Source organism: Ranitomeya variabilis, chromosome 2, assembly GCF_051348905.1.
Source record: "Ranitomeya variabilis isolate aRanVar5 chromosome 2, aRanVar5.hap1, whole genome shotgun sequence".
Taxonomy (NCBI): Eukaryota; Metazoa; Chordata; class Amphibia; order Anura; family Dendrobatidae; genus Ranitomeya; species Ranitomeya variabilis.
Window position 1 is genome coordinate 481,140,087 of NC_135233.1, and position 144,179 is coordinate 481,284,265.

The following is a 144,179-nucleotide window of genomic DNA, read 5'->3' on the forward strand; positions in this document are numbered from 1 at the left end:
TGGACGAATATGTCCCTTTTCCAAGGACTCCTTTATATATTCTCGCATAGCAGCATGTTCAGGCACGGACAGATTAAATAAACGACCCTTTGGGTATTTACTACCCGGGATTAAATCTATGGCACAATCGCACTCTCGGTGCGGAGGTAATGAACCAAGCTTGGATTCTTCAAAGACGTCACGATAGTCAGACAGGAACTCAGGAATTTCAGAGGGAATAGATGATGAAATGGAAACCACAGGTACATCCCCATGAGCCCCCTTACATCCCCAGCTCAACACAGACATAGCTCTCCAGTCGAGGACTGGGTTGTGAGATTGCAGCCAAGGCAATCCTAGCACCAAATCATCATGTAGATTATACAGCACCAGAAAGCGAATAATCTCCTGGTGATCCGGATTAATACGCATAGATACTTGTGTCCAGTATTGTGGTTTATTATTAGCCAATGGGGTGGAGTCAATCCCCTTCAGAGGAATAAGAGTCTCCAAAGGCTCTAAATCATACCCACAGCGTTTGGCAAAGGACCAATCCATAAGACTCAAAGCGGCGCCAGAGTCGACATAGGCGTCCGTGGTAATAGATGACAAAGAGCAAATCAGGGTCACAGATAGAATAAACTTAGATGGTAAGGTGCAAATGGAAACAGATTTATCAAGCTTTTTATTGCGCTTAGAGCATGCTGATATAACATGAGTAGAATCACCACAATAGAAACACAACCCATTTTTCCGTCTAAAATTCTGCCGCTCGCTTCGGGACAGAATTCTATCACACTGCATACTCTCTGGCGACTTCTCAGTGGACACCGCCAGATGGTGCACTGGTTTGCGCTCCCGCAAACGCCTATCGATCTGAATAGCCATTGTCATGGACTCATTCAGACCCGCAGGCACAGGGAACCCCACCATAACATCCTTAATGGCATCAGAGAGACCCTCTCTGAAAGTCGCCGCCAGGGCGCACTCATTCCACTGAGTAAGCACAGACCATTTACGGAATCTTTGGCAGTAAATTTCCGCTTCATCTTGCCCCTGAGATAGGGACATCAAAGTTTTTTCTGCCTGAAGCTCCAAATGAGGTTCGTCATAAAGCAACCCCAAGGCCAGAAAAAACGCATCCACATTGAGCAACGCAGGATCCCCTGGTGTCAATGAAAAAGCCCAGTCTTGAGGGTCGCCCCGGAGCAAGGAAATCACAATCCTGACCTGCTGTGCAGGGTCTCCGGCAGAGCGAGATTTCAGGGACAAAAATAATTTGCAATTATTTCGAAAATTCTGAAACCCAGATCTATTCCCCGAGAAAAATTCCGGCAAAGGAATTCTCGGCTCAGATACAGGTGCATGACAAACAAAATCTTGCAAATTTTGTACCTTCGTGGCGAGATTATTCAAACCTGCAGTTACACTCTGAAGATCCATTACAAACAGGTGGACACAGAGCCATTCAAAGATTAGAAGGAGAGAAAAAAAAAAAAAAAAAAAATTTCAGCAGACTACTTATTTCTCTCCTTTCTCAGCCAAGGATTTTAACCCTTTAGTGGGCCGGTCAAACTGTCATGATCTCAATGTCAAGAGAACATAGCATAAGCATATATAGGAACTAGCTCTTGGAAGATGGGAACTGAGCTGACCATGAACTAAACCTAACACACAACTAGCAGTGGCCGGGTAGCATGCCTACGTTGATTCTAGATGCCCAGCACCAGCCGGAGGACTAAATAATGCTAGCAGAGGAAAATATCAGTCCTAGCTCACCTCTAGAGAAATACCCCGAAAGGAGACAGAGGCCCCCCACATGTATTGGCGGTGAATTAAGATGAAATAACAAACGTAGTATGAAAATAGGTTTAGCAAATTTGAGGTCCACTTACTACATAGCAGAAGACAGAAAGGACACTTTCATGGTCAGCTGAAAACCCTATAAAAACACCATCCAGAAATTACTTTAAAACTCTGGCAATAACTCATAACACCAGAGTGGCAATTCCTGTTCACAAGAGCTTTCCAGACACAGTAACGAAACTACAGCTGTGAACTGGAACAAAAATGCAAAAACAAACATGGACAAGAGTCCAACTTATCTAGTAGTTGTCTAGGAGCAGGAACAAGCACAGAGAGGCTTCTGATAACATTGTTGACCGGCAAGCAACTAACAGAGCAGCAAGGTTATATAGCGACTCCCACATCTTGATGGGAACAGGTGAACAGAGAAGATGAAAACACCAGTTCAATTCCACCAGTAGCCACAGGGGGAGCCCAGAATCCAAATTCACAACAGGCCGGGTGGCGTACCTACGTTTTATCCCTAGACACCTAGCGCCAGCCGGAGGACTAACTAACCCTAATAGAGGAAAAGACAGACCTGGCTTACCTCTAGGGAAATTCCCCCAAAAAGGAGACAGAAGCCCCCCACATATATTGACGGTGAGTTCAGAGGAAAAGACATACGCAGTATGAAGCTAGGTTCAGCAAAGCGAGGTCCGCTTACTAGATAGCAAGAAGATACAATAGGGAACTTCACGGTCAGCTGAAAACCCTATTAAAATACCATCCCGAAATTACTTTAAGACTCATGTGTCAACTCATGACACCGGAGTGGCAATTTCGGCCCACAAGAGCTTCCAGCTACAGAAAAATAACATAACTGTGAACTGGAACAAAAATGCAAAACAAACTTAGGACTAAGAGTCCAACTTAGCTGATAGTAGTCTAGAAGCAGGAACATGCAACAGAAAGGCTCTGGTTACATTGATGGCCGGCACTAGAATAACTGAGCAGCAAGGCTAAATAGGATACACCCATATCCTGATGGAAACAGGTGAACAGAGAAAGTGAAGCACACAAGTCCAGTACCACCAGTGACCACCGGGGGAGCCCAAAAACCAAACTCACAACACTGGAGTGCCTGCCTGTGTATCCATGTAACCGATTTAAAACTGCCATGCCTGCCTATTGTTTGTTATTTAAGGCCTTTGATAGCCTGTCTGCGGCCCCTACCTGCAATACTCCTCCACTGACCACAATGCTGCCTGCCTGTGTATCCATGTAACCGATTTAAAACTGCCATGCCTTCCTATTGTTTGTTATTTTAGGCCTTTGATAGCCTGTCTGCGGCCCCTACTTGCAATACTCCTCCACTGACCACAATGCTGCCTGGAGTGCCTGCCTGTGTATCCATGTAACCGATTTAAAACTGCCATGCCTGCCTATTGTTTGTTATTTTAGGCCTTTGTTAGCCTGTCTGCGGCCCCTACTTGCAATACTCCTCCACTGACCACAATGCTGCCTGCCTGTGTATCCATGTAACCGATTTAAAACTGCCATGCCTGCCTATTGTTTGTTATTTTAGGCCTTTGATAGCCTGTCTGCGGCCCCTACTTGCAATACTCCTCCACTGACCACAATGCTGCCTGCCTGTGTATCCATGTAACCGATTTAAAACTGCCATGCCTGCCTATTGTTTGTTATTTAAGGCCTTTGATAGCCTGTCTGCGGCCGCTACTTGCAATACTCCTCCACTGACCACAATGCTGCCTGGAGTGCCTGCCTGTGTATCCATGTAACCGATTTAAAACTGCCATGCCTGCCTATTGTTTGTTATTTTAGGCCTTTGTTAGCCTGTCTGCGGCCCCTACTTGCAATACTCCTCCACTGACCACACCAATGCTGCCCGTGTACCCCTGGAACCTATTCAAAAGTTCATAGAGCCTAGTTATATATTTTATTTACTATTAATAAGGCCATGATGGACTATGCTGTACCACGCTACAAGCTAACCAGTCGACACTTCTTTTGCGAGAAAAGCCATCCCAACCCTCCACCAGCATGTAAAAGACCGCATTGTCCATGCACTCTGGCAATCTGTGAGTACAAATGCACCTGACAACAGACGCATGGACCTGTAGGCATGGCCACGGAAGATTACATGTCCATTACGGTGCAATGGGTTAATGTGGTGGATGCATGGTCCACAGGGGACAGCCTACTAAGTCTGTCTGCAGTCCCTAATTCAAATTGTCCTCCACTGTCTAAATCGGAGCTTCCACCTTCTGGCTTTCGGCCTATAGTATCAGAAATTAAACTGCATTTGGCCTTCAACTTTGGTTACGGCCTACTAACGGTGTCTGCCCCTGCCTGGTGTTTGTCCTCAACTGAATAAAGCTGAGCTTCAACCTTCTGGCTCTCATTAAGTGCTGTGTTTGTAAAAATTGGTGGTTGGGGCCTACTAACGGTGTCTGCCCCTCCCTGGTGTTTGCCCTCAACTGAATAAAGCTGAGCTTCCACCTTCTGGCTTTCGGCCTATAGTATCAGATATTAAACTGCATTTGGCCTTCAACTTTGGTTATGGCCTACTAACGGTGTCTGCCCCTCCATGGTGTTTGTCCTCAACTGAATAAAGCTGAGCTTCAACCTCCTGGCTCTCATTAAGTGCTGTGTTTTTAAAAATTGGTGGTTGGGGCCTACTAACAGTGTCTGCCCCTCCCTGGTGTTTGCCCTCAACTGAATAAAGCTGAGCTTCAGTCTTAGGCTTTTGGCCTAAAGTATCAGATATTAAACTGCATTTGGCCTATTAGTGTGTTTGGGCCCTTAAAACAGTGTCTGCTGCTCCTGGGTTTGCTACTCCACTGAACAAAGCAATGCCGCCTGTTTAGTCCTGTTACCAATTTTGAACTGCATTTAGCCTACTTTATTCTTTGGCCCTATATCTGTTTCCTCCTCATCCTGCCCATTGCCCAGCCACTGCTAGATGAGTCTGCTGGTACATTGACCTAGACCACTACATTCCCCTTGCACTCTACACAGCCAGAATCTGACCCTGCTGAAAGTAAGGTTCCCCTTCCCGCATGTTATACCACCTTACACAGGGACAAAGAGGAAGGTGCAGATGAAAGTGCAGGTTCCTTCATCAGGTGGGGGGGGCATACTCGTTGGCGACGTCACTGGCACAGGGCCCCTCAGAGTACGCAAAAGTGTCGCTGCTGGTGGGAGGCGCCCCCGCCGTGCAAACACACCGCTGTACTTTGAGGGGCCCTGTGCCAGTGCCAATGCCAACGAGTGTGCCCCCCTGCTTGCTCAGGATCACAGCACTTGCAACGTTGAAATACTTACCTCTCCCTGCTCCACCGTCGTGACGTAGTCCACGATTCCTGGGCCCACTAAAACCTTGAACCAGCCCTACCCCCCACAACTTTTGCCAAATGACCCCCAAGTTCCATTGAACAACTATTATTATAAAGTTAATTAAGATTGACAAGCTTCAGAAACAAGAATGGATGTTTTTGGCATTAAATTGGGCACTGTAGGTGTTTTCCTGGTCTCCACTCACTGCCGACTATGCTTCCCCATTGACTTGCATTGGGTTTCGTGTTTCGGTCGATCCCCGACTTTTAGCGATAATCGGCCGACTGCACTCGACTCGACTCTGGACAAAGTCGGATTTCACAAAACCCGACTCGATCTTTAAAAAATGAAAGTCGCTCAACCCTAGCCACAAGGTGTTGCTTTTTCTTTTCAAATATCTTTATTGGGATTTTAACTTTTAACCGGGAAGGTAAGGTAAGGGAGAGACGGATGTTGTGGATTCTGTTTGTGGGCTCCCTCTGGTGGTTACTGCTGGTACTGGGTGACTTTGGTGGGTTGCGGCCTTTGGTTTCCACCTGTCCATCAGAGGCTGGGTGTTTCCTATTTTACCTGGCCTTTCTGTCATTTCCTTGCCGGCTATCAATGTATTCAGATGTGCTCTGTTTTGTTCCTGCCTACCTGCTCCCAGATCTTTCAGGATAAGCTAAGTGCTGATTTTCAGTTGTTTGGTTTTTTTGTCCAGCTTGCTTATTATGTCTCTATGCTAGCTGGTAGCTCTAGTGGACTGAGGTTCTCCCCATGTGCCATGAGTTGGCACATGGGTTCTTGTAATCTCAGGATGGTTTTTTGATTAGGGTTTTTTGCTGACCGCTCAGACCCCTTTTGTATCGTTCTGCTTTCTAGTTTACAGCGGGCCTCAATTTGCTAAACCTATATATATCATCTCTATGTGTGTGCCTTCCTCTCATTTCACCGTCAATACATGTGGGGGGCAACTATACCTTTTGGGGTTCGTTCCTCTGGAGGCAAGTGAGGTCTTTATTTTCTCTGCAGTACTAGTTAGCTCTTAGGCTGGTGCGTGGCGTCTAGAACCAACGTAGGCACGCTCCCTGGCTATCTCTAGTTGCGTTTGTCAGGCGTAGGGCAGCGGTCAGCCCAGGTTCCATCACCCTAGAGCTTGTCCGTTATATATTTGTACCTTGCTTGTCCTGTGCTATCCCTAGCCATTGGGATTCATGACAGTATAGCCGGCCCACAAAGTGTTAATTGTTTGGGCTGAAGCAGGAGATAAAGAAGTGTTTAAGGGAAATTTTTTTTTTTTTTCCCTTCAGAGTTTTGCTGCCTAGCCCTTAATTGCTGTCTAGCTGCTTCTTACCTCCTCTTAACCCTTGAATGGCTCTGATCTTAGCTGTTTAACATGGATGTCCAGAGTTTGGCTTCCAGCCTGAGTAATCTCGCGGCAAAAGTTCAAAACATACAGGATTTTGTTGTTCACACTCCCATGTCTGAACCTAGAATTCCTATTCCAGAGTTCTTCTCTGGAGATAGATCTACCTTCCTGAATTTCAGGAACAATTGTAAATTGTTTCTTTCTTTAAAATCTCGCTCCTCTGGAGACCCTGCTCAACAGGTCAGGATTGTAATATCTTTCCTGCGGGGCGACCCTCAGAATTGGGCATTTGCATTGGCACCAGGGGATCCTGCATTGCTCAGTGTGGATGCGTTTTTTCTGGCATTGGGATTGCTCTATGAGGAACCCAACCTGGAGATTCAGGCTGAAAAGGCTTTGTTAGCCCTCTCTCAGGGGCATGATGAAGCGGAAATATATTGTCAAAAATTTCGGAAATGGTCGGTGCTTAGTGGAATGAGTGCGCCCTGGCTGCAAACTTCAGAAATGGTCTTTCTGAGGCCATTAAGGATATTATGGTGGGGTTCCCTACGCCTACAGGTCTGAATGAGTCTATGGCTATGGCCATACAGATTGATCGGCGTTTGCGGGAGCGCAAACCCGTGCACCAGTTGGCGGTGTCTTCTGAACAGGCACCTGAGACTATGCAATGTGATAGAATTCAGTCCAGAAGTGAACGGCAAAATTATAGGCGGAAAAATGGATTGTGTTTTTATTGTGGTGATTCAGCTCATGTTATATCAGCATGCTCTAAACGCACAAAAAAGCTTGATAAATCTTTTGCCATTGGTACTCTGCAGCCTAAGTTCATTTTGTCTGTGACTCTGATTTTTTCACTGTCTTCCATTTCCGTTGATGCCTATGTGGATTCGGGCGCTGCCCTGAGTCTTATGGATTGGTCATTTGCTAAACGCTGCGGTTTTAGTCTGGAGCCTCTGGAAGTTCCTATTCCTCTGAAGGGAATTGACTCTACACCATTGGCTATGAATAAACCGCAGTATTGGACACAAGTGACCATGCGCATGACTCCCGTTCATCAGGAGGTGATTCACTTCCTTGTACTGTATAATTTACATGATGTACTAGTGCTGGGTCTGCCATGGTTACAAACTCATAATCCTGTCCTGGACTGGAAAACAATGTCTGTGTTAAGCTGGGGATGTCAGGGGGTTCATGATCATGCACCTCCGATTTCAATCGCTTCATCTACTCCTTCTGAGATCCCTGAGTTTTTGTCTGACTATAGGGATGTTTTTGAGGAGCCTAAGCTCAATTCGCTCCCTCCTCATAGAGATTGTGACTGTGCTATAGAATTGATTCCTGGCAGTAAGTTCCCTAAGGGTCGTTTATTTAATCTGTCACTGCCAGAGCATACTGCTATGCGGAATTATATTAAGGAGTCCTTGGAAAAGGGACATATTCGTCCATCTTCGTCCCCTCTGGGAGCAGGTTTTTTTTTCGTGGCAAAAAAAGATGGTTCCCTGAGGCCTTGTATAGATTATCGCCTTCTGAATAAGATTACAGTCAAATATCAGTATCCATTGCCATTATTGACTGACTTGTTTGCTCGCATTAAGGGGGCTAGGTGGTTCACTAAGATAGATCTTCGCGGTGCGTATAATCTGGTGCGGATAAAACAAGGTGATGAGTGGAAAACCGCATTTAATACGCCTGAGGGCCATTTTGAGTATTTGGTAATGCCTTTTGGACTCTCCAATGCTCCGTCAGTCTTTCAGTCCTTTATGCACAATATTTTCCGTGAATATCTGGATAAGTTTATGATTGTGTATTTGGATGATATTTTGGTGTTTTCTGATGACTGGGAGTCTCATGTTCTACAGGTCAGGAAGGTGTTTCAGGTTCTGCGGGCCAATTCTCTGTTTGTGAAGGGCTCAAAGTGTCTCTTCGGAGTCCAGAAGATTTCTTTCTTGGGGTTTGCTAATTTTTATCGTCGGTTCATTGCAAATTTTTCCAGTATTGTTAAACCTTTGACTGATTTGACTAAAAAGGGTGCTGATGTTGCTAATTGGTCTTCTGCGGCTGTGGGGGCCTTTCAGGAACTTAAGCGCCGGTTTTCTTCTGCTCCTGTGTTGTGTCAACCAGATGTTTCACTTCCTTTTCAGGTTGAGGTTGATGCTTCCGAGATTGGAGCGGGGGCGGTTTTGTCACAGAGAAGTTCTGATGGCTCGGTGATGAAGCCATGTGCATTCTTCTCTCGAAAATTCTCGCCCGCCGAGCGCAATTATGATGTGGGTAATCGGGAGCTTTTGGCCATGAAGTGGGCATTTGAGGAGTGGCGTCATTGGCTTGAGGGTGCTAAACATCGTGTGGTGGTCTTGACTGATCACAAGAATCTCATTTACCTTGAGTCTGCCAGGCGTTTGAATCCTAGACAGGCTCGTTGGTCGTTGTTTTTTTCTCGTTTCAATTTCGTGGTTTCATACCTGCCAGGTTCAAAGAATGTGAAGGCAGATGCTCTTTCCAGGAGTTTTGTGCCTGACTCTCCTGGAGATTCTGGGCCTACTGGTATCCTTAGGGATGAGGTAATATTGTCCGCCGTATCCCCAGACTTGCGACGTGCATTGCAGGAGTTTCAGGTGGATAAACCGGATCGTTGTCCACCAGAAAGACTGTTTGTTCCGGATGATTGGACCAGTAGAGTTATCTCCGAGGTCCATTCTTCTGTGTTGGCTGGTCATCCTGGAATATTTGGTACTAGAGACTTGGTGGCCAGGTCTTTTTGGTGGCCTTCCTTGTCTAGGGATGTGCGTACCTTTGTGCAGTCTTGTGAAGTGTGTGCTCGAGCTAAGCCTTGCTGTTCTCGGGCCAGTGGGTTGTTGTTATCCTTGCCCATCCCGAAGAGGCCTTGGACGCACATTTCCATGGATTTTATTTCTGATCTCCCGGTTTCACAGAAAATGTCCGTTATCTGGGTTGTGTGTGACCGCTTTTCTAAGATGGTTCATTTGGTGCCCTTGCCTAAGTTGCCTTCCTCCTCTGAGTTGGTCCCTTTATTTTTTCAGAACGTGGTTCGTTTGCATGGGATTCCGGAGAATATCATTTCTGACAGGGGATCCCAGTTTGTGTCTAGATTTTGGCGGACATTTTGTGCCAAGATGGGCATTGATTTGTCTTTCTCGTCTGCATTCCATCCTCAGACGAATGGCCAGACGGAGCGAACTAATCAGACCTTGGAAACTTATTTGAGGTGTTTTGTTTCTGCTGACCAAGATGACTGGGTTGCTTTTTTGCCACTGGCCGAATTTGCTCTTAATAATCGGGCTAGTTCTGCCACGTTGGTCTCTCCTTTTTTTTGTAATTCGGGGTTTCATCCTCGTTTTTCCTCTGGTCAGGTGGAGTCTTCGGATTGTCCTGGAGTGGACGTGGTGGTGGACAGGCTACATCAAATTTGGAATCAGGTGGTGGACAATTTGAAGTTATCTCAGGAGAAGACTCAGCAGTTTGCTAATCGCCGTCGCCGCGTGGGTCCCCGACTTCTTGTTGGGGATTTGGTGTGGTTGTCTTCTCGTTTTGTCCCTATGAAGGTCTCTTCTCCTAAGTTCAAGCCTCGGTTCATCGGTCCTTATAGGATCTCGGAGATTCTTAACCCTGTATCTTTTCGTTTGGATCTCCCAGCATCGTTTGCTATTCATAATGTGTTCCATCGGTCGTTGTTGCGGAGGTATGAGGTGCCCGTTGTTCCTTCGGTTGAGCCTCCTGCTCCGGTGCTGGTGGAGGGAGAATTGGAGTATGTTGTTGAGAAGATCTTGGATTCTCGTGTTTCCAGACGCAAACTCCAGTATTTGGTTAAGTGGAAGGGTTATGGTCAGGAGGATAATTCCTGGGTGGTCGCCTCCGATATTCATGCAACTGATTTGGTCCGCGCCTTCCATAGAGCTCACCCTGATCGCCCTGGGGGTTCTCGTGAGGGTTCGGTGACCCCTCCTCAAGGGGGGGGTACTGTTGTGGATTCTGTTTGTGGGCTCCCTCTGGTGGTTACTGCTGGTACTGGGTGACTTTGGTGGGTTGCGGCCTTTGGTTTCCACCTGTCCATCAGAGGCTGGGTGTTTCCTATTTTACCTGGCCTTTCTGTCATTTCCTTGCCGGCTATCAATGTATTCAGATGTGCTCTGTTTTGTTCCTGCCTACCTGCTCCCAGATCTTTCAGGATAAGCTAAGTGCTGATTTTCAGTTGTTTGGTTTTTTTGTCCAGCTTGCTTATTATGTCTCTATGCTAGCTGGTAGCTCTAGTGGACTGAGGTTCTCCCCATGTGCCATGAGTTGGCACATGGGTTCTTGTAATCTCAGGATGGTTTTTTGATTAGGGTTTTTTGCTGACCGCTCAGACCCCTTTTGTATCGTTCTGCTTTCTAGTTTACAGCGGGCCTCAATTTGCTAAACCTATATATATCATCTCTATGTGTGTGCCTTCCTCTCATTTCACCGTCAATACATGTGGGGGGCAACTACACCTTTTGGGGTTCGTTCCTCTGGAGGCAAGTGAGGTCTTTATTTTCTCTGCAGTACTAGTTAGCTCTTAGGCTGGTGCGTGGCGTCTAGAACCAACGTAGGCACGCTCCCTGGCTATCTCTAGTTGCGTTTGTCAGGCGTAGGGCAGCGGTCAGCCCAGGTTCCATCACCCTAGAGCTCGTCCGTTATATATTTGTACCTTGCTTGTCCAGTGTTATCTCTAGCCATTGGGATTCATGACAGACGGAGGGGAAAGAGAGGGATATGAAGGTGGGAAAAATAAACCCCTATAACAATAGGAGAGACAGGCGATCATAAAATACTTTGGTATAAAATAACATAGTAGAATATGCATGTAAATTTGTTTGGCATGAAGTAACATAGTAGGCTATGAAGCTATATGATGTGATCAGTAGAATGCTACATATGAATTAGAGTATAGATAAAACGACGTAATAAACCCTGTAAAGTACTGATATAACCGTTATTTGACATAAGTGTAGGGAATATATGATGGCCTGTCGGGTCCGGACCATCTCAGATGGCCCTCAGACTTTGCTGGGCTAAAAGTTCGGTTCAATCACATGCTGTAATGTGGACTATATGGAGAAGAAAAGAGAAATATTCCTCAAGATTTTCAACAAAAGTTTGGTTTGAGTTTGGAAGTGTAGTCAGAAGAAGACCTGGGAGGATTTATACCCGCACCGTTCAGGAAGACCGCTGCCTCTACTGGAGAAGAAAAGGTGCGCCATTTTGCCGCAAAGAAGAATCTCAGATTAGAGAACTGGTACCAATTATTCTGTATTCCAGCCTGTTGCAGTCTATGGGTAGTGTGCTGAAACATTCTTCGCTTTTGTAAGGTGTCCCTACACAGATCCCTGTAGAAAATCAAGTGGCCGTACGGAGAAGAGAGGAACCTTGGTTCTCTTGCGATGTCAAGCAATGAGTCTCTTAACCAGTTGGGATAAAATGAGACAATAACATCTGCAGCTATATTCGACGGTAGAAAAGATGGTCTGCATATCCTGAATGTTTTAACTACCAGATTTTTCCCTTTAGTATCGGGAAACAGATGAGATATCATAGAGGAGACGTAGTCTCCAAACTGAGATTTTCCTACCGATTCCGGGATCCCTCGGATTTTCAGGTTATTCTTTCTTTTGAAGTTCTCGAAGTCAGCTAAGCTATTCTTCAATGAGGCTATATCATTCTTTAAATTGACCAGAGGATCTGATTGCACCAGAACACCCCCTACATCATTAGAAGACGCTGACTCGTGATGTTTATTTGGAGGGTTAGTTTTTTTGGGGGTGTTGGGAGGTTTGTCGGAAGCCATTTTCAAGTCAAAGAATAGGACAGCATTTATTTGTGAAAAGATGTCTTTAAAAAGTTTTTTGAAGATTTTTTCAGATACTTTAGTTCCTTTTAAGTCCATAGAGATTAGGAGAGCTTTACATAGATTGACCATAAATCTCACTGAAGGGTAGTCGTCAGAGGCTGAAATATTATCTATCAGTGAGTAATCAGTGGCCCCAGAGCAAGGTTGCTCCTGTTCCATATCGCTATCATTTGAAATTCTTGACATTCTGTCTGAGCAGCCCGAGTCCTCAGTGTCACTGGACCTCTCTGAGTACATACTTGAATATGCTAGACCCTCAGAATCCAAGTCATCAGAGGAATCCTTATTATCTAGGTCAGAGGAAACTGAAGAGTCCACATAGTTGTCAGGGTCTGCACATTTCTCACTTATTGGTGACATAGATGAATCAGGGACCGAATGAGAAGTGTCTGTTATGGTGCTTGATTTTAAACTCCAATCCATGTCTCTGCGAATGTTGGCAAATTTCCCTCTAATAAAGGACTCAAACTTCTCTGCAAAACGTGAGGTGAGCGATTCAATAAGTGCCTGGGACCGCACTGCTGTTTGTTCTGTCGCCTCCTTAGTTAAAGGGGATTTACTCCCACGTAAGGTGTGTTCTTTATTCATGGGTAATATATCATTGGTGGTGTTAAGCTGGATTCCCACCTCTATAGATAAAAGCTCTCCCTCATTATGACTGAGTACAGGTGACTGAAGGGTCTCAGACTCCTGCGCATTATATATTCCTCCAGGTTTAGGGGCTGCGGTGAGTGGTGTAGTTGCTGCTGGCTTATTAGTAATCCGCCTGCCCAGTGTCCCAGCTCCCCGACCCTTCTGGCTACACTGTGACTCACTGTGTTCTTCATCAGCTCCGTCAGCTGACATTAGGGACACTCCCCCCTCCTCTCTCGCCGGCACAAACACCAGCGTGTCAGCGAAGGCTGCTTCCCGGGATCCAGAGTGTTGAAGAGATCCTTCCGCCGTTAAGTGCGGTCGGGTCCCGCTGACTCTCACCTGCTCCTCTCCGCTGCATCTCGGCATTTTGTGACCTCGTGGCCATCCGGCGCCTCTCCATACCGTCGCCTCCCAGAGTCATGTCTATTGCAGGATCAGGAGCTCTCTTCGCAGATGTCATCGAGGCTGTAGCACTGAGATCCTTCCGCTGCGTCCTCGCTGTGCGTTCCTCCTCCGTCGTCATGTGACATGTCTCTCTCTGAGATTTTTGTATTTATCACCGTGGCTGCAGTTCTCTTATCTGTAGGTGCCCGGTCGGTCTTGTGCAGCTGTTTGGGTCTCGACTCCTCCATATTCCAGATGGGATCCTGTTGATTGGGTGCGGGACTACTTTTTCTTAGTTCTGAGGAGAGCAGGCCTCCATTAGGTTTCCACAGAGGCTTTTTCAGTCCCGAAGTAGGAGATAGCTTCTTTGTGCCGGCTTTTTTCTCTATGCATCCCATTCCTGGCATATTCCCATAGATTTTAAAGACAGATAGTCCACTTTGTTGTAAGCTTGAGTAGCTAAATTAGGGGATTTTCTAGGTGCTCCGTGAGAACACGTCCACTCCTGTCCCCTAGCAAACCACGCCCAAGGTGTTGCTTTTTCTATGGAAAATACAGCAGTACTGAACTATAGCCACTAGGTGTCTGTTTCTATGGAAAGTGCCTCAGTACTGAACTATAAGCACTAGGTGTCGCTGTTTCTATGTAAGAACCACTTGGTGTCCCTTTTTCTATGGAAAGTACTGTAGTACAGAATAATAACAACTAGGTATCTCTGTTTCTATGGAAATTGCTGTAGTACTGAACTATAACCAATTTGTGTCGCTATTTCTATGGAAATTACTGCAGTATTGAACTATAGCCACTAGGTTTCTCTGTTTCAATAGAAATTACTGCAGTATTGAACTGTAACCACAAGGTGTCGCTTTTTCTATGGAATTTACTGCAGCACTGAACTATAGCCACTTGGTGTCTGTTTCTATGAAAAGGTGTGCAGTACTGAACTATAACCACTAGGTGTCACTGTTTCTATGTAAGTACTGTAGTACTGAACTATAACCACTTGGTGTCCCTTTTTCTATGGAAAGTACTGCAGAACAGATCTATAAAAACTAGGTGTCTCTGTTTCTATAGAAAATGCTGCAGTACTGAACTATAACCACTTGGTACCGCAAATTCTATGTAAAGTAATGTAGTACTGAACTATAACCACAATGTGTCGCTTTTTCTAGGGAAAGTACTGCAGTACTGAACTATAGCCACTAGGTGTTGCTTTTTCTATGGAATGTTCTGCAGTACTGAACTATAACCACTAGGTGTCTCTGTTGCTGTGTAAAATGCTGCAGTACTGAACTACAAAAAAAAGGTGTTGCTGCTTCTATGGAAAGTACAATAGTACTGAGCTATAAGCACTAGGTGTAGCTGCTTGTATGCAAGTACTGTAGTGTGTGCTAAACCATAACCACTAGGTGTCCCTTTTTCTATGGAAAGTACTGCAGTACAGAACAATAGCAATTAGGTGTCGCTTTTTCCATGGAAATTATTGCAGTACTGGACTATAGCCACAAGGCATCGCTTTTTCTATGGAAATTACTGCAGTATTGAACTATAGCCACTAGGGGTCTCTGCTTCTATGGAAATTTCTGCAGTACTGAACTATAGCCACTAAGTGTCGCTGTTTCAATAGAAATTACTGCAGTATTGAACTATAACCACAAGGTGTCACTTTTTCTATGGAAATTACTGCAGTACTGAACTATAGCCACTAGGTGTCTGTTTCTATGGAAAGTTGTGCAGTACTGAACTATAACCACTAGGTATCGCTGTTTCTATGTAAGAACTGTAGTACTGAACTAAAAGCACTAGGTGTCCCTTTTTCTATGGAAAGTACTGCAGTACAGAACTATAACAACTAGGTGTCTCTATTTCTATGGAAAGTCCTGCAGTACTGAACTATAACCACTTGGTATCGCTATTTTTATGTAAAGTACTATAGTACTGAACTATAACCACAATGTGTCGCTTTTTCTAGGGAAAGTACTGCAGTACTGAACTATAACCACTTGGTGTCGCTTTTTCTATGGAAATTACTGCAGTACTGAACTATAGCCACTGTTGAGGGAGGATCTGAATGACCCTTCACAGTTGACTCAGTGATTTTCAAATTGATCCACATGGCGTTGCCGGCAACTGAAAATGACCAGACAGAGACGTGTGACTTTGGGGGGAGATCAAGCAGATCTCTGACCCCCGTTTATTGTGTCGCACTTTTCATAATCTTAACAAGTTACACTTCAACTAATCAACATAAGAACACACTCACAGTTCTTAACCTATAAGAATGCAGTAACAGCCTGTACGTCAAGGTCTCGTAGAACAATACACCCTCAGTGTCATATCTTGTTCAGGCAGAAACAATCAAGGTCTCATAACAGCTATGAACTTTAACCTAGTAACAAAATTTATCTCAAAACAGCAAGATGGAGTCGAAAAGCACAAAATGAAGCCTGCTTTAATTTTTCTTAGTTTAACCCTTCACACCACTAGGTGTCGCTTTTTCTATGGAAACTACTGCTGTACTGAAGTATAGCCACTAGGTGTTGCTGTTTCTATGGAAATTACTGCAGTACTGAACTATAACCACTAGATGTCTCTTTTTCAATGGAAAGCTCTGCAGTACTGAACTATAACCACTAGTTGGCTCTGTTGCTCTGGAAATTGCAAATATAGGTAAACTGGCTGAACAGCAATCTAGTCTGAACTGGTGCATAACCAAAAAAGACTTACATAGCAAATAGATCAATGGCTGCACTCAACTGTACTAAAGCAAGGAAATGTGCGATACATGAAATGTGAATAGCATAATGGCTTGTGAAATCTATGAAAAAAACTCATGAGATGCTTAGCACAAGATTTGGCCAAAAAATGTGAGTCCATCCACCAAATGTCAAGGTAATCTCAGATTGGATGGGTCCCTGACCTGTCTACCTATTGTGAACACTTACCTCTGGCTAATAACATGGTAAAGCCTGCATTTATAGAAAGATCGGAACCAACTGTGTTTGGAGGTAATTAAAATCACAGAATGGTGAAGGGCGGGACGTTCAAGTCAGAAAAAATAGTACATAGTAAATATACGTAAACTGACTGAACAGCAATATAGTTACTATGTACTATTTTTATGATTAAGGGAGCTTAGTCTCCAGAAACGCGTTGAGATTCTTACCCATATGGTTTGTGCTGAAGTCTGTATCCTCCATGTTTAAAATTTGCGAATAAAGAAAACTCTTTTTTACGGATTCGGTGAAGCTGGACATTCTCTTCTTTTTTGGACTTTATACGCTTGGACACAGTGGATCCGTGCTCCCAAAGATTGGTTTATGCATCATGGGTGAGCTGATTTATATTCCTTTCTAATTACTGAACTATAACCAATTGGTGTCGCTGTTTCTATGTAAAGTACTGTAGTTCTGAACTGTAACCACAAGGTGTCGCTTTTTCTAGGGAAAGTGCTGCAGTACTGAACTATAGCCAGTAGGTGTCTCTGTTTCTATGGAAATTGTACCAATACTGAGCTATAACCACAAGGTGTCTTTGGTTATATGGAAAGTACTGTAGTACTTAACTATAACCACTAGTTGTTGCTGTTTCTATGGAAAGTACAATAGTACTGTACTATAAGAACTAGGTGTTGCGTTTTCTATGGCACTTACAACAGTTCTGAACTGTAACCACTAGGTGTCGCTTTTTCTATGGAAATTACTGCAGTACTGAACTATAGCCACTCGGTGTAGCTTTTTCTATGGAAATAATTGCAGTACCGAACTACAGCCCCTAGGTGTCGCTTTTTCTATGGAAATTACTGCAGTACTGAACTATAACCACTAGGTGTCTCTGTTTCTATGGAAATTGCTGCAGTACTGAACTATAGCCACTAGGTGTCACTGTTTCAATAGAAATTACTGCAGTATTGAACTATAACCACATGGTGTCGCTTTTCCTATGGAAATTACTGCAGTACTGAACTACAGCCACTAGGTGTCTGTTTCCATGGAAAGTGCTGCAGTACTGAACTATAACAACTAGGTGTCTCTGTTTCTATGTAAATTGCTGCAGTACTGACCTATAACCACTTGGTGTCACTATTTCTATGTAAAGTACTGTAGTACTGAACTATAACCACTAGGTATCTCTGTTTCAATGGAAATAATTTCAGTACTGAGCTATAACCACTAGGTGTCTCTAGTTCTATGGAAAGTACCATGGTACTGAAGTATAACCACTAGTTGTTCCTGTTTCTATGGAAAGTACAGTAGTACTGAACTATAACCACTAGGAATCTGTTTCAATGGAAATTAATTCAGCACTGAGCTATAACCATTATGTGTCTCTAGTTTTATGGAAAGTACTATGGTACTGAAGTATAACCACTAGTTGTTGCTGTTCCTATGGAAAGTACAGTAGTACTGAACTATAACCACTAGGTGTCGCTTTTCTATGGAAATTACTGCAGTACTGAACTACAGCCACTAGGTGTCTGTTTCTATGGAAAGTGCTGCAGTACTGAACTATAACTACTAGGTGTCTCTGTTGTTCAGTAAATTGCTATAGTACTGAACTATAACCACTAGGTGTCGCTGGTTCTATGGAAAGTACAGTAGTACTAAACTGTAATCACTAGGAGCCTATTTGTCTATGGAAATTACCAAAGTACTGAGCTATATCCACTAGGTGTCCCTGTTTCTTTGGAAAGTGCTGCAGTACTGAACTATAACCACTAAGTGTCGCTGCTTGTATGTAAGTACTGTAGTGCATGCTTAACTATAACCACTAGGTGTCCCTTTGTCCATGGAAAGTTCAGTAGTACAGAACTATATCTGGTAATTGTCTCTGTTTCTATGGAAATTGCTGCAGTACTGAACTATAGCCACTAGGTGTCACTGTTTCAATAGAAATTACTGCAGTATTGAACTATAACCACATGGTGTCGCTTTTCCTATGGATATTACTGCAGTACTGAACTACAGCCACTAGGTGTCTGTTTCCATGGAAAGTGCTGCAGTACTGAACTATAACAAGTAGGTGTCTCTGTTTCTATGTAAATTGCTGCAGTACTGACCTATAACCACTTGGTGTCACTATTTCTATGTAAAGTACTGTAGTACTGAACTATAACCACTAGGTATCTCTGTTTCAATGGAAATTATTTCAGTACTGAGCTATAACCACTAGGTGTCTCTAGTTCTATGGAAAGTACCATGGTACTGAAGTATAACCACTAGTTGTTCCTGTTTCTATGGAAAGTACAGTAGTACTGAACTATAACCACTAGGTGTCGCTTTTCTATGGAAATTACTGCAGTACTGAACTACAGCCACTAGGTGTCTGTTTCTATGGAAAGTGCTGCAGTACTGAAATATAACCACTCGGTGTCTCTGTTGTTCAGTAAATTGCTGTAGAACAGAACTATAACCACTAGGTGTCGCTGGTTCTATGGAAAGTACAGTAGTACTAAACTGTAATTACTAGGAGCCTATTTTTCTATGGAAATTACCAAAGTACTGAGCTATATCCACTAGGTGTCCCTGTTTCTTTGGAAAGTGCTGCAGTACTGAACTATAACCACTAGGTGTCGCTGCTTGTATGTAGGTACTGTAGTGCATGCTGAACTATAACCACTAGGTGTCCCTTTGTCCATGGAAAGTTCAGTAGTACAGAACTATATCTGCTAAGTGTCTCTGTTTCTATGGAAATTACTGCATTACTGAACTATAACCACTAGGTGTCTCTGTTTCAATGGAAATTACTGCAGTACTGAACTATAGCCACTAGGTGTCACTGTTTCAATAGAAATTACTGCAGTATTGAACTATAACCACTAGATGTCCCTTTTTCTATGGAAAGTACTGCAGTACAGGACTATAACAACTAGGTGTCTCTGCTTCTATGAAAATTGCTGCAGTACTGAACTATAACCACTAGGTGTCACTGTTTCAATAGAAATTACTGCAGTATTGAACTATAACCACATGGTGTTGCTTTTCCTATGGAAATTACTGCAGTACTGAACTACAGCCACTAGGTGTCTGTTTCCATGGAAAGTGCTGCAGTACTGACCTATAACCACTTGGTGTCACTATTTCTATTGTAAAGTACTGTAGTACTGAACTATAACCACTAGGTATCTCTGTTTCAATGGAAATTATTTCAGTACTGAGCTATAACCACTAGGTGTCTCTGCTTCTATGAAAATTGCTGCAGTACTGAACTATAGCCACTAGGTGTAGCTTTTTCTATGGAAATTATTGCAGTACCGAACTACAGCCCCTAGGTGTGGCTGTTTCTATGGAAATTACTGCAGTACTGAACTATAACCACTAGGTGTCGCTTTTTCTATGGAAATTACTGCAGTACTGAACTATAACCACTAGGTGTCTCTGTTTCTATGGAAATTGCTGCAGTATTGAACTATAACCACATGGTGTCGCTTTTCCTATGCAAATTACTGCAGTACTGAACTACAGCCACTCGGTGTCTGTTTCCATGGAAAGTGCTGCAGTACTGACCTATAACCACTTGGTGTCACTATTTCTATGTAAAGTACTGTAGTACTGAACTATAACCACTAGGTATCTCTGTTTCAATGGAAATTATTTCAGTACTGAGCTATAACCACTAGGTGTCTCTAGTTCTATGGAAAGTACCATGGTACTGAAGTATAACCACTAGTTGTTCCTGTTTCTATGGAAAGTACAGTAGTACTGAACTATAAACACTAGGTATCTGTTTCAATGGAAATTAATTCAGCACTGAGCTATAACCATTATGTGTCTCTAGTTTTATGGAAAGTACTATGGTACTGAAGTATAACCACTAGTTGTTGCTGTTCCTATGGAAAGTACAGTAGTACTGAACTATAACCACTAGGTGTCGCTTTTCTATGGAAATTACTGCAGTATTGAAGTGCAGCCACTAGGTGTTGCTCTTTATATAGAAAGTGCTGCAGTACTGAACTATAACCACTAGCTGTCACTTTTTCTCTGGAAATTACTGAAGTACTAAACTATAGCCACTAGGTGTTGCTGTTTCTATGAAAATTACTGCAGTACTGAACTATAGCCACTAGGTGTCACATTTCTATGGAAAATGCTGCAGTAATGAACTATAACCACTTGACGTCACTGTTTCTATGTAAAGTACTGTAATACTGAACTATAGCCAGTTGGTGTCTCCGTTTCTATGGAAATTACTACAGTACTGAGCTATAACCACTAGGTGTTGCTGTTTCTATAGAAAGTACAGTAGCACTGAAATACAACTACTAGCTGTCGTTTTTCTATGGAAATTACTGCAGTACTGAACTATAACTACTAGGTGTCTCTGTTGTTCAGTAAATTGCTATAGTACTGAACTATAACCACTAGGTGTCGCTGGTTCTATGGAAAGTACTGTAGTTCTGAACGATAACCACTAGGTGTTGCTGTTTCTATGGAAAGTACAATAGTACTGAACTATAATCACTAGGAGTCTCTGTTTCAATGGAAATTATTTCAGTACTGAGCTATAACCACTAGGTGTCTGTTTCTATGGAAAGTACCATGGTACTGAAGTATAACCACTAGTTGTTGCCGTTTCTATGGAAATTACTGCAGTACTGAACTACAGCCACTAGGTGTCTGTTTCTATGGAAAGTGCTGCAGTACTGAAATATAACCACTCGGTGTCTCTGTTGTTCAGTAAATTGCAGTAGAACTGAACTATAACCACTAGGTGTCGCTGGTTCTATGGAAAGTACAGTAGTACTAAACTGTAATCACTAGGAGTCTATTTTTCTATGGAAATTACCAAAGTACTGAGCTATATCCACTAGGTGTCCCTGTTTCTTTGGAAAGTGCTGCAGTGCTGAACTATAACCACTAAGTGTCGCTGCTTGTATGTAAGTACTGTAGTGCATGCTGAACTATAACCACTAGGTGTCCCTTTTTCCATAGAAAGTTCAGTAGTATAGAACTATATCTGCTAAGTGTCTCTGTTTCTATGGAAATTGCTGCAGTACTGAACTATAGCCACTAGGTGTCACTGTTTCAATAGAAATTACTGCAGTATTGAACTATAACCACATGGTGTCGCTTTTCCTATGGAAATTACTGCAGTACTGAACTACAGCCACTAGGTGTCTGTTTCCATGGAAAGTGCTGCAGTACTGAACTATAACAACTAGGTGTCTCTGTTTCTATGTAAATTGCTGCAGTACTGACCTATAACCACTTGGTGTCACTATTTCTATGTAAAGTACTGTAGTACTGAACTATAACCACTAGGTATCTCTGTTTCAATGGAAATTATTTCAGTACTGAGCTATAACCACTAGGTGTCTCTAGTTCTATGGAAAGTACCATGGTACTGAAGTATAACCACTAGTTGTTCCTGTTTCTATGGAAAGTACAGTAGTACTGAACTATAACCACTAGGTATCTGTTTCAATGGAAATTAATTCAGCACTGAGCTATAACCACTAGGTGTCTCTAGTTCTATGGAAAGTACCATGGTACTGAAGTATAACCACTAGTTGTTGCTGTTCCTATGGAAAGTACAGTAGTACTGAACTATAACCACTAGGTGTCGCTTTTCTATGGAAATTACTGCAGTACTGAACTACAGCCACTAGGTGTCTGTTTCTATGGAAAGTGCTGCAGTACTGAAATATAACCACTCGGTGTCTCTGTTGTTCAGTAAATTGCTGTAGAACAGAACTATAACCACTAGGTGTCGCTGGTTCTATGGAAAGTACAGTAATACTAAACTGTAATCACTAGGAGCCTATTTTTCTATGGAAATTACCAAAGTACTGAGCTATATCCACTAGGTGTCCCTGTTTCTTTGGAAAGTGCTGCAGTACTGAACTATAACCACTAGGTGTCGCTGCTTGTATGTAGGTACTGTAGTGCATGCTAAACTATAACCACTAGGTGTCCCTTTGTCCATGGAAAGTTCAGTAGTACAGAACTATATCTGCTAAGTGTCTCTGTTTCTATGGAAATTACTGCATTACTGAACTATAACCACTAGGTGTCTCTGTTTCTATGGAAATTACTGCAGTACTGAACTATAGCCACTAGGTGTCACTGTTTCAATAGAAATTACTGCAGTATTGAACTATAACCACTAGATGTCCCTTTTTCTATGGAAAGTACTGTAGTACAGGACTATAACATCTAGGTGTCTCTGCTTCTATGAAAATTGCTGCAGTACTGAACTATAGCCACTAGGTGTAGCTTTTTCTATGGAAATTATTGCAGTACCGAACTACAGCCCCTAGGTGTGGCTGTTTCTATGGAAATTACTGCAGTACTGAACTATAACCACTAGGTGTCGCTTTTTCTATGGAAATTACTGCAGTACTGAACTATAACCACTAGGTGTCTCTGTTTCTATGGAAATTGCTGCAGTACTGAACTATAGCCACTAGGTGTCACTGTTTCAATAGAAATTACTGCAGTATTGAACTATAACCACATGGTGTCGCTTTTCCTATGCAAATTACTGCAGTACTGAACTACAGCCACTCGGTGTCTGTTTCCATGGAAAGTGCTGCAGTACTGACCTATAACCACTTGGTGTCACTATTTCTATGTAAAGTACTGTAGTACTGAACTATAACCACTAGGTATCTCTGTTTCAATGGAAATTATTTCAGTACTGAGCTATAACCACTAGGTGTCTCTAGTTCTATGGAAAGTACCATGGTACTGAAGTATAACCACTAGTTGTTCCTGTTTCTATGGAAAGTACAGTAGTACTGAACTATAAACACTAGGTATCTGTTTCAATGGAAATTAATTCAGCACTGAGCTATAACCATTATGTGTCTCTAGTTTTATGGAAAGTACTATGGTACTGAAGTATAACCACTAGTTGTTGCTGTTCCTATGGAAAGTACAGTAGTACTGAACTATAACCACTAGGTGTCGCTTTTCTATGGAAATTACTGCAGTATTGAAGTGCAGCCACTAGGTGTTGCTGTTTATATAGAAAGTGCTGCAGTACTGAACTATAACCACTAGCTGTCACTTTTTCTCTGGAAATTACTGAAGTACTAAACTATAGCCACTAGGTGTTGCTGTTTCTATGAAAATCACTGCAGTACTGAACTATAGCCACTAGGTGTCACATTTCTATGGAAAATGCTGCAGTAATGAACTATAACCACTTGACGTCACTGTTTCTATGAAAAGTACTGTAATACTGAACTATAGCCAGTTGGTGTCTCCGTTTCTATGGAAATTACTACAGTACTGAGCTATAACCACTAGGTGTTGCTGTTTCTATTGAAAGTACAGTAGCACTGAAATACAACTACTAGCTGTCGTTTTTCTATGGAAATTACTGCAGTACTGAACTATAACTACTAGGTGTCTCTGTTGTTCAGTAAATTGCTATAGTACTGAACTATAACCACTAGGTGTCGCTGGTTCTATGGAAAGTACTGTAGTTCTGAACGATAACCACTAGGTGTTGCTGTTTCTATGGAAAGTACAATAGTACTGAACTATAATCACTAGGAGTCTCTGTTTCAATGGAAATTATTTCAGTACTGAGCTATAACCACTAGGTGTCTGTTTCTATGGAAAGTACCATGGTACTGAAGTATAACCACTAGTTGTTGCCGTTTCTATGGAAATTACTGCAGTACTGAACTACAGCCACTAGGTGTCTGTTTCTATGGAAAGTGCTGCAGTACTGAAATATAACCACTCGGTGTCTCTGTTGTTCAGTAAATTGCTGTAGAACTGAACTATAACCACTAGGTGTCGCTGGTTCTATGGAAAGTACAGTAGTACTAAACTGTAATCACTAGGAGTCTATTTTTCTATGGAAATTACCAAAGTACTGAGCTATATCCACTAGGTGTCCCTGTTTCTTTGGAAAGTGCTGCAGTACTGAACTATAACCACTAGGTGTCGCTGCTTGTATGTAAGTACTGTAGTGCATGCTGAACTATAACCACTAGGAGTCCCTTTTTCCATGGAAAGTTCAGTAGTACAGAACTATATCTGCTAAGTGTCTCTGTTTCTATGGAAATTGCTGCAGTACTGAACTATAGCCACTAGGTGTCACTGGTTCAATAGAAATTACTGCAGTATTGAACTATAACCACATGGTGTCGCTTTTCCTATGGAAATTACTGCAGTACTGAACTACAGCCACTAGGTGTCTGTTTCCATGGAAAGTGCTGCAGTATTGAACTATAACAACTAGGTGTCTCTGTTTCTATGTAAATTGCTGCAGTACTAACCTATAACCACTTGGTGTCACTATTTCTATGTAAAGTACTGTAGTACTGAACTATAACCACTAGGTATCTCTGTTTCAATGGAAATTATTTCAGTACTGAGCTATAACCACTAGGTGTCTCTAGTTCTATGGAAAGTACCATGGTACTGAAGTATAACCACTAGTTGTTCCTGTTTCTATGGAAAGTACAGTAGTACTGAACTATAACCACTAGGTATCTGTTTCAATGGAAATTAATTCAGCACTGAGCTATAACCATTATGTGTCTCTAGTTTTATGGAAAGTACTATGGTACTGAAGTATAACCACTAGTTGTTGCTGTTCCTATGGAAAGTACAGTAGTACTGAACTATAACCACTAGGTGTCGCTTTTCTATGGAAATTACTGCAGTACTGAACTACAGCCACTAGGTGTCTGTTTCTATGGAAAGTGCTGCAGTACTGAAATATAACCACTCGGTGTCTCTGTTGTTCAGTAAATTGCTGTAGAACTGAACTATAACCACTAGGTGTCGCTGGTTCTATGGAAAGTACAGTAATACTAAACTGTAATCACTAGGAGCCTATTTTTCTATGGAAATTACCAAAGTACTGAGCTATATCCACTAGGTGTCCCTGTTTCTTTGGAAAGTGCTGCAGTACTGAACTATAACCACTAGGTGTCGCTGCTTGTATGTAAGTACTGTAGTGCATGCTGAACTATAACCACTAGGTGTCCCTTTGTCCATGGAAAGTTCAGTAGTACAGAACTATATCTGGTAAGTGTCTCTGTTTCTATGGAAATTACTGCATTACTGAACTATAACCACTAGGTGTCTCTGTTTCTATGGAAATTACTGCAGTACTGAACTATAGCCACTAGGTGTCACTGTTTCAATAGAAATTACTGCAGTATTGAACTATAACCACTAGATGTCCCTTTTTCTATGGAAAGTACTGCAGTACAGGACTATAACAACTAGGTGTCTCTGCTTCTATGAAAATTGCTGCAGTACTGAACTATAGCCACTAGGTGTAGCTTTTTCTATGGAAATTATTGCAGTACCGAACTACAGCCCCTAGGTGTCGCTGTTTCTATGGAAATTACTGCAGTACTGAACTATAACCACTAGGTGTCGCTTTTTCTATGGAAATTACTGCAGTACTGAACTATAACCACTAGGTGTCTCTATTTCTATGGAAATTGCTGCAGTACTGAACTATAGCCACTAGGTGTCACTGTTTTAATAGAAATTACTGCAGTATTGAACTATAACCACATGGTGTCGCTTTTCCTATGGAAATTACTGCAGTACTGAACTACAGCCACTAGGTGTCTGTTTCCATGGAAAGTGCTGCAGTACTGACCTATAACCACTTGGTGTCACTATTTCTATGTAAAGTACTGTAGTACTGAACTATAACCACTAGGTATCTCTGTTTCAATGGAAATTATTTCAGTACTGAGCTATAACCACTAGGTGTCTCTAGTTCTATGGAAAGTACCATGGTACTGAAGTATAACCACTAGTTGTTCCTGTTTCTATGGAAAGTACAGTAGTACTGAACTATAACCACTAGGTGTCGCTTTTCTATGGAAATTACTGCAGTATTGAAGTGCAGCCACTAGGTGTTGCTGTTTATATAGAAAGTGCTGCAGTACTGAACTATAACCACTAGCTGTCACTTTTTCTCTGGAAATTACTGAAGTACTAAACTATAGCCACTAGGTGTTGCTGTTTCTATGAAAATTACTGCAGTACTGAACTATAGCCACTAGGTGTCACATTTCTATGGAAAATGCTGCAGTAATGAACTATAACCACTTGACGTCACTGTTTCTATGTAAAGTACTGTAATACTGAACTATAGCCAGTTGGTGTCTCCGTTTCTATGGAAATTACTACAGTACTGAGCTATAACCACTAGGTGTTGCTGTTTCTATAGAAAGTACAGTAGCACTGAAATACAACTACTAGCTGTCGTTTTTCTATGGAAATTACTGCAGTACTGAACTATAACTACTAGGTGTCTCTGTTGTTCAGTAAATTGCTATAGTACTGAACTATAACCACTAGGTGTCGCTGGTTCTATGGAAAGTACTGTAGTTCTGAACGATAACCACTAGGTGTTGCTGTTTCTATGGAAAGTACAATAGTACTGAACTATAATCACTAGGAGTCTCTGTTTCAATGGAAATTATTTCAGTACTGAGCTATAACCACTAGGTGTCTGTTTCTATGGAAAGTACCATGGTACTGAAGTATAACCACTAGTTGTTGCCGTTTCTATGGAAATTACTGCAGTACTGAACTACAGCCACTAGGTGTCTGTTTCTATGGAAAGTGCTGCAGTACTGAAATATAACCACTCGGTGTCTCTGTTGTTCAGTAAATTGCAGTAGAACTGAACTATAACCACTAGGTGTCGCTGGTTCTATGGAAAGTACAGTAGTACTAAACTGTAATCACTAGGAGTCTATTTTTCTATGGAAATTACCAAAGTACTGAGCTATATCCACTAGGTGTCCCTGTTTCTTTGGAAAGTGCTGCAGTACTGAACTATAACCACTAGGTGTCGCTGCTTGTATGTAAGTACTGTAGTGCATGCTGAACTATAACCACTAGGTGTCCCTTTTTCCATGGAAAGTTCAGTAGTACAGAACTATATCTGCTAAGTGTCTCTGTTTCTATGGAAATTGCTGCAGTACTGAACTATAGCCACTAGGTGTCACTGTTTCAATAGAAATTACTGCAGTATTGAACTATAACCACATGGTGTCGCTTTTCCTATGGAAATTACTGCAGTACTGAACTACAGCCACTAGATGTCTGTTTCCATGGAAAGTGCTGCAGTACTGAACTATAACAAATAGGTGTCTCTGTTTCTATGTAAATTGCTTCAGTACTGACCTATAACCACTTGGTGTCACTATTTCCATGTAAAGTACTGTAGTACTGAACTATAACCACTAGGTATCTCTGTTTCAATGGAAATTATTTCAGTACTGAGCTATAACCACTAGGTGTCTCTAGTTCTATGGAAAGTACCATGGTACTGAAGTATAACCACTAGTTGTTCCTGTTTCTATGGAAAGTACAGTAGTACTGAACTATAACCACTAGGTATCTGTTTCAATGGAAATTAATTCAGCACTGAGCTATAACCATTATGTGTCTCTAGTTTTATGGAAAGTACTATGGTACTGAAGTATAACCACTAGTTGTTGCTGTTCCTATGGAAAGTACAGTAGTACTGAACTATAACCACTAGGTGTCGCTTTTCTATGGAAATTACTGCAGTACTGAACTACAGCCACTAGGTGTCTGTTTCTATGGAAAGTGCTGCAGTACTGAAATATAACCACTCGGTGTCTCTGTTGTTCAGTAAATTGCTGTAGAACTGAACTATAACCACTAGGTGTCGCTGGTTCTATGGAAAGTACAGTAGTACTAAACTGTAATCACTAGGAGCCTATTTTTCTATGGAAATTACCAAAGTACTGAGCTATATCCACTAGGTGTCCCTGTTTCTTTGGAAAGTGCTGCAGTACTGAACTATAACCACTAGGTGTCGCTGCTTGTATGTAGGTACTGTAGTGCATGCTGAACTATAACCACTAGGTGTCCCTTTGTCCATGGAAAGTTCAGTAGTACAGAACTATATCTGATAAGTGTCTCTGTTTCTATGGAAATTACTGCATTACTGAACTATAACCACTAGGTGTCTCTGTTTCTATGGAAATTACTGCAGTACTGAACTATAGCCACTAGGTGTCACTGATTCAATAGAAATTACTGCAGTATTGAACTATAACCACTAGATGTCCCTTTTTCTATGGAAAGTACTGCAGTACAGGACTATAACAACTAGGTGTCTCTGCTTCTATGAAAATTGCTGCAGTACTGAACTATAGCCACTAGGTGTAGCTTTTTCTATGGAAATTATTGCAGTACCGAACTACAGCCCCTAGGTGTCGCTGATTCTATGGAAATTACTGCAGTACTGAACTATAACCACTAGGTGTCGCTTTTTCTATGGAAATTACTGCAGTACTGAACTATAACCACTAGGTGTCTCTATTTCTATGGAAATTGCTGCAGTACTGAACTATAGCCACTAGGTGTCACTGTTTCAATAGAAATTACTGCAGTATTGAACTATAACCACATGGTGTCGCTTTTCCTATGGAAATTACTGCAGTACTGAACTACAGCCACTAGGTGTCACTGTTTTAATAGAAATTACTGCAGTATTGAACTATAACCACATGGTGTTGCTTTTCCTATGGAAATTACTGCAGTACTGAACTACAGCCACTAGGTGTCTGTTTCCATGGAAAGTGCTGCAGTACTGACCTATAACCACTTGGTGTCACTATTTCTATGTAAAGTACTGTAGTACTGAACTATAACCACTAGGTATCTGTTTCAATGGAAATTAATTCAGCACTGAGCTATAACCATTATGTGTCTCTAGTTTTATGGAAAGTACTATGGTACTGAAGTATAACCACTAGTTGTTGCTGTTCCTATGGAAAGTACAGTAGTACTGAACTATAACCACTAGGTGTCGCTTTTCTATGGAAATTACTGCAGTACTGAACTACAGCCACTAGGTGTCTGTTTCTATGGAAAGTGCTGCAGTACTGAAATATAACCACTCGGTGTCTCTGTTGTTCAGTAAATTGCCGTAGAACTGAACTATAACCACTAGGTGTCGCTGGTTCTATGGAAAGTACAGTAGTACTAAACTGTAATCACTAGGAGCCTATTTTTCTATGGAAATTACCAAAGTACTGAGCTATATCCACTAGGTGTCCCTGTTTCTTTGGAAAGTGCTGCAGTACTGAACTATAACCACTAGGTGTCGCTGCTTGTATGTAGGTACTGTAGTGCATGCTGAACTATAACCACTAGGTGTCCCTTTGTCCATGGAAAGTTCAGTAGTACAGAACTATATCTGCTAAGTGTCTCTGTTTCTATGGAAATTACTGCATTACTGAACTATAACCACTAGGTGTCTCTGTTTCTATGGAAATTACTGCAGTACTGAACTATAGCCACTAGGTGTCACTGATTCAATAGAAATTACTGCAGTATTGAACTATAACCACTAGATGTCCCTTTTTCTATGGAAAGTACTGCAGTACAGGACTATAACAACTAGGTGTCTCTGCTTCTATGAAAATTGCTGCAGTACTGAACTATAGCCACTAGGTGTAGCTTTTTCTATGGAAATTATTGCAGTACCGAACTACAGCCCCTAGGTGTCGCTGATTCTATGGAAATTACTGCAGTACTGAACTATAACCACTAGGTGTCGCTTTTTCTATGGAAATTACTGCAGTACTGAACTATAACCACTAGGTGTCTCTATTTCTATGGAAATTGCTGCAGTACTGAACTATAGCCACTAGGTGTCACTGTTTCAATAGAAATTACTGCAGTATTGAACTATAACCACATGGTGTCGCTTTTCCTATGGAAATTACTGCAGTACTGAACTACAGCCACTAGGTGTCACTGTTTTAATAGAAATTACTGCAGTATTGAACTATAACCACATGGTGTCGCTTTTCCTATGGAAATTACTGCAGTACTGAACTACCGCCACTAGGTGTCTGTTTCCATGGAAAGTGCTGCAGTACTGACCTATAACCACTTGGTGTCACTATTTCTATGTAAAGTACTGTAGTACTGAACTATAACCACTAGATATCTCTGTTTCAATGGAAATTATTTCAGTACTGAGCTATAACCACTAGGTGTCTCTAGTTCTATGGAAAGTACCATGGTACTGAAGTATAACCACTAGTTGTTCCTGTTTCTATGGAAAGTACAGTAGTACTGAACTATAACCACTAGGTATCTGTTTCAATGGAAATTAATTCAGCACTGAGCTATAACCATTATGTGTCTCTAGTTTTATGGAAAGTACTATGGTACTGAAGTATAACCACTAGTTGTTGCTGTTCCTATGGAAAGTACAGTAGTACTGAACTATAACCACTAGGTGTCGCTTTTCTATGGAAATTACTGCAGTACTGAACTACAGCCACTAGGTGTCTGTTTCTATGGAAAGTGCTGCAGTACTGAAATATAACCACTCGGTGTCTCTGTTGTTCAGTAAATTGCTGTAGAACTGAACTATAACCACTAGGTGTCGCTGGTTCTATAGAAAGTACAGTAGTACTAAACTGTAATCACTAGGAGCCTATTTTTCTATGGAAATTACCAAAGTACTGAGCTATATCCACTAGGTGTCCCTGTTTCTTTGGAAAGTGCTGCAGTACTGAACTATAACCACTAGGTGTCGCTGCTTGTATGTAGGTACTGTAGTGCATGCTGAACTATAACCACTAGGTGTCCCTTTGTCCATGGAAAGTTCAGTAGTACAGAACTATATCTGCTAAGTGTCTCTGTTTCTATGGAAATTACTGCATTACTGAACTATAACCACTAGGTGTCTCTGTTTCAATGGAAATTACTGCAGTACTGAACTATAGCCACTAGGTGTCACTGTTTCAATAGAAATTACTGCAGTATTGAACTATAACCACTAGATGTCCCTTTTTCTATGGAAAGTACTGCAGTACAGGACTATAACAACTAGGTGTCTCTGCTTCTATGAAAATTGCTGCAGTACTGAACTATAACCACTAGGTGTCACTGTTTCAATAGAAATTACTGCAGTATTGAACTATAACCACATGGTGTTGCTTTTCCTATGGAAATTACTGCAGTACTGAACTACAGCCACTAGGTGTCTGTTTCCATGGAAAGTGCTGCAGTACTGACCTATAACCACTTGGTGTCACTATTTCTATGTAAAGTACTGTAGTACTGAACTATAACCACTAGGTATCTCTGTTTCAATGGAAATTATTTCAGTACTGAGCTATAACCACTAGGTGTCTCTAGTTCTATGGAAAGTACCATGGTACTGAAGTATAACCACTAGTTGTTCCTGTTTGTATGGAAAGTACAGTAGTACTGAACTATAACCACTAGGTATCTGTTTCAATGGAAATTAATTCAGCACTGAGCTATAACCATTATGTGTCTCTAGTTTTATGGAAAGTACTATGGTACTGAAGTATAACCACTATTTGTTGCTGTTCCTATGGAAAGTACAGTAGTACTGAACTATAACCACTAGGTGTCGCTTTTCTATGGAAATTACTGCAGTACTGAACTACAGCCACTAGGTGTCTGTTTCTATGGAAAGTGCTGCAGTACTGAAATATAACCACTCGGTGTCTCTGTTGTTCAGTAAATTGCTGTAGAACTGAACTATAACCACTAGGTGTCGCTGGTTCTATGGAAAGTACAGTAGTACTAAACTGTAATCACTAGGAGCCTATTTTTCTATGGAAATTACCAAAGTACTGAGCTATATCCACTAGGTGTCCCTGTTTCTTTGGAAAGTGCTGCAGTACTGAACTATAACCACTAGGTGTCGCTGCTTGTATGTAGGTACTGTAGTGCATGCTGAACTATAACCACTAGGTGTCCCTTTGTCCATGGAAAGTTCAGTAGTACAGAACTATATCTGCTAAGTGTCTCTGTTTCTATGGAAATTACTGCATTACTGAACTATAACCACTAGGTGTCTCTGTTTCTATGGAAATTACTGCAGTACTGAACTATAGCCACTAGGTGTCACTGTTTCAATAGAAATTACTGCAGTATTGAACTATAACCACTAGATGTCCCTTTTTCTATGGAAAGTACTGCAGTACAGGACTATAACAACTAGGTATCTCTGTTTCCATGGAAAGTGCTGCAGTACTGACCTATAACCACTTGGTGTCACTATTTCTATGTAAAGTACTGTAGTACTGAACTATAACCACTAGGTATCTCTGTTTCAATGGAAATTATTTCAGTACTGAGCTATAACCACTAGGTGCCTCTAGTTCTATGGAAAGTACCATGGTACTGAAGTATAACCACTAGTTGTTCCTGTTTCTATGGAAAGTACAGTAGTACTGAACTATAACCACTAGGTATCTGTTTCAATGGAAATTAATTCAGCACTGAGCTATAACCATTATGTGTCTCTAGTTTTATGGAAAGTACTATGGTACTGAAGTATAACCACTAGTTGTTGCTGTTCCTATGGAAAGTACAGTAGTACTGAACTATAACCACTAGGTGTCGCTTTTCTATGGAAATTACTGCAGTATTGAAGTGCAGCCACTAGGTGTTGCTGTTTATATAGAAAGTGCTGCAGTACTGAACTATAACCACTAGCTGTCACTTTTTCTCTGGAAATTACTGAAGTACTAAACTATAGCCACTAGGTGTTGCTGTTTCTATGAAAATTACTGCAGTACTGAACTATAGCCACTAGGTGTCACGTTTCTATGGAAAATGCTGCAGTAATGAACTATAACCACTTGACGTCACTGTTTCTATGTAAAGTACTGTAATACTGAACTATAGCCAGTTGGTGTCTCCGTTTCTATGGAAATTACTACAGTACTGAGCTATAACCACTAGGTGTTGCTGTTTCTATAGAAAGTACAGTAGCACTGAAATACAACTACTAGCTGTCGTTTTTCTATGGAAATTACTGCAATACTGAACTATAACTACTAGGTATCTGTTTCAATGGAAATTAATTCAGCACTGAGCTATAACCATTATGTGTCTCTAGTTTTATGGAAAGTACTATGGTACTGAAGTATAACCACTAGTTGTTGCTGTTCCTATGGAAAGTACAGTAGTACTGAACTATAACCACTAGGTGTCGCTTTTCTATGGAAATTACTGCAGTACCGAACTACAGCCCCTAGGTGTCGCTGATTCTATGGAAATTACTGCAGTACTGAACTATAACCACTAGGTGTCGCTTTTTCTATGGAAATTACTGCAGTACTGAACTATAACCACTAGGTGTCTATTTCTATGGAAATTGCTGCAGTACTGAACTATAGCCACTAGGTGTCACTGTTTCAATAGAAATTACTGCAGTATTGAACTATAACCACATGGTGTCGCTTTTCCTATGGAAATTACTGCAGTACTGAACTACAGCCACTAGGTGTCACTGTTTTAATAGAAATTACTGCAGTATTGAACTATAACCACATGGTGTCGCTTTTCCTATGGAAATTACTGCAGTACTGAACTACCGCCACTAGGTGTCTGTTTCCATGGAAAGTGCTGCAGTACTGACCTATAACCACTTGGTGTCACTATTTCTATGTAAAGTACTGTTGTACTGAACTATAACCACTAGGTATCTGTTTCAATGGAAATTAATTCAGCACTGAGCTATAACCATTATGTGTCTCTAGTTTTATGGAAAGTACTATGGTACTGAAGTATAACCACTAGTTGTTGCTGTTCCTATGGAAAGTACAGTAGTACTGAACTATAACCACTAGGTGTCGCTTTTCTATGGAAATTACTGCAGTACTGAACTACAGCCACTAGGTGTCTGTTTCTATGGAAAGTGCTGCAGTACTGAAATATAACCACTCGGTGTCTCTGTTGTTCAGTAAATTGCTGTAGAACTGAACTATAACCACTAGGTGTCGCTGGTTCTATGGAAAGTACAGTAGTACTAAACTGTAATCACTAGGAGCCTATTTTTCTATGGAAATTACCAAAGTACTGAGCTATATCCACTAGGTGTCCCTGTTTCTTTGGAAAGTGCTGCAGTACTGAACTATAACCACTAGGTGTCGCTGCTTGTATGTAGGTACTGTAGTGCATGCTGAACTATAACCACTAGGTGTCCCTTTGTCCATGGAAAGTTCAGTAGTACAGAACTATATCTGCTAAGTGTCTCTGTTTCTATGGAAATTACTGCATTACTGAACTATAACCACTAGGTGTCTCTGTTTCTATGGAAATTACTGCAGTACTGAACTATAGCCACTAGGTGTCACTGATTCAATAGAAATTACTGCAGTATTGAACTATAACCACTAGATGTCCCTTTTTCTATGGAAAGTACTGCAGTACAGGACTATAACAACTAGGTGTCTCTGCTTCTATGAAAATTGCTGCAGTACTGAACTATAGCCACTAGGTGTAGCTTTTTCTATGGAAATTATTGCAGTACCGAACTACAGCCCCTAGGTGTCGCTGATTCTATGGAAATTACTGCAGTACTGAACTATAACCACTAGGTGTCGCTTTTTCTATGGAAATTACTGCAGTACTGAACTATAACCACTAGGTGTCTCTATTTCTATGGAAATTGCTGCAGTACTGAACTATAGCCACTAGGTGTCACTGTTTCAATAGAAATTACTGCAGTATTGAACTATAACCACATGGTGTCGCTTTTCCTATGGAAATTACTGCAGTACTGAACTACAGCCACTAGGTGTCACTGTTTTAATAGAAATTACTGCAGTATTGAACTATAACCACATGGTGTCGCTTTTCCTATGGAAATTACTGCAGTACTGAACTACCGCCACTAGGTGTCTGTTTCCATGGAAAGTGCTGCAGTACTGACCTATAACCACTTGGTGTCACTATTTCTATGTAAAGTACTGTAGTACTGAACTATAACCACTAGATATCTCTGTTTCAATGGAAATTATTTCAGTACTGAGCTATAACCACTAGGTGTCTCTAGTTCTATGGAAAGTACCATGGTACTGAAGTATAACCACTAGTTGTTCCTGTTTCTATGGAAAGTACAGTAGTACTGAACTATAACCACTAGGTATCTGTTTCAATGGAAATTAATTCAGCACTGAGCTATAACCATTATGTGTCTCTAGTTTTATGGAAAGTACTATGGTACTGAAGTATAACCACTAGTTGTTGCTGTTCCTATGGAAAGTACAGTAGTACTGAACTATAACCACTAGGTGTCGCTTTTCTATGGAAATTACTGCAGTACTGAACTACAGCCACTAGGTGTCTGTTTCTATGGAAAGTGCTGCAGTACTGAAATATAACCACTCGGTGTCTCTGTTGTTCAGTAAATTGCTGTAGAACTGAACTATAACCACTAGGTGTCGCTGGTTCTATAGAAAGTACAGTAGTACTAAACTGTAATCACTAGGAGCCTATTTTTCTATGGAAATTACCAAAGTACTGAGCTATATCCACTAGGTGTCCCTGTTTCTTTGGAAAGTGCTGCAGTACTGAACTATAACCACTAGGTGTCGCTGCTTGTATGTAGGTACTGTAGTGCATGCTGAACTATAACCACTAGGTGTCCCTTTGTCCATGGAAAGTTCAGTAGTACAGAACTATATCTGCTAAGTGTCTCTGTTTCTATGGAAATTACTGCATTACTGAACTATAACCACTAGGTGTCTCTGTTTCAATGGAAATTACTGCAGTACTGAACTATAGCCACTAGGTGTCACTGTTTCAATAGAAATTACTGCAGTATTGAACTATAACCACTAGATGTCCCTTTTTCTATGGAAAGTACTGCAGTACAGGACTATAACAACTAGGTGTCTCTGCTTCTATGAAAATTGCTGCAGTACTGAACTATAACCACTAGGTGTCACTGTTTCAATAGAAATTACTGCAGTATTGAACTATAACCACATGGTGTTGCTTTTCCTATGGAAATTACTGCAGTACTGAACTACAGCCACTAGGTGTCTGTTTCCATGGAAAGTGCTGCAGTACTGACCTATAACCACTTGGTGTCACTATTTCTATGTAAAGTACTGTAGTACTGAACTATAACCACTAGGTATCTCTGTTTCAATGGAAATTATTTCAGTACTGAGCTATAACCACTAGGTGTCTCTAGTTCTATGGAAAGTACCATGGTACTGAAGTATAACCACTAGTTGTTCCTGTTTGTATGGAAAGTACAGTAGTACTGAACTATAACCACTAGGTATCTGTTTCAATGGAAATTAATTCAGCACTGAGCTATAACCATTATGTGTCTCTAGTTTTATGGAAAGTACTATGGTACTGAAGTATAACCACTAGTTGTTGCTGTTCCTATGGAAAGTACAGTAGTACTGAACTATAACCACTAGGTGTCGCTTTTCTATGGAAATTACTGCAGTACTGAACTACAGCCACTAGGTGTCTGTTTCTATGGAAAGTGCTGCAGTACTGAAATATAACCACTCGGTGTCTCTGTTGTTCAGTAAATTGCTGTAGAACTGAACTATAACCACTAGGTGTCGCTGGTTCTATGGAAAGTACAGTAGTACTAAACTGTAATCACTAGGAGCCTATTTTTCTATGGAAATTACCAAAGTACTGAGCTATATCCACTAGGTGTCCCTGTTTCTTTGGAAAGTGCTGCAGTACTGAACTATAACCACTAGGTGTCGCTGCTTGTATGTAGGTACTGTAGTGCATGCTGAACTATAACCACTAGGTGTCCCTTTGTCCATGGAAAGTTCAGTAGTACAGAACTATATCTGCTAAGTGTCTCTGTTTCTATGGAAATTACTGCATTACTGAACTATAACCACTAGGTGTCTCTGTTTCTATGGAAATTACTGCAGTACTGAACTATAGCCACTAGGTGTCACTGTTTCAATAGAAATTACTGCAGTATTGAACTATAACCACTAGATGTCCCTTTTTCTATGGAAAGTACTGCAGTACAGGACTATAACAACTAGGTATCTCTGCTTCTATGAAAATTGCTGCAGTACTGAACTATAACCACTAGGTGTTGCTTTTTCTATGGAAATTACTGCAGTACTGAACTACAGCCCCTAGGTGTCGCTGATTCTATGGAAATTACTGCAGTACTGAACTATAACCACTAGGTGTCGCTTTTTCTATGGAAATTACTGCAGTACTGAACTATAACCACTAGGTGTCTCTATTTCTATGGAAATTGCTGCAGTACTGAACTATAGCCACTAGGTGTCACTGTTTCAATAGAAATTACTGCAGTATTGAACTATAACCACATGGTGTCGCTTTTCCTATGGAAATTACTGCAGTACTGAACTACAGCCACTAGGTGTCACTGTTTTAATAGAAATTACTGCAGTATTGAACTATAACCACATGGTGTCGCTTTTCCTATGGAAATTACTGCAGTACTGAACTACCGCCACTAGGTGTCTGTTTCCATGGAAAGTGCTGCAGTACTGACCTATAACCACTTGGTGTCTCTATTTCTATGTAAAGTACTGTAGTACTGAACTATAACCACTAGATATCTCTGTTTCAATGGAAATTATTTCAGTACTGAGCTATAACCACTAGGTGTCTCTAGTTCTATGGAAAGTACCATGGTACTGAAGTATAACCACTAGTTGTTCCTGTTTCTATGGAAAGTACAGTAGTACTGAACTATAACCACTAGGTATCTGTTTCAATGGAAATTAATTCAGCACTGAGCTATAACCATTATGTGTCTCTAGTTTTATGGAAAGTACTATGGTACTGAAGTATAACCACTAGTTGTTGCTGTTCCTATGGAAAGTACAGTAGTACTGAACTATAACCACTAGGTGTCGCTTTTCTATGGAAATTACTGCAGTACTGAACTACAGCCACTAGGTGTCTGTTTCTATGGAAAGTGCTGCAGTACTGAAATATAACCACTCGGTGTCTCTGTTGTTCAGTAAATTGCTGTAGAACTGAACTATAACCACTAGGTGTCGCTGGTTCTATAGAAAGTACAGTAGTACTAAACTGTAATCACTAGGAGCCTATTTTTCTATGGAAATTACCAAAGTACTGAGCTATATCCACTAGGTGTCCCTGTTTCTTTGGAAAGTGCTGCAGTACTGAACTATAACCACTAGGTGTCGCTGCTTGTATGTAGGTACTGTAGTGCATGCTGAACTATAACCACTAGGTGTCCCTTTGTCCATGGAAAGTTCAGTAGTACAGAACTATATCTGCTAAGTGTCTCTGTTTCTATGGAAATTACTGCATTACTGAACTATAACCACTAGGTGTCTCTGTTTCAATGGAAATTACTGCAGTACTGAACTATAGCCACTAGGTGTCACTGTTTCAATAGAAATTACTGCAGTATTGAACTATAACCACTAGATGTCCCTTTTTCTATGGAAAGTACTGCAGTACAGGACTATAACAACTAGGTGTCTCTGCTTCTATGAAAATTGCTGCAGTACTGAACTATAACCACTAGGTGTCACTGTTTCAATAGAAATTACTGCAGTATTGAACTATAACCACATGGTGTTGCTTTTCCTATGGAAATTACTGCAGTACTGAACTACAGCCACTAGGTGTCTGTTTCCATGGAAAGTGCTGCAGTACTGACCTATAACCACTTGGTGTCACTATTTCTATGTAAAGTACTGTAGTACTGAACTATAACCACTAGGTATCTCTGTTTCAATGGAAATTATTTCAGTACTGAGCTATAACCACTAGGTGTCTCTAGTTCTATGGAAAGTACCATGGTACTGAAGTATAACCACTAGTTGTTCCTGTTTGTATGGAAAGTACAGTAGTACTGAACTATAACCACTAGGTATCTGTTTCAATGGAAATTAATTCAGCACTGAGCTATAACCATTATGTGTCTCTAGTTTTATGGAAAGTACTATGGTACTGAAGTATAACCACTAGTTGTTGCTGTTCCTATGGAAAGTACAGTAGTACTGAACTATAACCACTAGGTGTCGCTTTTCTATGGAAATTACTGCAGTACTGAACTACAGCCACTAGGTGTCTGTTTCTATGGAAAGTGCTGCAGTACTGAAATATAACCACTCGGTGTCTCTGTTGTTCAGTAAATTGCTGTAGAACTGAACTATAACCACTAGGTGTCGCTGGTTCTATGGAAAGTACAGTAGTACTAAACTGTAATCACTAGGAGCCTATTTTTCTATGGAAATTACCAAAGTACTGAGCTATATCCACTAGGTGTCCCTGTTTCTTTGGAAAGTGCTGCAGTACTGAACTATAACCACTAGGTGTCGCTGCTTGTATGTAGGTACTGTAGTGCATGCTGAACTATAACCACTAGGTGTCCCTTTGTCCATGGAAAGTTCAGTAGTACAGAACTATATCTGCTAAGTGTCTCTGTTTCTATGGAAATTACTGCATTACTGAACTATAACCACTAGGTGTCTCTGTTTCTATGGAAATTACTGCAGTACTGAACTATAGCCACTAGGTGTCACTGTTTCAATAGAAATTACTGCAGTATTGAACTATAACCACTAGATGTCCCTTTTTCTATGGAAAGTACTGCAGTACAGGACTATAACAACTAGGTATCTCTGCTTCTATGAAAATTGCTGCAGTACTGAACTATAACCACTAGGTGTTGCTTTTTCTATGGAAATTACTGCAGTACTGAACTACAGCCACTAGGTGTCTGTTTCCATGGAAAGTGCTGCAGTACTGACCTATAACCACTTGGTGTCACTATTTCTATGTAAAGTACTGTAGTACTGAACTATAACCACTAGGTATCTCTGTTTCAATGGAAATTATTTCAGTACTGAGCTATAACCACTAGGTGCCTCTAGTTCTATGGAAAGTACCATGGTACTGAAGTATAACCACTAGTTGTTCCTGTTTCTATGGAAAGTACAGTAGTACTGAACTATAACCACTAGGTATCTGTTTCAATGGAAATTAATTCAGCACTGAGCTATAACCATTATGTGTCTCTAGTTTTATGGAAAGTACTATGGTACTGAAGTATAACCACTAGTTGTTGCTGTTCCTATGGAAAGTACAGTAGTACTGAACTATAACCACTAGGTGTCGCTTTTCTATGGAAATTACTGCAGTATTGAAGTGCAGCCACTAGGTGTTGCTGTTTATATAGAAAGTGCTGCAGTACTGAACTATAAACACTAGCTGTCACTTTTTCTCTGGAAATTACTGAAGTACTAAACTATAGCCACTAGGTGTTGCTGTTTCTATGAAAATTACTGCAGTACTGAACTATAGCCACTAGGTGTCACGTTTCTATGGAAAATGCTGCAGTAATGAACTATAACCACTTGACGTCACTGTTTCTATGTAAAGTACTGTAATACTGAACTATAGCCAGTTGGTGTCTCCGTTTCTATGGAAATTACTACAGTACTGAGCTATAACCACTAGGTGTTGCTGTTTCTATAGAAAGTACAGTAGCACTGAAATACAACTACTAGCTGTCGTTTTTCTATGGAAATTACTGCAATACTGAACTATAACTACTAGGTATCTGTTTCAATGGAAATTAATTCAGCACTGAGCTATAACCATTATGTGTCTCTAGTTTTATGGAAAGTACTATGGTACTGAAGTATAACCACTAGTTGTTGCTGTTCCTATGGAAAGTACAGTAGTACTGAACTACAGCCACTAGGTGTCTGTTTCCATGGAAAGTGCTGCAGTACTGAACTATAACCACTAGGTGTCGCTGTTTCCATGTAAGTAATGTAGTACTCAACTATAACCACTAGATGTCCCTTTGTCTATGGGAAGTACTGCAGTACAGAACTATAACAACTAGGTGTCTCTGCTTCTATGGAAATTGCTGCAGTACTGAACTGTAACCACTTGGTGTCACTATTTCTATGTAAAGTACTGTAGTACTGAACTATAACCACTAGGTATCTCTGTTTCAATGGAAATTATTTCAGTACTGAGCTATAACCACTAGGTGTCTCTAGTTCTATGGAAAGTACCATGGTACTGAAGTATAACCACTAGTTGTTGCTGTTTCTGTGGAAAGTACAGTAGTACTGAACTATAACCACCAGGTGTCGCTTTCCTATGGAAATTACTGTAGTACTTAAGTGTAGCCTCTAGGTGTTGCTGTTTATATAGAAAGTGCTGCAGTACTGAACTATCACCACTAGGTGTCACTTTTTCTCTGGAAATTACTGAAGTACTAAACTATAGCCTCTAGATGTCACTTTTCTATGGAAATTACTGCAGTGCTAAACTATAGCCACTAGATATCTCTGTTTCTATGGAAAATGCTGCAGTACTGAACTATAACCACTTGGCGTCGCTGTTTCTATGTAAAGTACTGTAGTACTGAACTATAGCCACTTGGTATCTCTGTTTCTATGGAAATTACTGAAGTACTAAACTATAGCCACTAGGTGTTGCTGTTTCTATGGAAATTCTGCAGTACTGAACTATAGCCACTAGGGTCACTTCTCTATGGAAATTACTGCAGTGCTTTCTGGACCTTGGTCTGTCTCTAAAAGGATAATAACAAATATTATAGCAGAAATATGCCAGAAATGAGCCAGAAGTGAACAGATGGTAAGAGTAACCACTGTTAATAACTGTACGAAATTTCATTCACTTTCTGCCACACTATGCTAACATACGCCCTAACAGTTTTGGCTCCCTTACTCCTCACTCTCCTTCGCTATCCTCAAACCCCAGCACCCCCTAACCAAGTAGTAATCTGTTGTGAACTCTGTTCTCGAACTCCCTCCTGTGGTCAGGAATGGTATTTCTGTGAGTTCTGTCCGTGGGTTCCCTCTGGTGGCTGAAAGTGTAGCTGCTGGTCTGGAAGTGGCTTCCTCAGCTGCATCGTTTAGGACTGGGCTGGTTCCTCTATTTAACTCTGCTCAGATCGTTACCTGATGCCAGTTGTCAATGTATCTGTACTGCTTCAGATCTCACTTGGATCTCCTGATGACCTGTCTACTTCAGCAGAAGCTAAGTCCCTGTTAAGCTCATTCATTTGTTGTTCATTTGTGTGCTGAATATATTTCTGAGTACCTGCTAAGTTTTGTCCAGCTGGCTATCATGATATTGTCTCGCTAGCTGGAAGCTCTGGGTTGCAGAGTGGCACCTACCGCGCCGTGAGTCGGCGCGGGGGGTTTCTTGCTCACTCTGCGTGGCTTTTTGTAGTTTTTTGTGCTGACCGCAAAGATCCCTTTATTTATCTTCTGTCTATTTAGTAAAGGCCCCGTCTCACATAGCGATTTACCAACGATCACGACCAGCGATACGACCTGGCCGTGATCGTTGGTAAGTCGTTGTGTGGTCGCTGGGGAGCTGTCACACAGACAGCTCTCTCCAGCGACCAACGATCAGGGGAACGACTTCGGCATCGTTGAAACTGTCTTCAACGATGCCGAAGTCCCCCTGCAGCACCCGGGTAACCAGGGTAAACATCGGGTTACTAAGCGCAGGGCCGCGCTTAGTAACCCGATGTTTACCCTGGTTACCAAAAAAAACAAACAGTACATACTCACCATCTGATGTCCGTCAGGTCCCTTGCCGTCTGCTTCCTGCTCTGACTGAGTGCCGCCGTACAGTGAGAGCAGAGCGCAGCGGTGACGTCACTGCTGTGCTGTGCTCTCACTGTACGGCGGCACTCACTCAGAGCAGGAAGCAGACGGCAAGGGACCTGACAGACATCAGATGGTGAGTATGTACTGTTTGTTTTTTTTGGTAACCAGGGTAAACATCGGGTTACTAAGCGCGGCCCTGCACTTAGTAACCCGATGTTTACCCTGGTTACCAGTGAAGACATCGCTGGATCGGTGTCACACACACCGATTCAGCGATGTCAGCGGGACCTCAACGACCAAAAAAAGGTCCAGGCCATTCCGACACGACCAGCGATCTCGCAGCAGGGGCCTGGTCGCTGGTACGTGTCACACATAGCGAGATCGCTACTGAGGTCGCTGTTGCGTCACAAAACTTGTGACTCAGCAGCGATCTCGCTAGCGATCTCGCTATGTGAGACAGGGCCTTAAGTCTGGCCTCCTTTGCTGAAACCTGTCTCATTCCTATGTTTGTGCCTTCCTCTTAACTCACAGTCAATATATGTGGGGGGCTGCTCTTTTCCTTTGGGGAATTTCTCTGAGGCAAGGTGAGGCTATATTTCTCTTTAGGGGTAGTTACCTCTCAGGCTGTGAAGAGTCGTCTAGGCAGAGTCAGGTACGATCCACGGCTAATTCTAGTGTGTGTGATAATAGATTAGGGCTGCGGTCAGCAGAGCTCCCACTTCCCAGAGCTCGCTCTATTTTGCAGTTTTGACTATCAGGTCTTTCCAGGTGCTCCTAACCACCAGGTCCATCATAACAGTACAACTGGCCAAAAAGTGTTAATGCATCTCAATAGAGGGATAAGAGAAGTTCTGAGACCATTTTTTTTCCTCTGCAGTGTGTTTAGTCTTTTTTTTCCCCTAAACCTCTGGGTGGTTCAGGACTCAGGTGTAGATATGGACATTCAAGGTCTGTCCTCTTGTGTGGATAATCTCACTGCAAGGGTACAAAGCATTCAGGATTATATAGTTCAGAATCCTATGTTAGAGCCTAGAATCCCAATTCCTGATTTGTTTTCTGGGGATAGATCTAAGTTTCTGAATTTCAAGAATAATTGTAAACTGTTTCTTGCCCTGAAACCTCGCTCCTCTGGTGACCCTAGTCAGCAAGTAAAAATCATTATTTCCTTGTTGCGTGGTGACCCTCAAGACTGGGCATTCTCCCTTGCGCCAGGAGATCCTGCATTGCTTAATGTAGACGCGTTTTTTCTGGCGCTTGGATTGCTCTATGACGAACCAAATTCTGTGGATCAGGCAGAGAAAATCTTGCTGGCTCTATGTCAGGGTCAGGATGATGCTGAAATGTATTGTCAGAAGTTTAGAAAGTGGTCTGTGCTTACTCAATGGAATGAGTGTGCTCTGGCAGCAATTTTCAGAAAGGGTCTTTCTGAGGGCCTTAAGGATGTTATGGTGGGGTTCCCCACGCCTGCTGGTCTGAATGAATCAATGTCCTTGGCTATTCAGATCGATCAGCGTTTGCGGGAGCGGAAAGTTGTGCACCATATGGCGGTGTCCTCTGAGCAGAGGCCTGAGCCTATGCAATGTGATAGGACTTTGACCAGAGCTGAACGGCAAGAGCACAGACGTCAGAATGGGCTGTGTTTTTACTGTGGCGACTCCACTCATGCTATCTCTGATTGTCCTAAGCGCACTAAGCGGTCCGCTAGGTCTGTCACCATTGGTACTATACAGCCTAAATTTCTTTTGTCCGTTACTTTGATTTGCTCTTTGTCATCCTACTCTGTTATGGCGTTTGTGGATTCAGGCGCAGCCCTGAATTTGATGGACTTAGAGTATGCCAGGCGCTGTGGTTTTTTCTTGGAGCCCTTGCAGCATCCTATTCCATTAAGGGGAATTGATGCTACGCCTTTGGCCAAGAATAAGCGTCAGTACTGGACCCAGTTGACCATGTGCATGGCTCCTGCACATCGGGAAGATATTCGCTTTTTGGTGTTGCATAATTTGCATGATGTGGTCGTGTTGGGTTTGCCATGGCTACAGGTCCATAATCCAGTATTGGACTGGAAATCTATGTCTGTGTCCAGTTGGGGTTGTCAAGGGGCCCATGGTGATGTTCCAGCGTTGTCAATTTCTTCTACCACTCCTTCTGAAGTACCTGAGTTTTTGTCGGATTACCAGGATGTATTTAATGAGCCCAAGCCCAGTGCCCTGCCTCCTCATAGGGATTGTGATTGTGCTATTAATTTGATTCCTGGTAGTAAGTTTCCTAAAGGCCGACTTTTCAATTTATCTGTGCCAGAACACGCCGCTATGCGGAGCTATATAAAGGAGTCCTTGGAGAAAGGGCATATTCGCCCGTCGTCGTCACCGTTGGGAGCAGGGTTCTTTTTTGTGGCCAAGAAGGATGGTTCTCTGAGACCTTGTATAGATTACCGCCTTCTTAATAAAATCACGGTCAAATTTCAGTACCCTTTGCCTCTATTGTCTGATTTGTTTGCTCAGATTAAGGGGGCTAGTTGGTTTACCAAGATAGATCTTCGAGGAGCGTATAATCTTGTGCGTATTAAGTGGGGCGATGAATGGAAAACCGCATTTAATACGCCCGAGGGCCATTTTGAGTATCTGGTGATGCCATTCGGGCTTTCTAATGCGCCATCTGTATTCCAGTCCTTTATGCATGACATCTTCCGAAAGTATCTGGATAGATTCATGATAGTATATTTGGATGATATTTTGGTCTTTTCGGATGATTGGGAGTCTCATGTGAAGCAGGTCAGAATGGTGTTCCAAGTCCTTCGTGCTAATTCCTTGTTTGTGAAGGGGTCTAAGTGTCTCTTCGGTGTTCAGAAGGTTTCATTTTTGGGCTTCATTTTTTCCCCTTCTACTATCGAGATGGATCCAGTTAAAGTCCAGGCCATTTATGATTGGACTCAGCCTACATCTGTAAAGAGCCTTCAGAAATTCCTGGGCTTTGCGAATTTTTACCGTCGCTTTATCGCTAATTTTTCTAGTGTTGTCAAACCACTGACTGATTTGACCAAGAAAGGTGCGGATGTAGTGAATTGGTCCTCTGCGGCCGTTGAGGCATTTCAGGAGCTGAAACGTCGTTTTTCTTCGGCTCCTGTGTTGTGTCAGCCAGATTTTTCGCTCCCTTTTCAGGTCGAGGTTGATGCTTCTGAGATTGGAGCAGGGGCTGTTTTGTCTCAGAGAAGTTCTGATGGCTCTGTGATGAAGCCATGTGCTTTCTTTTCTAGAAAGTTTTCGCCTGCTGAGCGTAATTATGATGTTGGCAATCGGGAGTTGTTGGCCATGAAGTGGGCATTCGAGGAGTGGCGACATTGGCTTGAGGGCGCCAAGCATCGCGTGGTGGTCTTGACGGATCACAAGAATCTGACTTATCTCGAGTCTGCCAAGCAGTTGAACCCTGGACAGGCTCGATGGTCACTGTTTTTCTCCCGTTTCGATTTCGTGGTTTCATACCTTCCGGGTACTAAGAATGTGAAGGCTGATGCCCTTTCAAGGAGTTTTGTGCCTGATTCTCCGGGAGTTTCTGAGCCGGCTGGTATTCTCAAAGAGGGGGTGATTTTGTCTGCCATCTCCCCTGATTTGCGGCGGGTTCTGCAGGAGTTTCAGGCGGATAGACCTGACCGCTGTCCTGCAGAGAGACTGTTTGTCCCTGATAGATGGACTAGTAGGGTTATCTCGGAGGTTCATTGTTCGGTGTTGGCTGGTCATCCTGGAATTTTTGGTACCAGAGATTTGGTGGCTAGGTCCTTTTGGTGGCCTTCCTTGTCCCGGGATGTGCGTGCTTTTGTGCAGTCCTGTGGGACTTGTGCTTGGGCGAAGCCCTGCTGTTCTCGTGTCAGTGGGTTACTTTTGCCCTTGCCGGTCCCGAAGAGGCCCTGGACGCATGTTTCCATGGATTTTATTTCAGATCTCCCTGTCTCTCAAAGGATGTCGGTCATCTGGGTGGTTTGTGATCGCTTCTCTAAGATGGTCCATTTGGTACCCTTGCCTAAGCTGCCTTCATCCTCTGATTTGGTTCCGTTGTTTTTCCAGCATGTGGTTCGTTTGCATGACATTCCGGAGAACATTGTGTCGGACAGAGGTTCCCAGTTTGTTTCGAGGTTTTGGCGGTCCTTTTGTGCTAAGATGGGCATTGATTTGTCTTTTTCTTCTGCTTTCCATCCTCAGACAAATGGCCAAACTGAACGAACCAATCAGACTTTGGAGACCTATCTGAGATGCTTTGTTTCTGCTGATCAGGATGATTGGGTGACCTTCTTGCCATTGGCTGAGTTCGCCCTTAATAATCGGGCCAGTTCGGCTACTTTGGTTTCACCTTTTTATTGTAATTCTGGTTTCCATCCTTGTTTCTCTTCAGGGCAGGTTGAGCCTTCGGACTGTCCTGGTGTGGATTCTGTGGTGGACAGGTTGCAGCAAATTTGGACTCATGTAGTGGACAATTTGACATTATCACAGGAGAAGGCTCAACATTTCGCTAACCACCGTCGCCGTGTTGGTCCTCGACTTCGTGTTGGGGATCTGGTTTGGTTGTCATCTCGTTATGTTCCTATGAAGGTTTTTTCTCTTAAGTTTAAGCCTCGTTTTATTGGGCCTTATAAGATTTCTGAAATCCTCAATCCTGTGTCATTTCGTTTGGACCTTCCAGCTTCTTTTGCCATCTATAATGTGTTCCATAGGTCGTTGTTGCAGAGATATGTGGCGCCTATGGTTCCTTCCGTTGACGCTCCTGCTCCGGTGTTGGTCGAGGGAGAATTGGAGTATGTGGTGGAGAAGATTTTAGATTCTCGTATCTTGAGACGGAAACTTCACTATCTGGTCAAATGGAAGGGCTATGGTCAGGAAGATAATTCCTGGGTTCTTGCCTCCGATGTCCATGCTGCCGATTTGGTTCGTGCCTTTCATTTGGCTCGTCCTAATCGGCCGGGGGGTTCTGGTGAGGGTTCGGTGACCCCTCCTCAAGGAGGGGGTACTGTTGTGAACTCTGTTCTCGAACTCCCTCCTGTGGTCAGGAATGGTATTTCTGTGAGTTCTGTCCGTGGGTTCCCTCTGGTGGCTGAAAGTGGAGCTGCTGGTCTGGAAGTGGCTTCCTCAGCTGCATCGTTTAGGACTGGGCTGGTTCCTCTATTTAACTCTGCTCAGATCGTTACCTGATGCCAGTTGTCAATGTATCTGTACTGGTTCAGATCTCACTTGGATCTCCTGATGTCCTGTCTACTTCAGCAGAAGCTAAGTCCCTGTTAAGCTCATTCATTTGTTGTTCATTTGTGTGCTGAATATATTTCTGAGTACCTGCTAAGAAGAAAACTAAAACACACAGTGAAAAAACTAGTGTTAGGGGCCGGTATTTTACCCTATAAAGATTGCTGTACTGGTGGCTACCTGGCAGTGGGGGTTGGCGCCCTGGGGGGAATGTTGTGGCACCCCCACTCCTCGTCGTCTTGCCCTAGGATCCTATAGGACCCTACCAGTGTCTCTGGGTTCCCCTACCCACACAATACATATATCTAAAGGTTCCCCTATTCGGCTAGACAGAGATGAGCCTACAGATAGGGAATACTAAGCCCCAACACCGTGAAATAAAACAATGGAGTACATGTAGTGGACTTATGATGGCTAATTGTGAGATAATTTCCCAGAAAGGCCGATGTACGCCTGGGAAACTATACAGCACCTATTAATATGATACAGCCTGCAAAGTGTAAACAGGACCATTTAGATCAGTCCTAAACAGGGCTAGCACAGGACCATTTAGATCAGTCCTAGACAGCGCTAGCTACCCATGTACAGTGCCACAGTGAGCACCAAAAAATGCTGTAACGATGAGCACATCAACAAAATGCTGTAACAAGAGAGTGAATCAATTTGAACAGCACACACTGCCCCAAAGAGAGCACCTTGTTATATCTATATTTAATCATTTAAAGTGTCATAGTGCGTCTTGCTGCTGTAGATCGATATTTGTCTAAAATTATATTAACAGCAACCATTAATGCAAAAGCAACCTGCAGACAGCATTACAGACCGTAAAGATCAGTCCTATATAGGGCCCACTGCCCGAAAAAACATTCAGTGCCACAATGAGCACAAAAAAGCTGTAGCAGGAGAACGGACAGGTTAACTATCCCACACTGCCCCTACAAGACACGTTATTATATATAAAATAACATCAATTTAAAGTGTCATGGTGCATAATGTTGCTATAGCCCGATAGGCAAATATGGAGCACTTCATAAACAAAAGTCCGTGCGGCTGATACTCATCACTCTCTAGGTGCCGCGCCATCTGCCACCTAACATAGTTCGCCTCGACGCGTTTCGCCCCTCTGGCTCATCAGGAGGCCCGATCTTAGTGTCATGTATCTCGATGATGGCAGGATAAAAGTAAGTTCTGATGTGCGTTACCTCAATTTATCAATTTAGACGCCGGCAAACTCCCGCGTGCTAGTACTTCCGGTTAGACAACCCAGACGTTGTAAGATGATGCAGGTCACCTAGATTGAATTACTCCGCATGCGCAAACTGGAGCGCACGAACGGCGCCGCAGCTTGCATATCAACTACAGTCTCTATGGCGGCGTAGGCAATGCGCCTGCGTAGATGTATGAACTATTTTAAGCGCACTCAGCACACGCCATAAGTTTCGGTAGTAGCACCACCAAGATAATCAAAGCTACGCTTATCACATATACCCCGTCACGTCTTATATGCCCAATGTGATATCATATCGATATAAGTTTGGTGTCCTAAAGCGCCAGGAAGGACCATGGTGTCAAAAGGGGGCACTTGATAAATAAATTCATTGCTCCCAAACATAGATAAAAGTGGGCAAAAAAAGGGACCTTTCTGTATATGGACATTGATGAAAATAAATCTAAACAATATAATGAAAGGCTGGTGGGTATATAGATATTCCTATGTTGGTAACCGGTGTATTCAATAAAATTCAGGAGTATTTAGTAATTTACAGATAAGGGGCACACAAATCTATGCACATTACCCCAAAAAAGGGGAGATACATCAAAAAGCGGAGCATGGAAACAATTCAGTTCATTTAGTCCCAAAAACACATTTTTATTATAATATTAAGTCAATTCTAGTTTCATTATGGGCCGTTTTGAGCCCAAAGAAGCCGGGCTAGAGCTAAACGTATTCGGGATGATAGCACAAAGGGATTCATAGAAAGCAGGTATAAGATTGTTGCTCATTAATACCTTTTGGGGTCACTGAGTCCATTCTAAAAATCCATTCACACTCCCTTTGGAGCACAGTTCTATCAAAGTTACCGCCTCTGGGATTAGGTTTTACTAGTTCAATCACTGAAAAATTTACATCAGTTAAATTGGCTGGATGTTGTAATCTCATGTGCCTAGCTAGAGGAGTATCTCTATTATGTCTTATATCCCCTATGTGTTCACCGACTCTTCTGCGGAACTCTCTGACCGTCTTGCCTATGTAGTCTTTTGGACATGAACAGGAGGTCAGATATACCACCCCTGTTGATTTGCAGTTCGAAAAATCACGCTGGAAGAACACTTTCCCAGTTGAGGAGCTTGTGAAGGATTTATTCGGTCTCATGTATCTACATAGTTGACATCCGCCACACCTGAAGAATCCACATGTTTTTCTCTGTAACCATGTGGAACTCCCCTTAGGTCGCATGTAGTAGCTATGGACCAATGAGTCCCTGAGGGACCTGCCTCTCCTGAATGTGATATCGGGATAAGTCCCCAAGAGGTCCGTGAGATCTGGGTCCATCTTAAGTATATCCCAGTGTTTATTTATAACATCTCTGACCTTATTATGTTGGGAGTCATACGTTCCTATGATCCTGATTTTATTCTCCTCTATTCTGGACTCGTTTTTGTGTAGCAGCTGTTGTCTGTCTGAGTTTATAGCATTGTTATAGGCTGACTTCAAGATATGGGAAGGATAGTTTTTCTCTCTGAATCTATTAAACATATCGGTCGCCTGACTATGGAACATTTTAGTGTCGGAGCAATTTCTCCTCAGTTTTAAGAACTGGCCTTTCGGAATACCTTTTTTAAGAGGGGCAGGATGGTGACTATGCCAATTAAGTAAACCATTTGTACTTGTAGGTTTACGATAAATTCTTGTTGACAGACCCCCATCTGGGGTTTTGCTTATCATGACATCTAGAAAGGCCAGTTCTTCTTTCTGAATTTCTGAAGTGAATTTTAAACTGATGTTATTGACATTTAGCTCCGCGATGAATCTATTGAACTGGGCCTCAGTGCCCACCCATATGACAAAGACGTCATCGATAAACCTAAGCCAGATGGCTATAAACTCATTCCACCAATTGGTGTCTCTCCCAAACACTGTTGTTTCTTCCCACCAGCCCAGGAACAAATTTGCGTACGAAGGGGCACATGGGCACCCCATCGCAGTGCCCCTGAGCTGGTGGTAGTGTTTACCGTTAAACTTGAATGAATTGTGGGTAAGTATAAAGTCTAGCAAAAATAATACAAAGGAATTATGTTCTCTGCATGCTATCGACCTTTGTTTGAGGTAATGATGTATTCCCTTTAAGCCCGCCTCGTGTGGTATACTGCTACAAAGGGCCTCAACATCAATCGATGCCAAAAAAGAATCCTTTTCCAATTGTATGCCCTCTATTTTCTGGAGTAGATCAGTGGTATCCCTAAGATATGAAGGGATAGACAACACGAAAGGCCTTAAGATCTCTTCAAGATACAAGCCACAATTTTGTGTAAGTGAATCAACTCCTGACACAATGGGTCTCCCCTTCAAAGGGTGCAGACCCTTGTGTATCTTGGGTAGTGTGTAGAATGTAGCCTGCAAAGGAAAGGTGGGAAGCATAAACCCGTATTCGGATTTGGATATCAGCCCCTTCAATAGTGCTCCCTCCAGGATTCCTCTGAGTTGGATTTTGTATCCCTCAGAGGGATCCAGATCAAGGGTTTCATAGGTGCTTTTGTCCTGTAGTATGTTATTACACATATTACAATAAATCTTATGGTCCGTTATGACCAGATTACCACCCTTGTCGGCTGCCTTGATGACTAATTGGTCATTCTTTTTGAGTGTATCCAAAGCCACCCTTTCCTTTTCACTAAGATTGTAATCTGTACCAACATCCATGTACTTGATCTTTTTAAGGTCTCTCTCTACCAATTGGAGAAAGATATCAATGTTTTTTGTATCTCCCTGGGGTGGCATTTTGGTACTCTTATTTCTAAGGCTGGTAAAAAGACCCCTGTCAGTGTTAATGTGTAATTCATTTTCACCCAACAGGCCCACTAAGGCTTCAAAACTCTCCAAATCATCCTCTTGTAACCCCAATTGCAAACAGTTCTCCCTACTGTTATGCAGGAAGAACTTTTTCCACTTTAATTTCCTGCAGAACAGGTTCAGATCTTTTATCCAACTGAAACAGTTAAAGCCCCCAGAAGGTACAAAGTTCAAACCCCTTTGCAAAACTTGATATTCATCCCTAGACAGGATGTGAGACGAGAGGTTTATGATCTGTCCTCTATCTAGCTGTTTTTTGGTCTGAGGAAGTAGCCCGTTCTCATCCCTTGTTCTAAAAAATTTTTTTTTTTTCCTTTGGTGCAGCCACAGGTTGGTGGCATTTTAGCTATTTATTAATAAACATATTGGGTTTTAATATGATTCTTGTATGAAGGTACCCCAATTTTTCATTTATTGACTTTGTAATTTATCTGAGTACCTGCTAAGTTTTGTCCAGCTGGCTATCATGATATTGTCTCGCTAGCTGGAAGCTCTGGGTTGCAGAGTGGCACCTACCGCGCCGTGAGTCGGCGCGGGGGGTTTCTTGCTCACTCTGCGTGGCTTTTTGTAGTTTTTTGTGCTGACCGCAAAGATCCCTTTATTTATCTTCTGTCTATTTAGTAAGTCTGGCCTCCTTTGCTGAAACCTGTCTCATTCCTATGTTTGTGCCTTCCTCTTAACTCACAGTCAATATATGTGGGGGGCTGCTCTTTTCCTTTGGGGAATTTCTCTGAGGCAAGATGAGGCTATATTTCTCTTTAGGGGTAGTTACCTCTCAGGCTGTGAAGAGTCGTCTAGGCAGAGTCAGGTACGATCCATGGCTAATTCTAGTGTGTGTGATAATACATTAGGGCTGCGGTCAGCAGAGCTCCCACTTCCCAGAGCTCGCTCTATTTTGCAGTTTTGACTATCAGGTCTTTCCAGGTGCTCCTAACCACCAGGTCCATCATAACAGTAATCTCTCCTTCCCTCCTGCCTCCCCATCTGACCTCCTCTGTTGACCTGCTCCTCAACCTCAGATCTCTCCTAATAAAACACAAAACAAGCCGCCCACTCTCCTTCTCCCACCTGCTCTGTCTCTCTCTGCTCCTCCTCACTGCTGGCGACATATCTCCCAACCCTGGGCCCCCACAGCTCATACCTCCTATTACTACCCCCTCCTATCGCTCCCAACCCAATATAAACACCCGAAATCTTGCCTGTTGTGAATTCCGTTCTTGGACTCCATCCTGTGGTTGCGAATGGTATTTTTGGGAGTTCTGCTCTTGGGCTCCCTCTGGTGGTTTCAAGTGGAACTTAGCAGCTGCGTTCACTAATCGGTTCCCTGGCCTTGTTATTTAACTGGGCTTTTGGCTGTAGTGGATGCCAGCTGTCAATGTATTTCCTGTGGATTCAGTCCTTTCCTGGAAGTTCTCTGTTGGCCAGTCCATTTTCAGCTTAAGATAAGTTCTGCTAGTTTTTGGGTGTTTCCCTGCCTATGACCTTCTGTTCAGTTTAATTTATGTCTCTTTTGTCCAGCTTGTCTTTATGAAATATTCCGGCTAGTTGGAAGCTCTGGGGTCGCAGATTTGCCCCTCCACACCGTGAGTCGGTGTGGTGGTTATTTTTTGTAAACTCTGCGTGGACTTTTAGTTTTTATACTGACCGCACAGTAGCCTTTTCTATCTCTGTCTATTTAGATAGTATTGGCCTCCTTTGCTAAAATCTAGTTTCATTTCTGAGTTTGTCATTTCCCTCTCCACTCACCGTCAATATTTGTGGGGGGCTATCTTCCTTTGGGGGTTTCTCTGAGGCGAGATAGTTTTCCGTTTCCATCTTCAGGGTAGCTAGTTCTTAGGCTGTGCAGAGGCGTCTAGGCAGAGTTAGGTACGCTCCACGGCTATTTCTAGTTTTGGTGTTAGGAGTAGGGATTGCGGTCAGTAAAGTTACCACCTCCTCAGAGCTAGTACATTATTTGTTTTACCCACCAGGTCATTTCAGTGCTGCTCCTTCACTAGGTCATATCAGTGATTACTGTCTGTGGAGCTGCTACCTCCTCTAAGCTTGTCCATGATTGGTTTTACCCACCAGGTCATCTCAGTACCGCTCCGTAACCACCAGGTCATAACACTTGCCCACCTCAAATCCGTGCCCATGACGCCCACCCCCCTGCACCCTCTCTCTGGATCACTATGGAATGCCCGCTCCATCTGCAATAAACTCCATGTGATTCACGACCTCTTTACCTCTCGTAATCTTTTCTTTCTGGGCATCACCGAAACATGGCTGACACCCTCTGACACAGCCTCCCCTGCTTCACTATGTTACGGTGGCCTCCACTTCACTCACACTCCTCGCCCTGGCAACAAACATGGTGGAGGAGTGGGCTTTCTCCTTTCTTCCAACTGTACCTTTAACCCAATCCCGCCTCTACCCTCCCTTATCCTCCCCTCTTTGAAGTCCACTCTGTCTGCATCTACTCCCCCTACAACCTCCAAATGGCCATCATATACCGACCTCCGTGCCTGAACACTGCCTTTATTGACCAATTCTCCACCTGGCTCCTTTACTTTCTGTCTGCTGACATTCCCACAATCATCATGGGTGACTTCAACATCCCCATTGACACCCACCAGTCAGCAGCCTCAAAACTCCTGTCCCTTACTTCATCCTTTGGACTTACTCAGTTATCCTCCTCAGCCACCCACACAGACGGACACACATTAGACCTGGTCTTCACCCATTTATGCTCCCTATCTAACTTCACAACGTCCCCTCTCCCTCTATCTGACCACCATCTACTCACTTTCTCATCCCTGTCCTCCTCACCTGTCACCCATGTCCAGCACCATGCACACCCATGCAGGAACCTCGCACACCTAGACACCCACACACTCTCTGACTCTATCCTACCACTGTCCTCTATATCCTCACTCCACGACACAGACACTGCCACTGCTTTCTACAATGCCACTTTTGTATCAGCTATTGACACGGTCACCCCTGTCATGCATAGCAGAGTGCAACGAACCAATAGACAACCCTGGCACAAGAACATCACTAAAAAGCTTCGGCAAGTGTCCAGAATTGCAGAACGGCGTTGGAAGAAAACGTATTCACAAGATGATTTCACTGCACTCACAAGCAACACTGGCATTCAAATCAGCTCTCACCTCTGCTAAACAGGCCTACTTCACAACCCTCGTATCTTCCTTATCCCACAACCCCAAACAGTTGTTCAACACTTTTATCTCCCTCCTCCGCCCACCACTGCCCCCTGCGAGTTCCCTAATCATTGCCGAGGCCTTTGCCACGCACTTCAAAAATAAGATAGACCAAACAAGGCAAGTCTTTGCTGTCCAACCACCGCAACCCCTTTGTATGAGAGACCAATGCCCAAACCCCATAACTTCACTCTCCAAAATCTCTGAAGGGGAGCTTGCTCATCTTTTCTCCAAATCACACCTCACCACTTGTGCACTTGACCCCATCCCATCCCACCTCCTCCCCAACCTCACCACCACACTAATCCCATCCCTAACCCATCTCTTCAACCTTTCACTAACTTCTGGTACCTTCCCCACTGCCTTCAAACATGCCACAATCACACCTATCCTCAAAAAGCCTTCCCTTGACCCGAGCGCTATGTCTAGCTATCGCCCCATATCTTTGCTCCCATTTGCCTCCAAACTCTTTGAGCAGCACATCCATGCTGAACTTTCCTCTCACTTTGCATCTAACTCTCTCTTCGACAACCTACAATCTGGCTTCCGTCCCCACCATTCCACTGAGACTGCCCTGACCAAAATTACTAACGACTTACTTACAGCCAAAGCTATCAGACAATTCTCTATACTCCTCCTCCTAGACCTGTCCTCTGCCTTCGACACAGTTGACCACTGCCTCTTACTACAGATCCTCTCTTCCTTTGGGGTCAAAGACCTTGCCCTATCCTGTATCTCCTCATACCTTGCCAACCGCACATTTAGCGTTTCCTACTCCCATACTACTTCTTCATCTCACCCCCTCTCTGTTGGTGTCCCCCAAGGCTCTGTCCTAGGACCCTTACTCTTCTCAATCTATACACTCGGCCTGGGACAACTCATAAGGTCCTATGGCTTCCAGTACCATCTATATGCCGATGACACTCAGATCTACCTCTCTGGCCCAGATGTCACCTCTCTGCTCTCCAGAATCCCAGGGTGTCTATCAGCCATATCCTCCTTCTTCTCCTCTCGCTTCCTCAAGCTCAATGTGGACAAATCTGAACTAATTATCTTTCCTCCATCACGCATATCTTCCCTACCTGATCTATCTATTAAAATAAATGAAATCACACTTTCACCTGTCCCCAAAATCCGCTGCCTCGGAGTAACCCTTGAATCTGCCCTGCCCTTCAAACCGCACATCCAAGCTCTCGCCACCTCTTGTCGCCTCCAGCTCAAAAATATTTCCAGAATCCGTCCTTTCCTCAACCCACACTCTACCAAAATGTTCGTGCATGCCCTAATCATCTCCCGCCTCGACTACTGCAACATACTCCTCTGTGGCCTACCTTCTAACACTCTTGCACCCCTCCAGTCCATCCTTAACTCTGCTGCCCGACTAATTCATCTCTCTCCTCGCTACACTCCTGCTTCACCTCTTTGCAAATCCCTTCACTGGCTCCCAATTTCCCAGCGTATCCAGTTTAAATTACTAACACTGACCTACAAAGCCATCCATAACCTTTCTCAAAAACAAAATAAGATGATGGCTAAAAAGCCATGGCCAGCTCACCGATCCTTGCAGGCGCACGGAGCTTCGTCTCGGATCCAGACGAGGGATAATTACAAAGTAGAAACAGAAGGTGCTCCATCTCCAATAAAAGAGATTCTTTATTAATGGTTAAAATCCAGTGACATAATAGATCCTTGCTGTAGTACAAATGTGGGGGTACAGAGCCCATGCAACGCGTTTCGATCGCTGCCGATCTTAATCAATGCATTGATTAAGATCGGCAGCGATCGAAACGCGTTGCATGGGCTCTGTACCCCCACATTTGTACTACAGCAAGGATCTATTATGTCACTGGATTTTAACCATTAATAAAGAATCTCTTTTATTGGAGCTGGAGCACCTTCTGTTTCTACTTCATAACCTTTCTCCTCTGTATATTTCCACACTAATCTCTCAATATCTTCCCTCACGTAATCTCCGGTCCTCCCAAGACCTCCTCCTCTCCTCCACGCTTATTTGCTCCTCACCCAATCGCCTCCAAGACTTCTCCCGATTATCACCCATCCTCTGTAATTCAGTGCCCCAGCATGTCCGGTTATCCACTTCGTTTGGATCCTTTAAAAGAAACCTGAAAACCCACCTCTTCAAAGAAGCTTACAGCCTGTAAAGACCACACGGCCACCTCAACACCATTGGAGCTACCGCAACAATTGACCTACTGTCTCCTCCCCCATAATCCTGTAGAATGTAAGCCCGCAAGGGCAGGGTCCTCTTCCCTCTGTACCAGTCTGTCATTGTTAGTTTTGTTTACTGTAAGTGATATTTTTGTTTTGATGTAACCCCTTCTCATGTACAGCACCATGGAATTAATGGTGCTATATAAATCAATAATAATAATTATAATAATAACTATAGCAACTAGATATTTCTGTTTCTTTGGAAAATGCTGCAGTACTGAACTATAACCACTTGGTGTCACTATTTCTATGCAAAGTACTGTAGTAGTGAACTATAACCACTAGGTGTCTCTGTTTCAATGGAAATTATTTCAGTACTGAGCTATAACCACTAGGTGTTGCTGTTTCTATGGAAAGTACAGTAGCACTGAACTACAAGTACTAGGTTTCACTTTTTCTATGGAAATTACTGCAGTACTGAACAATAACCACTAGGTGTCTCTGTTGCTCTAGAAATTGCTGCAGTACTGAACTATAACCGCTAGGTGTCACTGGCTCTATGGAAAGTACTAGAGTTCTGAACTATAACCACTAGGTGTTGCTGTTTCTATGGAAAGTACAGTAGTACTGAACTATAACCACTAGTTGTCACTGTTTCTAAGGAAATTACTGCAGAACTGAACTATAATCACTAGGTGTGTCTTTTTCTATGGAAATTACCGCAGTACTGAAATATAGCCACTAGGTGCCGCTTTTTCTATTGAAATTACTGAAGTACTGAACTATAACCACTATGTGTCTTTGTTGCTCTGGAAATTGCTGCAGTAGTGAACTATAACCACTAGGTGTCTTTGTTGCTCTGGAAATTGCTGCATTACTGAACTATATCCGCTAGGTGTTACTGGTTCTATGGAAGGTACAGTAGTACTGAACTATAGCCACTGGGTGTCGCTGTTTCTATGGAAAGTGCTGCAGTATTGAACTATAACCACTAGGAGTCGAGGCTTGTATGTAAGTACAGTAGTGCATGCTGGCTAGGTGTCCGTTTTTCTATGGAAAGTACTGCAGTATAGAAGTTTAACCACTAGGTGTCTCTGTTTCGATGGAAATTGCTGCAGTACCGAACTGTAACCAAAAGGTGTTGCTGGTTCTATATAAAGTACTGTAGTACTGAACTATAACATCAAGGTGTCGCTTTTTCTAGGGAAAGTTCTGCAGTACTGAACTATAGCCACTAGGTGTCTCTGTTTCTATGGAAATTGCTGTAGTACTGAACTATAGCCACTAGGTGTCACTGTTTTAATGGAAATTACTGCAGTATTGAACTATAACCACATGGTGTCGCTTTTTCTATGGAAATTACTGCAGTACTGAACTACAGCCACTAGGTGTCTTTTTCCATGGAAAGTGCTGCAGTACTGAACTATAACCACGAGGTGTCGCTTTTTCTATTGAAATTACTGCAGTCCTGAACTATAGCCACTAGTTGTCGCTTTTTCTATGGAAATTACTGCAGTACTGAACTATAACCACTAGGTGTCTTTGTTGCTCTGGAAATTGCTGCAGTACTGAACTATAACTGCTAGGTTTCACTGTTTCGATGGAAATTGCTGCAGTACTGAACTGTAACCAAAAGGTGTTGCTGGTCCTATGTAAAGTACTGTAGTATTGAACTATAACAACAAGGTGTCGCTTTTTTTAGGGAAAGTTCAGCAGTACTGAACTATAGCCACTAGGTGTTGCTGTTTCTATGGCAATTACTGCAGTACTGAACTACAGCCACTAGGTGTTGCTGTTTCTATGGAAATTGCTGCAGTACTGAACTATAACACTAGGTGTCTCTATTTCTATGGAAATTATTTCAGTAATGAGCTATAACCACTAGGTGTCTCTGGTTCTATAGAAAGTACTGGAGTACTGAACTATAACCACTAGTTGTTGCTTTTTCTATGGAAACTACAGTAGTACTGAACTATAACCACTAGGTGTTGCTGTTTCTATGGAAATTACTGCAGTACTGAATTATAAGCACTAGGTGTCGCTATTTCTATTGAAATTACTGCTCCCAGTAATGCATTGCAAAATTACCCAGTTGACTTAGTGGTCTCGCGAGACCGCTAAGTCATCTGGGTAATTTCACAATGCATCACTGCGAACGGAATGTGAATTACTGCAGTACTGACCTATAGCCACTAGGTGTCACTTTTTCTACGGACATTACTGCAGTACTGAACTATAGCCACTAGGTGTATCTGTTTCAGTGGAAATTACTACAGTATTGAACTATAGCCACTAGGTGTCTCTGTTTCTAGGGAAATTGCTGCAGTACTGAACTATAACCACTAGGTGTCGCCGTTTCTATTTAAGTACTGTAGTACTGAACTATAACCAATAGGTGTCCTATTTTCTATGGAAAGTATTGCAGTACAGAACTTTAACAACTAGGTGTCTCTGTTTCTATGGAAATTGCTGCAGTACTGACCTATAACCACTTGGTGTCGCTATTTCTATGTAAATTACTGTAGTACTGAACTACAACCACTAGTTATCTGTTTCAATTGAAATTATTTCAGTGCAGAACTATAACTACTAGGTGTCTCTCGTTCTATGCAAAGTACTATAGCACTGAACTATAACCACTTGTTGCTGTTTCTATGGAAAGTACAGTAGTACGGAACTATAGTCACTAGGTGTCGCTTTTTCTATGGAAATTACTGCAGTACTGAAGTGTAGCCACTAGGTGTTGCTGTTTATATAGAACTAGATTGTGGCCCGATTCTAACGCATCAGGTATTCTAGAATATGCATGTCCCCGTAGTATATGGACAATGATGATTTCAGAATTCGCGGCAGACTGTGCCCGTCGCTGATTGGTCGAGGTGCGTGCGGCCTCGACCAACCAGAGACGCAGGATTTCCAGGACAGACAGAAAAACCCTTAGACAATTATATATATAGAAGTGCTGCAGTACTGAACTATAACCACTAGGTGTCGCTTTTTCTATGGAAATTACTGAAGTACTGAAGTATAGCCGCTAGGTGTTGCTGTTTGTATGGAAATTACTGCAGTACTAAACTATACCCACTAGGTGTCACTTTTTCTATGGAAATTATTGCTGTACTAAACTATAGCCACTACGTATCTCTGTTTCTATGGAAAATGCTGCAATACTAAACTATAGCCACTAGGTGTCGATTTCTCTATGGAAATTACTGCAGTACTGGACTATAGCCACTAGGTTTCGCTTTTTCTATGGAAATTACTGCAGTACTGAACTATAACCACTAGGTGGGTTTTAGGAAGTTTTGCCCCCAGCAGTTCGCCCCCAGCAGTTCACCCCCAGCATTTCGCCCCCAGCATTTCGCCCCCGAACATTTCGCCCCCAGCATTTCGCCCCCAGGTTGTTTCGCCCCCGCACATTTCGCCCCCGCACATTTTGCCCCTAGCAGTTCGCCCCCGGATGTTTCGCCCCCCCGCAGTTCGCCCCCGGATGTTTCGCCCCCAGCAGTTCGCCCCCGGATGTTTCGCCCCCAGCAGTTCACCCCCGGATGTTTCGCCCCCAGCAGTTCGCCCCTGGATGTTTCGCCCCCAGCAGTTCGCCCCCGGATGTTTCGCCCTCAGCAGTTCATCCCTGGATGTTTTGCCTCTAGCAATTTGCTCCTGGATCTTTCGCATCCGGGAAAGACCTGCCTGAACTGTACATTGGCAGGTTCGCTTATCACTAATAATACACCATATGAGTCTAAGATATAGAATTCTGATCAAATTAGTTTTTTTATTCTAAAACCTTGTTTTCTAGATGAGTAATTTTACAAACAGACAGGAAAATAGTAGGATTTCATTGGTTACTAAGGAGGTCGTGCCCCCTTGGTAGCAGAACGGATCCTGGCTCCCTATGATACATTCAGGGCTGCTTGTTCACAGCCCCCTGCAAAGCTCCCCTTCACCCTCCACTCATGTGCTCTGTCCTGGACAAGAGGTGGGCTCCCCCCTGCCTGTGTAAAGCCGTTACAGGACGGAACACATAGGGGGGCTTTGCAAAGGGCAGTAAACCAGCAGCCCTTTATACATCATAGGGAATATATTGTTAGTTGCATGCTCCTGTGCAGCCACGCCCTCTAGAATCCATCCACAAGTACTGCTACTAAGGAGAAACAACCTCCTTAGCAACTGAAATCCTGCAGCACATGGAGCTTTAACTTGGATGAGACTTTTCACACAGAAGTGAAGCTGCTGGAAGGTCTCCTTAGGAAATGAATATCCAGGGCACAGGTACTATAACATAACATGTTTTTTGTAGAGTTATGCTTTAACTGTATATATCAAAACTTTTAACAAGAAACATAAAAAGGTATAGAGGGGAAGGATTAGAGAAAAAGAGAAAATACAAATTACAGGTTAGAATGCTTGAATTATTTTATAGCTAAAACAATGCTCTCAAAACATACAATATGTGACCATGTACTAAAATTCAAAGCTGCAGGCAATGCCTCTCAGATAAACCATCAAGCTTCTATTATTGAAATCTTGCACAATACGTTTAACCCTTGCTGAAATTGCAGCATACTTTTTGTTTCTTGCAGCGATGGGATTTCCTGCTATTATCTGAATAATTTCATAACTATGGAGCTCTTGCTGATGTTTCAGACAGTTAATGAACCGGTATATATTTTGGAAAAGAGTACCACATGTTTCTCGAAAGCTACGGTGCCATCCTTCGACATCATTATTTGTTCGCTGTTGATCATTCAATGTTCGCTCATACACATTCCAGAATTGAACTGGAAACAAAGGTGCTTGACGTCCTCTGCGATTCATTCAACCGATATAGCTGTCTTCAAAATAGTTGGCAATAGGTATTGCTTCTTGTGGAAAGTCAGGATCTTCCACCAATTCTTCACATGATTGCACAACATTCTGTGGTGGTAGAAAGGCCAGGGCAGGTATCATGCGTATCCAACGGGCAAATTCATGGTCACCTTGGTATTGCATCTTGAGTCCTTCATTTTGAACTGTACGCCAGACCGACTGTGATAGGTGGAAAAAGCAACCAATCTTCACAAGGTTGGGGAACTCACTTTCAAATGCCTGTATTGCAGCTAGTTCAAAATCCAACATCAGGTTGTCTGGCTGCAGTCCAGGCTGCAAGTTCTTCAGCTCTTGCAGCAACCTCTAATATGTAGAATGGCTCTTGTGTGTCAGCAAGGTGTACACTAGCAGAACAACAAGGCCGCTGTGGACTACTTGGATTGTGTAAAGTTGCTTTAACAAGGCTGTTGTAGTGAAAAACATGCCATCTGCAAACCACTCTTTACTTTGTGCCAGTAGATGGAGATTGTCTCTTGATCCAAATATCAACATACGGCTGTGTCCATTTCCTAATTTAAAATGAAAATATTAGTAGAGGAAATAACAGAAAAAGTGTAACAAGCAGCAGACAGAGAATTTTGGGATAAATTCACAAAAAAAAATATCCTAATCAGAAGCCTCTGTTCATATCTCACATTAAAAACTCACATTTTGCTCCAGATTTTCTGATTTCATAATAAAAAAAGGGAAGCAAAATATAGTGTGAAGGGGCCAACCAATAGTTTTTACAACATATATTGTCCCAGTGGAAAATGATATATTTTTGCTTAAAATTAAAATTACTTCCAAACTTGAAATAGGTCACATTTTTAGGGTACCTTTAGACCCTTCAACTAGACGGCCGTTCAGCACGGCCCATCGCCGCCATGCTGAACGGCCGTCTAGTTGACAGCCGCATCCAGATGCAGCGTGCGGCTGGACGTCTGAATAAACGACTGGGCGGGCCGCCCGCCTGAATAGGGCGTTCCATTCAGGTGGATGGGCGTGCTAGTCGTTGGGTGGGCAGCGCGGACGGTCGTGACATCTGCGCTGCCTATGCTGTCTCATTGAAAGGATTGTGCAGGACGCAAAAAACACCAGTAAAATCACCAGTGTGCTTTTGGCCTAAAGCATAACTGAATGGTCCATTAGGCTGGGGTCATATGCAGCAATAATGTGTAAATCCCATCCACATGCTGATGAAAAAATTTTGTTTACAAAAAAAAACATGCAGTGCAGCATGTCAATGTATGCTGCCATTATACAAAGAAAATTCCAGCCATTCAGACAAGGGGCTGAAATCCTGCACTAAAACCTGCACCTAAATCCATAGAGTTAAGTGAAGATTTTGATACAGAATTAGGGTACCACAATAGTGGCCACAATTGCAGGCTCAAATAGATTCCTGTGGGATCTGCAATTGCTACTGCAATTACAGCCGCTGCGGAGATGCTGCTCCGCAATCCCCTTCCGTCAGTGGGCATGAGGCCTAAGGCTTTATCAAGTCAAGCTGGATTTACAGGCGTATTCCATGCTGTGTTTCCTGCCTGAAACCCGCTCTTTCATGTCTATGGTGCGGGTTTCAGGCGGATTCCATCCGGGGCCGGAAAACGCCCCACCGGAAAATAGCTTCAAAGCTATTTTCCGGCAGATCCCGTGCTTAACTCGCCCATTCAAGGGAATGGGCAAGAGGGAAACCTCCCGAAGAATGCTTGCAAACCTCGGGAAATACACTCGGTTTAGGCCATAGCAGGGCATGGCCACACCCATAGCAGAGCTTGGCCACGTCCCCTATTTGCAGAAGCATTTTGCCAAAGCACTTGCAAAGTGCTTAAAAAGTGCTTGCAAGCAACAGGCAAAACGCCTCTGCAAATACTGGCGTATCTCACCTGAGCTCCGGAGTTCAGCCCGACCTGTCCACGGATCTGCAGGACTGAACTACGAGAGCTGAGGAATCAGCCGGCGATGGCAGTTCAGCCCATGCATGCCGCAGACAGGCGAGGCTGAACTCCGGGGCAGCATCCAGGACAGGTATGGACAGTACAATGCTGCATATTTGGAATTAGTGTTGGCCGATCCAATCACTGAAGATCGTAATTTATTACGATTTTAAGGCTGATCGTTATTTTAAATTACGATCCGATTTGTAGCCAGATCATGATGATGATTGGAATTAGAAAGCGGAATCCTCCGTAATCTGAAAACACTGTCCGGGCATACACGCCCGAACAGTGTGCGTATATATATACACACACACACACACTGTATGGGTGTACAGCATGTGTGCATATTTAGCTTTAGTAAATGGCTCCAGGCTGCGCTGTTAAAAAATAAACAAACCCAGTTACTCACCTCTTTCTCCAGTGTCCAGTACTGGCTCCGGCTCCTAGCCCAGCTGTGCAGGGAATCCCGAAATTTGGGCGGCGCTTCTCCGCCTTTGTGCCTGCCGTACTATAACTACAATGGAGAGTGATCCCAGGACCGCTCACTAGATGGTCCTGGGAAAGCACCACATCACGTCACAGAACAGCCCAGCACATGTGCAGAGGTGGTGATGCACAACCCAGAATGCATAGCGTTGGGATTTTGGAATTCGCTTGCCCTGGTGACTGCCTCATTAACAAGTCGGATTGCTTCAGGTCTTGCAGCTTGTGCTAATTTCAAAGGGATAGCACGTCACTCCTTAAAAAAAGATGATGGTGCACAGATGAGGGTTGCCAGTCCCAATTCAGATAAATATGAAAAAAATCCGGCACTCAAAGAAGAATTTCTTAATGTATATATTTATTTCATGTCCCAGTACATTTCAATGTAACGTTTCGGTCATTTTGACCTTCATCAGACTAGGGTACAAACAGAAAAAGAAAAACTAAATACTGACATATAATCCAGTAAATATTAACAAACATATATACACAGTCTTTGTCTCAATATAATCATTGATATATGTATACCTTCGGATCAAAAGAAATCCACATTATCAAGAATTATCTTTATTCATTTCCTTATGGACCCCATGTCGCATGAGAGCTTTTTCATATATATTAGTTTTAATAGAAACAAACAGAAAAACTCAGCAAAACTATAAAAGTAATATAAGAAAAATAATAAAAAAAGAAAAAAAACAGAAAAAAAATAATAATTGGAGTTACTGATTAATGTATACTCCTAATACCAGATATACCAAGGACGGGGTACCCGCGTTATATAAAGATATTCCCATATTGTATAAAATATTGAATTATGAATATACTTTCATCATTAGTGTAGCAGACAGGAAAAAACTTGCTTACCAAATGATTATGGGAAATAACGTTGTAAATATAGTTGGAGTAAGCCCCTTACTCAGGTGCAGAACTCCATAGAAATACTGAAATAAAGAGCCAAAATGAAAATAGTATAATATAGGCAGCCCAAAGGAACTACTGAAGCAACTCCCTACTATAATAAACTAAAGCTTACCGCTATGATATGCGTTAATTGAATGGCCCAGCTGTGACAAACCCACCTATATAGAGACTGACTCCAAATAGGAGTACTAAGACAAAGGATCGAAAATTATGCCAGAATGTAATACATATCCATAAGGAAAAAACAACCACTATCCATAGTGTGGGCTTACCGTTAAAGAATCCGGTGGTAACTAAACCGCTAACCGCATGTGGAGCACTGGGAAATCTCCTACATGCTTGCTGCCGGACCGCGCTCCCATTATAAGCTACCCGCCCGGAAGTGACTACTGGAAAAAAGCGCCTGGAACGCTGTGAAACGCACAAAGAATCGGCGCGACCGGAAGTACGTCACCCCATCGTGTCCAAGGTGAGTAGGCCTCAATGGAACGCAGCAGTGGAACGCGGAAGTGCGGTGTCCGTACCGAAGCGGTATAGTGAGAATTATTCAGCGCTGGAACGTGCAGATTAGGTGAAGTAATGGAAGGGAGAAGAGCGATCAATTTGCTGCCTAAAAATGAGAAAAAAGAAATCAATGAAATATACTCATCGCTATATAAATATAAAAAATATATACAAAACTAAATAATAACATATCCCATAAAAATAATAAGGGATACCCTTGGATCAGACATAATTAATAAAATGACATGCATTACAGGACTCAGCACAATGAGAACACCCATAACTGACCTCCATTTATCCATATTCATAAAGTATGATACATATTCAATAAAAGAGACCCGCAAGGTTATAATCCCGATTTAACCCCTTTGGCTCAAGACTCTGTAAAAAGTGTATCCAATAAGCCTCCCTACGTAGCAGTTGTTTATGAACATCACCCCCTCTCCTATTTAGACTAACTTGCTCCAGAACTAAAAATCTCAGTTGTGTAACTGAGTGACCTGCTTCATGAAAGTGGTACGGAATGGGTAGATGGTTTTTTCCACACCGTATATCCGACTTATGGTGGGAAATGCGTTCTTTTATGGTCTGAGTGGTTTCACCAACATAAATTTTACCACAAGGGCATTTTATCGCGTATATTACTTGTTTAGAGTTGCAAGTGAAGAAGCCCCGTATTGGAATATCCGCCCCTGTTTGTGGATGTGAAATTTTTGGGCCCTTAAGTACGTTCGCACACTGAGCACATTGTAAACATGGGAAGGTGCCTTTCTTTTGTGTTTGCAGAAAAGTCTGCTGGGGTACAATTAACCGTGAACCAATATCTGCTCTCACTACCTTATTCCTCAAATTATTTGGCCGCCTGAAACAAGGCAGAAATGGTATTTGAAACTCTGATATTTCGGGAAAACTATCCCGTAAAATATGCCAGTGTTTACGAACTTTATTATGGAATTTGTACATAAACGGATGGAAAGTATGAACCAGAGGAATTCTTGAAGGAGATCCAGGATCTCTCGTGGAATTACCGACACTCCGGCATTGTTGCAACATACGAGGGGGATAACCCCTCAATGAAAATTTATCTTCCATCTCGTTCAAACGCTGGGAGCGTACTATAGGGTCACTAATAATTCTACGTACCCTTTCAAATTGTGAGCAGGGGATAGATTTTTTTACTGCCGTTGGGTGACAACTTTGATAGTGTAGAAGATTATTCCGGTCAGTCTCTTTCACATAGAGATCCACCGTAATTGTACCGTCCGACTGTTGAATGACCATAGTGTCCAAAAAATTAATTTGTGAAACACTATAATTTAATGTGAAAGAAAGTTCAGGCCACACTGAGTTAATATGATTCAAGAACCCGATTAGAGTGTCTTCTGAACCCCTCCACAGACAGAACACGTCATCTATATATCGACGCCACAATAAACAGTGAGATTGAAAAAGTTCATTATTATATACATAATCGGATTCAAACATAGACATAAAACAATTCGCGTACGCTGGGGCCACATTGGACCCCATGGCCGAACCTTGTACCTGAACATAAAAAGTATCTTCAAATAAAAAGAAATTCTCCATTAATACTAGTTTTAACAGATTTAGTAAAAACGTTATTACTTTAGGGTCTTTTTGAGAATCTCTAAGTATACGTTCAGTCGCCCTAATTCCCTTCACATGTGGAATCGAAGTATACAAATTATTGACATCTAATGTCACCAACAGTGTACTGTTGTGAATTTGGATTCTGGGCTCCCCCGGTGGCTACTGGTGGAATTGAACTTGTGACATCATCTTCCCTGTTCACCTGTTCTGATTAGATCTGGGTGTCGCTATATAACCTGGCTTCTCTGTTAGATGCTTGCCGGTCAACAATGTTATCAGAAGCCTCTCTGTGCTTGTTCCTGCTCCCAGACATCTTCTAGATAAGTTGGACATTCGTCCATGTTTTGTTTTCGTATTTTGGTTCCAGTTCACAGCTGCAGTTTCGTTACTGTGTCTGGAAAGCTCTTGTTGATCAGGAATTGCCACTCTGGTATTATGAGTTAATGCCAGAGTCCTAAAGTAATTTCTGGATGTGTTTTGTTAGGGTTTTCTACTGACCATGAAAGTATGCTTTCTGTCTTCTGCTATCTAGAAAGCGGACCTCAAATTTGCTAAAACTATTTTCCTGCTGCGTTTGTTGTTTCATCTCATATCACCGCCAATATATGTGGGGGGCTTCTGTCTCCTTTTTTTTTGGGCATTTCTCTAGAGGTGAGTCAGGTCTTATATTTCCCTCTGCTAGCATTATTTAGTTCTCCGGCCGGCGCTGGGCATATAGGGATAAAAAGTAGGACATGCTACCTGGCTACTTCTAGATGATGCGGTAGGTTTAGTTCATGGTCAGTATAGTTACATCTTCCAAGAGCTTGTTCCTATAGAGGCTTATGCTAGTTCTCTGGCCATGGAGATCATGACAGTTTGACCGGCCCACTAAAGGGTTAAAATCCTTGGCTGAGAAAGGAGAGAAATAAGAAGTCTGCTGAGAGTTTTTTTTTTTTTTTTTCTGTGCTCTTAATTGGATCACTTGCCAGTCTGTCTATGCTGCAGTCTTTCTTTTTTTTCTCTCTCCTTATAATCTTTGAATGGCTTTGTGTTCACCTGTTAATAATGGATCTTCAGAGTGTAACTGCAGGTTTGAATAATCTCACCACGAAAGTACAAAATTTGCAAGATTTTATTATTCATGCTCCGGTATCTGAGCCGAGAGTTCCTTTGCCGGAATTCTTCTCAGGGAATAGATCTAGCTTTCAGAATTTTAGAAATAATTGTAAGCTATTTTTGTCCCTGAAATCTCGTTCTGCTGGAGACCCTGCACAGCAGGTTGGGATTGTGATTTCCTTGCTCCGCGGCGACCCTCAAGACTGGGCTTTTGCATTGGCACCAGGGGATCCTGCGTTGCGCAATGTGGATGCGTTTTTTTTGGCCTTGGGCTTGCTGTATGAGGAACCTCATTTGGAACTTCAGGCAGAAAAAACTTTGATGTCCCTATCGCAGGGGCAAGATGAAGCTGAAATTTACTGCCAAAGATTCCGTAAATGGTCTGTGCTTACTCAGTGGAATGAGTGTGCCTTGGCGGCTACTTTCAGAGAGGGTCTCTCTGATGCCATTAAGGATGTTATGGTGGGGTTCCCTGTGCCTGCGGGTCTGAATGAGTCCATGACAATGGCCATTCAGATCGATAGGCGTCTGCGGGAGCGCAAACCAGTGCACCATCTGGCGGTGTCCACTGAGAAGACGCCAGAAAGCATGCAGTGTGATAGAATTCTGTCCAGAAGCGAGCGGCAGAATTTTAGACGGAAAAATGGGTTGTGTTTCTATTGTGGGGATTCTACTCATGTTATATCAGCATGCTCTAAACGTACTAAAAAGCTTGATAAATCTGTTTCCATTGGCACTTTACAGTCTAAATTTATTTTGTCTGTGACCCTGATTTGCTCTTTGTCATCTATTACTACTGACGCCTATATCGACTCTGGCGCCGCTTTGAGTCTTATGGATTGGTCCTTTGCCAATCGTTGTGGGTATGATTTAGAGCCTTTGGAAACTCTTATTCCTCTGAAGGGGATTGACTCCACCCCATTGGCTAATAATAAACCACAATACTGGACACAAGTGACTATGTGTATTAATCCGGATCACCAGGAGACTATTCGTTTTCTAGTGCTGTATAATCTACATGAGGATTTGGTGCTGGGATTGCCATGGCTGCAGTCTCACAACCCAGTCCTTGACTGGAGAGCTATGTCTGTGTTGAGCTGGGGATGTAAGGGGACTCATGGGGACGTACCTTTGGTGTCCATTTCATCATCTATCCCCTCTGAAATCCCTGAGTTCCTGTCTGACTATCGTGACGTCTTTGAAGAACCCAAGCTTGGTTCACTACCTCCGCACCGTGAGTGCGATTGTGCTATAGATTTAATTCCGGGTAGTAAATACCCAAAGGGTCGTTTATTTAATCTGTCTGTGCCTGAACATACTGCTATGCGAGAATATATAAAGGAGTCCTTGGAAAAGGGACATATTCGTCCATCGTCATCTCCCTTAGGAGCCGGTTTTTTCTTTGTGTCAAAAAAAGACGGCTCTTTGAGACCATGTATTGATTATCGGCTTTTGAATAAAATCACGGTTAAATATCAATACCCATTGCCGTTGCTGACTGATTTGTTTGCTCGCATAAAGGGGGCCAAGTGGTTCTCTAAGATTGATCTCCGTGGGGCGTATAATTTGGTGCGGATCAGGCAGGGGGATGAGTGGAAAACCGCATTTAATACGCCCGAGGGCCACTTTGAGTATTTGGTGATGCCTTTTGGTCTTTCTAATGCCCCTTCAGTCTTCCAGTCCTTTATGCATGATATTTTCCGCGATTTTTTGGATAAATTTATGATAGTGTATCTGGATGATATTCTGATTTTTTCGGATGACTGGGACTCTCATGTCCGGCAAGTTAAGAGGGTTTTTCAGGTTTTGCGGTCTAATTCTCTGTGTGTCAAGGGTTCTAAGTGCGTTTTTGGGGTTCAGAGAATTTCCTTTTTGGGATATATTTTTTCTCCCTCTTCCATTGAGATGGATCCTGTCAAGGTTCAAGCTATTTGTGATTGGACGCAGCCCTCTTCTCTTAAAAGTCTTCAGAAATTTTTGGGCTTTGCCAACTTTTATCGTCGATTTATTTCTGGTTTTTCGGATGTCGTTAAGCCATTGACCGATTTGACTAGACAGGGTGCTGATGTTGCTAATTGGTCCCCTGATGCTGTGGAGGCCTTTCAGGAGCTTAAGCGCTGTTTTTCTTCTGCCCCTGTGTTGCGTCAGCCTGATGTGACTCTTCCTTTTCAGGTTGAGGTCGACGCTTCTGAGATCGGAGCTGGGGCAGTGTTGTCGCAGAAAAGTTCTGACTGCGCCGTGATGAGGCCTTGTGCCTTCTTTTCCCGTAAATTTTCGCCCGCTGAGCGGAATTATGATGTTGGGAATCGGGAGCTTTTGGCCATGAAGTGGGCGTTTGAGGAGTGGCGCCATTGGCTCGAGGGGGCCAGACATCAGGTGGTGGTATTGACTGACCACAAAAATTTGATTTATCTTGAGACCGCCAGGCGCCTGAATCCTAGACAGGCGCGCTGGTCATTATTTTTTTCTCGGTTTAATTTTGTGGTATCGTACCTACCAGGTTCTAAGAATGTTAAGGCGGATGCCCTTTCTAGGAGTTTTGAGCCTGATTCACCTGGCAACTCTGACCCCACAGGTATTCTTAAGGAGGGAGTTATCTTGTCAGCCGTTTCTCCAGACCTGCGGCGGGCCTTGCAGGAGTTTCAGGCGGATAGACCGGATCGTTGTCCGCCTGATAGGCTGTTTGTTCCTGATGATTGGACCAGTAAAGTCATCTCTGAGGTGCATTCTTCTGCGTTGGCAGGTCATCCTGGAATTTTTGGTACCAGGGATTTGGTGGCAAGATCCTTCTGGTGGCCTTCCCTGTCACGAGATGTGCGAGGCTTTGTGCAGTCTTGTGACGTTTGTGCTCGGGCCAAGCCTTGTTGTTCTCGGGCTAGTGGATTATTGTTGCCCTTGCCTATTCCTAAGAGGCCTTGGACACACATCTCGATGGATTTTATTTCAGATCTGCCTGTTTCTCAGAAGATGTCTGTCATCTGGGTGGTGTGTGACCGTTTTTCTAAGATGGTTCATTTGGTTCCCCTGCCCAAATTGCCTTCTTCTTCCGAGTTGGTGCCCCTGTTTTTTCAAAATGTTGTTCGTTTGCATGGTATTCCTGAGAATATCGTTTCTGACAGAGGAACCCAATTTGTGTCTAGATTTTGGCGGGCATTTTGTGCTAGGATGGGCATAGATTTGTCTTTTTCGTCTGCTTTTCACCCTCAGACTAATGGCCAGACCGAGCGGACTAATCAGACCCTGGAGACATATCTGAGGTGTTTTGTGTCTGCTGACCAGGATGATTGGGTTGCTTTTTTGCCATTGGCGGAGTTCGCCCTCAATAATCGGGCCAGCTCTGCCACCTTGGTTTCCCCGTTTTTCTGTAATTCGGGGTTCCATCCTCGATTTTCCTCCGGTCAGATGGAATCCTCGGATTGTCCTGGAGTGGATGCGGTGGTGGAGAGATTGCATCATATCTGGGGGCAGGTGATGGACAATTTAAAGTTGTCCCAGGAGAAGACTCAGCTTTTTGCCAACCGTCACCGTCGTGTTGGTCCTCGGCTTTGTGTTGGAGATTTGGTGTGGTTGTCTTCTCGTTTTGTCCCTATGAGGGTCTCATCTCCTAAGTTTAAGCCTCGGTTCATCGGTCCGTATAAAATATTGGAGATTCTTAACCCTGTTTCCTTCCGTTTGGACCTCCCTGCATCCTTTTCTATTCATAACGTTTTTCATCGGTCGTTATTGCGCAGGTATGAGGCACCGGTTGTGCCTTCCGTTGAGCCTCCTGCTCCGGTGTTGGTTGAGGGTGAGTTGGAGTACGTTGTGGAAAAAATCCTAGACTCCCGTGTTTCCAGACGGAGACTCCAGTATCTGGTCAAGTGGAAGGGATATGGCCAGGAGGATAATTCTTGGGTCACTGCATCTGATGTTCATGCCTCTGATCTGGTTCGTGCCTTTCATAGGGCCCATCCTGATCGCCCTGGTGGTTCTGGTGAGGGTTCGGTGCCCCCTCCTTGAGGGGGGGGTACTGTTGTGAATTTGGATTCTGGGCTCCCCCGGTGGCTACTGGTGGAATTGAACTTGTGACATCATCTTCCCTGTTCACCTGTTCTGATTAGATCTGGGTGTCGCTATATAACCTGGCTTCTCTGTTAGATGCTTGCCGGTCAACAATGTTATCAGAAGCCTCTCTGTGCTTGTTCCTGCTCCCAGACATCTTCTAGATAAGTTGGACATTCGTCCATGTTTTGTTTTCGTATTTTGGTTCCAGTTCACAGCTGCAGTTTCGTTACTGTGTCTGGAAAGCTCTTGTTGATCAGGAATTGCCACTCTGGTATTATGAGTTAATGCCAGAGTCCTAAAGTAATTTCTGGATGTGTTTTGTTAGGGTTTTCTACTGACCATGAAAGTATGCTTTCTGTCTTCTGCTATCTAGAAAGCGGACCTCAAATTTGCTAAAACTATTTTCCTGCTGCGTTTGTTGTTTCATCTCATATCACCGCCAATATATGTGGGGGGCTTCTGTCTCCTTTTTTTTGGGCATTTCTCTAGAGGTGAGTCAGGTCTTATATTTCCCTCTGCTAGCATTATTTAGTTCTCCGGCCGGCGCTGGGCATATAGGGATAAAAAGTAGGACATGCTACCTGGCTACTTCTAGATGATGCGGTAGGTTTAGTTCATGGTCAGTATAGTTACATCTTCCAAGAGCTTGTTCCTATAGAGGCTTATGCTAGTTCTCTGGCCATGGAGATCATGACAGTGTACCCTCTGGAAGCTTGCCTAAATCCCTAATAATTTTCAAAAAAGCCCCGGTGTCTAATAAGAAGGCCTGTGTGTCCTTGACCAAAGGTGTCAATACTTTTTCGAATAAAATTGATAACGGCGATAGAATGGAATCTGTTGACGCAACTATAGGTCTACCGGGGGGTTTAGTTTGATTTTTATGAATTTTAGGCAATACATAAAAAACAGGAATAATTGGGTATTCCTTAGTCAAAAATTCTTTAGTTTTTTTGTCAATAATTTGTGATAACATGGCTTCCTCTAGGACTACAGTTATTTTGTCTCTAATTAATAGAGTGGGATTGTTCTCTAGAGGTATATAGACTTCCCTATTCGACAATTGGGATAATATTTGTGAACGACAGAAAAACTAAAGAATTTTTGACTAAGGAATACCCAATTATTCCTGTTTTTTATGTATTGCCTAAAATTCATAAAAATCTAACTAAACCCCCCGGTAGACCTATAGTTGCGTCAACAGATTCCATTCTATCGCCGTTATCAATTTTATTCGAAAAAGTATTGACACCTTTGGTCAAGGACACACAGGCCTTCTTATTAGACACCGGGGCTTTTTTGAAAATTATTAGGGATTTAGGCAAGCTTCCAGAGGGTACACTGTTGGTGACATTAGATGTCAATAATTTGTATACTTTGATTCAACATGTGAAGGGAATTAGGGCGACTGAACGTATACTTGGAGATTCTCAAAAAGACCCTAAATTAATAACGTTTTTACTAAATCTGTTAAAACTAGTATTAACGGAGAATTTCTTTTTATTTGAAGATACTTTTTATGTTCAGGTACAAGGTTTGGCCATGGGGTCCAATGTGGCCCCACCGTACGCAAATTGTTTTATGTCTATGTTTGAATCCGATTATGTATATAGTAATGAACTTTTTCAATCTCACTGTTTATTGTGGCGTCGATATATAGACGACGTGTTCTGTCTGTGGAGGGGTTCAGAAGACACTCTAATCGGGTTCTTGAATCATATTAACTCAGTGTGGCCTGAACTTTCTTTCACATTAAATTATAGTGTTTCACAAATTAATTTTTTGGACACTATGGTCATTCAACAGTCGGACGGTACAATTACGGTGGATCTCTATGTGAAAGAGACTGACCGGAATAATCTTCTACACTATCAAAGTTGTCACCCAACGGCAGTAAAAAAATCTATCCCCTGCTCACAATTTGAAAGGGTACGTAGAATTGTTAGTGACCCTATAGTACGCTCCCAGCGTTTGAACGAGATGGAAGATAAATTTTCATTGAGGGGTTATCCCCCTCGTATGTTGCAACAATGCCGGAGTGTCGGTAATTCCACGAGAGATCCTGGATCTCCTTCAAGAATTCCTCTGGTTCATACTTTCCATCCGTTTATGTACAAATTCCATAATAAAGTTCGTAAACACTGGCATATTTTACGGGATAGTTTTCCCGAAATATCAGAGTTTCAAATACCATTTCTGCCTTGTTTCAGGCGGCCAAATAATTTGAGGAATAAGGTAGTGAGAGCAGATATTGGTTCACGGTTAATTGTACCCCAGCAGACTTTTCTGCAAACACAAAAGAAAGGCACCTTCCCATGTTTACAATGTGCTCAGTGTGCGAACGTACTTAAGGGCCCAAAAATTTCACATCCACAAACAGGGGCGGATATTCCAATACGGGGCTTCTTCACTTGCAACTCTAAACAAGTAATATACGCGATAAAATGCCCTTGTGGTAAAATTTATGTTGGTGAAACCACTCAGACCATAAAAGAACGCATTTCCCACCATAAGTCGGATATACGGTGTGGAAAAAACCATCTACCCATTCCGTACCACTTTCATGAAGCAGGTCACTCAGTTACACAACTGAGATTTTTAGTTCTGGAGCAAGTTAGTCTAAATAGGAGAGGGGGTGATGTTCATAAACAACTGCTACGTAGGGAGGCTTATTGGATACACTTTTTACAGAGTCTTGAGCCAAAGGGGTTAAATCGGGATTATAACCTTGCGGGTCTCTTTTATTGAATATGTATCATACTTTATGAATATGGATAAATGGAGGTCAGTTATGGGTGTTCTCATTGTGCTGAGTCCTGTAATGCATGTCATTTTATTAATTATGTCTGATCCAAGGGTATCCCTTATTATTTTTATGGGATATGTTATTATTTAGTTTTGTATATATTTTTTATATTTATATAGCGATGAGTATATTTCATTGATTTCTTTTTTCTCATTTTTAGGCAGCAAATTGATCGCTCTTCTCCCTTCCATTACTTCACCTAATCTGCACGTTCCAGCGCTGAATAATTCTCACTATACCGCTTCGGTACGGACACCGCACTTCCGCGTTCCACTGCTGCGTTCCATTGAGGCCTACTCACCTTGGACACGATGGGGTGACGTACTTCCGGTCGCGCCGATTCTTTGTGCGTTTCACAGCGTTCCAGGCGCTTTTTTCCAGTAGTCACTTCCGGGCGGGTAGCTTATAATGGGAGCGCGGTCCGGCAGCAAGCATGTAGGAGATTTCCCAGTGCTCCACATGCGGTTAGCGGTTTAGTTACCACCGGATTCTTTAACGGTAAGCCCACACTATGGATAGTGGTTGTTTTTTCCTTATGGATATGTATTACATTCTGGCATAATTTTCGATCCTTTGTCTTAGTACTCCTATTTGGAGTCAGTCTCTATATAGGTGGGTTTGTCACAGCTGGGCCATTCAATTAACGCATATCATAGCGGTAAGCTTTAGTTTATTATAGTAGGGAGTTGCTTCAGTAGTTCCTTTGGGCTGCCTATATTATACTATTTTCATTTTGGCTCTTTATTTCAGTATTTCTATGGAGTTCTGCACCTGAGTAAGGGGCTTACTCCAACTATATTTACAACGTTATTTCCCATAATCATTTGGTAAGCAAGTTTTTTCCTGTCTGCTACAATAATGATGAAAGTATATTCATAATTCAATATTTTATACAATATGGGAATATCTTTATATAACGCGGGTACCCCGTCCTTGGTATATCTGGTATTAGGAGTATACATTAATCAGTAACTCCAATTATTATTTTTTTTCTGTTTTTTTTCTTTTTTTATTATTTTTCTTATATTACTTTTATAGTTTTGCTGAGTTTTTCTGTTTGTTTCTATTAAAACTAATATATATGAAAAAGCTCTCATGCGACATGGGGTCCATAAGGAAATGAATAAAGATAATTCTTGATAATGTGGATTTCTTTTGATCCGAAGGTATACATATATCAATGATTATATTGAGACAAAGACTGTGTATATATGTTTGTTAATATTTACTGGATTATATGTCAGTATTTAGTTTTTCTTTTTCTGTTTGTACCCTAGTCTGATGAAGGTCAAAATGACCGAAACGTTACATTGAAATGTACTGGGACATGAAATAAATATATACATTAAGAAATTCTTCTTTGAGTGCCGGATTTTTTTCATATTGCAGCTTGTGCTGTGTGACTGTGAAGATTGACTACTTTCACAACTTCGCCAGATTCTTCATTGGTCCAAACACGCCCCTTGCAAGTCGTCCGTTTTTCACATACCCAGATGGAATGGACATCATCAGCGGTTCGATTGGAAAATAAGTAAATGTGATTCTCATGGACCAACTTCCTCCTTCCATGTTTGGACAGAACTGAATTCATAGTTGTAGAAAGTGAATAGCTGTGGAAGCTGACTGATTTTTTGTGGCAGTACACTTCTCTCTTTGTGGAGATTTCAGACACTGCTATATTCTGATGTACAGATGGAATAAAAGCTAGTCTAATGTAACTTGCAGAATATGTGACCTGCTACTTGTTACATCTGCAACAAAAACTTGCAACAAAGCAGGTGAGTGCTGGGTCAGGTAAAAGTTCAAAATTGTTTAGATTTTTGGCCTCTTGCACACTGTAATTTTAGAGTGGTTTCACACTTGTGTTTGTAGCCGCCAGAGGTTGATCCGCTCTGGATCTGACATCCAGCTGACCCCGGGGCAATGCTGGCGGAATGCTGGCATTCCGCTTGCATTGCCCATAGAAGTGAACGGCTGGGTTATGCGATCTGCAGCCGCCCGTTCGCTTTCGTAATGCCGCATTCCGCTATCAGTGTCAGAACAAAAAGAACAGCATTTTCTTCTTTTCATTCTGCTGCAGGTTAGCGGAATGCGGCATTACAGAAGCGAACGGGCGGCCTGAAGTGCACATGTAGCGGAAGTGTGAAAGCACCCTTATGCTGCCACTGTTTTAGAACTCCAAAGCACGTGCTTTACTGGCATTTTTCAGAGCGGTTTTGTGAGCGCTCTCGGTAATGACCCATAAGATACAGGCTATTGATGAACGCTAAGTGCTCAAAAATAGTTCCTGTAATAAAATAAAAAGCTGGCCGAAACAACACCTCGCTTTTCCAGCCATTGACTTATCTACTATATAATTGTCTAAGGGTCACTTTCGTCTTTCTGTCTGTAACGTTTTATTTGTATATTCATTTGTCGTGGCGTCTGTCTGTCATGTAAATCCAAGTCACTGATTGGTCATGGCAAAACGCCCACGACCATTGCCACGACCAATCAGCGACGGTCACAGTCTGCCAGAAAAATGGCCGCTGCTTTACTGCCCTGCACTCACCGCTGACCGCTCACACAGGGTTAATGCCAGCGTTAACGGAGTGCGGTGTACCGCACTCCGTTAACGCTGCTATTAACCCTGTGTGACCAACTTTTCGCTATTGATGGTGCCTATGCAGCATCAATAGTGAAAAGATGTAATGTTAAAAATAATAATAATAATAAAGTTATTCTCACCCCCTCCGACATCGCGCTGTCCTCCGCGCCTCTCTCCAGTGCACACCGTGCCTTCCGGTCCGAACGATGCTATGCATCCAGGGCCTGCGATGACGTCACGGTCATGTGACCGCGACGTCATTGCAGGTCCTACGCTCAGACCGGAGGCCACCACCAGCACTGCAGAGAGGCGCGATGACTTCAGGGCCCGTGGCTGAGGTGAGTATATCTTTATTATTTTTTTTAATATGAATATAGTGCCCACATTCCTAGACTACGTGGGCAGTGCAATATACTACGTGACCAGTGCAATATACTACGTCGGCTGGCCAATATACTACATGCGCTGTGCAATTTACTACGTGGGCTGTGCAATTTACTACGTGCGCTGTGCAATTTACTACGAGGACTGTGCAATTTATTACGTGCGCTGTCCAAAATATTACGTCGGCTGTCCAATATACTACGTGGCCAGTGCAATGTACTACGTGGACTGTCCAATATACTACATAATCTGTGCAACATACCACATGGCTGCACCTTCTAGAATACCCGATACATTAGAATCGGGCCACCATCTAGTATATTAAAAATTGGCAATCTTCTTAGCGATTTTCCAGTGCTTAGCACTTGGTAAAGTGGCTACTGTGAAAGAGGACTTAGGGCTAAAACACAAGGCTGAAATTCCCTGCCTAATTTGGGTCCGAAACATCTGGGGGCAAAAAGCTGGGGGTGAAACATCTGGGGGCGAACTGCTGGGTGCGAAACATCCGGGGGCGAACTGCTGGGGGTGAAACATCCGGGTGCGAAACATCCAGGGGCGAACAGCTGGAGGCGAAACATCTGGGTGCGAAACATCCAGGGGCGAACTGCTGGGGGCAAAACATCTGGGGGCGAACTGCTGCGGGCGAAACATCCAGGGGCAAAACATCCGGGGGCGAACTGCTGGGGGCAAAACATCCGGGGCGAACTGCTGGGTGCGCAACATCCGGGGGCAAACTGCTGGGGGCGAAACATCCGGGAGCGAAACATCCGGGGGCGAAATGTGTGGGGGCGAAATGTGAGAATGCGAAACATCCGGGAGCGAACTGCTGGGGGCGAAATGCTGGGGGCGAACTGCTATATATATATATAGTCGTGTGAATCGCATACATGCAGTCATGTATATAGCATACATATAGTCGTGTGAATCGCACACATGCAGTCATGTATATAGCATATATATAGTCGTGTGAATCGCACAGATGCCATTATGTATATAGCATATATATAGTTGTGTGAATCGCACACATGCAGTCATGTATATTGCATATATATAGTCGTGTGAATCGCATACATGCAGTCATGTATATAGCATACATATAGTCGTGTGAATCGCACACATGCAGTCATGTATATTGCATATATATAGTCGTGTGAATCGCATACATGCAGTCATGTATATAGCATATATATAGTCATGTGAATCTCACAGATGCAGCCATGTATATAGCATATATATAGTCGTGTGAATCGCATACATGCAGCCACGTATATAGCATATATATAGTCGTGTGAATCGCATACATAGTCTTGTATATAGCATATATGTACTCGTGTGAATCGCATATATGTACTCGTGTGAATCGCATACATGCAGCCATGTATATAGCATATATGTACTCGTGTGAATTGCATACATGCAGTCACGTATATAGCATATATATACTCGTGTGTATCGCATACATGCAGTCATGTATACAGCATATATATAGTCGTGTGAATCGCATACAGTCTTGTATATAGCATATATGTACTCGTGTGAATCGCATACATGCAGCCATGTATATAGACAGGGGGCGTCAGTAAATTGCCATATGCCACGACTCAATAGCACATAATATATATAGGAGAAACATAAGTCAAAAAATGGCTAAAAAGATGAAAAGTACTATAGAATTGTATTTTATTGTATTTTATTCAAAATCCATTAAAAACACATCATATGCAATAATATGCAAATAATAATTAGTGACTTCATACAAGGTGCATCAAAATATTCCAGGAACCATGGGCGGAACATTAGGTAATATATTATTGCGGTACTTTATAGTTTATATACATGTGCAAACTAGCGGTTGGTTGTGGTGTGCAAAAGGTATAAAGGTATAAATATATCAATGGTACACCCTCGCTGTATCAGCCGCACATCATGTCCCAACTATCCGCGAGATTAAGAGTACATATAGTATACAGAGAGTTATTTACCCATAGATGTCTGTAACCGTCCGTCCCGGTCCTGGAATAGTACCCCCATATATGCTGTATACATGACTGCATGTATGCGATACACACGAGTATATATATGCTATATACGTGACTGCATGTATGCGATTTACACGAGTACATATATGCTATATACATGGCTGCATGTATGCGATTCACACGAGTACATATATGCTATATACAAGACTGTATGCGATTCACACGACTATATATATGCTATAAGATGGATGTTGATCCCTTATTAGCCACGCCCCCTGAGGAAGCGGTCACACATTTAAACGCGAAACGCGCGTCGGGGTACTATTCCAGGACCGGGACGGATGGTTACAGACATCTATGGGTAAATAACTCTCTGTATACTATATGTACTCTTAATCTCGCGGATAGTTGGGACATGATGTGCGGCTGATACAGCGAGGGTGTAACATTGATATATTTATACCTTTATACCTTTTGCACACCGCAACCAAGCGCTAGTTTGCACATGTATATAAACTATAAAGTACCGCAATAATATATTACCTAATGTTCCGCCCATGGTTCCTGGAATATTTTGATGCACCTTGTATGAAGTCACTAATTATTATTTGCATATTATTGCATATGATGTGTTTTTAATGGATTTTGAATAAAATACAATTCTATAGTACTTTTCATCTTTTTAGCCATTTTTTGACTTATGTTTCTCCTATATATATCATGTGCTATTGAGTCGTGGCATATGGCAATTTACTGACGCCCCTTGTCTATATATATGCTTATCTCTGTATATTTTACAGCAACCAAAGTCAGTGTTAATATGGATTATAAGGCCCGTGAATTGACGTGGCAGACGCAACTTAATGACGTTTTCTGTGACGATCCTGGTGCATCTCTGACGAGTGGCAGCAGAGACAAACAAGAAATTTTCAGGCAACTTAAAGACCTTTTAAATAAACGATTAAGAATATGGTGGAACCGGGCATTTCTGAATAAATATTTGGAGAGAGGCCTCATACCTAGGGGACTAAGGATACAAGTCTTTCCTTCATTTGAGGTGGATGATACCATCTTTAGGCACAAATGGGAAGAGCTGGCAACTGGGTGCTCTAGAGGCTTTATGCAGCTGCTGGCCCAGGATAATCAGATAAATCTGGAAAACCTGGATAAGGATATTGAGGAGCTTCAAAATAAGCTCAAACAAGACCTATCCCAGGAGACCCTGACTCGGTTTAATACTGAATTGGAAAATGAATTTGTCAAGTGGGAGAAGGGTATCTGTGACAATAAATCCAGGAAATTCCAAAGAGATATGAATGATCTCCAATCTAATGCTATCTATAGGTGGAATCGGAGGGGTCGTCGGTCCAGGGGATCCTCCCGTGCCAGATCCGCCTCCACAATCTCTGTGGCATCTAGTGAAGAATCTAATACAATACAACCTAGGTGTCATGCTCGCGCCCAGACTGGTTGGCGCGGGCGTGCGGGGGAGTGGCCCCACTGGACCACAGACCAAACCTCCCTGGAAGGGGCGTAACTAAGTAGCTTCCTAGGTGTTCGCTGGAGCCTCTGATGGTGAGGTCAGACTTGTGCAATAGGAAGCTACCAGGTACCACTCCAGGGTGGAGTCTGGTTGTGGCTGCTGATCCCACCGAGGAACGGAACATAGACAAGCAAGCGGGCACGGCTGGCACATAGGCAGGCAGACGGGTACAACAGGAACACTGTCAGGCAGGCGGGCACGGCTGGCTCTCTGGTAGGCAGGCGGGCACGGCTGGCTCTCTGGAAAGGCAGGCGGGCATGGCTGGCTCTGGCAGGACTGGTGGACAAGACTGGTACACTGGAAGAACCGGTAGGGACCGGTCTGCAGGCAGGTATGTAGAACGGGTAAGAACCTGTTCAGACACGAGGACCTAGGAATAAGTAGATAAAGACCGTAAGAGCGGATGCAGAGCGAAAGCACAGGAGCTAGAGCCAAGAACAGAAATGCAGGAGGTGGAGCCAAGAGCAGGAGGCGGAGCCAAGTGCAAAACCGCAGGAGGCGGAGCCAAGAGCTGGAGGCGGAGCCAAGTGCAGACAGGCAGGAGTCGGAGCCAAGAGCTGGAGGCGGAGCCAAGTGCAGACAGGCAGGAGGCGGAGCCAAGAGCTGGCGGCGGAGCCAAGTGCAGGAGAAGTAGAACCGCAAGGAGCGGAGCCAGGTAGAACCGCAAGGAGCGGAGCCAGGTAGAACCGCAAGGAGCGGAGAGGAGCTGCGGGAGAGGTCTCTGCAGCAAAGCTGAGCAGAGCCACAAGGAATGTGGGAGAAGCTGCAGCAAGGGATAACTGCAACAGCAGAAGATAAGCTGAGAAGAAAGGAGCAGAAACGCAGAAGTGAGGAGCAGAGGTAAAGTCACAAAGGTCCAGAGCAGGCAGAGCTGCAAGAGTGCGGAGTGAAAGCAGACTGAGAATACAAGGAAAGACAACAGGGAAGGAAGCCAAAGACTAGGAGACCGAGGTAAGACTAAGTGCAGACAAGGCAATGGAACAAGACACAAGGACAAAGACACTGGGACCAGGATATTCTGCCTCCTGGTGGGCGGACAACAAGACCAAGGAAATAACACAGAGAATCCTCCAGAGAGGGAGTAACTCAGAGCAAGGCCAGGCAAACTCAGAAGCAAGACACTAACTGAGCTAACACATTGCACAGGCCCAGACCACTGGGTGGAGCTGAACTAAATACTGGAGGTCTCCTGGCAATTGGTCAGGAACAGATTGGACAGATGCACCTGATTCCTATAAGAACCAGAGAGTTCAGGCGCCGCCCCTCTATACACAGAACTATGAAGCATGCAGAGAGCAGAGACACAGAACATGGAGCTGGCAAGAAACAGAAACCACATCATGACCTGGAGCAGTGGGTAAGATAGTGTGAGAAATGCGAGGCCATGCCGTGATGCCAGCAGAGTTGTTACAGTACCCCCCCCTTTACGGCCCCTCCTCTTCAAGCCCGCTAGAATAACTTGTAGAAGAAGGATGGGAGTACACATAGTCCAGGCCAACATGACATCTTCAGAGTAGAATAAGGCAGGCGGGTCACCAGGAATCTCAGAAAACAAAGTCTCTTTGTGCTCTGTAGGATTAACTTCATCGGAAATCTCAGGTAGCAAAGTCTCATTGTACCCAATGGGGTTAGCTTTCTCAATGGACTGGACCATCTCCTCCAGGTACATAGGTAACAGGGACTTGAATGCTGCCGACTTAATATCTTCACCAGCCAGACACTTGGAAACTGGAAACCGTCTCATAGGATTCAAATTTTGCCCAACAGGTAGCAGAGAAGCTCCCGGATACTGAACACAGGAAAAGTCACTAGAGATGAGTGTGGAGAGCATCAGCTCCACCGGGTCAGAGAAAAATTGAGGTGAACAAACTTCTGTTTTGAAATCTTCACCAGCCGGCCACAAGGACGCAGAAGGTATAAACATAGGAACCATCTTCTGCCCGTTATCCAGAAGAAATCGTCCAAGCGGCGGGGATGTTCCTAGGAACGGAATACAGGAAAAGTCGTTGGAGACGTGTGGAGAGATAGTCACCGCTTCCCCATCTTCGGTGACATTAGCACATCTTGACTCGACGACTAAATGTTTACTGGTATAGTCGCTGGAGATGTGTGGAGACATAGTCACCGTCTCCCCATCTTCGGTGACGTCAGCACAGCTTGACTCGACGACTAGCAGACCAGCAGAAGAAGATGTCACTGCTGAGTGTCTTTGACGCATGGGAACCAGACACTTCTCAAGACTGGGTAAGTTCAAACGAAGCACCTTACTGCAACTCTTGACCAGAGCGGGTGGTAGAGTCCTTGGCTTAGAATGACCCATGGGCATAACAGACAGCATACGGAAAACAAACTTCTTCGTGTATAAGGCTCCAACTTGGAGCTGTAATTGTCCTTGCAGGACTAGACTGCTCTTTAGCAGGGTTCGGCCATTATCAGGAAACGCCCACACTGGGTTCTGGAGCTGAAGAACGGAGACCATACACCGACTCCGTATGACAGGCGGCTTAGACACACCAAAGCTCCCAGAAGGCAGAGAAACAGTCATAGACTTTAGCGGCAGGGAGTTATTCTCACCAAGGGCAGTCTCTCCTACTGACCCGAGGTTTTTGAGCTTGAGATCCCCTGGACAGAGGCCATCCAGGTGTTCCTCACAACAGCAGCGACATTGTATGCCCTTCTTATGGCTGATTTCAGGCTGCTGCTTTGCCAGCCCACTCTCATCAACCTTCTTAGGCTTCATACGGGTAGCTGCTTTAATGGGTACAGGAACTGGAGGGTCACAGACGGTCATGGCTTGACGTGGGGGTTTCTTCACGGGTTTCGACCGTCTGGAGCGCCTCTCAGATCTAGATGGGGAAGACTTAACAGGAGCAGCAGGACAAGGCTTGTCAAATACTTTACGGAAGGCCACTAGGAAGGCCCCTAGGTTCATGACGATAGGATCCCCTGCTTCCCAGAGGGGAGTTATCCATATTAGAGCATCTTCGGCCAGGTAGGACATGATGTAACCCACCTTGACCCAGTCAGAGGGAAAACAAGCTGCATTCTGCAGGATGTAGCGTAAGCACTGTTTCAGGAACCCCTGGCATTCTTCAGGATTCCCATAGAACCTAGGTGGGTCAGCTGGGTAGTGCTCCTCCTCATAGGCCTGAAGTTGCTTGAAGAGAGCATTAGAAACTATAATTGGGTCAGAGGTCTCTTCAATCTGAACCACCCTTGGTGGAACAAATTTTTCAGGTTGCTCATACGGGCAGGAAAAAAGTTCATCATGCTCTGCGAGCGGTAGGACATGGGATACAGCGGAGGCCATGGCCTGTGCTAACTGTCATGCTCGCGCCCAGACTGGTTGGCGCGGGCGTGCGGGGGAGTGGCCCCACTGGACCACAGACCAAACCTCCCTGGAAGGGGCGTAACTAAGTAGCTTCCTAGGTGTTCGCTGGAGCCTCTGATGGTGAGGTCAGACTTGTGCAATAGGAAGCTACCAGGTACCACTCCAGGGTGGAGTCTGGTTGTGGCTGCTGATCCCACCGAGGAACGGAACATAGACAAGCAAGCGGGCACGGCTGGCACATAGGCAGGCAGACGGGTACAACAGGAACACTGTCAGGCAGGCGGGCACGGCTGGCTCTCTGGTAGGCAGGCGGGCACGGCTGGCTCTCTGGAAAGGCAGGCGGGCACGGCTGGCTCTGGCAGGACTGGTGGACAAGACTGGTACACTGGAAGAACCGGTAGGGACCGGTCTGCAGGCAGGTATGTAGAACGGGTAAGAACCTGTTCAGACACGAGGACCTAGGAATAAGTAGATAAAGACCGCAAGAGCGGATGCAGAGCGAAAGCACAGGAGCTAGAGCCAAGAACAGAAATGCAGGAGGCGGAGCCAAGAGCAGGAGGCGGAGCCAAGTGCAAAACCGCAGGAGGCGGAGCCAAGAGCTGGAGGCGGAGCCAAGTGCAGACAGGCAGGAGTCGGAGCCAAGAGCTGGAGGCGGAGCCAAGTGCAGACAGGCAGGAGGCGGAGCCAAGAGCTGGCGGCGGAGCCAAGTGCAGGAGAAGTAGAACCGCAAGGAGCGGAGCCAGGTAGAACCGCAAGGAGCGGAGCCAGGTAGAACCGCAAGGAGCGGAGCCAGGTAGAACCGCAAGGAGCGGAGAGGAGCTGCGGGAGAGGTCTCTGCAGCAAAGCTGAGCAGAGCCACAAGGAATGTGGAGAGAAGCTGCAGCAAGGGATAACTGCAACAGCAGAAGATAAGCTGAGAAGAAAGGAGCAGAAACGCAGAAGTGAGGAGCAGAGGTAAAGTCACAAAGGTCCAGAGCAGGCAGAGCTGCAAGAGTGCGGAGTGAAAGCAGACTGAGAATACAAGGAAAGACAACAGGGAAGGAAGCCAAAGACTAGGAGACCGAGGTAAGACTAAGTGCAGACAAGGCAATGGAACAAGACACAAGGACAAAGACACTGGGACCAGGATATTCTGCCTCCTGGTGGGTGGACAACAAGACCAAGGAAATAACACAGAGAATCCTCCAGAGAGGGAGTAACTCAGAGCAAGGCCAGGCAAACTCAGAAGCAAGACACTAACTGAGCTAACACATTGCACAGGCCCAGACCACTGGGTGGTAGTGATGTGTCGTTCGTGAACGAGCCGACACATAGAGCCGGCTCCCTGCTGTGAACGATGGGAGCCGGCTCTGCAGCCTGAGTGAACCGAATCTTTTTTTTTTTTTTCCCTTGTCTGGCGCCTGCAGCCTATCAGATTCAGCAGCTCAGTGAAGTGTGACTGTGACTCATGTGGGAGGAGCAGACAGGAGAGAGGGAGATGTGAGTTGTGGAGTGTAAAGAAATGCCTGTGAGTCCAGTGATGTGATGTGATCACAAAATCAGTCCCCAGGAAGGCATTCACCTCACACAAGTACCGCAGCTGTGCAGCCTGTAGCCTCCCATCAGGCCAGGCTTGTGCTGGAGAGGTGGCCATGCTGTTATTATCAGCTCCCTCTAATAACGGCTGCAGTTCTGTGCCATCTCCAATTATCTGACACTCTGCAGCTCTTCTTGTCTTTACACTTTTGCAACCTTTTTAATGCACCCAAAATATCTGCAAATCATGGTGATTAACCCCTTCATGTTGCAGCTATTGTTCTTTTTCTGCCACACCTTTCAGGAGCCTTTGTAAGGGCTTGGGGTTTTGTTTTTCTTTTTTGCAGGACAAGTTTTAGTTCTGAATGAGCCCATTTTACCATATAATGTCCTGAAAAACCAGGAAAAAAAAAGTTCACAGTGAGGTAAAATGAAGGTGGGGAAGCAATTCCACCATATAGTTTGGGGGATTTGTTTTGCGTAGTTCAGAGTGCACGGTTTCATTTGAGGTGGTCTCACACGTGGCATCACAGGAGGCTGGGGCTGCACTCGCTTCTCTGCAGCGTCTCGCCACATTGATCACCTACAGTAAGGGTACCGTCTCACAGTGGCACTTTGATCGCTACGACAGCACGATCCGTGACGTTCCAGCGATATCCATACGATATCGCTGTGTCTGACACGCAGCAGTGATCAGGGACCCTGCTGAGAATCGTACGTCTTAGCAGATCGTTTGAAACTTTCTTTCGTCGCTGGATCTCCCGCTGTCATCGCTGGATCGGCGTGTGTGACACCGATCCAGCGATGTGTTCGCTTGTAACCAGGGTAAACATCGGGTTCTAAGCGCAGGGCCGCGCTTAGTAACCCGATGTTTACCCTGGTTACCATTGTAAATGTAAAAAAAAAAAAACACTACATACTCACCTTCTGATATCTGTCACGTCCCCCAGCGTCTGCTTCCCGCACTGACTGTGAGCGCCGGCCGTAAAGTAAAAGCAGAGCACAGCGGTGACGTCACCGCTGTGCTGTGCTTTATGGCCGGCACTGACACAGTCAGTGCGGGAAGCCACCGGCGGGGGACGTGACAGACATCAAAATGTGAGTATGTAGTATTTGGTTTTTTTACATTTACAATGGTAACCAGGGTAAATATCGGGTTACTAAGCGCGGCCCTGCGCTTAGTAAACCGATGTTTACCCTGGTTACCCGGGGACTTCGGCATCGTTGGTCGCTGGAGAGCTGTCTGTGTGACAGCTCCCCAGCGACCACACAACGACTTACCAACGATCACGGCCAGGTCGTATCGCTGGTCGTGATCGTTGGTAAGTTGTTTAGTGTAACAGTACCCTAAGGCCAGGCCATCAATGTTAGTCATGGACAATCTCTTTAAACTTGTTCTATCTGTAATACTACCTCAATCATATTTACTGTAACTTAACTGTTAATAAAGTTGGTATGTAACTAGGGTTGCAGTGCCATATTCTGTTTGACTTGCTGGGATTTGTAGTGCTGTGCACCACCAGCAGGAGAAGTTGATACCATGGTATAGTAGCATTTATACATTTCTGTTCCACGTTGTGTTGAAATAAACGGAGTTTACTATTCCGTATGCTTTGCACAGTGTGTGTGTGTACAGTGTATACATTGTGTATGTGTACAGTGTGCGTATACAGTGTGCGTGTAAGGCTACTTTCACACTAGCGTTGTTTGGTGTACGTCGCAATGCATTGTTTTGGAGAAAAAACGCATCCTGCAGAATTATCTGCATGATGCTTTTTTTCTCCATAGACTTTCATTAGCGACGCATTGCGATGTATGGCCACACGTCGCATCCGTCGTGCGACGGATGCGTTGTGTTTTGGTGGACCGTCGGCACAAAAAAAGTTCCATGTAACTTTTTTTGTGTGTCACGTCCGCCATTTTCGACCGCGCCCCCTCCTCCCCGGACCTTACAATGGGGCAGCGGATGCGTTGAAAAACTGCATGCGCTGCCCCCGTTGTTCATTTCTTTCACAACGTGCGTCGGTACATCGGGCCGACGCATAGCGATGGCCCCGTACCGACACTAGTGTGAAAGTAGCCTTAGCACAGTGCTTGCAGCATGCCTTTATTTTTATGCATTACAATCTTATACAGCACCAACATATAGCTCAGCACTTACTAATTCAGAAAGGACGTGTACAAAAAACGGCACATATTACAAAGTAATACAGGTTAGGCTGGGTTCACATTGCGTTAGTGGCGTCTGTTAGATGGACTACGTTACACAGCAGCATAAACGCGGTGTAACGCAGTCCGTTACGGCCGCCATTGACTCCAATGTCGGACGCATCACTAGCGCCCACCCACAATGGGCGAGCGCTAGGGATATGCCGTCATTGAGTGACGGACCCTGAGCCGCGGGCTGCAGCGTTTCCGGGTCCGTCACTGCTAGCGCAGATAGAGCTAGAAGATGCTCTATCTGCGCTAGCGCAATGTAAACGTCGGCACTTGCGTTAACAGCAGCCCGTTACCGTATGTGCTGAGCGGGCTGCTGCTAACGCAGTGTGAACTCAGCCTTAGGACTACAACCGAGTAGCGCGGGCTCTGTTCACAAGAGCCAACAATCTGCGGAAACAGCAATGCTAAAAACCAGTCTTTACTGCTTCACTAGATACTTACACAGGTGTATCATGAGGCTGTCACTGTACAGGCAAAGACTGGGAACGATGACAGTGTAAAATCTAGTTTTATTTAAAAAAGAGCCGGTTCACGAGCCGAAAGAGCCGGCTCTTTATAGTGAGCGGAGCCGAAAGAGCCGGATCACCAAAAAGAGCCGGACTGCCCATCACTACTGGGTGGAGCTGAACTAAATACTGGAGGTCTCCTGGCAATTGGTCAGGAACAGATTGGACAGATGCACCTGATTCCTATAAGAACCAGAGAGTTCAGGCGCCGCCCCTCTATACACAGAACTATGAAGCATGCAGAGAGCAGAGACACAGAACATGGAGCTGGCAAGAAACAGAAACCACATCATGACCTGGAGCAGTGGGTAAGATAGTGTGAGAAATGCGAGGCCATGCCGTGATGCCAGCAGAGTTGTTACACTAGGTTCTATGAGCTACGCAATTCTGGTTTGAACCGTGAAAGAAATGGTGGGAGATATAAAAATCCTCAGGGAAACCAGCAGAATAAGAAAACCAAAAAAGGCCTTGAGGTAATTAATCTTTCCCACCATGTCCTCACAGGTGATCAGGTGGATGTGTTACAAAGGGGTCTCACTTTTTCACCTACTAACAAGTTTGATCTCTTCACAGCCACCAAAGACCTATATTTGTTCTCAAGAAAATTGATTCTTAAAAAACTATTTGAGAAGGATAACATGGAACCTAAAAGTGATGCAATTGAAAGGGAGGCGTTGATGGCACTGGAGGATCTCCTGGACGAGCAGACCACTGGTACAGTAAGCACTTTCCCCCATGACTGTCGTCCCAGATCTACCACATTTCCCTCCTTGTCCGTATGTCCTGCGGTGGAAATTTTCACCAAAATGGTCATTCAGGATTTTCAAAAGATCTCCACTAGACGGAGGTTTGACAATTTGACAGCTAATCAAAGGCTGGCTCTGGAACAGCTAAGGAGCTATGATGACATAGTAATCAAGCCAGCGGACAAGGGGGGAAATGTGGTTCTATGGCCTAGTCCCCTCTATGAGAAAGAGGCGTTTAAACATCTTAGAGACAGGGAGACCTACAAAAAATTAGACTTTAATCTAGTGACTAAATTCTCGCATGAGCTGGAGAGCATCTTAACGGATGCTCATGATAGGGGTATCATTCCTAAAAAGGTACTTGACGGCTTGCTTACTAGATCCCCTAGAATCCCCACACTTTATTTTATCCCGAAGATACACAAAAATCCCGTTGATCCACCGGGGCGTCCCATTGTTTCTGGCATAGGAGGCTTGAGCGACCCCATCTGCAAATTTGTGGATTACTATCTTAAACCGTTGGTTGAGTCGCTCCCCTCCTATGCCAGAGACACGTCGGACGTCCTTCGTCGGATCGATGGGATTCAACTGGAAAACAACATGTGCCTTGTTACCGCCGATGTACAATCTTTATATACATCCATTGGCCATAATGATGGCTTGGAGGCGGTCCGCTTCTTCCTGAATGCTAGCAACTGGGATGGTGCCATTTGTGATCTAGTCATGGAACTTTTGACTTTCATCCTGACAAAAATTTTTTTTGTTTTTAAGGATGTTTTTTATTTGCAGCAGCGCGGCACTGCCATGGGCGCGGCCTGTGCGCCCTCCTTCGCTAACCTCTTCCTTGGTTATTGGGAGAGGGAGATTTTTGGCGGAGGTGGGCCACGGGCCGGGGACCATGTGCAGTGCTGGCTGCGTTACATTGATGACTTGTTCATTATATGGCAAGGGCCCGAGGAAACATTACATCAGTTTATGAGACAGCTGAACGACAACACACTTAATATCAAGCTGACATATCAGGTAAGTAGGACCGACGTGGACTTCCTGGACATCAAAATTTAAGTTGATAATCAACGTTATTTACAGACTGATGTCTTCAGGAAGTCCACTTCGGTCAACTCCCTCCTCCATGCTGATTCGGGTCACCCTAGTAGCACCATCTCAGCCATCCCAGTTGGGCAGCATCTTAGGATGAAGCGGATCTGTTCCTCTGAAACTAAATTTGAGATCCAGGCGATGGATTTAAAGGCCAGATTCCAGGACAGGGGATATAGTAATAGAAGCATTAGAAAAGGATATCGGAGAGCTAAGGCTACACCACGTGTTGAATTATTGTGCTCTAGGAATAACTACAATAAAAAAAATGTTGAAACAACAGGACACAGTACGCTTTATCTCCACCTTTAATGGTGAGTGGAGCACAATGAGGAATTGCCTACAGAAACATTGGGGCATCCTCAGAAGTGACCCCTCATTGTCAAAATGTCTTCAAGAATATCCCTCAATGACGGCTAGGAGGAGTAAAAACCTCAGGGATTTGTTAGTCTCTAGCCATTATGTCCCCAAAAATGTGGGTTTCAATTTCGGATCTGGAGGACCACCTAGGGGTTGCTTCCCATGTGGCGGGTGTATTTCATGCCCCAATATCAGCCGTGAAGCCACATTTGAGTCTGCAGATGGTGGAAGGACTTTCACCATTAATTACCATATTACGTGCAATACTACACAAGTTGTATATTATGCCGTATGTGGATGTCCTAAAATATACATTGGACTAACATCTCGCAGACTAGGCACACGAATACGGGAGCATATACGCGACATAGTGGCAGCAAGGGAGGTGTTGGATCCATCAAAATTGAAAACCATACCACGCCATTATAGGCAATTCCATGATTGCAATCCTAAATCTTTTAAAGCACGTGGAATTGATCACATTCAATGTGGCATTAGAGGTGGGGATGTGAAGCGCATTCTGGCACAATGGGAATGTCGCTGGATCACTATTCTTTGTACCCTCACACCAAAAGGATTAAATGAGGCACATGGATTCTCCTCTTTCCTTTAGATCATTGCCCCGGAATAATATGTTCTATTTGTCTCTGTTGCATACTTGTCAGTTTTTTTAATTTGGTATCTCTGTTCCAATTTTAGTGTGCTATGTTTTTGATCGTGCCCATACAATTTTCAATGCTGGGAGGAGGCATTAGGGAGGATGCAATATGGAAGAACACCAATAAAGTCTCTGGATGAATACCAAAGAATGAGAATGGATCTCCTTTTCAGAAGATTTTTATTAATGGACATTGAGTATTATTTATTATTATTATGAGATGTGTTCTATTATAGTCATGTGCCCCCATATATTGCCCTCATGCTGAATATGTATGTGCAGATCTCTAGCATGTTTTAGTGTTTTGTTTATAGTTGTTTATATAATTCATATTGTGTAACTCATCATATGTATGATATTGTATTTAATTATTTATTCACTGCACTTTAAAAAACTTTGAGGATATCTGCTGCGCGATTTATTTCTCATATGCACTATATTAATGCACTTTGTTATGCGCAGCATTCATTTTATTATTATTGTACTTAATTAAGTGATATCTCTTCACTGGCACAAAGCACTTGTCAGTTTATGCGCTGATATACGCCGCGCGGTTGCTTGCCTGTTTCTTGGTAGCGGTTCCCCGCTGCGTGATATGGGCGTGGCGCCGACCCACTCACGTGACGGGGACCTCTTGCTGGGAGGGAGGCTTGGAACTCAGTATTGGCGTCTCTCTGCGGTTCACATATGCGCACCGGTTACTCATCTAAAAGTCACATGACCGGATAGAGTCACTATATAAGATGGACGTTGATCCCTTATTAGCCACGCCCCCTGAGGAAGCGGTCACACATTTAAACGCGAAACGCGCATCGGGGTACTATTCCAGGACCGGGACGGACGGTTACAGACATCTATGGGTAAATAACTCTCTGTATACTATATGTACTCTTAATCTCGCGGATAGTTGGGTGTCATGTTCCCAATGGCAGGGAATTAAACACATAACACGGGCAAAAACAGGACGAGCTCTAGGGTGATGGAACCTGAGCTGACCGCGATCCTGAACCTCAACACTCAACTAACAGCAGCCGGGGAACGTTCCTGGGGGGACTCTAGACGTCTCGCGCCAGCCGGAGATCTAGCTACCTGTTATGGTTCTCAATGGCAAGAGAACATAGCCCAGCAAACATAAGAACTAGCTCTTGGAAGGATGGAAACTAAACTGACCATGAACTAAACCTGCCGCACAACTAACAGTAGCCGGGTAGCGTAGCCTGCGTTTTATCCCTAGACGCCCAGCGCCGGCCGGAGGACTAACTAATCCTGGCAGAGGAAAATATAGTCCTGGCTCACCTCTAGAGAAATTTCCCCGAAAGGCAGACAGAGGCCCCCACAAATATTGGCGGTGATTTTAGATGAAATGACAAACGTAGTATGAAAATAGGTTTAGCAAAATTGAGGTCCGCTTACTAGATAGCAGGAAGACAGAAAGGGCACTTTCATGGTCAGCTGAAAACCCTATCAAAACACCATCCTGAAATTACTTTAAGACTCTAGTATTAACTCATAACATCAGAGTGGCAATTTCAGATCACCAGAGCTTTCCAGACACAGAAACGAAACTACAGCTGTGAACTGGAACAAAATGCAAAAACAAACAAGGACTAAAGTCCAACTTAGCTGGGAGTTGTCTAGCAGCAGGAACATGCACAGAAAGGCTTCTGATTACAATGCTGACCGGCATGGAAGTGACAGAGGAGCAAGGCTAAATAGCGACTCCCACATCCTGATGGAAACAGGTGAACAGAGAGGATGATGCACACCAGTTCAATTCCACCAGTGGCCACAGGGGGAGCCCAAAATCCAATTTCACAACAGTACCCCCCCCTCAAGGAGGGGGCACCGAACCCTCACCAGAACCACCAGGGCGATCAGGATGAGCCCTATGAAAGGCACGGACCAAATCGGAGGCATGAACATCAGAGGCAGTCACCCAAGAATTATCCTCCTGACCGTATCCCTTCCATTTGACCAGATACTGGAGTTTCCGTCTGGAAACACGGGAGTCCAAGATTTTTTCCACAACGTACTCCAACTCGCCCTCAACCAACACCGGAGCAGGAGGCTCAACGGAAGGCACAACCGGTACCTCATACCTGCGCAATAATGACCGATGAAAAACATTATGAATAGAAAAAGATGCAGGGAGGTCCAAACGGAAGGACACAGGGTTAAGAATCTCCAATATCTTGTACGGGCCGATGAACCGAGGCTTAAACTTGGGAGAAGAAACCCTCATAGGGACAAAACGAGAAGACAACCACACCAAGTCCCCAACACAAAGCCGAGGACCAACCCGACGCCGGCGGTTGGCAAAAAGCTGAGTCTTCTCCTGGGACAACTTCAAATTGTCCACTACCTGCCCCCAAATCTGATGCAACCTCTCCACCACAGCATCCACTCCAGGACAATCCGAAGATTCCACCTGACCAGAAGAAAATCGAGGATGAAACCCCGAATTACAGAAAAAGGGAGACACCAAGGTGGCAGAGCTGGCCCGATTATTGAGGGCAAACTCCGCCAAAGGCAAAAAAGCAACCCAATCATCCTGATCTGCAGACACAAAACACCTCAAATATGTCTCCAAGGTCTGATTCGTCCGCTCGGTCTGGCCATTAGTCTGAGGATGGAAAGCAGACGAGAAAGACAAATCTATGCCCATCCTAGCACAGAATGCTCGCCAAAATCTAGACACGAATTGGGTACCTCTGTCAGAAACGATATTCTCCGGAATACCATGCAAACGGACCACATTTTGAAAAAACAGAGGAACCAACTCGGAAGAAGAAGGCAACTTAGGCAGGGGAACCAAATGGACCATCTTAGAGAAACGATCACACACCACCCAGATGACAGACATCTTCTGAGAAACAGGAAGATCCGAAATAAAATCCATCGAGATGTGCGTCCAGGGCCTCTTCGGGATAGGCAAGGGCAACAACAATCCACTAGCCCGAGAACAACAAGGCTTGGCCCGAGCGCAAACGTCACAAGACTGCACGAAGCCTCGCACATCTCGAGACAGGGAAGGCCACCAGAAGGACCTTGCCACCAAATCCCTGGTACCAAAGATTCCAGGATGACCTGCCAACGCAGAAGAATGAACCTCAGAAATGACTTTACTGGTCCAATCATCAGGAACAAACAGTCTACCAGGTGGGCAACGATCAGGTCTATCCGCCTGAAACTCCTGCAAGGCCCGCCGCAGGTCTGGAGAAACGGCAGACAATATCACTCCATCCTTAAGGATACCTGTAGGTTCAGAATTACCAGGGGAGTCAGGCTCAAAACTCCTAGAAAGGGCATCCGCCTTAACATTCTTAGAACCCGGCAGGTAGGACACCACAAAATTAAACCGAGAGAAAAACAACGACCAGCGCGCCTGTCTAGGATTCAGGCGTCTGGCGGACTCAAGATAAATTAGATTTTTGTGGTCAGTCAATACCACCACCTGATGTCTAGCCCCCTCAAGCCAATGACGCCACTCCTCAAAAGCCCACTTCATGGCCAAAAGCTCCCGATACCCAACATCATAATTCCGCTCGGCGGGCGAAAATTTACGCGAGAAAAAAGCACAAGGTCTCATCACGGAGCAATCGGAACTTCTCTGCGACAAAACCGCCCCAGCTCCGATTTCAGAAGCGTCGACCTCAACCTGAAAAGGAAGAGCAACATCAGGCTGATGCAACACAGGGGCGGAAGAAAAGCGGCGCTTAAGCTCCCGAAAGGCCTCCACAGCAGCAGGGGACCAATCAGCAACATCAGCACCCTTCTTAGTCAAATCAGTCAATGGCTTAACAACATCAGAAAAACCAGCAATAAATCGACAATAAAAGTTAGCAAAGCCCAAAAATTTCTGAAGACTCTTAAGAGAAGAGGGTTGCGTCCAATCACAAATAGCCTGAACCTTGACAGGATCCATCTCGATGGAAGAGGGGGAAAAAATATATCCCAAAAAGGAAATCTTTTGAACCCCAAAAACGCACTTAGAACCCTTCACACACAAGGAATTAGACCGCAAAACCTGAAAAACCCTCCTGACCTGCTGGACATGAGAGTCCCAGTCATCCGAAAAAAATCAAAATATCATCCAGATACACAATCATAAATTTATCCAAATAATCACGGAAAATGTCATGCATAAAGGACTGAAAGACTGAAGGGGCATTTGAAAGACCAAAAGGCATCACCAAATACTCAAAGTGGCCCTCGGGCGTATTAAATGCGGTTTTCCACTCATCCCCCTGCTTAATTCGCACCAAATTATACGCCCCACGGAGATCTATCTTAGAGAACCACTTGGCCCCCTTTATGCGAGCAAACAAATCAGTCAGCAGTGGCAACGGATATTGATATTTAACCGTGATTTTATTCAAAAGCCGATAATCAATGCACGGCCTCAAAGAGCCATCTTTCTTAGCCACAAAGAAAAAACCGGCTCCTAAGGGAGATGACGAAGGACGAATATGTCCCTTTTCCAAGGACTCCTTTATATATTCTCGCATAGCAGCATGCTCAGGCACAGACAGATTAAATAAACGACCCTTAGGGTATTTACTACCTGGAATCAAATCTATGGCACAATCGCACTCCCGGTGCGGAGGTAATGAACCAAGCTTAGGTTCTTCAAAAACGTCACGATATTCAGTCAAGAATTCAGGAATCTCAGAGGGAATAGATGATGAAATGGAAACCACAGGTACGTCCCCATGCGTCCCCTTACATCCCCAGCTTAACACAGACATAGCTTTCCAGTCAAGGACTGGGTTATGAGATTGCAGCCATGGCAATCCAAGCACCAACACATCATGTAGGTTATACAGCACAAGAAAGCGAATAATCTCCTGGTGATCCGGATTAATCCGCATAGTTACTTGTGTCCAATATTGTGGTTTATTGCTAGCCAATGGGGTGGAGTCAATCCCCTTCAGGGGTATAGGAGTTTCAAGAGGCTCCAAATCATACCCACAGCGTTTGGCAAAGGACCAATCCATAAGACTCAAAGCGGCGCCAGAGTCGACATAGGCATCCGCGGTAATAGATGATAAAGAACAAATCAGGGTCACAGAAAGAATAAACTTAGACTGTAAAATGCCAATTGAAACAGACTTATCAAGCTTCTTAGTACGCTTAGAGCATGCTGATATAACATGAGTTGAATCACCGCAATAGAAGCACAACCCATTTTTTCGTCTAAAATTCTGCCGTTCACTTCTGGACAGAATTCTATCACATTGCATATTCTCTGGCGTCTTCTCAGTAGACACCGCCAAATGGTGCACAGGTTTGCGCTCCCGCAGACGCCTATCGATCTGGATAGCCATTGTCATGGACTCATTCAGACCCGCAGGCACAGGGAACCCCACCATAACATCCTTAATGGCATCAGAGAGACCCTCTCTGAAATTCGCCGCCAGGGCGCACTCATTCCACTGAGTAAGCACAGCCCATTTACGGAATTTCTGGCAGTATATTTCAGCTTCGTCTTGCCCCTGAGATAGGGACATCAAGGCCTTTTCCGCCTGAAGTTCTAACTGAGGTTCCTCATAAAGCAACCCCAAGGCCAGAAAAAACGCATCCACATTGAGCAACGCAGGATCCCCTGGAGCCAATGCAAAAGCCCAATCCTGAGGGTCGCCCCGGAGCAAGGAAATCACAATCCTGACCTGCTGAGCAGGATCTCCAGCAGAGCGAGATTTCAGGGACAAAAACAACTTGCAATTATTTTTGAAATTTTGAAAGCAAGATCTATTCCCCGAGAAAAATTCAGGCAAAGGAATTCTAGGTTCAGATATAGGAACATGAACAACAAAATCTTGTAAATTTTGAACTTTCGTGGTGAGATTATTCAAACCTGCAGCTAAACTCTGAATATCCATTTTAAACAGGTGAACACAGAGCCATTCCAGGATTAGAAGGAGAGAGAGAGAGAAAGGCTGCAATATAGGCAGACTTGCAAGAGATTCAATTACAAGCACACTCAGAACTGAGGAAAAAAAAAAAAAATCTTCAGCAGACTTCTCTTTTCTCTCCTTTCTCTGTCAATTAATTTAACCCTTTTCGGGCCGGTCAAACTGTTATGGTTCTCAATGGCAAGAGAACATAGCCCAGCAAACATAAGAACTAGCTCTTGGAAGGATGGAAACTAAACTGACCATGAACTAAACCTGCCGCACAACTAACAGTAGCCGGGTAGCGTAGCCTGCGTTTTATCCCTAGACGCCCAGCGCCGGCCGGAGGACTAACTAATCCTGGCAGAGGAAAATATAGTCCTGGCTCACCTCTAGAGAAATTTCCCCGAAAGGCAGACAGAGGCCCCCACAAATATTGGCGGTGATTTTAGATGAAATGACAAACGTAGTATGAAAATAGATTTAGCAAAAATGAGGTCCGCTTACTAGATAGCAGGAAGACAGAAAGGGCACTTTCATGGTCAGCTGAAAACCCTATCAAAACACCATCCTGAAATTACTTTAAGACTCTAGTATTAACTCATAACATCAGAGTGGCAATTTCAGATCACCAGAGCTTTCCAGACACAGAAACGAAACTACAGCTGTGAACTGGAACAAAATGCAAAAACAAACAAGGACTAAAGTCCAACTTAGCTGGGAGTTGTCTAGCAGCAGGAACATGCACAGAAAGGCTTCTGATTACAATGTTGACCGGCATGGAAGTGACAGAGGAGCAAGGCTAAATAGCGACTCCCACATCCTGATGGAAACAGGTGAACAGAGAGGATGATGCACACCAGTTCAATTCCACCAGTGGCCACAGGGGGAGCCCAAAATCCAATTTCACAACAGCTACCCCTATCAGAAGAATCACAGACCTATCTTGCCTCCAGAGAAATATTCCCACAGAAATAGCAGCCCCCCACATATAATGACGGTGAAATGAGAGGAAGGCACAAACGTAGTTATGAAAACAGATTCAGCAAAATGAGGCCCGCTTAAGCTAGATAGCAGAGGATACAAAAGGTGAACTGCGCGGTCAGCTTAAAACCCTTCAAAATACCATCCTGAAATTACTTGAACTCATGTGCCAACTCATGGTACATGAGTGGTAATTTCAGCCCACTAGAGCAACCAGCAGCAGAGAATTACATATCTGCAAGCTGGACTAAAAACATGAAAGCAAACATGAAACAGGGAAATCCAGACTTAGCTTGTCTTGAAGGCCTAGGAGCAGGTAGCAAAGGTAACAGAGACACACTGATACATTGATAGCCGGCAAGGGAATGACAGGAAAGCCAGGTTAAATAGGAAACACCCAGCCACTGATGGACAGGTGGAAACCAGAGACCGCAACCCACCAAAGTCACCCAGTACCAGCTGTAACCACCAGAGGGAGCCCAAAAACAGAATCCACAACAGTACCCCCCCTTGAGGAGGGGTCACCGAACCCTCACGAGAACCCCCAGGGCGATCAGGATGAGCTCTATGGAAGGCGCGGACCAAATCAGTCGCATGAACATCAGAGGCGACCACCCAGGAATTATCCTCCTGACCATAACCCTTCCACTTAACCAAATACTGGAGTTTACGTCTGGAAACACGAGAATCCAAGATCTTCTCAACAACATACTCCAATTCTCCCTCCACCAGCACCGGAGCAGGAGGCTCAACCAAAGGAACAATGGGCACCTCATACCTCCGCAATAACGACCGATGGAACACATTATGAATAGCAAACGATGCTGGGAGATCCAAACGAAAAGATACAGGGTTAAGAATCTCCAAGATCTTATAAGGACCGATGAACCGAGGCTTGAACTTAGGAGAAGAGACCTTCATAGGGACAAAACGAGAAGACAACCACACCAAGTCCCCAACAAGAGGTCGGGGACCCACGCGGCGACGGCGATTAGCAAACTGCTGAGTCTTCTCCTGAGACAACTTCAAATTGTCCACCACCTGATTCCAAATCTGATGTAGCCTGTCCACCACCACGTCCACTCCAGGACAATCCGAAGGCTCCACCTGACCAGAGGAAAAACGAGGATGAAACCCCGAATTACAAAAGAAAGGAGAAACCAAAGTAGCAGAACTAGCCCGATTATTAAGGGCAAATTCGGCCAGTGGCAAAAAGGCAACCCAGTCATCTTGATCAGCAGAAACAAAACACCTTAAATAAGTTTCCAAGGTCTGATTAGTTCGCTCCGTCTGGCCATTCATCTGAGGATGGAATGGAGACGAGAAAGACAAATCAATGCCCATCTTAGCACAAAACGTCCGCCAAAATCTAGACACAAACTGGGATCCCCTGTCAGAAACGATATTCTCCAGAATCCCATGCAAACGAACCACGTTCTGAAAAAATAAAGGGACCAACTCAGAGGAGGAAGGCAACTTAGGCAAGGGTACCAAATGAACCATCTTAGAAAAGCGGTCACACACAACCCAGATAACGGACATTTTCTGTGAGACAGGGAGATCTGAAATAAAATCCATGGAAATGTGCGTCCAAGGCCTCTTCGGGATAGGCAAGGATAACAACAACCCACTGGCCCGAGAACAGCAAGGCTTAGCCCGAGCACACACTTCACAAGACTGCACAAAGGTGCGCACATCCCTTGACAAGGAAGGCCACCAAAAAGACCTGGCCACCAAGTCTCTAGTACCAAATATTCCAGGATGACCAGCCAACACAGAAGAATGGACCTCGGAGATGACTCTACTGGTCCAATCATCCGGAACAAACAGTCTTTCTGGTGGACAACGATCAGGTTTATCCACCTGAAACTCCTGCAATGCACGTCGCAAGTCTGGGGAGACGGCGGACAATATTACCCCATCCCTAAGGATACCAGTAGGCCCAGAGTCTCCAGGAGAGTCAGGCACAAAACTCCTGGAAAGAGCATCTGCCTTCACATTCTTTGAACCTGGCAGGTATGAAACCACAAAATTGAAACGAGAAAAAAACAACGACCAACGAGCCTGTCTAGGATTCAGACGCCTGGCAGACTCAAGGTAAATCAGATTTTTGTGATCAGTCAAGACCACCACACGATGTCTAGCACCCTCAAGCCAATGACGCCACTCCTCAAATGCCCACTTCATGGCCAAAAGCTCCCGATTACCCACATCATAATTGCGCTCGGCGGGCGAGAATTTTCTAGAAAAGAACGCACATGGCTTCATCACCGAGCCATCGGAACTTCTCTGTGACAAAACCGCCCCCGCTCCAATCTCGGAAGCATCAACCTCAACCTGAAAAGGAAGTGAAACATCTGGTTGACATAACACAGGAACAGAAGAAAACCGGCGCTTAAGTTCCTGAAAGGCCTCCACAGCCGTAGGAGACCAATTAGCAACATCAGCACCCTTTTTAGTCAAATCAGTCAAAGGTTTAACAACACTGGAAAAATTAGTAATGAACCGACGATAAAAATTAGCAAAACCCAAGAACTTCTGAAGACTCTTAACAGATGTAGGTTGTGTCCAGTCACAAATCGCCTGAACCTTGACGGGATCCATCTCAATAGTAGAAGGAGAAAAAATGTACCCCAAAAAAGAAATCTTCTGGACTCCGAAGAGACATTTTGAGCCCTTCACAAACAGAGAATTGGCCCGCAGGACTTGAAACACCTTCCTGACCTGTAGAACATGAGACTCCCAGTCATCAGAAAACACCAAAATATCATCCAAATACACAATCATAAACTTATCCAGATATTCACGGAAAATATTGTGCATAAAGGACTGAAAGACTGAAGGAGCATTAGAAAGTCCAAAAGGCATTACCAAATACTCAAAATGGCCCTCAGGCGTATTAAATGCGGTTTTCCACTCATCACCCTGCTTTATCCGCACAAGATTATACGCACCGCGAAGATCTATCTTAGTGAACCACCTAGCCCCCTTAATGCGAGCAAACAAATCAGTCAATAATGGCAATGGATACTGATATTTGACTGTAATCTTATTCAGAAGGCGATAATCTATACAAGGCCTCAGGGAACCATCTTTTTTTGCCACGAAAAAAAAACCTGCTCCCAGAGGGGACGAAGATGGACGAATATGTCCCTTTTCCAAGGACTCCTTAATATAATTCCGCATAGCAGTATGCTCGGGCACTGACAGATTAAATAAACGACCCTTAGGGAACTTACTGCCAGGAATTAATTCTATAGCACAGTCACAATCTCTATGAGGAGGGAGCGAATTGAGCTTAGGCTCCTCAAAAACATCCCGATAGTCAGACAAAAACGCAGGGACCTCAGAAGGAGTAGATGAAGCGATTGAAATCAGAGGTGCATCATCATGAACCCCCTGACATCCCCAGCTTAACACAGACATTGTTTTCCAATCCAGGACTGGATTATGAGTTTGTAACCATGGCAGACCAAGCACTAGTACATCATGTAAATTATACAGTACAAGGAAGCGAATCACCTCCTGATGAACGGGAGTCATGCACATGGTCACTTGTGTCCAGTACTGCGGTTTATTCATAGCCAATGGTGTAGAGTCAATTCCCTTCAAAGGAATAGGAACTTCCAGAGGCTCCAGACTAAAACCGCAGCGTTTGGCAAATGACCAATCCATAAGACTCAGGGCAGCGCCCGAATCCACATAGGCATCGACGGAAATGGATGACAGTGAACAAATCAGAGTTACAGACAAAATGAACTTAGACTGCAGAGTACTAATGGCAAAAGATTTATCAACCTTTTTTGTGCGTTTAGAGCATGCTGATATAACATGAGCTGAATCACCACAATAAAAACACAATCCATTTTTCCGCCTATAATTTTGCCGTTCACTTCTGGACTGAATTCTATCACATTGCATAGTCTCAGGTGCCTGTTCAGAAGACACCGCCAACTGGTGCACAGGTTTGCGCTCCCGTAAACGCCGATCAATCTGAATGGCCATAGCCATAGACTCATTCAGACCTGTAGGCGCAGGGAACCCCACCATAATATCCTTAATGGCCTCAGAAAGACCATCTCTGAAGTTTGCAGCCAGGGCGCACTCATTCCACTGAGTAAGCACCGACCATTTCCGAAATTTTTGACAATATACTTCCGCTTCATCATGCCCCTGAGAGAGGGCTAATAAAGCCTTTTCAGCCTGAATCTCCAGGTTAGGTTCCTCATAGAGCAATCCCAGTGCCAGAAAAAACGCATCCACACTGAGCAATGCAGGATCCCCTGGTGCCAATGCAAATGCCCAATTCTGAGGGTCGCCCCGCAGGAAAGATATTACAATCTTGACCTGCTGAGCAGGGTCTCCAGAGGAGCGAGATTTCAAAGAAAGAAACAATTTGCAATTGTTCCTGAAATTCAGGAAGGTAGATCTATCTCCAGAAAAAACTCTGGAATAGGAATTCTAGGTTCAGACATAGGAGTGTGAACAACAAAATCCTGTATGTTTTGAACTTTTGCAGCAAGATTATTCAGGCTGGAAGCCAAACTCTGGACATCCATGTTAAACAGCTAAGGTCAGAGCCATTCAAGGGTTAAGAGGAGGTAAGAAGCAGCTAGACAGCAATTAAGGGCTAGGCAGCAAAACTCTGAGGGAAAAAAAAAAAAATTTCCCTTCAACACTTCTTTTTCTCCTGCTTCAGCCCAAACAATTAACACTTTGTGGGCCGGCTATACTGTCATGTTCCCAATGGCAGGGAATTAAACACATAACACGGGCAAAAACAGGACGAGCTCTAGGGTGATGGAACCTGAGCTGACCGCGATCCTGAACCTCAACACTCAACTAACAGCAGCCGGGGAACGTTCCTGGGGGGACTCTAGACGTCTCGCGCCAGCCGGAGATCTAGCTACCCCTATCAGAAGAATCACAGACCTATCTTGCCTCCAGAGAAATATTCCCACAGAAATAGCAGCCCCCCACATATAATGACGGTGAAATGAGAGGAAGGCACAAACGTAGTTATGAAAACAGATTCAGCAAAATGAGGCCCGCTTAAGCTAGATAGCAGAGGATACAAAAGGTGAACTGCGCGGTCAGCTTAAAACCCTTCAAAATACCATCCTGAAATTACTTGAACTCATGTGCCAACTCATGGTACATGAGTGGTAATTTCAGCCCACTAGAGCAACCAGCAGCAGAGAATTACATATCTGCAAGCTGGACTAAAAACATGAAAGCAAACATGAAACAGGGAAATCCAGACTTAGCTTGTCTTGAAGGCCTAGGAGCAGGTAGCAAAGGTAACAGAGACACACTGATACATTGATAGCCGGCAAGGGAATGACAGGAAAGCCAGGTTAAATAGGAAACACCCAGCCACTGATGGACAGGTGGAAACCAGAGACCGCAACCCACCAAAGTCACCCAGTACCAGCTGTAACCACCAGAGGGAGCCCAAAAACAGAATCCACAACAGTTGGGGCATGATGTGCGGCTGATACAGCGAGGGTGTAACATTGATATATTTATACCTTTATACCTTTTGCACACCGCAACCAAGCGCTAGTTTGCACATGTATATAAACTATAAAGTACCGCAATGATATATTACCTAACGTTCCGCCCATGGTTCCTGGAATATTTTGATGCACCTTGTATGAAGTCACTAATTATTATTTGCATATTATTGCATATGATGTGTTTTTAATGGATTTTGAATAAAATACAATTCTATAGTACTTTTCATCTTTTTAGCCATTTTTTGACTTATGTTTCTCCTATATATATTATGTGCTATTGAGTCGTGGCATATGGCAATTTACTGACGCCCCCTGTCTATATACATGGCTGCATGTATGCGATTCACACGAGTACATATATGCTATATACAAGACTGTATGTATGCGATTCACACGACTATATATATGCTATATACGTGGCTGCATGTTTCTCCTATATATAATATATATATAGTCGTGTGAATCGCATAGTCTTGTATATAGCATATATGTACTCGTGTGAATCGCATACATGCAGTCATGTATACAGCATATATATATAGTCGTGTGAATCGCATACAGTCTTGTATATAGCATATATGTACTCGTGTGAATCGCATACATGCAGCCATGTATATAGCATATATGTACTCGTGTGAATCGCATACATGCAGTCACGTATATAGCATATATATAGTCGTGTGTATCGTATACATGCAGTCATGTATACAGCATATATATATAGTCGTGTGAATCGCATACAGTCTTGTATATAGCATATATGTACTCGTGTGAATCGCATACATGCAGCCATGTATATAGCATATATATACTCGTGTGAATCGCATACATGCAGCCATGTATATAGCATATATGTACTTGTGTGAATCGCATACATGCAGCCATGTATATAGCATATATATACTCGTGTGAATCGCATACATGCAGCCATGTATATAGCATATATGTACTCGTGTGAATCGCATACATGCAGCCATGTATATAGCATATATGTACTTGTGTGAATCGCATACATGCAGCCATGTATATAGCATATATATACTCGTGTGAATCGCATACATGCAGCCATGCATATAGCATATATATAGTCGTGTGAATCGCATACATGCAGCCATGTATATAGCATATATGTACTCGTGTGAATCGCATACATGCAGCCATGTATATAGCATATATGTACTCGTGTGAATCGCATACATGCAGCCATGTATATAGCATATATGTACTTGTGTGAATCGCATACATGCAGCCATGTATATAGCATATATATAGTCGTGTGAATCGCATACATGCAGCCATGTATATAGCATATATGTACTCGTGTGAATCGCACACATGCAGTCTTGTATATAGCATATATATACTCGTGTGAATCGCATACATGCAGCCATGTATATAGCATATATACTCGTGTGAATCGCATGCATGCAGCCATGTATATAGCATATATACTCGTGTGAATCGCATACATGCAGATGTATATAGCATATATATACTCGTGTGAATCGCATACATGCAGATGTATATAGCATATATATACTCGTGTGAATCGCATACATGCAGTCATGTATATAGCATATATATAGTCGTGTGAATCGCATACATGCAGCCATGTATATAGCATATATATATAGTCGTGTGAATCGCATACATGCAGCCATGTATATAGCATATACAGTGGGGCAAAAAAGTATTTAGTCATTCAGCAATAGTGCAAGTTCCACCACTTAAAAAGATGAGAGGCGTCTGTAATTTACATCATAGGTAGACCTCAACTACGGGAGACAAACTGAGAAAAAAAAATCCAGAAAATCACATTGCCTGTTTTTTTATCATTTTATTTGCATATTATGGTGGAAAATAAGTATTTGGTCAGAAACAAAATTTCATCTCAATACTTTGTTATATATCCTTTGTTGGCAATGACAGAGGTCAAACGTTTTCTGTAAGTCTTCACAAGGTTGCCACACACTGTTGTTGGTATGTTGGCCCATTCCTCCATGCAGATCTCCTCTAGAGCAGTGATGTTTTTGGCTTTTCGCTTGGCAACACGGACTTTCAACTCCCTCCAAAGGTTTTCTATAGGGTTGAGATCTGGAGACTGGCTAGGCCACTCCAGGACCTTGAAATAATTCTTACGAAGCCACTCCTTTGTTGCCCTGGCGGTGTGCTTTGGATCATTGTCATGTTGAAAGACCCAGCCACGTTTCATCTTCAATGCCCTTGCTGATGGAAGGAGGTTTGCACTCAAAATCTCACGATACATGGCCCCATTCATTCTTTCATGTACCCGGATCAGTCGTCCTGGCCCCTTTGCAGAGAAACAGCCCCAAAGCATGATGTTTCCACCACCATGCTTTACAGTAGGTATGGTGTTTGATGGATGCAGCTCAGTATTCTTATTCCTCCAAACACGACAAGTTGTGTTTCTACCAAACAGTTCCAGTTTGGTTTCATCAGACCATAGGACATTCTCCCAAAACTCCTCTGGATCATCCAAATGCTCTCTAGCAAACTTCAGACGGGCCCGGACATGTACTGGCTTAAGCAGTGGGACACGTCTGGCACTGCAGGATCTGAGTCCATGGTGGCGTAGTGTGTTACTTATGGTAGGCCTTGTTACATTGGTCCCAGCTCTCTGCAGTTCATTCACTAGGTCCCCCCGCGTGGTTCTGGGATTTTTGCTCACCGTTCTTGCATACCTCCCAACTTTAGGGGAAGGGAAAGAGGGACAAAGTCAGCAAATTTTAGGCCACACCCATTTCACAACTAGCCACGCCCCAACCACACCCATTTAGCACTTCTGATCACAATGTTTCGTTAACAATAATTATGAACAAAAAAATATGGCCACACACGACGCTCCATACTGTACAATGGCCATTGGCCACATTATGCTCCATACTGTATAATGGCCCCACATGATGCTGCGTACAGTATACTTGCCCCACGTGATGGTCCATACAGTGTAATGGCGCCACATGATGCTTTGTACAGTATAATGGCCCCACACGATGCTGGGTATAGTATAATGGCCACACAATGCTGGGTACAGTATAATGGCCCCACACAATGCTGGGTGCAGTATAATGGCCACACATGGTTACCCCACCCCCATCATTGCCTTCTCCATCAGTACACACAAACACCTTTCACCGCGCTCCCTCGCAGCAGCCGGCAGCTTCCACTCCCACGGCGCTGAATGGTGTCATCCAGCTGCGCCGCTGACTGCTGTATCCAGCATTACAGCTCAGTCCCCATACAATGTAATACAGCACAGCCCCATAGAATATAATGCTGCACAGCCCCCATAGAATGTAACGCAGGCAGGTGGCAGCCCCCATAGAATGTAACGCAGGCAGGTGGCAGCCCCCATAGAATGTAACGCAGGCAGGTGGCAGCCCCCATAGAATGTAACGCAGGCAGGTGGCAGCCCCCATAGAATGTAAGGGGTGCTGCACCAGGTTGGTGGAGAATCCGATGGATGGGTACCAGGGGGAGAGTGGGAGCGGGGTGCGCGCACCATGGGGAGACAAAGTTTAGTTTGTCAGTCCTCCTATGCTGTCAGAGTCTCTGCTGTAACCGCAGCAGGGCAGCGCTGCATGGAGAGGGGGAGAGACACATACATTCACTTACAGTCTGGAGATCCGCTCGCTGCTCCCGCGGTCACACAGACACGGAGTGTCTCACAACTCTGCCCCCGTGCCAGAAACCAGTCCGGGTGCTGCCGCTCTGTCCTCAGAGTCCGCCCACGTCTATAGTTGAGGAGGAAGCCGGAGGCGGGCGGTGAGGCAACTCAAGGGGGCGTGGCTACAACGCAGTCCCAGGGAACGGAACGAACAGCGGGTACTAATCGGGCTCTCTCTACGTCCCGGAAGTGGGCGGGGCTTCACCGGCGGCCGCAAATTCGGGATTTTAAATGCCCGAAGCGGGACAGCGGGACCCCGGTGCCAAAGCGGGACTGTCACGCTGAAATCGGGACGGTTGGGAGGTATGGTTCTTGTGATCATTCTGACCCCACGGGGTGGGATTTTGCGTGGAGCCCCAGATCGAGGGAGATTATCAGTGGTCTTGAATGTCTTCCATTTTCTAATTATTGCTCCCACTGTTGATTTCTTCACTCCAAGCTGGTTGGCTATTGCAGATTCAGTCTTCCCAGCCTGGTGAAGGGCTACAATTTTGTTTCTGGTGTCCTTTGACAGCTCTTTGGTCTTCACCATAGTGGAGTTTGGAGTCAGACTGTTTGAGGGTGTGCACAGGTGTCTTTTTATACTGATAACAAGTTTAAACAGGTGCCATTACTACAGGTAATGAGTGGAGGAAAGAGGAGACTCTTAAAGAAGAAGTTACAGGTCTGTGAGAGCCAGAAATCTTGATTGTTTGTTTCTGACCAAATACTTATTTTCCGCCATAATATGCAAATAAAATGATAAAAAAAACAGACAATGTGATTTTCTGGATTTTTATTTCTCAGTTTGTCTTCCATAGTTGAGGTCTACCTATGATGTAAATTACAGACGCCTCTCATCTTTTTAAGTGGTGGAACTTGCACTATTGCTGACTGACTAAATACTTTTTTGCCCCACTGTATATAGTCGTGTGAATCGCATACATGCAGCCATGTATATAGCATATATGTACTCGTGTGAATCGCATACATGCAGCCATGTATATAGCATATATGTACTCGTGTGAATCGCATACATGCAGCCATGTATATAGCATATATATAGTCGTGTGAATCGCATACATGCAGCCATGTATATAGCATATATGTACTCGTGTGAATCGCATACAGTCATGTATATAGCATATATGTACTCGTGTGAATCTCACAGATGCAGTCATGTATATAGCATATATATAGTCGTGTGAATTGCATACATGCAGTCATGTATATAGCATATATATAGTCGTGTGAATCGCATACATGCAGCCATGTATACAGCATATATATATAGTCGTGTGAATCGCATACATGCAGCCATGTATACAGCATATATATATAGTCGTGTGAATCGCATACATGCAGCCATGTATATAGCACATATATAGTCGTGTGAATCGCATACATGCAGTCATGTATATAGCATATATGTACTCGTGTGAATCGCATACATGCAGCCATGTATACAGCATATATATATAGTCGTGTGAATCGCATACAGTCTTGTATACAGCATATATGTACTCGTGTGAATCGCACACATGCTGTTAAGTGACATATCGCTAATGCCAGCAATTTTGGTGAATCCTGATAGCGAGCCAAGCCTAAACAACCCCTGTAAACAGTATATACAGTAATATGTACATCACATAATACACACACCTATCGATACCGCAGTGTGTGTAGAGAGCACATATACAGGGGTCATTGTACATAAGGTAGAGGCTAAATCCAAGTCGGCTAAAGCAGAGGTCCCCAACCTTTTTTGCACCAGGGACCGGCTTTAAGCCAGACCAGTTTTCCATGGCCCGGTGGGGGTGGGGCAGGGGCGGGGCTTTGGTCATATGGGGGTGGGGTTATGGAGGGATGGAGCTTAGTGCATACTTATCATATAATTATGACATTTATAATGAGAATGTGATTCAACTTACCATAGGTTCAGAATGAGTGGGAGCACCATGCTTGTTTCCCTGGTGCTCTGCACCATTATTGCCCCATAGCTGTGCCATATAGTGCTCTGCACCATTATTGCCCCATAGCTGTGCCATACAGTGCTCTGCACCGTTCATAATTGCCCCATAGCTGTGCCATATAGTGCTCTGCACCGTTCATAATTGCCCCATAGCTGTGCCATACAGTGCTCTGCACCATTATTGCCCCATAGCTGTGCCATACAGTGCTCTGCACCATTATTGCCCCATAGCTGTGCCATACAGTGCTCTGCACCGTTCATAATTGCCCCATAGCTGTGCCATATAGTGCTCTGCACCATTGCCCCATAGCTGTGCCATATAGTGCTCTGCACCATTATTGCCCCATAGCTGTGCCATACAGTGCTCTGCACCTTTCATAATTGCCCCATAGCTGTGCCATATAGTGCTCTGCACTGTTTATTATTGCCCCATAGCTGTGCTGCTGCTGCTGCAATAAAAATAATAAAACACATACTCACCTCTCTTGCAGCTCCTCGGCGCCATCTTCCCGGCGTCTCCCTGCACTGACTGATCAGGCAGAGGGCGGCGCGCACATTATATACGTCATCGCGCCCTCTGCCTGCACAGTCAGTGAGGAGAGAGAGACGCCGGGAAGATGGAGACAGCGGCGCCCGGCGTGTGGAACCAGGACAGGTGAATATGACATACTTACCTGCTCCCGGCGTCCCGCTCCTTCCCCCGGACAGCTGCTCTTCGGTGCCGCAGCCTCTTCCTCTATCAGCGGTCACCGGCACCGCTTCATTAGAGAAATGAATAGGCGGCTCCGCCCCTATGGGAGGTGGAGCAGCCTATTCATTTCTCTAATCAGCGGTCCCACGTGACCGCTGAACAGGGGAAGAGCTGCGGCGCCGCGGACCGGCTGAAAAACCCCAACGGCCCGGTCCCGGTCCGCGGACCGGCGGTTGGGGACCTCTGGGCTAAAGGACCTCTGCCCATGTGACCGGAAGGGGCGGCGCCTCTTCCTCCATAGAACAGGCAGGGCACACACGAGGAAGCTGTGGATGTCATGGCGGGATTTCGTGCAGGATTTGGTTTTGGAGTGTTTTGTGCAGGATTTGCCTCTTCCTCCATAGAGCAGAGCAGACAGGAGGAGGCTGTGTGTCATGGCTGGATTTCGAGGATTTTTGTGCAAGATTTGGGGTATTATGGGGGTCATTCTCCAAAGTCATAGATCAGGTAAGCGGGAGTCTGCCTGGGGAGAATGGGGTGATGTTGCTTGCATGGGTCTGCCTGGAGAGAATGGGGTGGTGATGCTTGCATGGGGCTGCCTGTAGAGAATGGGGTGATGTTGCTTGCATGGGTCTGCCTGGGGAGAATGGGGTGGTGTTGCTTGCATGGGGCTGCTGGGGAGAATGGGGTGGTGATGCTTGCATGGGGGGGTGGTGATGCTTGCATGGGTCTGCCTGTAGAGAATGGGGTGATGTTGCTTGCATGGGTCTGCCTGGGGAGAATGGGGTGGTGTTGCTTGCATGGGGCTGCTGGGGAGAATGGGGTGGTGATGCTTGCATGGGGCTGCCTGGAGAGAATGGGGTGTTGCTTGCATGGGGCTGCCTGGGGGAGAATGGGGTGGTGTTGCTTGCATGGGGCTGCCTGGGGGAGAATGGGGTGGTGTTGCTTGCATGGGGCTGCCTGGGGGAGAATGGGGTGGTGTTGCTTGCATGGGTCTGTCTGGGGAGAATGGGGTGGTGTTGCTTGCATGGGTCTGTCTGGGGAGAATGGGGTGGTGGTGTTGCTTGCATGGGGCTGCTGGGGAGAATGGGGTGGTGTTGCTTGCATGGGGCTGCCGGGGAGAATGGGGTGGTGGTGTTGCTTGCATGGGGCTGCCGGGGAGAATGGGGTGGTGGTGTTGCTTGCATGGGGCTGCCGGGGAGAATGGGGTGGTGGTGTTGCTTGCATGGGGCTGCCGGGGAGAATGGGGTGGTGGTGTTGCTTGCATGGGGCTGCCGGGGAGAATGGGGTGGTGGTGTTGCTTGCATGGGGCTGCCGGGGAGAATGGGGTGGTGCTGCTTGCATGGGGTGGTGGTGGTGCTTACATGGGGCTGCTGGGGAGAATGGGGTGGTGATGCTTGCATGGGGCTGCCTGGGGAGAATGGGGGGGATGTTGCTTGCATGGGGCTGCCTGGGGAGAATGGGGTGGTGTTGCTTGCATGGGGCTGCCTGGGGAGAATGGGGTGGTGTTGCTTGCATGGGGCTGCCTGGGGAGAATGGGGTGGTGTTGCTTGCATGGGGCTGCCTGGGGAGAATGGGGTGGTGTTGCTTGCATGGGGCTGCTGGGGAGAATGGAGTGGTGTTGCTTGCATGGGGCTGCTGGGGAGAATGGAGTGGTGTTGCTTGCATGGGGCTGCTGGGGAGAATGGAGTGGTGTTGCTTGCATGGGGCTGCCGGGGAGAATGGGGTGGTGGTGTTGCTTGCATGGGGCTGCCGGGGAGAATGGGGTGGTGGTGTTGCTTGCATGGGGCTGCCGGGGAGAATGGGGTGGTGGTGTTGCTTGCATGGGGCTGCCGGGGAGAATGGGGTGGTGGTGTTGCTTGCATGGGGCTGCCGGGGAGAATGGGGTGGTGGTGTTGCTTGCATGGGGCTGCCGGGGAGAATGGGGTGGTGGTGTTGCTTGCATGGGGCTGCCGGGGAGAATGGGGTGGTGGTGTTGCTTGCATGGGGCTGCCGGGGAGAATGGGGTGGTGGTGTTGCTTGCATGGGGCTGCCGGGGAGAATGGGGTGGTGGTGTTGCTTGCATGGGGCTGCCGGGGAGAATGGGGTGGTGGTGTTGCTTGCATGGGGCTGCCGGGGAGAATGGGGTGGTGGTGTTGCTTGCATGGGGCTGCCGGGGAGAATGGGGTGGTGGTGTTGCTTGCATGGGGCTGCCGGGGAGAATGGGGTGGTGGTGTTGCTTGCATGGGGCTGCCGGGGAGAATGGGGTGGTGGTGTTGCTTGCATGGGGCTGCCGGGGAGAATGGGGTGGTGGTGTTGCTTGCATGGGGCTGCCGGGGAGAATGGGGTGGTGGTGTTGCTTGCATGGGGCTGCCGGGGAGAATGGGGTGGTGGTGTTGCTTGCATGGGGCTGCCGGGGAGAATGGGGTGGTGGTGTTGCTTGCATGGGGCTGCCGGGGAGAATGGGGTGGTGGTGTTGCTTGCATGGGGCTGCCGGGGAGAATGGGGTGGTGGTGTTGCTTGCATGGGGCTGCCGGGGAGAATGGGGTGGTGGTGTTGCTTGCATGGGGCTGCCGGGGAGAATGGGGTGGTGGTGTTGCTTGCATGGGGCTGCCGGGGAGAATGGGGTGGTGGTGTTGCTTGCATGGGGCTGCCTGGGGAGAATGGGGTGGTGGTGTTGCTTGCATGGGGCTGCCTGGGGAGAATGGGGTGGTGGTGTTGCTTGCATGGGGCTGCCGGGGAGAATGGGGTGGTGGTGTTGCTTGCATGGGGCTGCCTGGGGAGAATGGGGTGGTGCTGCTTGCATGGGGTGGTGGTGGTGCTTACATGGGGCTGCTGGGGAGAATGGGGTGGTGATGCTTGCATGGGGCTGCCTGGGGAGAATGGGGGGGATGTTGCTTGCATGGGGCTGCCTGGGGAGAATGGGGTGGTGTTGCTTGCATGGGGCTGCCTGGGGAGAATGGGGTGATGATGCTTGCATGGGGCTGCCTGGGGAGATGTTGTTTGCATGGGACTGCGTGCTGGAGGGGCCTGCCTGGGGAAGGGTGACTGCATGCTGGGGGTCTCAGTGGGAAGGGGGTCATGTTTCTTGCTAGCTGGGCTGGGTGTCTGTTGTGAAGGGGGGCTGCAGGTCTCTGGGGAAGAGAGGGTGTGTGCTGGAGTCTGTTGGGAAGGGGGTCATGTTGCCTGCGTGGGGGATCTGCGTGCAGGGGGGTCTACCTGCAGAATGGGGCTGATGTTACTCGCATGGGTCTGTGTGGTGTGGGGGGCTGATGTCACGTGTTGTGCAGGTCAGTGTGTGTGATGTCACTTGCGGTGGGGTGTGCAGGGAAGTATAGTGCTACGTGTGTGGAGGCGAACAGGGGAGGGGATGAATGATGATGGAGATCTGAGGGATTTATATTACTTGGCATGAGAATCTCTGCCTGATGGTGAGGGGTCGGTCCTGTTAATATTATTAATATTATTGGGGACACCTGCTGTCAGGTTGATGACTGACCTATGACCTCTGGGAGCGAAACAGCTTTACAACAATGTCTCCAGATCCCTGGCTTTATCCTCCCCTCGCACGCTGTGCTGGTCAGTATTAGCCCGGTGGCCACTGGTGTCAGCCACTACTTGTATCCAGTTTTCTGCATGATTTTTTTTTCTGTTTTATTCTAGGTATTCTGACTTTTCCCCATCCTGTGCCCCCCAGAGCAGTGACCTCCCTGCAGATGTCATTACATCACTGGACTTCTTTTCACCAAGTGGAATGGCGGTGCCCCCGCAATCCATGTGAGGACCCAAAGGGATGACACTGTGTGCATCTGAAAATGTCAGATAGATGAGTATAATTACTTAAAAAAAAAAAAAAAAATCCCTTTTTCTTGATTTGCTCTCCCCCACTCTCCCTCTGTCTCCCCCGCTCTCCCTCTGTCTCCCCCGCTCTCCCTCTGTCTCCCCCGCTCTCCCTCTGTCTCCCCCGCTCTCCCTCTGTCTCCCCCGCTCTCCCTCTGTCTCCCCCGCTCTCCCTCTGTCTCCCCCGCTCTCCCTCTGTCTCCCCCGCTCTCCCTCTGTCTCCCCCGCTCTCCCTCTGTCTCCCCCGCTCTCCCTCTGTCTCCCCCGCAAAATCGATGGTAAGCTAAGCCCACCAGCGTCAGGGGCTTATCCTACAGCATTCTGTAATGCTGTAGTTAAGCCTCCAATGTATCCTAAAAGATGAGAAAAAGAGGTTATATTATACTCACGCTGGCGGTCCGATCCAAGTCGCGGTCCGGTCCTGGGCCTCCCATCTTGATAGGATGACTTCCTCTTCTTGTCTTCACGCTGCGGTGCGCAGGCGCCGGGAAAGGTCAGAGAGGCCTGCACACTGCAGTACTTTGTGCTGGAGCCGCAGCGTGAAGACACGAAGAGGATGTCATCTGATGAAGATAGGAGGCTCCGGACTGCGATGCCCATCGGACAGAACTGGGACTGTCCCTGGGTGAGTATAATCTAACCTCTTTTTCTCATTTTTCAGGATACTTCGGGGGCTTATCTACAGCATTACAGAATGCATTACAGAATGCTATAGATAAGCCCCTGATGCTGGTGGGCTTAGCTCGCCCTCGATTTTGGGGGTGACAGGTTGCCTTTAAGCACCACAATACAATTTTTGCAGCTAAAGCACAGTGGACTTTGGTAAAAAATGTGTTTTTCTTTTTTGTTATTAATCTGTCTTTAATGTTTAATTCATTGTTTTGATTTCTAAAACTCTTTATTATTGATTTGTATGTATGCATACTTATATATTTCTCTTTTTTATTTCTAACTATTCGTCTTGTAATAAACTTGTTTGACAGCTATGAGTTGAAATTTCATTTCCTTGCGGATTTACATTCTATGGGATAATGGGGAAGAGACAAAAGGTCGGGGGTGCAGTAGCTCTGGTGGTGGTGAGGCGGCAGAATGGTTATTGCAGGCTGTAGGCTTTCCTGAAGAGATGAGTTTTCAGGTTCCGTCTGAAGGATCCAAGGGTGGCGGATAATCGGACGTGTTGAGACGTGGAATTCGAGAGGATGAGGGATATTGGGGAGAAATCTTGGAGGCGGTTGTGTGAGGAATAAAGCCCCCGTCTCACTAAGCGAGATCGCTGCTGAGTCACAAGTTTTGTGACGCAACAGCGACCTCGGTAGCGATCTCGCTATGTGTGACACGTAGCAGCGACCAGGCCCCTGCTGTGAGATCGCTGGTCGTGTCGGAATGGCCTGGACCTTTTTTTGATCGTTGAGGTCCCGCTGGGTAGCACACATCGCTGTGTTTGACACCTTACCAACGACCTCGTTGACGACTCGGACACTGAATCGTCATAATAGCTCCCATGTGACATCATTGTACAGGTCGCTGGTGAGATGTCAAACAGTGAGATCGCAGCTGCGATCGTGTAAGATCTCACTGTTTGACATCTCACCAACGACCACATAGCGACGCAGCAACGATCCCTGACAGGTCATATCGTTGTCAGGATCGCTTTAGCGTCGCTAGGTGTGACGGGGCCTTAAGTGTGGAGGAGAGTAGGAGGTCTTGGGAGGATCGGAGATTACGTGAGGGAAGATATTGGGAGATTAGTTCAGAGATATAGGGAGGGGACAGGTTGTGGATGGCTTTGTAGATCAGTGTTAGTAGTTTGAACTGGATTCGTTGTGGAATTGGGAGCCAGTGGAGGGATTTGCAGAGGGGAGAAACAGGAGTAGCGAGGAAAGAGGTGGATTAGACGGGCAGCAGAGTTGAGGACAGACTGGAGTGGTGCAAGAGAGTTAGCGGGGAGGCCACAGAGGAGGATGTTGCAGTAGTCGAGGCGAGAGATGATGAGGGCATGCACAAGCATTTTAGTAGATTGAGGGCAGAGGAAGGGACGGATTATGGCAATATGTTTGAGTTGGAGGCGACAGGAGGTGGCAAGAGTTTGGACGTGCGGTTTGATGGACAGGGCAGAGTCGAGAGTTACCACGGGCAGCGTATTTCAGGTGTGGGAGAGAGCGTGATGCCGCTTACCATAATAGATAGATCAGGTAGGGGGGATACGCGAGATGGAGGAAAGATGATGAGTTCGGTATTGTCTACATTGAGTTTTAGGAAGTGAGGTGATGAAGGAGGATATGGCTGCTAGACACTTCGGGATTCTGGACAGCAGAGAGGTGACATCTGGGCCAGAGAGGTAGATCTGAGTGTCATCAGCATACAGGTGATACTGGAAGCCATGGGACTTTATGAGTTATCCTAGGCCAAGGGTATAGATGGAAAAAAGTAGGGGCCCCAGGACAGAGCCTTGAGGGACTCCAACAGAGAGAGGGCGGAATGAGCCAATACAGTCTGCTGTGCCTGCGCAACGACCGCAGAGTTGCCCTGATCTTCCCTACTGATTACCGGGTGGCCACCCTGCTGGATCCCTGCTGCAAAGACAAAGTACCATTATTTGTTCCGTCACTGGAGCGGGATGGCAAAATGTGTGAATAAAAGCACATGCTGGTAGAGGCACTACTGACTGCGTTCCCACCTGACAGAAGAAACACAACGCAGAGGAGGAGGAAGTCGCCAACGCAGCTGTGGCACCACCTCAGAAGGGAGGGTTAACATGGCTAAAATGTGAAAAAAAATTCATCAGCATGACACAGCATCCAGAACCACCATCTGATACGGTCTATACAACCAGGTGCCAGCGTTATAACAACATGGTGGAAGAGTACATGTCAATGTCCACACGTCTGCATGTACTAAGTGATGGGTCTGCCCATTTAACTTCTTGGTTTCCAAACTGGACACATGGCCTAGGCTTGTACTTTTTGACTTGGAAGTGCCGGCATGCCCCGTGGCAAGTGTAATGTTGGAACATGTGTTTATCACAGCAGGGGATATAGTCACACATAGGCGCATCCACCTGTCCAAAGCCAACATGGGCACTCTCGCATTCATTAAAAGAAACCAGGAGTGGAGTCCACAGGACTTGTCTTTGCCTTTGGCAAACCAGACAAAGGTACCATCTGCACCCAGACATTGTTATATTTTATTTGCCATTTGTTTTATTTTGGGGCCTTACCAAAAAGGAAGAGAAATAAAATCCACAAAAATAATGTTGGATACCATCAGGCCTGCCTCTTCCACCTCCACTGCAATGTCCACCTACACCACCTCCTCCACTAGGACATCCGACTACTGTATCTACATTGTTCTTTGTTATTTTATACTATGTTCTTTTAAATGCTGTCCCTAAAAAAAAAAAAAAAAAAAAAATTAATAAGAAACCCTCCAAAAAACTGTTGGATACCTCATCCCCTGCCTCTTCCACCTTCATCGCCACATTCACCTCAAGCTCATCCACCTACTACACCTCCTCCTACATTTGGACCTATGCCTCTTTTTTCAAGATTATTATTACTTTTTATTCTCTGTTATTTTAAGTGATCTTACTATCCACATTTGTTTTCAGGGCTATTGTCCTGCTTACCACCTTTTTGTTCTATTTTTCACCTTTACCGCTTACTACCCCCATTTTACCACGCAAAAGTACGAGACCACATTGGCTGAGAGCTGGTCTCATTATGCTGGGAAGGGCCCAATAAAGATTTAACTTTTCAGCTTATTAATCAGTGAACAGCTGTCTGCTTTTTCTTTGCAGGTTATTAAAAAAATGGGTGGACTCATCCAAAAAATTAATTGGGGCCCCCTCCATTTTTAATAACCAGCTACGGCAAAACACAGCTAAGGGCTGATATTAAAAAGCTGTGAAGGTCCATGGATATTGGCCCCTACCAATACTAATAAGACTAGTCCTCAGCCGCACGAGAAATGGAGCATCTATTAGAAGCGCTAATTCTTGAGCATCGACTCAGCTCTTCCTGATTGCATGTGTTCAGTGGCAATTGGGGTAATATATACAGCTCTGGCCAAAATTAAGAAACCACCACATCAAAACCCTGCCGTGGGCAGCCCATTCTCCAGACCTGAACCCCACTGGAAACCTCTGGAATGTAATCAAGAGGATGATGGATAGTCACAAGCCATCAAACAAAGAACTGCTTACATTATTGCGCCAGAAGCAGTGTGAAACACTGCTGGAAAGCATGCCAAGATGCATGAAAGCTGTGATTAAAAATTATGGTTAGTACACAAAATATTAATTTCTGAATAGTGATAGGGTCGAGCAAATTGGAATACTCGGGTACTCGGCCAGAACAGCGAACCCAATATAAGTCTATGGGAGACCCAAGTATTTTTACTACGATCTCCCCCGGGGGTCCTTTTAATGTCTAAAAATGATGGAAACACTGCTCAAAAGACACAGGAACATCATGGGGATCGCCCCTGAAAGAATTCCTGACTCCTAGTTCACAGCCTTAATAATTTTTTTCCGAGATTCATGCCATTTTTCCTGGTGCCACAAAAAACACATTAAAACGAAACCAAAACGGGTTTTGCTGGCCTGTAAGGCCAAATATTTAACCCCAGGCCGAAAATTTCCTCTCCCTCTTAGGCTTAGTTCAGATGCAGCGTTTTTGAAGCGTTTTTCAACTTTAACATTGCTTTCAACCACTACAAATGCATTCACTGGGAAATGTCATTGTAACATTTAACTGGCCATGTGGTGTGTGACACATAAGCAGACCCATCTTGTTTCATTTACAAAGGAGGGACTCTTAAAGTCACAGAGCCTATTTTTACTGGTGCATCAGGCGGCATTAATCTTCTTAAAGGGCCAATATGAAACAGTGGGTCTCCTAAGCTGTTGTAGCCTATGCTGTGAGTGGATGGGCTGCCAAGAATTACGACGCACCACAGTACCCCTGTCATAAGATGTCCAGGGGGGACTCCTGAAAAAGTGTTGCATTGAATTCAAGGCCTGCCCTGCTACCAATTCATATGCACCCCAATAAGCCTTTGAACCCACATAGTGGATGGGCCCATGAAAATCCACTTCACAATATGCATTTTGTACTCCGTACTCCTTTGTTTTACACATTGGCGGCAAGGCCAGCCCTGCTGCATAGTCATATGCACCCCATTAGGCCTTGGAACACACATACTGGATGTGCCCATGAAAATCCACTCGTATTTTTTATGGTATGATGGTTCCCTCTTTGCAGAATTATTTACAGGAGAATTTGGCAATTGTGTTTGCCATGTTTTTAACACTAAGGTTCAGATACGGCTTTAAAAAAGTCTAATCTTAGCAATACAAAGCAATTTCATTGCAAACTATAAAATTCAAGGAATATTAAGATTGAATAGTGTGAGTGCGTACATTTTTGTATATGTTACCAATAACATACAAAAAGTAATGATTACATATAAGGATTACATAGATATACTGATTACGTGTATATATGAAGATTAACTTCATACAGTCTACTTAGATCATCACCAAGAGGCTTTTAAATATCATCCGTCTGGAATATCCGAGAAGCAACACCAAGACAGAGAACCCCTTTGAGATTACCTACACTGCATGGGCGTCCCCAATTATGCAGGTATCAGCACACTGTACATGTACAGGTACCCCAGTTTTGGTATCTGTCTTAGTCATGTTTCTCTGGTCTTATATAGTGATTTACTCTATGTAGTAACTCTAGTTTCACACAGACCTTCAAGTGGCCAGCTTTCACGGGTGTATTAAACTGAGATATCTTGGAGTCATCAGACGAGTGGCCATAAACCACTAGAAAATAAAAACCACAAGGATTTAGATCAAACCACCACAGGCAGAGTTTCAGTAAACCTTAATGTTTTACAACGACAAACAGCAAACATATAGAGGCTTCGAACTGTTTCTGAAGTGAGAAAACAAACATTTATCAACATGGTGTCACTATGAGCATTGTCTGTCACATCTGTAAATGTTTTACAAGACATGCAGCTATGTGATTGTCTGAATGCATTCGGTGTACAGTATTTCAATCTTGTTTACAAATCGCCATTTGTACATTTGAGGCAGCCAAAATTATCACTCTCAAGGAGAGAAACTAATATAGTGGACAAAGAAATATTTGTAATAAACTACTGAGCCAAACTAACATCATTGCATTATCAAATTTATATGACGTGTATTGTGTCCAATTTGCGCAACCAGGCAACACAAAAAGGAGCTTTTCCAGTGAGCTCTTTAAGGTACACAAATGTGAAGTGTTTGCTATCAAGGATGTGGTTTCACCAATGGGGGGTACCTTTTTTAAAAATATACTATTGCCATCACAGCCACCCATGCCCAAACTTCACGGGCCTATAACAATACAAAGCATGTTCACCCAGGTCATGTTGTCGGAGATAAGGAAGAGACATTGCAGGAGACAGTTAAGAATTAGGGCCAATGTAGTGGTGTGGGTCTCTGAGACTTGTAATGCAGTGCATGATCTGCCAAACAATTCCCCAATGGGGGTACCTTTTTTAAAAGTACACTAGTGCCATCGCATGCCCCTAGCCCAAATATTAACGGCCTATAACAGTACTGAGCACGTTTACCCTGGTGATCTAGTGGCAGGAACATTTTAGATTGCAGGAGACCAAGTTAAGAAGTCAGCCCAATGGAATGTCATGCCCAATTCCACAATGTGGGATCTTTTTAAAAAAAATAAGAGTGCCATCACAGCCCCCTTGGCCAAAATGCACCGTACAGAGCACGTTCACCCTGGTGATCTACTGGCAGGTACAGGACAGTTTGCAGGAGACCGAGTTAAGAAGTAGGCCCAATGTAATGTCATGCCCAGTTCCCCAATGTGTTGTCCTTTTTAAAAAAAATAAAAGAGTGCCATCAGAGCATCCTTGGCCAAAATGCACCGTACAGACCACGTTCACGCTGGTGATATATTGGTTCTGGATGAGGATAAGGAGGAAGATAAGAACAAACAGACCAAATCTGTAAGCGTATACCCATGTTGGGTTGTGAAGAGGTGCATAAGAATACGCCTCCCCAAAAGAGAGAATGTATTTGAGGTTATGTTTCGCTGTTTTCACTTGGTGGTGTACAGAAGTCTTTCCCAATCCAGGCCTTGTTCATTTTTATAAGAGTCAGCCTGTCAGCATTTTCAGTTGACAGGCGGATTCGCTTTTCTGTTATAATTCCACCAGCGGCACTAAAAACCCTCTCTGATAGAACGCTAGCAGCAGGGCAGGCCAGGACCTCCAAGGTGTAGACAGCCAGTTCATGTCACGTGTCCAACTTGGATACCCAATAATTCAAAGGCACATAGGAATCCCGGAGGATGTTTGCACGATCTGCAAGGTACTCCCTCACCATCTTCCCAAACATTGCACTTCTTGTGACAGCACCCCTTGCCTCTGGGCCGCCACGATGGGAGTGTCTGAGAAAACTGTCCCAGAACTTGGCCATTGTTCCCCTGCCTGAGCTGGATTGTACTTCTGTCTCTCTCTTGCTTGGAGTCCTTGGTTGTACAACAAACTCTTGACGTCTGCTGCCAGCGTTCTCACATGGGAATTTTTTAAGTAATTCCGCTACAAGGGCCCTGTGGTACTGCAAAATTTTAGTACACCTCTCTGCCTCAGGCAGAAGAGATTGAAAGTTCTCCTTGTAGCGTGGGTCTAGAAGTGTCACCAACCAGTAATGAGTGTCACCCAAAATTTTGATAATCCGAGGGTCACGTGAAATGCAGTGCAACATAAAGTCAGCCATGCGTGCCAGACTGCTAACAGGCAAGACTTCCGTGTCCTCATCAACAAGACGACTGACGATGCTGTCCTCCTCCTCCCTGTCCTCAGGTCATCCCCACTGAACAGAAGCTAATACAGATGTGTTTGTAGTACCATCTATAGCACATGAAAGTAGCTCCGGTTCTTCCTCCTCCTCCTGATTGCCTACCAATCCACGTTGAGAAGACATGAGGCTGGGCTGAGTGTAATCTGTCATGTTCTCAATGGCAAGAGAACATAGCATCAGCATATATAGGAACTAGCTCTTGGAAGATGGGAACTGAGCTGACCATGAACTAAACCTAACCACAACTAGCAGTGGCCGGGTAGCATGCCTACGTTGATTCTAGATGCCCAGCACCAGCCGGAGGACTAAATAATGCTAGCAGAGGGAAATATTAGTCCTAGCTCACCTCTAGAGAAATACCCCGAAAGGAGACAGAGGCCCCCCACATGTATTGGCGGTGAATCAAGATGAAATAACAAACGTAGTATGAAAATAGGTTTAGCAAATTTGAGGTCCACTTACTACATAGCAGAAGACAGAAAGGGCACTTTCATGGTCAGCTGAAAACCCTATCAAAACACCATCCAGAAATTACTTTAAAACTCTGGCATTAACTCATAACACCAGAGTGGCAATTCCTGTTCACAAGAGCTTTCCAGACACAGTAACGAAACTACAGCTGTGAACTGGAACAAAAATGCAAAAACAAACATGGACAAGAGTCCAACTTATCTAGTAGTTGTCTAGGAGCAGGAACAAGCACAGAGAGGCTTCTGATAACATTGTTGACCGGCAAGCAACTAACAGAGCAGCAAGGTTATATAGCGACTCCCACATCTTGATGGGAACAGGTGAACAGAGAAGATGAAAACACCAGTTCAATTCCACCAGTAGCCACCGGGGGAGCCCAGAATCCAAATTCACAACAGTACCCCCCCCTCAAGGAGGGGGCACCGAACCCTCACCAGAACCACCAGGGCGATCAGGATGGGCCCTATGAAAGGCACGAACCAGATCAGAGGCATGAACATCAGATGCATTCACCCAAGAATTATCCTCCTAGCCGTATCCCTTCCACTTGACCAGATACTGGAGTCTCCGTCTGGAAACACGAGAGTCTAAGATTTTCTCCACAACGTACTCCAACTCACCCTCAACCAACACCGGAGCAGGAGGCTCAACGGAAGGCACAACCGGTACCTCATACCTGCGCAATAATGACCGATGAAAAACGTTATGAATAGAAAAGGATGCAGGGAGGTCCAAACGGAAGGAAACAGGGTTAAGAATCTCCAATATCCTATACGGGCCGATGAACCGAGGCTTAAACTTAGGAGAAGAGACCCTCATAGGGACAAAACGAGAAGACAACCACACCAAATCCCCAACACAAAGCCGAGGACCAACACGACGGTGGCGGTTGGCAAAAAGCTGAGTCTTCTCCTGGGACAACCTCAAATTGTCCACCACCTGCCCCCAGATCTGATGCAATCTCTCCACCACAGCATCCACTCCAGGACAATCCGAAGATTCCACCTGACCAGAGGAAAATCGAGGATGAAACCCCGAATTACAGAAAAACGGGGACACCAAAGTGGCAGAGCTGGCCCGATTATTGAGAGCGAACTCTGCCAATGGCAAAAAAGCAACCCAATCATCCTGGTCAGCAGACACAAAACACCTCAGATATGTCTCCAGGGTCTGATTAGTCCGCTCGGTCTGGCCATTCGTCTGAGGATGGAAAGCGGACGAAAAAGACAAATCTATGCCCATCCTAGCACAGAATGCCCGCCAAAATCTAGACACGAATTGGGTCCCTCTGTCAGAAATGATATTCTCAGGAATACCATGCAAACGAACAACATTTTGAAAAAACAGAGGAACCAACTCGGAAGAAGAAGGCAACTTGGGCAGAGGAACCAAATGGACCATCTTAGAGAAACGGTCACACACCACCCAGATGACAGACATCTTCTGAGAAACAGGCAGATCTGAAATAAAATCCATCGAGATGTGCGTCCAAGGCCTCTTAGGAATAGGCAAGGGCAACAATAATCCACTAGCCCGAGAGCAACAAGGCTTGGCCCGAGCACAAACGTCACAAGACTGCACAAAGCCTCGCACATCTCGTGACAGGGAAGGCCACCAGAAGGACCTTGCCACCAAATCCCTGGTACCAAAAATGCCAGGATGACCTGCCAACGCAGAAGAATGAACCTCAGAGATGACTCTACTGGTCCAATCATCAGGAACAAACAGTTTATCAGGTGGGCAACGATCCGGTCTATCCGCCTGAAACTCCTGCAAGGCCCGCCGCAGGTCTGGAGAAACGGCTGACAATACCACTCCATCCTTAAGGATACCTGTGGGCTCAGAGTTACCAGGCGAGTCAGGCTCAAAACTCCTAGAAAGGGCATCCGCCTTAACATTCTTAGAACCCGGTAGGTATGACACCACAAAATTAAACCGAGAGAAAAATAATGACCAGCGCGCCTGTCTAGGATTCAGGCGCCTGGCGGTCTCAAGATAAATCAAGTTTTTGTGGTCAGTCAATACCACCACCTGATGTCTGGCCCCCTCAAGCCAATGGCGCCACTCCTCAAAAGCCCACTTCATGGCCAAAAGCTCCCGATTCCCAACATCATAATTCCGCTCAGCGGGCGAAAATTTACGGGAAAAGAAGGCACAAGGCCTCATCACGGAGCAGTCAGAACTTTTCTGCGACAACACTGCCCCAGCTCCGATCTCAGAAGCGTCGACCTCAACCTGAAAAGGTAGAGCAACATCAGGCTGACGCAACACAGGGGCAGAGGAAAAACGGCGCTTAAGCTCCCGAAAGGCCTCCACAGCGTCAGGGGACCAATCAGCAACATCAGCACCCTTCTTAGTCAAATCGGTCAATGGCTTAGCAATATCCGAAAAACCAGCAATAAATCGACGATAAAAGTTAGCAAAGCCCAAAAATTTCTGAAGACTCTTAAGAGAAGAGGGCTGCGTCCAATCACAAATAGCTTGAACCTTGACAGGATCCATTTCAATGGAAGAGGGAGAAAAAATATATCCCAAAAAGGAAATCCTCTGTACCCCAAAAACACACTTAGAACCCTTCACACACAAAGAATTAGACCGCAAAACCTGGAAAACCCTCCTGACTTGCTGGACATGAGAGTCCCAGTCATCCGAAAAAATCAGAATATCATCCAGATACACAATCATAAATTTATCCAAATAATCGCGAAAAATATCATGCATAAAGGACTGGAAAACTGACGGAGCATTTGAAAGACCAAAAGGCATCACTAAATACTCAAAGTGGCCCTCGGGCGTATTAAATGCGGTTTTCCACACATCCCCCTGCCTGATTCGCACCAAATTATACGCCCCACGAAGGTCAATCTTAGAGAACCACTTGGCCCCCTTTATGCGAGCAAACAAATCAGTCAGCAACGGCAATGGGTATTGATATTTTACAGTGATTTTATTCAAAAGCCGATAATCGATACATGGTCTCAAAGAGCCGTCTTTTTTTGACACAAAGAAAAAACCGGCTCCTAAGGGAGATGACGATGGACGAATATGTCCCTTTTCCGAGGACTCCTTTATATATTCTCGCATAGCAGCATGTTCAGGCACAGACAGATTAAATAAACGACCCTTTGGGTATTTACTACCCGGGATTAAATCTATGGCACAATCGCACTCTCGGTGCGGAGGTAATGAACCAAGCTTGGATTCTTCAAAGACGTCACGATAGTCAGACAGGAACTCAGGAATTTCAGAGGGAATAGATGATGAAATGGAAACCACAGGTACATCCCCATGAGCCCCCTTACATCCCCAGCTCAACACAGACATAGCTCTCCAGTCGAGGACTGGGTTGTGAGATTGCAGCCAAGGCAATCCTAGCACCAAATCATCATGTAGATTATACAGCACCAGAAAGCGAATAATCTCCTGGTGATCCGGATTAATACGCATAGTTACTTGTGTCCAGTATTGTGGTTTATTATTAGCCAATGGGGTGGAGTCAATCCCCTTCAGAGGAATAAGAGTCTCCAAAGGCTCTAAATCATACCCACAGCGTTTGGCAAAGGACCAATCCATAAGACTCAAAGCGGCGCCAGAGTCGACATAGGCGTCCGTGGTAATAGATGACAAAGAGCAAATCAGGGTCACAGATAGAATAAACTTAGACGGTAAGGTGCAAATGGAAACAGATTTATCAAGCTTTTTAGTGCGCTTAGAGCATGCTGATATAACATGAGTAGAATCACCACAATAGAAACACAACCCATTTTTCCGTCTAAAATTTTGCCGCTCGCTTCGGGACAGAATTCTATCACACTGCATACTCTCTGGCGACTTCTCAGTGGACACCGCCAGATGGTGCACTGGTTTGCGCTCCCGCAAACGCCTATCGATCTGAATAGCCATTGTCATGGACTCATTCAGACCCGCAGGCACAGGGAACCCCACCATAACATCCTTAATGGCATCAGAGAGACCCTCTCTGAAAGTCGCCGCCAGGGCGCACTCATTCCACTGAGTAAACACAGACCATTTACGGAATCTTTGACAGTAAATTTCCGCTTCATCTTGCCCCTGAGATAGGGACATCAAAGTTTTTTCTGCCTGAAGCTCCAAATGAGGTTCGTCATAAAGCAACCCCAAGGCCAGAAAAAACGCATCCACATTGAGCAACGCAGGATCCCCTGGTGTCAATGAAAAAGCCCAGTCTTGAGGGTCGCCCCGGAGCAAGGAAATCACAATCCTGACCTGCTGTGCAGGGTCTCCGGCAGAGCGAAATTTCAGGGACAAAAATAATTTGCAATTATTTCGAAAATTCTGAAACCCAGATCTATTCCCCGAGAAAAATTCCGGCAAAGGAATTCTCGGCTCAGATATAGGTGCATGACAAACAAAGTCTTGCAAATTTTGTACCTTCGTGGCGAGATTATTCAAACCTGCAGTTACACTCTGAAGATCCATTACAAACAGGTGGACACAGAGCCATTCAAAGATTAGAAGGAGAAAAAAAAAAAAAAAAATTCTCAGCAGACTTCTTATTTCTCTCCTTTCTCAGCCAAGGATTTTAACCCTTTAGTGGGCCGGTCAAACTGTCATGTTCTCAATGGCAAGAGAACATAGCATCAGCATATATAGGAACTAGCTCTTGGAAGATGGGAACTGAGCTGACCATGAACTAAACCTAACCACAACTAGCAGTGGCCGGGTAGCATGCCTACGTTGATTCTAGATGCCCAGCACCAGCCGGAGGACTAAATAATGCTAGCAGAGGGAAATATTAGTCCTAGCTCACCTCTAGAGAAATACCCCGAAAGGAGACAGAGGCCCCCCACATGTATTGGCGGTGAATCAAGATGAAATAACAAACGTAGTATGAAAATAGGTTTAGCAAATTTGAGGTCCACTTACTACATAGCAGAAGACAGAAAGGGCACTTTCATGGTCAGCTGAAAACCCTATCAAAACACCATCCAGAAATTACTTTAAAACTCTGGCATTAACTCATAACACCAGAGTGGCAATTCCTGTTCACAAGAGCTTTCCAGACACAGTAACGAAACTACAGCTGTGAACTGGAACAAAAATGCAAAAACAAACATAGACAAGAGTCCAACTTATCTAGTAGTTGTCTAGGAGCAGGAACAAGCACAGAGAGGCTTCTGATAACATTGTTGACCGGCAAGCAACTAACAGAGCAGCAAGGTTATATAGCGACTCCCACATCTTGATGGGAACAGGTGAACAGAGAAGATGAAAACACCAGTTCAATTCCACCAGTAGCCACCGGGGGAGCCCAGAATCCAAATTCACAACAGTAATCCCCCTGTATGTTTCCTTGCTCCATGTCCTCGTGCTCCGCCTGCAATGCATCCTCTTTGATTGTGAGCAGAGAGTTTTTCAGAATGCTGAGAAGCGGGATAGTGATGCTAATTATGGCATCATCTCCACTCACCATCTTAGTGCAGTCCTCAAAGTTTTGGAGGATGTTATATATGTCTGACATCCATGTCCACTCCTGAGGTCTTATGTGTGGAGTCTGACCTGAAATTCGACGGCCTTGTTAATGTTGGTAGTCAACAACAGCCCTCTTCTGCTCACAAATCCTTTCCAAGATATGCAGCGTAGAGTTCCAGCGCGTGGGAATGGGGGACATCACACAATAGTCAGTGAGCTGGAATCTGAAAACGCTGCTGAAGCACGGCAAGGGCGACTGAAGCTGTAGCTGACTTTCTAAAATGGTCAGACAGATGGCGTACTTTCACTAGCAGATCCGGCAGCTCCGGGTAGCTTTTCAGAAAACGTTGAACCAAGAGATTAAGCACATGGGCCAAGCAAGGTACGTGTGTGAGCTCACCTTGCCTCAGAGCCGCCACCAGGTTACGGCCATTGTCACACATGACCATGCCTGGCTGTAGGTTCAGCGGTGTCATCCAAACATCTGACTGCTCTTTCAGCGCTGTCCACAACTCTTCTGCATTGTGCGGTTTGTCACCTATGCAGATTATCTTCAGCACAGCCTATTGCCGCTTGGCTGAGGCAGTGCTGCAGTGCTTCCAGCTTCTGACTGATGTGTTGATTTCAGAGATGGAGGATGAATAGGAGGAGGAGGAGGTGCAGGAGCTGTAGACTGTGGGGGCAACCCTGATTGACATAGGGCCAGCAATCCTCAGCGTGGGGAGGATGTGTTCCATCTCAAGGTCCAACTGGGTCCCGGCTTCCACTATGTTAACCCAGTGTGCCGTCATTGAGATTTACCGTCCCTGCCCACAAGCACTTGTCCACGTGTCCGTGGTTAGGTGGACTTTCCCGGTAACAGCATTGTTGAGGGCACGGGTAATGTTGTGGGACACATGCTGGTGTAATGCCGGTACGGCACACCGGGAGAAATAGTGGCGACTGGGGACCGAGTACCTTGGGATGACCGCCCCCATCAGGTTGCGGAATGCTTCCGTCTCAACAAGCCTAAAAGGCAGCATTTCTAGCACAAGCAGAAGAGAAATATTAGAATTGAGGACTGTGGCCTGTGGGGTGTTGGCTGGGTATTTCTGCTTGTGTTCCAAAGACTGGGTTATAGACAACTGAATGCTGTGCTGGGTCAAGGACGTGGACGGGCTTGCTGATGGTGCTGCTTGACTGTGGGCCACAACAGGTGCAGGGCTAGAGGCATCTTCACATGCACGGTGTACTAGGGATTGGCTTCTATGCAAAACAGTGGAAGAAGCAGTGGTGTGACCAGCATGCAGTGGTCCTCGAGCCTGGGGTTCGGCCCACAAAGTCAGGTGCTTTGCTTGCATGTGCCTGATCATGCTGGTGGTCAGGCTGGTTGTTTTGCTACCCCTGCTGAAGCAGGCATGGCAGGTGCTGCAAATGGCCTGTTTAGGGTTATCGGCAGAGTCTTTAAAAAATAGCCAGACTCGGGAAGATCTCACAGGTGGAATGGCAACTTCACTCATGTTGGTGTTACAGGGAACGGATGCACGCCTTCTGTCTGTGGCCACCACACTGCTTCTTCCTGCCTGTTGGGGGATATGCCTCCTTCCCCATTTGTGCTGCTGTCCTCGCTACGCATGTCCTCCTGCCAGCTTGGGTCATTTACTATGACATCCACCACCTCGTCTTCCACATGTGCACCTTGCTCCTCCTCCTGACTTTCTAGAAATTAGGTCTCATCATGGTCCACCTCTTGTGACACTTTCCCACCATTGCCTTCGTGTGACTGGGGCTGGTCAAAGCTTTGGGCAGCTCTACATGCGATCTCATCTTTCCCCACTTCAAGTTGACTGGGAGAGATTTCTGAATCTTGAAATGGAAAACTGAACAGCTCTTCAGAGTGTCCAAGTGTGGGATCAGTTGTCTCAGGGCACTCGGCATGGTGGGAGGAAGGAGGATCAGGGTGAGGAATATCCTGGCCTCACGGCTACTCAGACTTGACCGTGTGGAAGACAAGGTGGTGGTGGTGGTGGCTAAGTGACTGGAAGCATTATCCGCTATCCAACCAACAACCGTTACACACTGCTCTGGCTTCAATAGTTGTGTGCTGCGGTACCCTAGAAACTGGGACAGGAATGTCGAGCGAGAAGATGTGGGTCTTTGTTGTTGTCCACTTTCACCTTGCCCACGGCCTCATCCTCTGGATGCACCATCACGTCCACTTCCCCGTCCTTTGCCCCTTGCCTTAACCATTTTACATGGACTACTGCACTATTTCAAATGCTCAACCAAATGTCTTTATTAGTAGCGAAATAATATGTGATCAGTATGCCTGCAAATCTATGATTTTTCAAACCCAAACACCAGGCAGGCCTCAGCCTGACCTAACAGGCTGTATTCATTTTTTTTTTTTAAGTTAATTTATGCAAAATAGTGCTGTATTGAATTTGAGTATCACACAGCCAAAAAATAAGTACACCAGCCTCCAATGCCCAAACTTGGAGCACAGAGATATATGACGGCTGTAACGGAAATACCACACTGGCAAATCTGTGGCCTTTGAATTTTTTTGATACGAAATAGTGCTGTATAGAATTTGACTATCACACAGTCAAAAAATAAGTACACCGGCCTCCAATGACCAAACATGGAGCACGCAGATATATGAGGCCTTTTTCAGTGAATTTAAAACACCAAAAAAAAGGGAGCACAAGGGTCGCACAGACAACTATGCTACGTATGCCTGACAAACTATAACTTTTCAACAGGCCTCTGTACAGAACAGACTGTATTTTTTTTGGGGGGGGGGGAATTTTTGAAAAAAAAAGGAAAAATAAATATATAGACAGTAAATAAGCTGCAGCTGCAGGCAGTTATGGAGCTTTGGGAGGGATGCAGTGGGAGCAATGGACGCACATACAGTGCCTGCAGGCCTTGCACTGATGTGGATATGCTATGCCCTGCCTGCCTAGCGCTGCAATCTCGGGACCCACAAATTAGCCCTAAAAAGGACTTTTGGTTTCTGAGGAGTTGTGGATGTAAGAGTTGCAGACCTACACTCTAAAACCACGATTCTGACCCTATCTCGGCAGCAGCTCTCCCTAGTCTCGCTGAAACAGGAACAGAATGCGGCGAGCAGGGCCGCGCCAGGTCTCTTATACTCGGGATGATGCTGTACGGCCCAGCCAAACACTGCACGACACAACAAAGATGGCTGCCGCGTTTCAAGGCCTGGCAGACAATCTCTGCACCATGATTGGGTCTCTAAAGTCCGCTAAAACTGCTGGGTGGAGACTGCAGTTACCGCCGAATAGTACCGGAAATGCTCGCTGCTCGCCGAGTACCCCGATACTCGGGCGAGTAACGAGTAGTGGCGAGCACGTTCACTCATCACTATTTCTGAACTCTTCCTGAGTTAAAAAATTAGTACTGTTGTTTCTAAATGATTATGAACTTGTTTTCTTTGCATTATTTGAGGTCTGAAAGCACTGGGTTTTTTTAATTTTGACCATTTTTCTTTGTTAGAAAAAAATACTAAATTTCTTGAAAATTCTGAGACATGTCAGAAGTTTATAGAATAAAAGAACAATTTACATTTTACTAAAAAATATACCTATAAAGAGAAAAATCAAACTGGACATTTTGCAGTGGTCTCTTAATTTTTGCCAGAGCTGTAAGTATAATTACAACTGTGATTTGTCAAAAATCACAGCTGACATCAAGCCCAGGGTTAGTAATAGAGAGGTGTCTATGAAACACCCAGTTCACTAACACTGTAAGTAAAAATAAAGAAACACAGATTAAAAACATGTAATTAAAATATAAAAACAGACACCCTCTTTCACCCATTTATCATCATCATCAAGGTCCCAAGACGATCCCCTGCTCCAATACATACAGAAGCCACAGTGACATCATAAAACGTGACCCCTCCCCGTGTCCGCCGTACACACACTAAGGGGGGCATGGAAGCCGCCACCTGTGAGGTCACTGGAGATTACAGTTTGCGGTTATCACAGTACCCTCTGAGCTGTCAACTGTCACTTGAGGTGAACTCAAGGAGCACAGTGACCGGCAATACGCATAACCTGGCGGAAACATTGTAGTAGGTTGGATTGCCGGACTGCCCCCAGCGTGACACAGGGGCACTACAGTACGGAAGTCCGACAGTGAACCAGTGGGATCATTACAGTGCATCAGATTGGTGAATCACTGGTGGACTGCGCTGCCCACTAGACTTTGTTATATACAGCAAGCTAAAGCTAAGTGGGCAGAAGGACCTGGTGTTTTAGCTTACTAAGTCTGGTATTAAACCACTCCAAGGGACCTGGTCCTTTATCCCACTTGGATTTAGCTTTCTCACAGAGAGCAGGCTAAATCCAAGTCGGCAGAAGGACCTGGTCCATTTGGCCAATAATTATAGTATTAACCCCTTCACAACGCATGATGCAGTTACATCATATAACATAAAAATATCAGAAAAAAAAATATCGCTTTTGCTCCATTTAAAAAAAATAAATTTGGAATTGACGTGATTAGAAAGGTCTGACCAATCAAAATGTAAAATAATCTGATCAGCAAACGGCATAACGAGAAAAAAACTAGAAACGCCATAATTACTTTATTTTGGTCGCCACAACATTGTAATAAAATGAAATAAGAGGTGATCAAAACATGGTATCCGCGCCAAAATGGTATCAATAAGAACGTCCCGCCAAAATAAAAAAAATTCACAACAGCGATGTGGATGGAAAAATAAATAAGTTATGGGAAGGAAAAAAAAAACGGAAAATCGCCCGAGGGATAAAACACTCCTAGGTGCATGCATGGAAAAAATCTGTGGTTGTGTGATCTACAAAAATGATCACCAGTAAATAAAACGGGGCGAGGATGAGATTGTCGCAGAATATTGTACACACTGGGATTAAGGGGAAAATTCTTGCGTATAATTTTTACATATAAATAAATGTGTAATCAGATGTCATATCTAGTCTGCGGCTCAATATTACTGCAAAAAATCACATGACAGGATTCATATATATCTATATACAATAAGGGTCCTTCTATCTACTGGGATTTAGCATTCTTATATAGAGCAGGCTAAATCCAAGTCGGCTAAAGGCCCTGGTCCTTCTGCTGACTGGGAAATAGCGCACTCTGTGTGAGAAAGCGAAATCCCAGTGCACAGAGGGACCTGGGCCTTTAGCCGACTGGGATTTAGCTTTCTCACAGAGAGCAGGCTATTTCCCAGTCGGCAGAGGGACCAGGTCCTTTAGCCGACTGGGATTTAGCGTTCTCTATACTGAGCCGGCTATTTCCAAGTCAGCAGAAGGACCAGGTCCATTTGGACAATAATTATAGTATTGACCCCTTCATAACGCATGATGCAGTTACGTCATATATCATAAAAATATCAGAAAAAAAAATATCGCTTTTGCTCCATTTAAAAAAATAAATTTGGAATTGACGTGATCAGAAAGGTCTGACCAATCAAAATGTAAAATAATCTGATCAGTAAACGGCATAACGAGAAAAAAACTAGAAACGCCATAATTACGTTTTTTTTGGTCGCAGCAACATTGCAATAAAATGAAATAAGAGGTGATCAAAACATGGTATCCGCGCCAAAATGGTATCAATAAGAACGTCCCGCCAAAATAAAAAAAAAAATCCCAATGGCGATGTGGATGGAAAAATAAGTTATGGGAAGGAAATTTAAAAAAAAAAAAAACGGAAAATCGCCTGAGGGTTAAACACTCCTAGGTGCATGCATGGAAAAAAATCTGTGGTTGTGTGATCTACAAAAATGATCACCAGTAAATAAAACGGGACGCGGATGAGATTGGTGCAGAATATTGTACACACTGGGATTACGGGGAAAATTCGTGTGTATAATTGTCACATATAAATAAATGTGTAATCAGATGTCATATCTAGTCTGCAGCTCAATATTACTGCAAAAAATCACATGACAGGATTCATATATATCTATATACAATAAGGGTCCTTCTATCTGCTGGGATTTAGCATTCTTATATAGAGCAGGCTAAATCCAAGTCGGCTAAAGGACCTGGTCCCTCTGCCGACTGGGAAATAGCCCACTCTGTGTGAGAAAGCTAAATCCCAGTGCACAGAGGGACCTGGGCCTTTAGCCGACTGGGATTTAGCTTTCACACACAGAGTGGGCTATTTCCCAGTCGGCAGAGGGACCAGGTCCTTTAGCCGACTTGGATTTAGCCACAACCTTGTACATAATACAACAATCCACACCATCACTTATCATCTGCTCTTGTCTAGAATGGGGCTGCGCCTAACAGGGATGACGTCACGGAAAGGGGAGGACTCTCCACAGCTTCAACTCAGTTCCAAGCACGCATGCGCAGGCCTTCGCCCGCTGTCATGGCAAAGTTAAACTACCTACTCCTTCTACACGCCTCCCACATAACTGCCAATGCGCATGCGCCAGTATCTACGCACGGCCATGACAACTGGTGACCACCCACGTGACACGGCACCGGTGATGACGCACTTCCGGTGCCACGTGTCGACCCGCGCTCTATAAATACCTGCCACGTGCGTCGGCCTACCTCCTAAAAGCGCGCCAAATTCGCAGCGATCGCACGTCAGAGTAAGGGAAGAGCTGTTGCACGCCATGATTGGGATGCGAAACGTGACACTTCTCTAGGGTCCGTTACCAGCTTCCTCCATCATGCATTCAACTGTATCAGCGTGATACTTGCCCACACAGATGAAAGCAGTGACGGGGAAGAGCTTCCGGTGACGTCCGTGCACGTCACTCATTGCGCGGCACACTGCTGAGGAGCAGCGGGGAAATGGGGGATAGGAGAGCAGTGTGGTTTTTTTTTAAATTCATTGTGTTCTCTACCTGGAAGGCAGTGTGTGCGCGGCTCTGCCGTGTGTGCGCGGCTCTGCTTTTTGTACTCCGTGTGCTCTGCATTGTGTGTTCTGCCTTGGGGCCTTTGTAGTTTGCTCTGTTTGTACATTACGTGTTCTGTGGGGAGCTCCGCACTGCTGGTTCTGCGTTGAGTACTGTGTGGGTTGGGGACGTCTCTGTGGGGACCCCCCTGCATTGCCCTGCTCTCTGTGGGGACCCCCCTGCATTGCCCTGCGCTCTGTGGGGACCCCCCTGCATTGCCCTGCTCTCTGTGGGGACCCCCCCTGCATTGCCCTGCACTTTGTGGGGACCCCCCTGCATTGCCCTGCTCTCTGTGGGGACCCCCCCTGCATTGCCCTGCTCTCTGTGGGGACCCCCCTGCATTGCCCTGCTCTCTGTGGGGACCCCCCTGCATTGCCCTGCGCTCTGTGGGGACCCCCCTGCATTGCCCTGCTCTCTGTGGGGACCCCCCCTGCATTGCCCTGCACTTTGTGGGGACCCCCCCTGCATTAAAGTGCTACAGTTATTTCAATCCACCGTCAAAAAAACACAATTTCAAGAAATTAAACTTGTTATATACAATAAAACTTAACATTTAATAATTCTAAACAAAATCAGACCACACACAACCTTGGACTATCAGTTGTTTGACTAAGATACAGGGTGCACAGTGTCCCCGACCTATAAACTATCTGTCCCCTGCCTTGCTGTGGAGGTTAGCACCCTATATCCTGTGCCATGGCGCCCCCGCTCAACGCAGGCTCTCCCTGAATAGCCCTAATGTGCCCTACCGTGCAGGAAAGACGAGCAAACAGATCATACATTCTAGATAACGTTAATTATGACTATTCTTAAAGCTATCTAGAATGTATGATCTGTTTGCTTGTCTTTCCTGAACAGTAAGGCACATTAGGGCTATTCAGGGAGAGCCTGCGTTGAGCGGGAGCGCCACTGCACAGGATATAGGGTGCTAACCTCCACAGCAAGGCAGGGGACAGATAGTTTATAGGTCGGGGATACTGTGCACCCTGTATCTTTTAGTCAAACAACTGATGATAGTCCAAGGTTGTGTGTAGTCTGAATTTTTAGAATTATTAAATGTTAAGTTTTATTGTATATAATAAGTGAATTTTCTAAAATGGTGTCTTTTGACGGTGAGAGAGTCCAAGGTTGTGTGTGGTCTGAATTTTTTAGAATTATTAAATGTTAAGTTTTATTGTATATAATAAGTGAATTTTCTGAAATGGTGTCTTTTGAGGGTAATGGACCCTCTCTGCATTGCCCTGCGCTCTGTGGGGGGACCCTCTCTGCATTCCCTGCGCTCTGTGTGGGGACCCTCTCTGCATTGCCCTGCGCTCTGTGGGGGGACCCTCTCTGCATTGCCCTGCGCTCTGTAGGGGGACCTTCTCTGCATTGCCCTGCGCTCTGTAGGGGGACCTTCTCTGCATTGCCCTGCGCTCTGTGGGGGGACCCTCTCTGAATTGCCCTGCGCTCTGTGGGGGGACCCTCTCTGCATTGCCCTGCGCTCTGTGGGGGGACCCTCTCTGCATTGCCCTGCGCTCTGTGGGGGGACCCTCTCTGCATTGCCCTGCGCTCTGTGGGGGGACCCTCTCTGCATTGCCCTGCGCTCTGTGGGGGGACCCTCTCTGCATTGCCCTGCGCTCTGTGGGGGGACCCTCTCTGCATTGCCCTGCGCTCTGTGGGGGGACCCTCTCTGCATTGCCCTGCGCTCTGTGGGGGGACCCTCTCTGCATTGCCCTGCGCTCTGTGGGGGGACCCTCTCTGCATTGCCCTGCGCTCTGTGGGGGGACCCTCTCTGCATTGCCCTGCGCTCTGTGGGGGGACCCTCTCTGCATTGCCCTGCGCTCTGTGGGGGGACCCTCTCTGCATTGCCCTGCGCTCTGTGGGGGGACCCTCTCTGCATTGCCCTGCGCTCTGTGGGGGGACCCTCTGCATTGCCCTGCGCTCTGTGGGGGGACCCTCTCTGCATTGCCCTGCGCTCTGTGGGGGGACCCTCTCTGCATTGCCCTGCGCTCTGTGGGGGGACCCTCTCTGCATTGCCATGCGCTCTGTGGGGGGACCCTCTCTGCATTGCCATGCGCTCTGTGGGGGGACCCTCTCTGCATTGCCATGCGCTCTGTGGGGGGACCCTCTCTGCATTGCCCTGCGCTCTGTGGGGGGACCCTCTCTGCATTGCCCTGCGCTCTGTGGGGGGACCCTCTCTGCATTGCCCTGCGCTCTGTGGGGGGACCCTCTCTGCATTGCCCTGCGCTCTGTGGGGGGACCCTCTCTGCATTGCCCTGCGCTCTGTGGGGGGACCCTCTCTGCATTGCCCTGCGCTCTGTGGGGGGACCCTCTCTGCATTGCCCTGCGCTCTGTGGGGGGACCCTCTCTGCATTGCCCTGCGCTCTGTGGGGGGACCCTCTCTGCATTGCCCTGCGCTCTGTGGGGGGACCCTCTCTGCATTGCCCTGCTCTCTGTGGGGGGACCCTCTCTGCATTGCCCTGCGCTCTGTGGGGGGACCCTCTCTGCATTGCCCTGCGCTCTGTGGGGGGACCCTCTCTGCATTGCCCTGCGCTCTGTGGGGGGACCCTCTCTGCATTGCCCTGCGCTCTGTGGGGGGACCCTCTCTGCATTGCCCTGCGCTCTGTGGGGGGACCCTCTCTGCATTGCCCTGCGCTCTGTGGGGGGACCCTCTCTGCATTGCCCTGCGCTCTGTGGGGGGACCCTCTCTGCATTGCCCTGCGCTCTGTGGGGGGACCCTCTCTGCATTGCCCTGCGCTCTGTGGGGGGACCCTCTCCGCATTGCCCTGCGCTCTGTGGGGGGACCCTCTCCGCATTGCCCTGCGCTCTGGGGGGGGACCCTCTCCGCATTGCCCTGCGCTCTGTGGGGGGACCCTCTCCGCATTGCCCTGCGCTCTGTGGGGGGACCCTCTTTGCATTGCCCTGCGCTCTGTGGGGGGACCCTCTTTGCATTGCCCGGCGCTCTGTGGGGGGACCCTCTCCGCATTGCCCGGCGCTCTGTGGGGGGACCCTCTCCGCATTGCCCGGCGCTCTGTGGGGGGACCCTCTTCGCATTGCCCGGCGCTCTGTGGGGGGACCCTCTCCGCATTGCCCGGCGCTCTGTGGGGGGACCCTCTCCGCATTGCCCTGCGCATAAAGTGGGTAATATGAAAAGAACCCTGAATTATAATAACTTGTCCATGGTTTTGGATTTAACCATCATTTAAATTACCAAATGTATTTGTGTTTAAAAATATTTTAGAACATACATGTATATTATGGCCTGAATAAAACATTTTAGCCATGAACAGCTTCAGTCTATTTTCTATTGCTTTATTTAATCTGTGTGGAAAATGCTGTTAACAGGTAAGTCAGGTAAGTGTTCTTTCCTTTTTTATTGTCTTTAATTTAATATCGGTTAGGCACACAGGACAGGCATACACGACTGTAAATAGCGTCTTGGGCACTACCCATTTACAGAGGACAGAAGTCCATGGTCATTTGGAGCATGGAGTTGTGAAGTGGCTCCTCACTGTACAACAAAGTATCGAGTCCTAAATGTCCAAGTATACAGCAGAGGGTTCAAAACTATGCCAAGAGTGCAGAGTTAGCCTTATGCCTAGCCTGCACTTGTGCCCATGCCTTAAGCCCAGCCTGCACTTGTGCCCATGCCTTAAGCCCAGCCTGCACTTGTGCCCATGCCTTAAGCCTAGCCTGCACTTGTGCCCATGCCTTAAGCCCAGCCTGCACTTGTGCCCATGCCTTAAGCCCAGCCTGCACTTGTGCCCATGCCTTAAGCCCAGCCTGCACTTGTGCCCATGCCTTAAGCCTAGCCTGCACTTGTGCCCATGCCTTAAGCCTAGCCTGCACTTGTGCCCATGCCTTAAAGGGCCACTGTCACCCCCCCCAGCCGTTATAAACTAAAACAGCCACCTTGTGCAGCAGTAATGCTGCAGTCTAACAAGGTGGCTCTTTTAGTTTTTGATTCATTTATTACCTCAATAAAGCGTTTTAAAAATTGGCCACAAATACCAGATATTGTACCTGGAGGCGGTCCGAATCGTCCTCTATCAATCTCCCAACTGCCATCACTCTTCTCTTCAGGGGCGATGGTCGCCGCCCCCTTCGCGCTGTTGCTTCTTAAATCCGGCGCCTGCGCTGTGCGTGCCTGCCTGGGGCAGGCGCAGTCTTCATTATCAGTCACTGCTCAGACGCAGGGTGCCTGACTGCGCCTGTGCGGGCAGTGTGGCCACCCTGTTCCTGAATCCCCGCCCCGCACTGTTATTCATTATGCACAGTGCGGGGCTGGGGTTCCTGGGCATGCGCACTGCGCTTGTCAGACGCTCCCCCGGTCCCTCGCCTTCCAGCGTTGTTCTTTGTGGCTGTTCAAAACGTCGGCAATGAAACCTGTATATTCCGGCAATGCTGGAAGGCGGAGGACCGGGGGAGCATCTGACAAGCGCAGTGCGCATGCCCAGGAACCCCAGCCTCGCACTGTGCATAATGAATAACACAGTGCGTGCCCCAGGCAGGCACGCACAGCGCAGGCGCCAGATTTAAGAAGCAACAGCGCGAAGGGGGCGGCGACCATCGCCCCTGAAGAGAAGAGTGACGGCAGTTGGGAGATTGATAGAGGACGATTCGGACCGCCTCCAGATACAATATCTGGTATTTGTGGCCAATTTTTAAAATGCTTTATTGAGGTAATAAATGAATCAAAAACTAAAAGAGCCACCTTGTTAGACTGCAGCATTACTGCTGCACAATAACCAAATCAATGTAGCTGGCGCACTACTGTAATCCAAATATCATACAAGGGGGTGCAGTGGAGTGGCTAAACACAACCGATAGCTAAGAAGAAAAAGTAGCCACCCATGAAAACTGCACACCACCAATAAATGATGAAAAAAGAACAGCTTTATTGATAAACAATATTAAAAACAGCATAAAAACAGTGAATGACCCACATCCACCCTTAGGTCTGCTCATAATACAAATATCATGTGTCAATATATATGTCATAAATGACTACCACCTGGCATAAATGAGTAATACAGTACTAAAGACAATACATATTATGAGATACCATGCTGATACAAAAAGCCCACACTTGCTAGCTGTCTGAGGGAAAAAGTATAGGCCCTATAGGCCAACAGCCGAGGAATAAGCGGCCTGATAACCTCTGTCCCCACGTTGTTAGGAGGCTACCCAATGAGGAACCCCCAAGGACAGTGTGCACTAGTCACCAATGTGCACATATACTCACAAGACGTGTCAATGCTGAAGGGCCTAGCCCGACGGCAGCCTGAGCAGTGAGCGAGGTATCCCTAAATGAGCCTGCAAAAGTGCAGAGACCTAAGCCGCCGGTGGAAAGAGCAAGACCGGTGGGTGGAAGTACCCAACGCGTATCGCGGTATAAAAAACCGCTTCGTCAGGGGAAGTAACTTACCAATAATAGCGCAATCTTTATATATAAGTCCATACGATAATAAGTAAACACACGTGTGTGGCCGGAAACCGATGAAGGACGCGACCGGAAGTGAAGGGCTGCAGTGAGGCACACCCACTCAGCGGCGCAAGCGCAGGATACAGAGGATGAATAAAGTGGGCAGACGTCTCTGCCCATAAGCTACCAATGCGCACTCGCCAGTCACGATAGACAGCGGTCCACAGAAGAGCCGGAGAAGGGAACCAGAAACTGTGGGTATATTGCTAGAAAAGGGAAATAGTGAGAGAATAACCTGATGATATTTGATGATATGGGGAAGGAAACATCACAAGGGATGCATTATATAGATGGTCTGCTGAAAGGAAAAAGATCACGTTATAATGGAATAGGGTACAACTCCATCTTATAAATTACATAAGAGTAGTAAAATATTAATAGATTATATGGCACTACTCATATAAGGAATGTCATATACTTAAGATAAAATATATAGCACAAATTCCAAAATAAAAATTATATATATAAGGCCCAATTATAAGTAAAGGATATCCACATAATAAGGGCACAAAACACCCATACATGGCCATGAAGTTATATTCAAAATGTCTTAAGATCTTGTTCAAATATGGCACAATGTCCACACTGATAGATATAGAACGACGCAGTTGTGTGCCCCTGGATCTCCACGGTGGGTTGTCCAGGTAAGTATCCCCATGAAGTCCTCCATGTAATCCATGATGGTTAGTAACCCTCAGTCCTTGATGTAATCCATCCAAGATGCATTATAGCCATAGTCCAAGGGAGATAAAAGGTCCATAAGCATCCCCCCATCCTCAATATAATCAATCAGAGGTGCATGAAGATGTTTGACCAGCCAAAGTCAGCCCAAGAAACCTGTGAAGAGGAGATCCTCATTAATCCCATGGGGTACAATGGAGTGAAGTGAATAAATCCACCGAGATTCAACCTGTAAGAGTCGTTTTTGTCGAGAGCCCCCCCTACCTGAACTCCTAACATGCTCCAAACCTACTATCCTGGTCCCCATATAACTGCCCGCATGATGTAACAAAAAATGTGCAGCAACCGTGGTCAGTGCCCTTGTGACTATCAGCTGCAGCGGTATTGATAGTTGAAAAATGACCTTGGATTCTCCGCCGCAACTCCTGTGAGGTCTGACCTACGTAAATGCAAGGGCATTTACTGCTGCACAAGGTGGCTCTTTTAGTTTATAACGGCTGGGGGGGGGTGACAGTGGCCCTTTAAGCCTAGCCTGCACTTGTGCCCATGCCTTAAGCCCAGCCTGCGCTTGTGCCCATGCCTTAAGCCCAGCCTGCGCTTGTGCCCATGCCTTAAGCCCAGCCTGCGCTTGTGCCCATGCCTTAAGCCCAGCCTGCGCTTGTGCCCATGCCTTTAGCCCAGCCTGCGCTTGTGCCCATGCCGTAAGCCCAGCCTGCGCTTGTGCCCATGCCTTAAGCCCAGCCTGCGCTTGTGCCCATGCCGTAAGCCCAGCCTGCCCTTGTGCCCATGCCGTAAGCCCAGCCTGCCCTTGTGCCCATGCCGTAAGCCCAGCCTGCCCTTGTGCCCATGCCGTAAGCCCAGCCTGCCCTTGTGCCCATGCCGTAAGCCCAGCCTGCCCTTGTTCCCATGCCGTAAGCTCAGCCTGCCCTTGTGCCCATGCCGTAAGCCCAGCCTGCCCTTGTGCCCATGCCGTAAGCCCAGCCTGCCCTTGTGCCCATGCCGTAAGCCCAGCCTGCCCTTGTGCCCATGCCTTAAGCCCAGCCTGCGCTTGTGCCCATGCCTTAAGCCCAGCCTGCGCTTGTGCCCATGCCTTAAGCCCAGCCTGCGCTTGTGCCCATGCCTTAAGCCCAGCCTGCGCTTGTGCCCATGCCTTTAGCCCAGCCTGCGCTTGTGCCCATGCCTTAAGCCCAGCCTGCGCTTGTGCCCATGCTGCTGCCAGTAGCTCAGAAGCGGAGGAGGATGATCCGCAGCAGCCATCTACATTGCAACAGCTGTCATCTGGCAGGCCCGTATCAGGCCAAAAACATTTGTCAAAAACAAAAAACAGTTTTAGGACAGCGTGGCCATCCGGTGAAAGTAGCACAGCGTGCTATGCCTGAAAAGCTATTCCATAGTAGGAAGAGTGTAGTGTGGCAATTTTTTAACCAAGATCCAAATGATCAGTGCAAAGTTATCTTTAAGAAATGCTCAAAGACCTTTAGCAGAGGGAATAATCTTCAAAATTTAAGTACAACGTGCATGCTTAGACATTTAACCAGCATGCACTTACAAGCCTGGACTAACTACCAAACGTTCCGTTCCGTTGGGGCACCTGCTCAGAATGAAGGTCAGCAATGGTACATTGCTTCCCTCGCTGTAAGCCCACCGGTTAGGACACCACCAGCAGCAAATGTGAAGGCCAAAGCAGTTAGGGAATCACGAGGTTATTGGTAGGAAACACTGTATGTAGACCAACATCAAGAATACAATCACCAACCCTTTCTCAATCCTCCATGTCCACCACCACCGCTAGTTCCACCATATGCAGCGCTCCAGTCCAGCTCACCCTACAAGAGACTCTTGTTAGGAAAAGAAAGTACTCATCCTCTCACACAGGGTTTGAATGCCCACATTGCTATACTAATCTTGTTAGAGATGATGCCCTACCGGTTTGTTGAAAGCAAAGCTTTCAAAGACCTGATGGCCTACGCAGTACCACGCTATGACCTACCCAGTCGGCACTTCTTTGCGAGAAAATCTATCCCAGCCCTCCACCAGCATGTCAAAGAACGCATTGTCCATGCACTGAGGCAATCAGTCAGTGGAAAGGTGCACCTCACAACAGATGCATGGACCAGTAGGCCTGTCCAGGGACGTTACGTGT